The sequence below is a fragment of the Ranitomeya variabilis genome, chromosome 5, assembly GCF_051348905.1.
Source record: "Ranitomeya variabilis isolate aRanVar5 chromosome 5, aRanVar5.hap1, whole genome shotgun sequence".
Classification (NCBI taxonomy): domain Eukaryota; kingdom Metazoa; phylum Chordata; class Amphibia; order Anura; family Dendrobatidae; genus Ranitomeya; species Ranitomeya variabilis.
The window spans coordinates 268,061,124-268,205,302 of record NC_135236.1 but is presented as its reverse complement, the minus strand read 5'-3'; the positions used below and the strand labels follow the sequence as shown (position 1 = coordinate 268,205,302).

General features: G+C 43.1%; 2 protein-coding genes across 8 annotated transcripts; one reads left to right on the top strand and one right to left on the bottom strand.

Annotated features, from left to right (window-relative positions):
* Nucleotides 1-26,816: 26,816 nt before the first annotated feature.
* NRG4 (neuregulin 4) lies at nucleotides 26,817-86,215 on the bottom strand. 3 transcript variants are annotated; one of them, XM_077264261.1, is made up of 13 exons: nucleotides 86,054-86,215; nucleotides 68,395-68,432; nucleotides 67,401-67,509; nucleotides 66,449-66,588; nucleotides 61,815-62,055; nucleotides 61,645-61,705; nucleotides 58,962-59,041; nucleotides 48,224-48,420; nucleotides 45,798-45,867; nucleotides 40,554-40,644; nucleotides 28,066-28,215; nucleotides 27,908-27,988; nucleotides 26,817-27,699 (listed from the first exon to the last, which is right to left on the bottom strand). In XM_077264261.1, the coding sequence occupies exons 8-12, from the start codon at nucleotides 48,248-48,250 to the stop codon at nucleotides 27,952-27,954; spliced, it is 375 nt and encodes a 124-aa protein (XP_077120376.1). In that variant the 5' UTR covers nucleotides 48,251-48,420; nucleotides 58,962-59,041; nucleotides 61,645-61,705; nucleotides 61,815-62,055; nucleotides 66,449-66,588; nucleotides 67,401-67,509; nucleotides 68,395-68,432; nucleotides 86,054-86,215; the 3' UTR covers nucleotides 26,817-27,699; nucleotides 27,908-27,951. The 3 variants fall into 3 exon arrangements, with proteins under 3 accessions (XP_077120376.1, XP_077120377.1, XP_077120378.1); XM_077264262.1 differs by having other exon boundaries at nucleotides 66,449-66,551; XM_077264263.1 differs by lacking the exons at nucleotides 48,224-48,420; nucleotides 58,962-59,041; nucleotides 61,645-61,705; ... (3 more) ...; nucleotides 68,395-68,432; nucleotides 86,054-86,215 and adding an exon at nucleotides 46,289-46,445.
* A 50-nt stretch (nucleotides 86,216-86,265) lies between these two features.
* TMEM266 (transmembrane protein 266) lies at nucleotides 86,266-132,415 on the top strand. 5 transcript variants are annotated; one of them, XM_077264260.1, is made up of 12 exons: nucleotides 86,381-86,430; nucleotides 95,381-95,477; nucleotides 97,842-97,996; nucleotides 99,678-99,714; nucleotides 100,251-100,293; nucleotides 100,494-100,567; nucleotides 102,865-102,921; nucleotides 103,139-103,277; nucleotides 112,272-112,387; nucleotides 113,373-113,550; nucleotides 129,672-129,734; nucleotides 131,386-132,415. In XM_077264260.1, exons 4-12 carry the CDS (start codon nucleotides 99,712-99,714, stop codon nucleotides 131,916-131,918), a joined length of 1,206 nt encoding a protein of 401 aa, XP_077120375.1. In that variant the 5' UTR covers nucleotides 86,381-86,430; nucleotides 95,381-95,477; nucleotides 97,842-97,996; nucleotides 99,678-99,711; the 3' UTR covers nucleotides 131,919-132,415. The 5 variants fall into 5 exon arrangements, with proteins under 5 accessions (XP_077120370.1, XP_077120372.1, XP_077120374.1 ...); XM_077264257.1 differs by lacking the exons at nucleotides 99,678-99,714; nucleotides 100,251-100,293 and adding an exon at nucleotides 90,006-90,025 and having other exon boundaries at nucleotides 86,337-86,430; XM_077264259.1 differs by lacking the exons at nucleotides 99,678-99,714; nucleotides 100,251-100,293 and adding an exon at nucleotides 88,118-88,347 and having other exon boundaries at nucleotides 86,349-86,430.
* The last annotated feature ends 11,764 nt before the right edge of the window (nucleotides 132,416-144,179 follow it).

Genomic DNA, 144,179 nt, shown 5'->3' with positions numbered 1-144,179 from the left:
TTTGTAATTAAAATACTCTGTTCCACTTCCAGCAGGTTTCATAATCCGAATGTGTTTGCCGTCCACAGCCCCCACACAGTTAGGAAAATTACAAATGTTCTGGAAATGTTCAGCATTTTCAAGCCAGAGTTCAGTTGTGGGTTGGGAAAGGAATTCTTGATGCAGAACAGCACATAAAGCCCTGCAGTTGTCTCCAACAATCCCAGAAAGGGTGAACACTCCAATCTGGAACTGGAAATGGAGAGATGATAAGGTCTCTCCGGTAGGCAGGAACCTGCCAAACAGAAAATGGAAATAAAAAAATTAATACATGGGTTTTCCAACAATAATCCTATGAACATGTGTTTGTTTTTCACAATTACATACCTCAGGGTCACCAACAGACGTTCTTCATCAGAAATTGTGGAGCGCCCCCAAGGGCTAGGGGAACTCGGTACCGGGTCCTTCGGTTCTCAAGGGGGATGTCACGGTGGCTGACCCGGTCCGTGGCCCTCGGGAGGTCCGTTGTAAAAGGGGGAAAGGTCTTTAAAGGGATAATGTTCGTGACGCCACCTGTGGTATTCGGCCAGGGTGACTGACGCTGCTTAGGGGTCCGCTGGGGTGATGTTATGGCAGCTAGATGGTATACCTTCCCACAGGTGAAGTGTATCCCCAGTGTGTAGATGGTGGATGGTGTGAGGCGCAGTGAAGAACGAGGACACAAGGTTGCAGTCTCTTTACCTTTTTACTGAAGGCTTCAGCATCCACAGTCCAGAGCACCAGATCACAGGGCAGGCAGAGTCCGGCCGGTTTGGAGACAAATCCAGAGTCCCCTTATCCAGGTGGAAATCAGTAGCCTTCCTCTAGCGCCTGTGTGTTGTAGTACCTTACTGAGCCTCTCATAAGGTTCTCACAACTGTGGTAGATGTTCTAGATGTTGTGTCTCTCTCTGTCCCCCGGATGGATAAGCCAAACCCGTATGACCAGTGGCGTGAGGCTTTTTACAGGGACTCTATCATGCCCCAGCCTCTCGTGGGTGCCACCTTGCCTCCTGGGTACAGGGCGGGCAGGTAACGTGAAATTAGCTGTCCTGCCGGTCTCTGGAGCAAGGCATAAAGGACTGTTGCTCCCTCGGTGTTCCGGCTACCGGGATCCTGCGCCTCAGAAGGAGGCAGCCTGTGTAGGGCAGAACTCCTTTTGGTTTCCTCTCCTTTTGCTATGACTTCTCCTCACGCTTTACAATACAGTTCTCTGTTTGTGTCTCTTTATGGAATCTGCCGCACGTGGGACAGGCGCAGCTCCGTGGCCTTCTGTCTAGGCCTCTGACAGGATCCCACCCCTGTCAAGGACCAACTAACTGAGCGGAGCTCAGCTAGCAGCTGCCTGAGTGAAGCTCAGCCAGCTTCTGCCTAACTTCCTATCCAGACCACCAGTTTTACCTAATTGTGAAGAGTGCCCTAATAAATAGGCGCGTAGCTCCCCCTGGTGGACTGGAGTATGAAGTGTGTTGGTGTTACCTGGTAGCAAGATCTCCTTTATTGCCTCCAAATGTAACATCACTCCCCCCTAGAGGAGAATGACATTACTGCAACGACCAGGACCCTGGGGAGCTGCAATTGCTCTACAGAGTTGTGTGTCATGCCTGGTAATGGATCCTCGGACACGTTGCAGCAAGTCATCAAAACTCCGTTCAGACATCCTCGTGTAGTCAAAAAACTTCTGAGAGTTTGCACGCAGTTTGGTGTACAACGAGTGGTAAGCTCCACGGCTCTCTCGGAATTCAAGGATGGGGTGCTGCCATTAGCGACATCGACGTTTTCTCAGTTTTTGTCTTCTTCTTTCTTCTTGACAAGCGAAAGCAAAGGCAACAGCCAATTTCAATTGTAAATCCAGATTATCATAGAAGCTCTCCATGTCAAGATCCATCTTGCAGCTGGATACAACATCCAAAGATGAGGATTTCCTCAGTGCAGTGTGTCTCTCTCTCTCTCTCTCCCATGAGACACACCCATTGGGTGTCTGATGTCAAGGAAAAGCTACTGGAAAACATTGGAAACGACGCAAGCGCATGCACACACAGCTTTTTTTTGCCATTATGCGTAAGATGATGCAGATAAAAGACGCTGCATATGAATGCGTTTGCATGCGTTTCTGCATGGGTTTGCACATGCGGACAATACGCTGCGGACTCAAATGCTAAAGTGAACCTAGCCTAAACCTAGCTGTGCGCCCAAACAGTAGTTTACATATATAATTTGGAGGAATTGAGTAATACATTCTGGCAGGGCCGACTCCAGGTTTTCATGGGCCCTGGGCGAAAGAGTCCCGGTGGGCCCCTTTAACACATACCACAATTCATAATGCACCGATACGGCAGAGAAATATAGGTATAGTACAATGCCAAAGATTTCACTTACATTACATGAGTGATATCTATTGTACATTCTACATTAGCTCAGAAACCGGACAGTATAGTCCTCTATACAGAATAATGAGCCCCATATATTGCTCCAAACAGAATAATGAGCCCCATATATTGCCCCATACAGTATAATGGCCCCTATAGTGCTCCATAGAGTATAATTGGCACCACAGTCTTCTATACAGAATAATGAGCCCCGTATATTGCTCCAAACAGAATGATGAGCCCAATATTATACTCCATAGAGAATAATGAGCCTCATATAATGCTGCATACAGTATAATGGGCACCACAGAGTGCTCCATACAGAATGAGCCGCATATATTGCTCCATACGGAATTGACCCCATATAATGCTCCATACAGTATACTGAGCCACATATAATTCTCCATACAGTATATGATGGGCCCCATCTATTGCTCCATATATAATGGGCCTCATATAATGCCCCATACAGTATACTGAGTCCCATATATTGCTCCATACAGAATGGGCCCCATATGATGCTCCATACAGAATGGGCCCCATATAATACTCCTTACAGAATGGGTCCCATATAATGCTCCAAAAATAATTGGCCCTATAAGATGCTCCATGTATAATGGGCCCCATATAATGCTCCATATATAATTGGCCATATAAAAAGCTCCATATATAATTAGTCCCATAAGATGCTTCATATATTATTGACTCCATATACTGCTCCATATGTAATTGTCCCCATATACTGCTCCATATTGAATTGTCCCCATAAGATGCTCTATATTAAATTGGCTCCATATTAAATTGGCCCCATATAATGCTCCCTATAGATTTGGCTTCATAAGTTGCTCTATATATTATTGGCCCTATAAGATAATCCATATAGAATTAGCCCCATATAATGCTCCATATACGGGCCCCTTCTGATGGTCCCCATATATTGCTCCAAATATAAAAACAAAATGAAATACTCACGTCTCGTTGCTTTACGCTGCTCTGCTCTGGACTCCTCACCGTCGGCGTCTTCCTGCTCTCTGTGCTGCGACTGCTCAGGCAGAGGGCGCGCACTGGTGATGTCATCACGCCCTCTGACCTGAACGTCACAGTCAGAGGATGGAAGACGCTGCAGCGCTGGAACCGAGAGGTAAGTATCGCAAGTGCTGGGGCCCGGAGCAGGTGGGGGGTCCACTCGCGGGGGCCGGCACTATAGCGCGCCAGTGTCCCTGACGGCGGGTGGGCCCCCTGCCTGGGTGCTGATGCCGGCCCTAAATTCTGGGGTGCATTTTTTTCTTGTTACCTATTGTAGAAATGAAAAAGTTTAAGCTTAGTCTATATCATATTGTAAAAAAAAAAAAGGACAATTTGTCATTTTCACGGGATAATTGTAAAGAAAAATGTGAAACAACTGTACAATAAAAATGTTCACTACACGCCTAGATGAAGATGTAGATTCAAAAATGGGTTAACTTCGGTGGGGCACGAATTCCTCAATGGCTCTGCAAATGAGACCAATCCAGTTAAATTTGAACTCCAAAAGCCAAATGGTGTTCCTCCTTTTCTGAGCCGTGCGCCAACATATAAGGCTATGTGCACACGTCTAGTATTTGCTTGCAGAAATTTCTGTAAGGTTTCTGCATCTCTTGGCAGGAAAAACACTGGGGCAAAAACGTGTGTTTTTGGTGTGTTTTGGCCGTGTTTTTGTACAGCTATGAATGCTTTTCTGAGCTCAATAAAGATACCGTATTTTCCGGCATATAAGATGACTTTTTAACCCCTGAAAATCTTATTAAAAGTCGGGGGTCGTCTTATATGCCGGGTGCAGACCAATGTGCATATGGTGGGTGGGGGGGGGGGGAGTGGTCCCGATGACGAAAAGAGGGGGCGTCTCACAGGAAAGTGTGAGTGGAGTATCCCCCTATTACCTCATTGTGGCAGCGTGTGGTTTCTGTGCTGGTGAGCGGCGGCTCCTCTTCGTTTGGTGGGTGCTCTGTGCTGTGGGGCAGCGTATCTTCGTGCAGCGTCGGGGCTCCTCCGGCATTTCCTTAAAGCCCGGAGGCACCGGCAGCTCCATTGCTGACATGCGGTGGCCTCCAGGAAAATGGCCGCTGGGGGCAGCGCATGCTCAGATTCAGATCTCATCTCCCGAGATCTCGGGACGAGATCTGAATCTGAGCATGTGCCGCCCCCAGCGGCCATTTTCCCGGAGGCCACCGCATCGCAGCAATGGAGCTGCCGGTGCCTCCGGGCTTTGAGGAAATGCCGGAGGAGCCACGACGCTGCACGAAGATACGCCGGCGCACAGCACAGAGCACCCACCAAACGAAGATACGCCACCACCCCACAGCACAGAGCACCCATGGCACGAAGATACGCCGCCCCACAGCACAGAAACCCCACGTGGCACAAAGAGGAGCCGCCGCTCCCCAGCACAGAGACCCCACGCTTCCACAATGAGGTAATAGGGGGATACTCCACTCACACTTTCCTGTGAGATGCCCCCTCTCTTCATCATCGGGACCACTCTCCCCCCCAAAAGGCATATTAGTCACTGGCCCTATTAGACGACATAAGACTTTTAAGAAGATTTTATATTTTAACTGGAAAAGTTGGGGGGTCGTCTTATACGCCGGAAAATACGGTATTTATAAAAAAAAAAAAGTTTTGTGATGTAACTTCTTGGTTCAACACCACCTTTTTCATGCTGATGCATAAGCCTATTGATAAGATAACACAAACACACACAAAGAAACACACACAAACAGCAACTGTTAATTTTAATGAAAAAAAAATTGCATGGGATCCCGCGTAATTTTAATAACCAGCAGAAGGAAAGCCAACAGCTGAGGGCTGATGTTAATATTCTGGGAAGGCGCCAATAAATAGCCATAAAGTTTCCCAGGTTATTAATATCAGCTCACAGCTGTTTGCTTAGCCTTTACTGGCTAGTTTACAGGGGGACCAACTGAAAAAAATTGACACAGGGTCCCACTCTAAAAATCTAACCAGAAAAGGCTAAGCAGACATCTGTGAGCTGATATTACCAGTCTATGAAGGTGCCATGGATATTGGCCCCCTCCCAGACTAAAAACATCAGCATTCAGTCTCCCCAGAAGAAGTGCATCTATAAGATGTGGCAATTCTGCAACTAAGGCCGGAGTCACACACAACGTATAAAAATACGGTCCGTTTTTGATGGCCGAGATACGCAGAAAATTTCCTGAACAGTGATCCGTATTCAATGTGAGGATGCGATTTTTTCTCCAGAAATTATCCGTGTGTCATTCGTATGGCATCCGTACGGCGAGATCTTCTCGCCAGCTTGCAAAATGGACACAGAATGGATCCATGGCCTCAAATATTCGTAAAAACATATATACAGTCTCTCTCTCTCTCTCTCTATATATATATATATATATATGTATATATATATATATATATATATATATATATATATATATATATATATATATATATATATATAAACATATATATACAGTCATGGCCAAAAGTATTCACACCCCTGCAATTCTGTCAGATAATACTTAGTTTCTTCCTGAAAATGATTGCAAACACAAATTATTTGGTATTATTATCTTCATTTAATTTGTATTAAATGAAAAAAACACAAAAAGAATTGTTCTAAAGCCAAATTGGATATAATTCCACACCAAACATAAAAAAGGGGGTGGACAAAAATATTGGCACTGTGCGAAAAATCATGTGATGCTTCTCTAAATTGTGTAAATAACAGCACCTGTAACTTACCTGTGGCACCTAACAGGAGTTGGCAATAACTAAATCACACTTGCAGCCAGTTAACATGGATTAAAGTTGACTCAACCTCTGTCCACCGTCCTTGTGTGTACCACATTGAGCATGGAGAAAAGAAAGAAGACCAAAGAACTGTCTGAGGACTTGAGAAACCAAATTGTGAGGAAGCATGAGCAATCTCAAGGCTACAAGTCCATCTCCAAAGACCTGAATGTTCCTGTGTCTACCATGCGCAGTGTCATCAAGAAGTTTAAAGCCCATGGCACTCTGGCTAACCTCCCTAGATGTGGACGGAAAAGAAAAATTGACAAGAGATTTCAACGCAAGATTGTGCGGATGTTGGATAAAGAACCTCGACTAACATCCAAACAAGTTCAAGCTGCCCTGCAGTCCGAGGGTACAACAGTGTCAACCCTTACTATCCATCGGTGTCTGAATGAAAAGGGACTGTATGGTAGGAGACCGACCCAGGAAGACCCCACTTCTTACCCCGAGACATAAAAAAGCCAGGCTGGAGTTTGCCAAAACTTACCTGAAAAATCCTAAAACGTTTTGGAAGAATGTTCTCTGGTCTGATGAGACAAAAGTAGAGCTTTTTGGGCAAAGGCATCCACATAGAGTTTACAGGAGAAAAAAAGAGGCATTCAAAGAAAAGAACACGGTCCCTACAGTCAAACATGGCGGAGGTTCCCTGATGTTTTGGGGTTGCTTTGCTGCCTCTGGCACTGGACTGCTTGACCGTGTGCATGGTTTTATGAAGTCTGAAGACTACCAACAAACTTTGCAGCATAATGTAGGGCCCAGTGTGAGAAAGCTGGGTCTCCCTCAGAGGTCATGGGTCTTCCAGCAGGACAGTGACCCAAAACACACTTCAAAAAGCACTAGAAAATGGTTTGAGAGAAAGCACTGGAGACTTCTAAGGTGGCCAGCAATGAGTCCAGACCTGAATCCCATAGAACACCTGTGGAGAGATCTAAAAATGTGTGACTCTGGCCTTAGTCTCACTCTTCCCACTTGCGCTGTAGCGGTGCCATGTGGGGTTCATATTTGTGGGGTTGATGCCACCTTTGTATTGTCAGGTGACATCAAACCCACAGGTTAGTAATGAAGAGACGTTAGTAACCCCATAGTGATATTGTGTAAAAAAAAACAAAAAACACACACACCCAGAATGAAGTCCTTTATTTGAAATAATGACACAGACTCCTTTTATTAATCTTAATTAACCATACTATTCGAACACCTAATCCACTGAAACCAATGTCGCCTGCAACAAAAATAAAATAAACCACAACATCCCTCACCTGTCCACAGAGAAGATAATCCATAATGTCCCACAAGGATCCTGATGACCTTGAGAACAGTCACAAAGACAGCTGGCGATACACTGACAGTGAAAAGAAAGCTCTTATGCAGCGGTGCTGTAAGTGACAGCACCAGATCTGATCAGCTGATGAACTCCAGTGACCCGTCTCACGGCAGCTCAGTGATACACTGTGGGAGCGATTACCTCCTGTCAGTGTATCGCCAGCGGCCAGGTAGAGCAGTCAAATCTCCCGGTGTGACTGTTCTACATGGGAGATCGCCATGGGACACTCGGGATTACGTGGACTACGGCAGACAGGTGAGTATAAGTTGGTTTATTATTATTTTACATTTTTTCAAGGAGACGAGGGCATTGGGGATTTTGTGTTAGATGAGTATAATGGTTTTTTTATTTGAATATGTATGTAATTTTACTTTTTTTTTTTTTTTTTAACTGTGAGCACAGGTGCCAGCAGATGAGACTTCATCTCCCATCAGTGGCACCTGCTGTCACTGTTATCCGTGACGAGAGAGATAGCCAGATGGGAGCATTAGTTTCATCAGCACACGCCTGCTGACCTGCGGTAAGCTTTTTACCAGAGGTCACCACTGCGGGTCACAGCTACGGGGTCACGCTGACATCTGACAGCATGACCCTGCAGTGCTCTGACCGACAGTCTTACCGGCGGTAGCGTTACCACTGATACGGATAAGAACCTCCGCACCGGTGTTTCCCATGCTGTCACACAGATGACCGCGTGAGAAACACCATAGGAAGTGCGTGAAAACACAAACAAAAATTCAGCAAATCTGCAAACATTTTTATATTTGTGTTTTTGCTGCGGATTTGACTGACTCAATTGAAGTCAGTGGGTGAAAAATGCTGCAGAAACGCACAAAGAATTGACAAGCTGCAGCAAAAAAACACTGCAAATACTCAAAGGAAATTAACTGATCATGTGCACAACACGTCAGGATTGTCATTGAATCAGCTGGCATAATTATTCCATAGCATTTTTGGCCCATTTCAGTGCGAAATAAAAGGCATTGAAAATGCATCAAAAACGCATCGTGTCCACATAGTCTTAGAGTACGACCACTTATAAGGTTTTGCTGTAACTGGCAGAAATTAGGTAACAAATTGTGGGATTTTTTTTTCCTATTTTTCTTTGTGAAAATCACACTTTAGCTACTAATACCAATTTTTAGGCATTTCTTTTTGGTGCCTGCATATTGTTAGCACCATGCCGACTTCCCGGCATGTCAGTTCACTCACCTGCACTGCAATTGGTTCCTCTCCCTCTCATGCTCCACAGGCTCCCAGCAGTACTTTCAGCCAGGCTTCTGGCTATGTTCTAAGGGGCACGCGCTCCCGCCACCTCTTAAAGGGCCAGCGCGTGCACTTGCTATTCCCTCCCCAGCCAATGGTTTTGAGGCATTATGTATATATTGCTTCCTCTCCACTGGGGAGATGCTTGAGCAACCTTCCTGTTTCAGTCTAGGATGTGTAAGGTTGCATATCAGTGCGAATCCTGCCTGCAGTACTCTAAGTACCAATCCTGCCTGCAGTACTCTAAGTAACAATCCTGCATGCAGTACTATAAGTACAAATCCTGCCTGCCCTAGTCTAAATACAAATCCTGCCTGCTGTACACCAAGAGCAATCCTGCTTGCTGCACTCAGAAGCAAATCCTGCTTGCTGCACTCAGAAGCAAATCCTGCTTGCTGCACTCAGAAGCAAATCCTGCTTGCTGCACTCAGTAGCAAATCCTGCTAGCTGCACTCAGACGCAAACTCTGTCTCTGATACAAACTCTGTCTGCTGCTCCACCCAGTCTGTCCTACGGGTCCAGTTGGTGTGCCCTGGAGTGGTACCTAGCGTTCACCGGGAGCCAAGTCTAACCTCACCATCAGAGGCTCTAGGGAACAGTCAGGTGATCGCTTAGTCACGCCCCTCCAGGCTCTCCACGGTCCATCGCACAGTGGTTCAACAATCCACGATCGTGACACATTTATAAAGTGTTGAGTGGTATTTTGACAATGTGCCAGTTTTATACTTTCATAAAATATATAGGTACCGGTTCTAATATCAAGTTTGTAGTTTGTAATTTAGATTTTATTTATACCCGTCAAAATGCAAAAATTGTTTTAGCTATGAGAGACGCAAAATTTTAAAAATCTTCTGACAGCAAAAGTATTAAATTATCTTTTGCGTGACCTAACATAGGAAATGATTAATGATTTGAACAACCACTTTAATTTCTGCACCCAATCATTCAGTGACTGCTGGTAAAAACCTTCTGAAGGCATTTTATTGGCAGTGATGACGGTGATTCCTACATGTGCTGAAATCTCTGGGAAGAGAGCACATTCTGTAACTATCTAGACACTCAGTACAGGTACACACATGCTTAGGAGATAATCCAGCCTGTTGTGTTGAAGCATGTTGTTTTTGGCTCCTGCGTCATTTCGATTGTCGTTCCAGGGTACATCGACTGGTACACTGTGAAATTATCTGTTTACTCAGCACATGTTGGAAAAATACAAAATGAGACTGGTTTACTTCTTAGAGCTTTGGTTTTATCAAATGTTACTTCACAGAAAATAAAAGCCTTTCTTTACTTATTAAAAAAAAATGTGAATGTCGAAGAGTCGACTTGCATAGGCTTAAGGAATTTTGTCCTCTCTTTTATTGTATCCTTGAAGCACAAACATGTCCAGATCATCCAACTCTAAGATGATTGCAACAAAGCGAACTCTGTGTGCTTGATGTTTAAACAGGGTTTCCACCAAGTTAGTATTGATGACAATATCCTTGGGATACATGATCACTATTAGGCCGGAGACACACTGGTGCGAGAGACGGCCGAGTCTCGCTGGTTAAAAGCAAGCTGTGGCACCTGCACTCCGGAGCGGAGCGTGCGGCTCCATAGCAATACATGGAGCTGCACGCTCAGCTCCGGAATGCAGGTGCCACAGCTTGCTTTTAACCAGCGAGACTCGGCCGTCTCTTGCACCAGTGTGTCTCCGGCCTTAGGTTGTGGTTTCTGACACTTGACAGCTCCACAGATCAGCTGTTATCAGGATGTTCACAGTGTATGGAGCGAAACTACTTCACTGTTTAGTGGTCACTGCTAGTGTTGAGCATTCCGATACCGCAAGTATCGGGTATCGGCCGATACTTGCGGGTATCGGAATTCCGATACCGAGATCCGATACTTTTGTGGTTTCGGGTATCGGTATCGAAACAACATTAATGTGTAAAATAAAGAATTAAAATAAAAAATAGGGATATACTCACCTCTCCGACGCAGCCTGCACCTTACCGAGGGAACCGGCAGCCTTCTTTGCTTAAAATGCGCGCGTTTACTGCCTTCCGTGACGGCACGGCTTGTGATTGGTCGCATGCCGCCCATGTGGCCGCGACGCGACCAATCACAGCAAGCCGTGACGTAATTTTCAGGTCCTGAATGCCTAATTCTAGGCATTCAGGATTTTAAAATTACGTTACGGCTTGTGATTGGTTGCGTGCCGCCCATGTGACCGCGACGCGACCAATCACAGCAAGCCGTGACGTAATTTTCAGGTCCTGAATGCAGAATTAGGCATTCAGGACCTGAAATTACATCACGGCTTGCTGTGATTGGTCGCGTCGCGGTCACATGGGCGGCACGCAACCAATCACAAGCCGTGACGTAATTTTAAAATGCGCGCGTTTCCTGCCTCCCGTGACGTCACGGCTTGTGATTGGTCGCGTCGCCCATGTGACCGCGACGCGACCAATCACAAGCCGTAACATAATTTTAAAATCCTGAATGCCTAGAATTAGGCATTCAGGACCTGAAAATTACGTCACGGCTTGCTGTGATTGGTCGCGTCGCGGCCACATGGGCGGCACGCGACCAATCACAAGCCGTGACGTCACGGAAGGCAGTAAACGCGCGCATTTTAAGCAAAGAACGCTGCCGGTTCTCTCGGTGAGGTCCAGGCTGCGTCGGAGAGGTGAGTATAGCAATATTTTTTATTTTAATTCTTTATTTTACACATTAATATGGATCCCAGGGCCTGAAGGAGAGTTTCCTCTCCTTCAGACCCTGGGAACAATCAGGGATACCGTCCGATACTTGAGTCCCATTGACTTGTATTGGTATCGGGTATCGGTATCGGATTAGATCCGATACTTTGCCGGTATCGGCCGATACTTTCCGATACCGATACTTTCAAGTATCGGACGGTATCGCTCAACACTAGTCACTGCTGCATACTGCAGATCACCTACCATTTAAGTTATGGAAGTTGATTTCCAATACCTGGAGTTCTGCTCTGTAGACTGTCTACATCTCTTCTGGTGCTGGTAACAGCTGATCGGTGGAAGTGCCAATTGTCAGAACTCATAATCTGATATTGAAGATGTATCTCAAGGATTTTTCCTATCTAAGTCATTGATTGTATATTGGTAAGTTATGGTCAATTGGTGAAGGGCTGAGAGAAAGGTCGGTAAAAAGATAGCACTGAGCGAGTGTGCTTGTTACTCAACATTTCCGAGCATGCTCGGGTGTTCTCAGACTATCTTGGGCGTGCTCGTAGATTATGTTTATGTCACCACAGCTGCATGATTTGCGGTTGCTAGACAGCCTGAATACATGTGGGGATTCCCTAACAAGCAGGCAAAATCCCTGCATGTGTTCAGGTTGTCTAAGGCTGTTTTGGGGTTGTGTCCGCAGCGTTTTGGACGCATACATCCGCAAGCGTCTTGATTTCATATCTTTAACATTGTAGACGCATATACATGCGTTCGCCCGCACTTGCTTACGCATGCGTTTTTTCACGGTGTACGGCTGGGCGTGGCTAACACATGTTGCATTTTTTGTGGCAGCAAATTTCCGCCGCCATATGCATACGGACACTTGCGGAAGGAGTGCGTCAAATAAACACATTACAGTCTATGGGAACGCATTTGTACGCAAGGACATGTGTACGATTGCGTTTGCGTACGCATGCATTTTTATGAGTAAACATGTCTAGGAACTTGTTTTAAGCCACCCCCCAAACAAAGCTTATAAAAGAAGGTGTGGGCAGTGGAAGTCCATTACTCTCAAGACTCTACTAGGATTTCAGCATCTTTTTTGGAAGCATTGGAAGACTCTGACTAGAATGTAAGTATACAAGCCAGATGTCTGCCTGTCTGTTTGTCTCCCAACAGCCCGAAACACCGTGTCTGCGAATTGAGATACTGATTTGGCTTTTATCCTAAGTTATATTGCACGACTCGTTAAAGGGTTGATTGTGACTTGTAGGATCGCTACTTCCAATAGGTGGCGCTATAGAGCTTAAGTCCTCTTTTTCTCAGAAGAGGCAATTTGCATGTTTTTCTCCCTGCATTCTGTAATCATTTCTGTCTCTCTTGCAGCATTCCCCATCATGTCCTCCAGGGCAGACCTCACAGAATGGACAGGAGACTGAAGTGAGTACATTTGCAACTGATTGGTAAATATTCACTGTCACTATTACACATGTGGCAAAATATATTTTTTTCTTTTTAGGCTACTTTCACACTTCCGTCTTTCGGCTCCCGTCCCGTTTTTGAGAATGCAGGATCCTGAAAAAAAAAAATTCCCATAGACTTGTATTAGCGACAGATCACGACGGATTGCCACACGTCGCATCCGTCGTGCGACGGATCCGTCGTGTTTTGGCAGACCATCGTCTGGAAAAACCGTTCAATGTAACGTTTTTTGTCTGCGTCGGGAAAACGTGTAGCCACGGATCCTGCGTCATACGTCGTTCACTGGAATGGAAGCCTATGGACGCATGATCCTTCTCACACTGGAATCCAGCGACGGATCCAGTTTTTCCCCTCTGAGCATGCCCGGAAGGATTTTCAAGCCCGGGAAAAATCTCTCTCTCTCGTCCCCGGAATTTGTGTACGACGCATCCATCATTACACTGGATGCGTCACACACGTTTTTCACTATTTTCATGACGTCCGTCGATCCGTCATTTTGCTGCACTACGACGGACACAAAAAAACGGAAGTGTGAAAGTAGCCTTACAGAACCATTCCAGTGCAGATGAGCAAGAGCAGCAGGCTCAGGCCCAAGTCCCAGTGGCAAGACGGCGTGTAAGGCTATGTGCACACGATGCGGATTTGTTGTGGATCCGCAGCGGATTTTTCTGAGCAGAAACACTGCAGATCCGAAATGTGATGTACAGTACAATGTTATTCAATGAAAAAAAAAAAAAAAAGCTGTGCACATGATGCAGAAAAATCAGTGAGGATTTCAAAGAAGTGCATGTCACTTCTTTTGTGCGGATCTGCAGCGTTTCTGCACCCCTCCATGTTAAAAATCCGCAGTGGCAAAATCCGCTGAAAATCCGCTCAAAATCCGCATAAAATCTGCGGCAAATCCGCGGCTGTAGATTCTGCCAGGAGATGCGGATTTTGTGCAGAAAATTCTGCACCTCTTTTCCTACGTGTGCACATGGCCTTAGTACTCTTGACTGTTTTTACTTATTCTTGACTGTTTTTGGTACTCTTGACTGTTTTTATTTATTCTTGACTGTTTTTGGTACTCTTGACTGTTTGTTTTTTTCTTTTTGACTGTTTTTGTTTTAAGTGTTTTATCTTTCCAACATGATTGTCTTTGTTTCATTTCTAGGTTCCACAACGGGAGGAGGAATTCATAGACAATGACCTCCTCATCACCTTGGTGTAGGAGTGAGTTGCGAGTTGCGTTGTGGGACACCTGGGAGCAGCAGCACTCGGACGCTGTGGTGATTCGGCGGCTGTGGAATGAAGTGGCCCAAGTGATGATGGATGACTGGGACAATGCCACGCAACGAGTCAGAAAGGCTTTTCGTAAGTATTGCAATGTGGTTTGATGCGACAGAGAACCTGAAGGTCAGGATCAAACAACCGTGTGTGATGCGATAAACTCCTACGAGTTTCTCGCATCACACACGGTTGTGTGATCCCGGCCTAAAGTGCATTGTTTAACCTTTTTTTTTCCCTATTCACAGTGAACAAAGTCAAAACCCGATGGTGTTCAATGAAGGATCGCTTCAACAAGGACCTGAGACAGGAGATCCAAGTTCGCAGTGGTGCTGCAGCAAGTATAGGGAAATACAAATACCACCAGCTGCTGGATTTCCTGAGGCCTGTCCTTGCTCAGAGAACGTAAGTATTTTTGTGTTGTATTCCATTGTGTTGGATTCCCTAATCTGAATTTTTCTATTCCACAGGAGTTGACGCTTTTACAATTGTTATTTTTTGGGAGTAATGTTTTACTTTTCTTTTCACACAACCTGGAGCAGCACCCTCGAACCTGGATCATCCTCTGGAGCGGTCCCTCATCGAACAGCCACGGACCAGTCTCAGCCATCCACCAGTGAAGCAGCAAGTGGGCCGGATTCACAAGCTGGAGAACAGGCAGCTGGTCCTTCAGGTGTTCCCCTGTCCCAGTCCTCTGCCTCTTTTTTTTGGGCTCTTCCCGCCAGCAGCAGAAGGCCTCGGACAGGTCACTCATTCGCGAGTTTATTCACTTGAGCTCGGTCTTCCAGAATGGCTTGAAGGAGCTGAGAGATGGACTGGAAAGTGGTCTGACCCATATTAACACACTTTTCCAGAAAGTCAACCAACACCTTAACCGTCTGGAAGCCGACCTCCAGAGACCAGCACACCATTTTTTAATAAGATAGAGCAGGGTATGCCGGAACACCTTACGCCTGAACTCCAGCTCAACGTGATGCAGGCCTGCAATGCTGCTTACGTTCAGGCTATGCAGCAGACTTGGTACTTCCACCAGTCACAAGTGGTATTTCCACCTGTGCCCCAAATTACACACTTAACATTAATACCAAGTTCTGCTGCATACCAATGTATGGCCACCACCATGCCCAGTCCAGCCGCACACCACTACACCGCCACCACCATGCCGGGTGCTACTGAAAGCCACTCCACCACCACCACCATGCCGAGTCCTGCTCCTGCACGGCTGACCAAGCCACCAGCACTAGGCCGCCTCAAGATCCTGCACGGCTGCCCATCGCCACCACCACTAGGCCGCCAGAAGATCCTGCACGGCTGTCCACCGCCACCACCAGGCGGGGTCCACATTGTGAAAGACCTGCTGACCCAACCACTCCCACTTTACCTAGGAGACACAAAAAAAGGAAGCTGCCGCATAAAACGGGACCGAAAGCCAAAAGGACTCGTGGCAGCAGAAGTGTCGTACTACCTCCACCCTCACCTCCCAATGTGTCTGTGTTGTCCAGTTTTTCTCTCCCAATGTGTTTCTCCCATCCCATGCTTCCACTCCTAATGTGTCTACTTCCATCCTTGACCTCCCAGACCCCACAAGTTTAGTTAGCCCTACCCCTGGAACCCCTTCATCGTCCACCCGTAGCCAATCTTCCCAGCTCCACACCCCCCAGGTCCATAACATTTCCCCCTCATTGGTTCGTAAAAGTTTGTTTTTTTTAAATAAATTTGTGTTGTTTTTCTCCAATCACTGCTCGATCTTTGCCTCTTTTATTGCCGGCAACACACACCGTGTGCCATCAACACACGTCGCCGTGTACACACACTCTGTTTTTGCTACCTCATAGCTCCATGGCACACAATCTACTGCCCCTCTTCTTTATTTGCTTTACACTGCAGCTTTGATTTTTGTGTCTGTCATAGAGCTATGAGGCGGCAAAAACACAAAGAGGACTGAAAATCCTCCAAAAATATATATTAATACAGCAAAAAAAGTCAGGGGTCAACAATGCTCACCTGCCCAGGAGTCAGCACTAGTGCACTCAGGATGCTGTGTTTTCTGCATCCAAAGTGCAATAGTTCTGACACACGGGCAGGTGAGTAAAGATATTAGGTGGATTAGCTCCATCATCTCTTTAGTCTGTATTAATATATAGAAATGCAGACTGATGAGATGATGGAGCTAATCCAACGTCACCTACCATAGCACTGACCTCAGAGAGAAGAGGTATAGTGTAAAGCATGGGTTACATAACCCAATTTGGTTATAATCCAATCCCTTTCTCATGCAATCTGCATGATACAGCAAGTGGCTTTTATAAAAACTAGTTGTGAACCAGTGATCACCTTATTAAAATTAAAAAAAATATATTCTAATATAGAGGGCACTTGGAACAGGTGTTTAACTAGAGGTGTTTTATTGTCAGCAAACATTAAAGTACATTTTAATAATTACAGGTACATAACATTACACAACATTACAAGAACACTAAACCATGTCATCTTGCCAGGACAGACTTCCAGTCTCAGAAATGAAGTAGGACGCAAATGTATTCCTCATTTGGGCAACTTCAACTGTTGTCCTGAGAGGGTGATGATGGTAATCTGGCAATGGGTTAGAAACAGGTTCATCTAGTTCAATGTTGGGTCGTTCTTTAGCCATTATGTAGTTGTGTAGAACCACACACGCCTTGACAACCTCATCAACTGTCTGAATTTTGAGATTAATGGCTGTCCCTAAAATGCTCCATTTTGAGACAAGGATACCAAAGACACACTCAACTGTTCTTTGTGCCCTGGTCAGCCTGTAATTAAAAATCCTTTTAGTGTGTGTCAAGTCCCAACTGCAGTATGGTTTCAGGAGGTTTCCACACATTTGAAAGGCCCCATCCCCAACCACAACAAATGGCATTGGCGGGCCTTGAGAGTTGGGAAGAGGTTGTGGCAGGGGGAAATTGAAATGATTGCCATACAACCATTGGCCTATGTCCGAGTTTTTAAATGTCTGGGAGTCATTACCTCGGCCAAATGATCCAATGTCCACGGCGACAAAACTACAGTCCACAGCTGCAATTGCCATGAGCACTATGGAAAAATATTTTTTATAATTAAACTACTAAGATCCAGTTCCAGGCGGTTTGGTAATTCTAATATATTTTCCATCCACTGCTCCCAAACAGTTGGGGAAATTACAAATTTGCCAGTATTTATCGGCATTTTCCTGCCAGATTTCCGTGGTGGGTTGGGGGATAAATTCATCATGGAGAACATCCCACAAAGCCGGGCAGGTGTCTGCGACATTCCCAGATATTCCTATCCGTAACTGGAAATGGAGCGATGATAGGCTCTCTCCGGTAGCCAGGAATCTGCCGAACAGAGAAAGAAAAAAATTTCAGAACAATAATATTTATGACTTGGGTTTTTCAAAACAGAGAAAGAAAAAAAAAAAGAAAATGTATTTTATAACAATAATATTTAGAACAGTTTTGTTTGCAAAACAATAAAAGGGAAAAATATTAAGTACATTGCCGAATAATAAGAATTTTGACAGGCGTTAATGTTTAAATATTACGTACCTTGGTGTCACCAGCAGACACTCCTCAGCAGGAATCGCTCTACAGACTTGGGAGTCCTGCCTGCTGATGGCTCCTTGTGCATGGTCCAGCAATTCCATGGAGCTGTCGTTACACATCCTTGTGCACTCTAAATATTTCTCCGGGTTTTCACGGAGCTCAATGAATAAGGAGTGGTAGGCTCCGTGGCTGTCAGAGTTCAAGAATCGGGTGCTGCCAAAAGCGCCGATGCCGTCTTCTCTGTTTTTCTCTTTTCCGTTCTTGCTCACAAGCAAATGCAAAGGAAAGAAAAAGTTGACATCCAAATCCAGATTACGATAGAAACTCTCCATGCGAAGATCCAACTTGACGCAGGATACAGGAGCAAAATCTGAGGATTTCATCTGTACAAGGGTGTATATACAGAAATCCCATGAGCCACGCCCATTTGGTGAGGCTTGTGTCAAGGAAATTCTGAAAATATTTTTTCCTATCAAACTCATGCGCATAAAAACACAAACGCACGCAAAAACGCATGCAAAAGCATGCAAACGTTGCGTTTTTTATCCGTCATGCGTAAGTTAATGCGGATAAAAAACGCAGCGTTATCATGCATTTTTCCATGTGTTTGTGGTTGCGGACGAGACGCTGCGGACTCAACCGCAAATTTGAACCTAGCCTAACAGCTGCAAATCATGCAGCTGCCGCGACACAAACATAATCTACAAGCACGCCCAAGATACTCGGAGAACACCCGAGCATGCTCGTAAATCTCGAGTAATGAGCACACTCTCTCATCACTAATAGTCAGCCCCTTATAGCCGATAGCAAAGTATACAGCCGCTTATAATGACAGACAGGCACTGCAGTGGCACTGCGTTTTTCCTAGAGCTGCTGCTCCTAATGCCAAAGATCGGGAATGGATACTACAGTCAGATCGACACTGAGCAGAAATTTTAGAAATATGCCATTTTAGTGCATGTTGATGACCTGTATTTAGAATAGACCATCAATATAAGATTAATGGGTGTCCATAGGTGCTCCAAAAATAAAGCAGATATAATAAGCGGGCTGCAAATCGTCTTATTCACAAGGCAACTCTAACAGATGATGAAGCAGAGTATGGAATCACATCAGGGACTGCGGCTACTTGTTTTTGTAGTTACATAAAATGAGGTTTTGTCCAGAGTATTTGTGCAGTAGTCAGGGCCGGACTGGGACTAAAATTCAGCCCTGGCATTTGAAGGTACACAGGCCCACTTGTCACATGGTGAATATGTACCGTAATATCTTTGTGTACCTGTAGGTCACAAGAAGTGAGGGGAGTGTAACACGACTATATAACATAGAGCTGTCCCCAGTATTACAGCTCAGTCCTTTTTATTGCTCTTAGGTGCAGGATCGGGCAAAGCTGCTATTTTACACACAGAGCTGGGTCTCATAGATAATGAAGATGATGCTGCGCTCTACATAGTGCTGCTGCGGCATCTTCATATAGCTGATGGACAGTGATGCAAAGTGCCATATACCCACTGAGCTAATATTTATCTATTTATTTTACTCACTGATATAGCGCCATTAATTCCAGAGCACTTTACAGATGTTATCTTTACTGTCCCCATTGGGGCTCACAATCTACATTCCCTATGAGTCATTGGAGTGTGGGAGAAAACCCACACAAACACGGGGAGAACATACAAACTCCTTGCAGATGTTGTCCTTGGTGGGATTTGAACTCAGGACCCCAAGTGCTGCAAAGCAACAGTGCTAACCACTAAGCCACCAAAAAATCTCTACAGAGGCCAAGATCGGTGTTACCGCCATATCGTGACCATATACTGTTTGATATGAGCTCTGCAGAACATATAGGAGATCACAGTACAGTTATATACACTGCTCAAAAAAAATAAAGGGAACACTTAAACAGAATATAACTCCAAGTAAATCAAACTTCTGTGAAATCAAACTGTCCACTTAGGAAGCAACACTGATTGACAATCAATTTCACATGCTGTTGTGCAAATGGAATAGACAACAGATGGAAATTATTGGCAATTATCAAGTCACATAAAAGGAGTGGTTCTGCAGGTGGGAACTGTTGTGAATTAGACTTTTTTGGCTCCCTCTAGTGGTTACTAGTGATATGACTCTGGGATTTCCTTCCCTCTGTTTGCACCCAGCTGGGTCGTTACTTCAGGGGTGTTGCTATATAAACCTCCTGGAACCTTAGTCCAGTGCCTGGCATCAGTGTTATCAGACACATTCTGTTTGCTCCTGTTTGCTGGTCCTGGTTCGTGCTAAATTAAGCTAAGTCTTGCTTCTTTGTTTTTTGGGTTATTTGTTTGCTATCATTTTTGTCCAGCTTGTACTAAATGTGATTCCTGACCTTGCTGGAAGCTCTAGGGGGCTGGTGTTCTCCCCCCGGGCCGTTAGACGGTTCGGGGGTTCTTGAATTTCCAGTGTGGATATTTTTGATAGGATTTTTTGCTGACCATATAAGTTATCTTTCTATATTCTGCTATTAGCTAGTGGGCCTCTCTTTGCTAAATTCCTAGCTCATTCTTATGTTTGTCTTTTCCTCTTACCTCACCGTTATTATTTGTGGGGGGCTTCTATCCAACTTTTTGGGGTATTTCCTCTGGAGGCAAGAAAGGTCTTTCTTTTCCCTTCTAGGGGTAGTTAGTTCTCCGGCTGGCGCGAGACGTCTAGGATCAACGTAGGAACGTTCCCCGGCTGCTGGTATTTGTGGTGCTAGGATTAGTTATATGGTCAGCCCAGTTACCACTGCCCTATGAGCTGGTTTTCTGTATTTACTGACTTAGCATTATTCCTGAGACCCTCTGCCATTGGGGTCATAACAGGGAACCACAGACCACATCTCAGTACCAATGCTTTCTGGCTGATGTTTTGGTCACTTTTGAATGCTCGTTGTGCTTTCACACTCGTGGTCACATCTTGGAACAAGCGGTGGACACCGCGTTCTGGACTCACATCACTGCCACTCTCTGGCAGGGACCTCATGTCTGGTCCACCTTTGGATCCATTTTGTAATTTACATGCACATATGATACTATTCTAACCCCTGAAGAGGATTCCTTTCAACTATATTTGCTATCTAGGACTTTAGGATATATCCCATCACCCAGACGAGAAGCATTACGGTCTGACCCTTTCTACTACATTATCCTCATCCACACTACTATATGGGATCCATGTTAAGGACCTCACTCTGACCTTGAGCCACACACAAATAGTGTTTCCAAAATACTAAGTACACTGAAGAAGGTCAATGTTACTGACCAAAACGTTTGTTGTACAAGTGGCTGCCATTAAAATTTTCATATCATTGAAAGTTGAGTGCCAAAGTTTATTTCATATTCACACTCGTGGTAGCATGAGACAGACTCTACAACCCACACAAGTGGCTGAGGTAGTGAAGCTCATCCAGGATGGCACATCAATGCGAGCTGTGGCAAGGTTTGCTGTGTCTGTCAGCGTAGTGTCCACAGGCTGGAGGCGCTACCAGGAGACAGGCCAGTACACCAGGAGACGTGGAGGGGGCCGTAGGAGGTCAACAACCCAGCAGCAGAACCGCTACCTCAGCTTTTGTGCAAGGAGGAACAGGAGGAGCACTGCCAGAGCCCTGCAAAATGACCACCAGCAGGCCACAAATGTGAATGTGTCTGCACAGTTAGAAACTGACTCCATGAGGATGGCCTGAGTGCCCGACGTCCACAGATGGGGGTTGTGCTCACAGTCCAACACCGTGCAGGACGCTTGGAATTTGCCACTGAACACCAGGATTGGCAAATTCGCCACTGGCGCCCTGTGCTCTTCACAGATGAAAGCAGGTTCACACTGAGCACATGTGACAGACATGACAGAGTCTGGAGATGCCGTGGAGAGCGATCTGCTACCTGCATCATCCTTCAGCATGACCGGTTTGGCAGTGGGTCAGTAATGGTGTGGGGTGGCATTTCTTTGGAGGGCCGCACAGCCCTCCATGTGGTCGCCAGAGGTAGCCTGACTGCCATTAGGTACCGAGATGAGCTCCTCAGACCTCTTGTGAGACCATATGCTGGTGCGGCTGGCCGTGGGTTCCTCCTAATGCAGGACAATGTCAGACCTCATGTGGATGGCGAATGGAGAGCAGGACAGTGGGTGGAGAGAGGGATGGCGAGTGCAGAGAGGGACGGCGAGTGGAGCGGGGCTGTGGATGGAGAGCGCCGGACAACAATTGGAGAGCGGGGCTGCGGAGGGAGACAGCGGGACGGCCAGTGGAGAGTGAGGCTGCTGAGGGGGAGAGCGGATCTGTGGAGGGAGAATGTGGGACGGTTATTGTAGAGTGGGGCTGCAGAAGGAGAGAGCGTGACAGTGGATAGACAGCTGGGCTGCGGAGGGAGACAGCGGGGCTGAGGAGCTGCTGCCGGACAAAGCGGGACGGTGGGTGGAGAGCTGGGCTTTGGAGGGACAAAGCGGGACGGCGAGTGGAGAGCGGGGCTGCAGAGGGAGAGAGCGGGACGGCATTTACTTACTTTGCCCGGGCAACGCCGGGCTCTTCAGCTAGTTTTATATATTACACTATGTGTACAGACATCAGGTCTTATATCATCACAGATTATCCTGTATATAAGATCAGATGTCTGTGCACACAGTATAGGATATGTCAGTGACATATTCTCCTATACACTGTGTATACTAAGATATATGCACCGACTGATCGCTCCTGGACTGGGCTACAGGACACACATGATATAATATATGGTGGCTCTATATATATATGCAGTGTATGATGTCCTGCAGCCACAGCCAGGCTCAGGAGTGATCAGCCTATGATCCTGTATACAGCTGTCTGCTGTGAGTTATTGCTGCAGCTTGTTCTCACACACAGATCCGGCCACGCTGGAGCTGATGACCCCACTGACAGCGCGACCAGATCTGTGTCAAGCTTCAAGCTGCGCAATAAATCTCACCTGCCTCAGCTCGACTGCAGATACCACAATGCAAGATCCGACCCTGCCAGTGACCTCCAGCCCCGGCCCCCTGTCTGCTGGCTGACCTCATCACAGAAGCTCCTCTCATCTCGGCGGATCGCAGGTGACGTCCACTCTCCCATCATGTGTGTCTGCAATCCTGGGATAGCCGGCCTGCACTTGTACAACTCTATGGTACAGTACAGTGCCGGGAGGCCTACAACTTCTGCACAGGGACCTGCACAGCTCCCCCTGCTTGTGTACATGATCACGGAGCAGAATTGAAATCAGCAGGGCCAAGGGAGGGGGCGGCACAGAACAGCACAGAGCCGCCCCCCCTGGTCCTGCTGGTTTCATCAGTGCAGCATAATTCTGTGTGCACAGCAAGCTAATGCTGCCTGACATGCACGCTGAAGAGAGAGGTGACTGAGCGGCCCATGAGAGGGACCAGCCCTTCTGGCATTTGCCAGAAGTGCCCAATGGCCAGTCCGGCCCTGGCAGTAGTAAAGCTTGAGATGACAAACGCTTACAGTTTCTTATGGGCAACGTTTCTCCTTATGAAGAGTGACATATCATATCTGGCTTGTCAAGGTAAGGAGGCTTATCCGCCGTGCAATGCTCCTCTGGGAAATTTAATATGCAAATTGCCTCTTCTGAGAAAAAGAGGATTTAAACTCTATAGCGCCACCTGTTGGAAGTAGCGATCCTACACACAATCCTACGTCACAATCAACCCTTTAACGAGTCGTGCAATATGACTTAGGATAAAAGCCAAATCAGTATCTCAATTTGCAGACACGGTGTTTCAGGCTGTTGGACCTCGACAGTGCAAAGCATGAGAACTAATTATTTGGCTAGGTGAGAGGCTCTGGACTGGGGTCTAAGATGTAAGGTTTCTCCTTATGGAGAGTGACATACCAGCTCTGGCTTGTCAAGGTAAGGAGGCTTATTCGCCGTGCAATGCTCCTCTGGGAAATTTAATATGCAAATTGCCTCTTCTGAGAAAAAGAGGTCCTCTTTTTCTCAGAAGAGGCAATTTGCATATTAAATTTCCCAGAGGAGCATTGCAAGGCGAATAAGCCTCCTTAGGCTACTTTCACACATCAGGTTTTCGCTGGCAAGCTCAATCCGGCTAATTTTCAAAAAAACGGATCCGGCAAATGTTGCCGCCGGATCTGTTTTTTTTCCCATAGACTTGTATTAGTGCCGGATTGCGCCGGATGACCTTGCGTTTCGTCTGGTTTTTGCCAGATCCGGCAAATCTGCCGTTTCCGGTTTCTGGAAAAAACGTCCATAGCAACGATTTCACTTCTAGCTATTTGCTAGAATGGAAGCCTATGGAAGCCGTAAGGTGCCAGATCCAAAATATGACGGATTCCGGCGCCAGATTCCGTTTTTTAAACGGAGCATGCTCTAATTTTTTTTTTATCCAATTATTTGGATATGCTAGTCCGAACCGTCGAAAAAATGGATCCGTCACATCAGTTTTTCACAATCTGCGCCGGATCCGTTTTTTCCAACATTCACCGGATTGTACCTGATGCAAAAAAACCTGATGTGTAAAAGTAGCCTTACCTTGACAAGCCAGAGCTGGTATGTCACTCTCCATAAGGAAAAATGTTACCCCTTAGACCCCAGTCCAGAGCCTCTCACCTAGCCAAATTAGTTTGGCTTTTATCCTAAGTCATATTGCACGACTAGTTAAAGGGTTGATTGACTTGTAGGATCGCTACTTTCAACAGGTGGCGCTATAGAGTTTAAGTCCTCATTTTCTCAAAAGAGGCAATTTGCATATTAAATTTCCCAGAGGAGCATTGCACGGTGAATAAGCCTCCTTACCTTGACAAGTTAGAGCTGGTATGTCACTCTCCATAAGCAGAAACGTTACCCCTTAGACACCAGTCCAGAGCCTCTCACCTAGCCAAATTAGTTCTCATGCTTCTCACTGACGAGGGCCAACAGCCCGAAACACAGTGTCTGCGAATTGAGATACTGATTTGGCTTTTATCCTAAGTCATATTGCATGACTTGTTAAAGGGTTGATTGTGACTTGTAGGATCGCTACTTCCAACAGGTGGCGCTATAGAGTTTATGTCCTCTTTTTCTCAGAAGAGGCAATTTGCATATACAGTTTCTTATAAAACCTAAATAATAGAGCAGAAAATTAAAGAGGCACTCCCATAATTTTTTTAATGTATTAAATGTGTGTGTATACGCATGTGATGTAGTTCGAGTTTAGTAATATACTCATTATCACGATTCTTCTGCTCAGTGTGTCTTGGACCCGGTGACTGACAGCTCAGTCATCCAATCTGATGCAGGGGTGTGCTGAGCTGTCAGTGTTTTGATGGATGGCTGAGCTGTCCAATCTGAGACTGGGAGGTGCTGAGCTTGATACAGGTGTTCACTATTCCAAGTGATTAACCAGCTACTTAGCTGAGCTGTGAGTCACAGATCTCTGCCAGACATAGCATCTACTCAGTGATTTTACTTGTATTTCTGTGCTCTGTTTGTTGATCTATTGCTGCCTGGCCTTGGACCTTGTTCTGACCATCTGTTTGCCTAGCCCCTTTGCTCTGATCCACTATATTCCTAGTATTCTTACCTTGGACCGTGACCTGACTTCACCTTTGTTTTTCCTCTTAGTTTACTAGGTGCTCTCTTGGTATCTGACCTCAGAAGGTTTGACTATCCTGCCTCACGGCTTGTCTATGAGTAGTGACAAGCGTCACATTCACCTATTGCCGCTGTCTCAGGTATCCATCACTGTTCTTCTCTGCTGCTTACTGATGTCACCTCTCTGCAGACTGGCCAGGGTCATGCTGTGCTCTCCATGACCCTGATGATTATTTTACAATGAAAGCCTGTGGAGCATCAGAACTAGGCTTTATAGGCTTTTATTGTAAATTTGACATCCAGCTTCCGCAAAGCGCATAGAAGGAGCTGGCTAGTTGAGCTGAGCTAAAATGTTCGGGTTCCCTCTTATTCGGCAAGCTATAGAGCTTGTCGAATATGCTGCAGAGGGAACCCAGCTTCCTGGATCGTGCTGGCCGATCAGCTGATCGGCGCCGCAGCTGCATATGTCGCAGCTGTGTCACAGTCACGACACAGGCATGGAGAGCCAACAAACAGACTCTCCATGCATGTCTCACGACTGTGACACAGCCGCGACACATGCAGCTGTGGCGCCGATCAGCTGATTGGCCGACGCTATCCAAGAAACTGGGTTCCCTCTGCAGCTTACTCAGCAAGCACTATAGCTTGCCAAATAAGAGGGAACTCGAACATATTAGCTCATCTCTACCGGCTAGTCAGAATTGCAGTGACGTCAGCGAGCAGCTGTGAAGAACGGAGCTGGACACCGACGACACTGGCGATAGTTGAGTATATTGAAAGAGACATAGCAAATCAAAATCTATACTACGTTTCTAATTGGAGGGATTTGCTAATATTATTATGACACCTACTACATTTTGGGATAGGATCTTGGAAATGGGAATACCCCTTTAATGCTTTTGCAATGGGACAGTGGATGACGCAGGAGGCATCAGAGATGCTGGTATACCTTCATATTTGCTGGTGGAAAAGGCCATACTTTAAAAAAGTTAAAAAAAAAAAGCAGAAAAAAGCGACTGATAATTAAGCATTGTTCTCCATATTCTGTTCCTGACGAGCCACAACACTTCTACAAAAATACTGTATAAATAGCACTACGGTATGGAAATGAATAATATGTGATAATACTTCCAATAAATTATGCGGTGTGCATTCATCACAACACTTCACTGAACTTTCCAATATCCTATAATTGAACAAGACAAAAACTACACTTTTGGATACATAACACTTTTAGTTTTCAGCAATAAAATGTAATATTCAACAACTTATTTTCTGAGCATAAAAGAAACAGTTATACAAAACATATCAAAGTGATAAGTGATTAAAACAGAGACATAAGAGTTTTCCTTTCATTTCTAACGTATAAAGGAGTTTATTCATCTCTAAAAAGTACTGATATATATATATATATATATATATATATATATATATATAATACAAGCTTTTTGTCAGTAAAATCCCAAGTCCATATTCACTTATAAAAACTTTATCAAACCAGTTTCTGATCCTCTTTGTAAATGAAAGGCTAATAGGGGACCTGTCACTTGTGATAAACATATTATTTTTACCTGCTGTAAATTGTTCTTGGCCCAATTTTCGCTGTATGTAAATCCATTTTAGCTAAGTGGGCTTGGTCTTCTTCTCTTATATTTAGGGATATCCTTGATGACCATGCCCACTTGGCTATAAAGAATAGATTTATATACAGGAAAAAGAGAGACACATCTCAGGAACGGACAGGCATAGGATAAAAAATACAACAACACAAGACTTAGGAGAATAGCGGCATTTACACCATGTAAGAAAAATGTGATATTTAAGGCAAGTGACAGGTCCTTTTTTAACTTTGGCAAAACCATAAATTAGTATTACATCAAGCAAAATCTAAATGATACATTAGACATTTGTTTTCTACCTAGTCACTGGTAATCCATCCCCATTTCTGATTCATTCACTTGTCGGCTGCAGGTGTGAATAGTCAGCAGTGACAATCCCATATCCTGTCTGTCACCCAGGTTGACTTCAGCTCATATATCCGCCCATTACAACACTTGCTTTTAAGTGTAGCTTGAATATTTGTGAATTTTGCAGATTCTTTCCTGCATCTTATGACCTATTAACAGCTTAGTAAATTCATGTAATCAGATCTAGATTGTGTAGTAGACGTTGCAGGAGGGATTTCCATAGAGAGTGACAGCAAAGTCTACACTTTACTTGGCATCCTAAACCTACGGGAGCAACAAGGAAGCTTGACGTAAAGCAAACCATCATATTACTTTTTGTAAAATTTAGTTCAGAGGTCCAGTCTTCCATACGGCAAGCAAATGTCTTTGTATATCTATCAAAAAAAACAAAACATATAGCTATAATTTCAAGAGTTCATTATATGGTACAAAGTCAACGTGAATATAAGTCAGTCAGTTTCAGAAGGCTATCATATGGCCACATTTTAACATCCATATTATGCATGAATGACATCATTTCACTGAGCTGAAATTATATAAAAATAAAAAACAATAAAAGAATATATTGAATTATATGACTACCTCAGGTTATCTGGAACTCCACTTTGTCCACAAAGCTGTCATATTTATGGTCCGTGTTCAGTACGATTTTTTAATTTTCTTCTGAAAAATTCAAAATTAACAATTAGGAATAAAACTTGCAGTTTTATAGGCCCTTCTTAATTAGTATATTTGCTTACCTGCAACAAAAAACAACTAATCCCAAAAATATCAGACCCAGGAAAGACCCTAAAACCAGAAAGTTTATTAAAAAGTTGCTTTGAGGTTCTGTTTCCACGCTAGACAATAAGATTTCTTCACAACGTTCGCCTGTGTAGTTGTCAATGCATCTGTAGAACATAAAAAGAGGTCAGTGTGAAGGGATTTCAATCTTAACCAAATACAGTATTAGCTTCTCACTGTCTAAAACAAAATCTCATGTACTTTCCCAGCACTGTAAAATGCAGCAAATTTTTAGTGGTCATTAATGCAGTGGAAGCTCTGCTGCTGCTTTTAGCACCGTGGGAACTTAGCCGTGGGGAATCAAGTGCTGAATTGAATTACTGTATGAAGATATAAGGGCAATCACCATGTCCTGTCTTCTATCTATTGACCGATAAACAGCTGATCCACAGTGGATTTATTTATCTATCTATATGTAGAGTGTCTTGAAAAAGTATTTATACCCTGTGAACTTTCCACATTTTTCAAGTTACACCCACAAACCTAAATTTATTTTACTGAGATTTTATGTGATATACCAACATAAAGTAGCAAGTATTTGTGAAGTGTAAAGGAAATGATACATGGTTTTCACAATATTTTAAAAATATAAATCTGAAAATTGTGACGTGCATTTGTATTCAGCCCTCATGTAGTGTGATACTCCTAAATAACATCTTGAGTGACCAAGTGCCTACAGAAGTCACATAATAAGTAAATTGAGTCCACCTCTGTGTAATTAAAGGGAACCTGTCACCAGAAAAAATGCTATTAACCTGCAAATATGGGGTTAATCTGTGGGTTAATAGCATTACTAACTTGCCCACACTTACCCGAACACTGAGGGGAGAAAATAAATATTATTCCCCCCCCCCCCCCCCCGCAGTGTTCCTGTTCCAGTGATGGGGCGGTGCTTGAGCTGGTTCAGTCACCACTCTGAGTATACAGAGCGGCGGCTGTTGCTGTGGTATCGTCACTAGTGTTGAGCGATACCGTCCGATACTTGAAAGTATCGGTATCGGATAGTATCGGCCGATACCCGAAAAATATCGGATATCGCCGATACCGATACCCATGCATTTCAATGGGACGCAAAGTATCGGAATGGTTCCCAGGGTCTGAAGGAGAGGAAACTCTCCTTCAGGCCCTGGGATCCATATTCATGTGTAAAATAAAGAATTAAAATAAAAAATATGGATATACTCACCTCTCCGGTGGCCCCTGGATCTTACCGCTGTAACCGGGAGCCTTTGTTCCTAAGAATGAGCGCATGAAGGGCCTTCGATGACGTCGCGGCTTCTGATTGGTCGCATGACCGCTCATGTGACTGCTCACGCAACCAATCAGAAGCCGCGACGTCAGCCGCGACGTCATCGAAGGTCCTTCATGGGCTCATTCTTAGGAACGGAGGCTTCCGATTACAGTGGTAAGATCCAGGGGCCACCGGAGAGGTGAGTATATCCATATATATCCATATACTCACCTCTCCGGCGGCCCCTGGACCTTACCGCTGTAACCGGGAGCCTCCGATCCTAAGAATGAGCCCGTGAAGGACCTTCGATGACATCACGGCTGACGTCGCGGCTTCTGATTGGTCGCGTGAGTGGTCACATGAGCGGTCACGCGATCAATCAGAAGCCGCGACGTAATCGAAGCCCCTTCACGCGCTCATTCTTAGGAACAAAGGCTCCCGGTTACAGCGGTAAGATCCAGGGGCCACCGGAGAGGTGAGTATATTCATATTTTTTATTTTAATTCTTTATTTTACACATGAATATGGTTCCGATACCGATTCCCGATACCACAAAAGTATCGGAACTCGGTATCGGAATTCCGATACCGCAAGTATTGGCCGATACCCGATACTTGCGGTATCGGAATGCTCAACACTAATCGTCACTGATTGACAGCCGTCGACAGTCGTCGTTCTGTATACGCAGAGCGATGACTGAACCAGTGGTGACATCGCCCCATGATTGAAACCAGAACACTGCAGCGTTCAGCTACGTGCAGGCACCGGGCAGGTTAGTAACGCTATTAACCTGCAGATTAACCCCATATCTGCATGTTAATAGTATTTTTTGTTTGGTAACAGGTGCCCTTTAATGCTCAGTATAACTACAGCTGTTCTGTGAAGGCACCAGAGGTTTGTTTGAGAACATTAGCCAATTATTTCCATTGAGAGCATTAGGCATCAAACAGTATCATGAAAACCAACAAAACACATCAGACATGTCAGGAATAAAGTTGTGGAGATTAGCATTAAAAAAAAATAGCCGAAGCTCTAAACATCTCAGTCCGCACCGATCAACCCATCATCCAAAAATGGAGGGAGAATAGCACAACTATAAATCTATCAAGACATGGCAAATGTCAATCCACGAAAACTAAAACTGACATTCTAAACAAGAACACTAATTAGAGTAGTAGCCAAGAGGCCCATGGTCACTCTGGAGGAGCTGCACAGATCCACAGCTCAGGTGGGAGAATCTGTATGAGTCGCCTGCCAGGGCCGTGGGGTACTCGGTACCGGGTCTGGTACTTAAAGGGGATGTCACGGTGGCGGCGACCCGGTCCGTGGCCCTGGGTGCCCAAATAAAGGGAAAGGTCTTTTAAGGGGATTTGAAATAAAGTTTGTGTTTGTGACGCCACCTGTGGTATTCGGTCAGTGGAGACCGATGCTGCTTAAAGGGGTCCGCTGGGGTGATGTTATGGCAGCTAGATGGTATAACTTCCCCTAGGTGAAGTAGGTCCCCAGGGCTCCTGGTGTATAGATGAGGATGGTGAGTGGTGCAATAAAGAACGGAGGACACAGGTTTGCAGTCTCTTTACCTGGTTTACTGAAGGCTTCAGGCAACCGCAGTCCAGGGCACCAGATCACAGGTACAGACAGGGTCCGGCTGGCTTGGAAGCGAGTTCAGAGTCCCCTTTACCAGGTGGAGTTATAATCCTTCCTCTTAGCACAGTGATGTTGTAGTCACTTACTGCCTTTGGCTTCTGGCAAGGTCCTCACAATTCTCTCTGTCCTCCATGAAGGTTAGGAAACAAAGCCTTTTTATAGGGTCTCTATCATGACCCAGGCTCTATGTGCCACTGTGCTTCCTGGGTGTTAGGGCAGACAGGTGATGTGTAATCCAGCTGTCCTGCTGGTTTCTGCTGTGCCCCCTAGAGTCCGACACAACCTCGGTATTCCGGCTACCGGAATCTGCGCTCGGCCAGGGAGGTAGCTCAAATGCTGCTATGCTCCCGTGGTGTCTCTCTCCTGTGCTTCGTTCTCCTGCACGCTCACTAAACACTGTTCTTTTCCTGCTCTCTCAATTCTGGAGCTGCAGCACCTCCGGCTGCACGGCCCCAAACACGTCTCACTGCCTCAGACTGCTCCAGTCTACTGTCTGGAACTAACTACCTGACTTTCCCTCCAGACCAGAATATATCAATAGGAAAGCTCCCCCTAAACCAGGTTTAGCGCTCCCCCCTCTGTCCTGGAGTGTGAACATGTTGTGTGCATTGTGTTTACCTGGTGAAAGAGATCTTCCTTCGCTTTCCAGCGTAACATCACTCTACCCATGAGGAAAGCAATGCCACTGTGACAACCAGGACCCTGGGGTGTCACATGTACAGTACATAGGACAATTATTAGTCATATACTCTATGAATCTGGCCTTTATGGAAGAGTGGCAAGAAGAAAGCCAGACGTAGTCCTGTCTGCATTTTCAAAAACCCATGCAGGGGACACAGCTAGCATGTGGAAGAAGGTGCTCTGTGTAAGATCAGAACTGCCTATATCAGTAGTCGTGCTACAGGAATGGACAATAGTCCTATATACATACAACGATAACCTCAGCACCGACAATGAGAAACAAAAATTGATTTGCTGCAAATGTAATTTACTTTGATCTCGCACTAACAAAACAACAGATATTGTCCAATGTTTTGACCAGCTTGTGGTCTTTATCAGTGGCATCTATGGTGTACAAAATATACAGAAACATTTGTGCTCAAAAGTTTACATACCCCAGAAGACTTTTTGCTTTCTTGGCATTTTTTCAGAGAATATGAATGATGACACCAAAACTTTTTCTCCACTCATGGTTAGTGGTTGGGTGAAGCCATTTATTGTCAAACTACTGTGTTTTCTCTTTTTAAATCATAATGACAACCCAAAACATCCAAATGACCCTGATAAAAAGTTCACACACCCTATTTCTTAATACAATGTATTGCCCCCTCTACCATCAATGACAGCTTGAAGTCTTTTGTGTCAGTTGTGGATGAGGTTCTTTATTTTCTCAGATGGTAAAGCTGCTCACTCTTCTTGGCAAAAAGCTTCCAGTTCCTGTAAATTCCTGGGCTGTCTAGCATGAACTACAGTTACGTCCATATATATTTGGAAAGAGACATTTTTCTAATTTTGGTTATAGACATTACCACAATGAATTTTAAACAAATCAATTCAGATGCAGTTGAAGTTCAGACTTTCAGCTTTCATTTGAGGGTATCCACATTAAAATTGGATGAAGGGTTTAGGAGTTTCAGCTCCTTAACATGTGCCACCCTGTTTTTAAAGGGACCAAAAGTAATTGGACAATTGACTCCAAGGCTATTTCATGGACAGGTGTGGGCAATCCCTTCGTTATGTCATTCTCAATTAAGCAGATAAAAGGCCTGGAGTTGATTTGAGGTGTGGTGCTTACATTTGGAAGGTTTTGCTGTGAAGTAAACATGCGGTCAAAGGAGCTCTCTATGCAGGTGAAACAAGCCATCCTTAAGCTGCGAAAACAGAAAAAACCCATCCGAGAAATTGCTACAATATTAGGAGTGGCAAAATCTACAGTTTGGTACATCCTGAGAAAGAAAAAAAGCACTGGTGAACTCATCAATGCAAAAAGACCTGGGCGCTCACGGAAGACAACAGTGGTGGATGATCGCAGAATAATCTCCATGGTGAAGAGAAACCCGTTCACTTGGTTGGCTGTTGTGAAGAACACTCTCCAGGAGGTAGGCGTATCAATATCCAAATCTACCATAAACAGAAGACTGCATGAAAGTAAATACAGAGGGTTCACTGCACGGTGCAAGCCACTCATAAGCATCAAGAATGAAAAGGCGAGACTGGACTTTGCTAAAAAAAAAACATCTAAAAAAGCCAGCACAGTTCTGGAAGAACATTCTTTGGACAGATGAAACCAAGATCAACCTCTACCAGAATGATGGAAAGAGAAAAGTATTGCGAAGGCGTGGTACAGCTCATGATCCACAGCATACCACATCATCTGTAAAACACGGCGGAGGCAGTGTGATGGCTTGGGCATGCATGGCTGCCAGTGGCACTGGGTCACTAGTGTTTATTGATGATGTGACACAGGACAGAAGCAGCTGAATGAATTCTGAGGTATTCAGAGACATACTGTGTGCTCAGATCCAGCCAAATGCAGCCAAACTGATTGGTCGTCGTTTCATACTACAGATGGACAATGACCCAAAACATAAAGCCGAAGCAACCCAGGAGTTTATAAGAAGTGGAATATTCTTGAATGGCCAAGTCAGTCACCTGATCTCAACCCAATTGAGAATGCATTTCACTTGTTAAACACTAAACTTCAGACAGAAAAGTCCACAAACAACAGCAACTGAAAACCACCGTGAAGACCTGGCAGAGCATAAAAAAGGAGGAAACACAGCATCTGGTGATGTCCATGAGTTCAAGACTTCAGGCAGTCATTGCCAACAAAGGGTTTTCAACCAAGTACTAAAAATGAACATTTCATTTAAAATTATTTAATCTGTCCAATTACTTTTGGTCCCTTTAAAAACAAGGTGGCACATGTTAAGGAGCTGAAACTCCTAAACCCTTCATCCAATTTTAATGTGGATACCCTCAAATGAAAGCTGAAAGTCTGAACTTCAACTGCATCTGAATTGTTTTGTTTAAAATTCATTGTGGTAATGTCTATAACCAAAATTAGAAAAATGTTGTCTCTGTCCAATAATATATGGACGTAACTGTACGTGCTTGAGAATTCCCCAGAGTGGCTCAATGATATTGAAGTCAGGAGACTGAGATGGCTACTCCAGAACCTTCACTTTGCCAACAAAGCAAAAATTCTGCCAGGGTATGTAAACTTTTGAGCACAACTGTATATGTGCATTTAGTTACATATACAAAATACAGCTCTGGCAAAAATTAAGAGACCACTGCAAAATGTTCAGTTTGTCTGATTTTTCTCTTTATAGGTGTATTTTTGAGTAAAATGTAAATTGTTCTTTTATTCTATAAACTTCTGACAACATGTCTCCGAATTTCCAAGCAATCAATTTTGCATTTTTTTTCTGACAAAGAAAAATGGTCAAAATTTAAAACAAACAAACAGTGCTTTCAGACCTCAAATAATGCAAAGAAAACAAGTTCATAATCATTTGGAAACAACAATACTAATGTTTTAACTCAGGAAGAGTTCAGAAATAAATATTTTGTGGAATAACCATGATTTGTAATCACAGCTTTCATGCGTCTTGGCATGCTTGCCACCAGTCTTTCACACTGCTTCTGGCGCAAAAATTGAAGCAGTTCTTCTTTGTTTGATGGCTTGTGACTATCTATCATCCTCTTGATTCCAGAGGTTTTCAATGGGGCTCAGATCTGGAGATTCGGCTGCCCATGACAGGGTTTTGATGTGGTGGTCTCTTAATTTTTGCCAGAGCTGTATGTACAGAATACAAAATGTACAAAGACCAGCAAAAATTGCAATAAGTACAAATTAATATAACATCATAATAAAGACAAGAAAATAAGATATAAATTGTTATGATGGAAGGGGAGGGGAAAATGCAGGTGAAAGGGATGGGCTGATTTGGATCAATAATGGATAAACATAAAAATAAAAGAAAAGATAAGGAAAACACAAATCATAAAAAGAGACTGCAAATGGTGGGGGAATTTCGTAGAGAAGTCAGTGCAATTATTGAATTCAGAGGACATTGCAAGAGGACAAGCAGATATGAGTAGGAAGTGCCATATAGTCTGTCACACTGGGGTATGTGGATCTCCTATGCCATGGACCGGGCTTACCCTGGAGGGGTGTAGCTAAGCTGCTACCTGGTTCTACACTGATGGTGAAGTAAGGCTTGTGCTGCAGGAAGCCGCCAGGTACCATTGCAGGGCAGTCCTCGATACTGCAGCAGCTGACCCCAGATGTCAGGGACGCAGGTATGGACTTGAAATGTCATGACAGAAAGAGGATCACTGGAGGTATGGATACGGGTGCCGGTTCAGTCAGAACAGGTTCAGGTTCGGACAGAATGGCTGGTTCAGACAGGATGGGCTCAGTATTACTGGCAGGTACTGGTGCAGGATCACAGAATGGGTACAGGAACAGAGACCTAAGAACGGTCTAGTAGCTTACAGACGCACTAGATACTGAAGATGCTCAGGCACATTCCTACAGAGGAGGGTGCCTTAAATACCTAATGCCTCCCAGCTATAGGCTGGGACATTTCCGGAGTGTACGCCCTGCTCCTTTAAGAATCAGGGAGTGAGCGCCATAAGCACATTGCCAGGAGACATGCACGACATGAGTAGGTGCTGGAACCTGGGAGCCGGAGATACTGGCGAGCGGCCGTGATGATGAGCATTTCAGCGTCCCTGCCGGGGGATGGAAGGGGAAGCATGCAGGGATGCTGGTGTTACAGAGTCCAAAAAATAAAAGGATAAACAAGTACAGTAACAGAAAGGGGGTTATAATATTATTAGGTGAGAACCATGTAGCGTAGAGGTAGTACGGTAGTGGATATAGCCTAAGGCGAATGGTAAATATATAGAATGGTGGATAGGATATACAGAAACAAGTAGTGAGATGGGGGAGGAGAGGAAAGGGGGAGGGGGTGTTTTGGATAATATCCATAAAGAGTGTCCAGTTTGAGTTGTGGGATATGAAAGGAAGAAGGAGAAAATTAGGAGAAAATTCATATATAACGGTATATGAAGTAGTGGGGTAGTTGTATGCAGAACCAAGGAACACACCAGACAAGTCAGGGATAAAGTTGTGGAAAAGTGTAAAGCAGGGTTAGGTTAAAAAAAATAGCCCAGGCTTTGAACATCTCACAAAGCACTGTTCAATCCATCATCCAAAAAATGGAGGTAGAATAGCACAAGTACAAATATACAAGACCTAGCCACCCACCTAAACTGACATCCTATGCAAAGACAGCACTAATTAGAGAAGCAGCCAAGAGGCCCCTGGTCACTCTGGAGGAGATGCAGAGATCCATAGCTCAGATGGGAGAATTTCTCCACACGACAACTATAAGTCGTATACTCCACAAATCTGGCCTTTATGGAAGAGTGGCAATAAGAAAGCCACTTTTGAAAACAAGAAGACATAAGAAGTAGTGATGAGCGAATATACTCATTACTCGAGATTTCCCGAGCACGCTCGGGTGTCCTCTGAGTATTTTTTAGTGCTCGGAGATTTAGCTTTCTTCGCCACAGCTGAATGATTTACATCTGTTAGCCAGTTTGATTACATGTGGGGATTCCCTAGCAACCAGGCAACCCCCACATGTACTGTACTTAGCCTGGCTATTTGCTGTAAATGTAAAGGCTATGAAACATGTACTGTACTTAGCCTGGCTATTTGCTGTAAATGTAAAGGCTATGAAAACTAAATCTCCGAGCACTAAAAAATACTCGGAGGACACCCGAGCGTGCTCGGGAAATCTCGAGTAACGAGTATATTCGCTCATCACTAATAAGAAGTCCTGTTTGCAGTTTTTACAAAGTGATGTAGAGGAAAGCATGTGAAAGAAGATGCTGTGATCAGATGAGGCCAAAGTAGCACTTAATGCTATGTGTGGTGGAAAACTAACACTGCGCATAACTCTGAAAACACCATCCAGCATGGTTGTGATAGCATCATGCTGTAGGAATACTTTTCTTCTGCAGGGACAGGAAAGCTGGTCAGATATGATGGGAAGATGAATGGAACTAAATACAGGGCGATTCTGGAGAAAATCATGTTAGATGCTACAAATGACTTGAGTCTAGGTTCATCTTCCAACAAGACAATGACCCTAAACATACTGGCAGAGTCACAATGGAATGGTTCAGACCTAAATCCCATTGAGAATCTGTGGCAAGACTTGAAAATTGCTGTTGACAGACGCAATTATCCAATCTCACTGAGCTAGAGCTAGCAAAGAAGAATGGGCAAAAATGTGCTAAATTGGTAGAGACATACCCCAAAAGACTTGCAGCAGTAATTGCAGCAAAAGGTGGTTCGACAAAGTAATGACTGAGGGGAGCTGAACACAAATGCACATCACAATTTTCATATTTATATTTTTTTTAAATATTTGGAAAACCATGTATCATTTCCTTTGTACTTCACAAATACTTGCTACTTTGGCTTTGGTATATCAAATAAAATCCAAATACAATACATTTAAGTATGCGGGTGTGTGTAAAAGGTCACAGGGTGTGAATACTTTTTTTGAAAAAACTATATTTATATATATGTATACACTGCTCAAAAAAATAAAGGGAACACTAAAGTCCCACATCCTATATATCTCTGAATGAAATATTCCCGTTGTAAATCTTTATTCATTACACAGTGGAATGTGTTGAGAACAATAAAACCTAAAAATGATAAACTTAAATCACAACTAATATCCCACAGAGGTCTGGAGTTGGAATGATGCTCAAAATCAAAGTGGAAAATGAAGTTACAGGCTGATCCAACTTCAGTGAAAATGCGTCAAGACAAGGAAATGATGCTCAGTAGTGTGTGTGGCCTCCACGTGCCTATATGATCTCCCTACAACGCCTGGGCATGCTCATGATGAGGCGGCGGATGGTATCCTGAGGGATCTCCTCCCAGACCTGGACTAACGCATCCACCAACTCCTGAACAGTCTATGGTGCAACGTGACATTGGTGGATGGTGCGAGACATGATGTCCCAGATGTGTTCAATCGGATTCAGGTCTGGGGAACGGGTGGGCCAGTCCATAGCTTCAATGCCTTCATCTTGCATGAACTGCTGACACACTCCAACTACATGAGGTCTGGCATTGTCCTGCATTAGGAGGAACCCAGGGCCAACCGCACCAGCATATGGTCTCACAAGGGGTCTGAGGATCTCATCTCAGTACCTAATGGCAGTCAGGCTACCTCTGACGAGCCCATGGAGGGCTGTGCGGCCCTCCAAAGAAATGCCACCCCACACCATTACTGACCCACTGCCAAACCGGTCATGCTGAAGGATGTTGCAGGCAGCAGATCTCTCTCCATGGCATCTCCAGACTCTGTCACGTCTGTCACATGTGCTCACTGTGAACCTGCTTTCATCTGTGAAGAGCACAGGGTGCCAGTGGCGAATTTGCCAATCCTGGTGTTCTGTGGCAAATGCCAAGCTTCCTGCATGGTGTTGGGCTGTGAGCACAGGCTGTGAGCACAACCACCATCTGTGGACGTCGGGCACTCAGACCATCCGCATGGAGTCGGTTTCTAACCATTTGTGCAGACACATGCATACTTGTGGCCTGCTGGAGGTCATTTTTCAGGGCTCTGGCAGTGCTCCTCCTTGCACAAAGGCTGAGGTAGCGATCCTGCTGCTGGGTTGTTGCCCTCCTGCGGCCCTCTCCACATCTCCTGGTGTACTGGCTTGTCTCCTGGTAGCGGCTCCAGCCTCTGGACACTATGCTGACAGACACAGCAAACCATTTTGCCACAGCTCGCACTGATATGCCATCATGGATGAGCTGCACTACCTGAGCCACTTGTGTGGGTTGTAGAGTCAGTCTCATGCTTCCACGAGTGTGAAAGCACAACCAACATTCAAAAGTGACCAAAACATCAGCCAGAAAGCATTGGTACTGAGATGTGATCTGTGGTCCCCACCTGCAGAACCACTCCTTTATTGAGTGTGTCTTGATAATTGCCAACAATTTCCATCTGTTGTCTATTCCATCTACACAACAGCATGTGAAATTGATTGTCAAACAGTGTTGCTTCCTAAGTGGACAGTTTGGTTTCACAGAAGTTTGATTTACATGGAGTTATATTCTGTTGTTTAAGTGTTCCCTTTATTTTTTTTAGCAGTGCGTGTATATATATACATATATATATATATATATAATATACACACACACACACACACAGTGGGGAGAGTAATTATTTGATAAACTGACGATTTTACAAGTTTTCCCACCTACAAAGAATGGAAAGGTATGTACTTTTTATCGTAAGTGCACTTCAACTGTTACCTGTATAAAAGACACCTGTCTGCACACTCAATCAATCATACTCCAACCTCTCCACCATGGCCAAGACCAAAGAGCTGTCTAAGGACGCCAGGAACAAAATTGTAGACCTGAAACAAGGCTGGGATGGGCTACAGGACAATAGACAAGCAACTTGGTGAGAAAGCAACAACTGTTGGAGCAATAATTAGAAAATGGAAGAGACGCAAGATGACTGTCAATCTTTGTCGGTCTGGGACTCCATGCAAGATCTCGCCTCATAGGGTAAGGATGATTCTGAGACAAGTCAGGAATCAGCTCAGAACTACACGGAAGGACCTGGTCAATGACCTGCAGAGAGCTGGGACCACAGTTTCAAACATTACCGTTAGTAACACACTATGCCATCATGGATGAAAATCCTGCAGGGCCCGCAAGGTACCCCTGCTCACGACAGCACATGTCCAGGCTCGTTTGTCGTTCGTCAATGACCATCTGGATAATCCAGAGGAGGCATGGGAAAAGGTCATGTGGTCAGGTAAGACCAAAAATAGAACTTTTTGGTATCAACTCAACTTGCCATGTTTAGAGGAAGAAGATGGAGGAGTACAACCCCAAGAACACTGTCCCAACCATGAAGCATGGTGGGGGAAACATCATAGGGAGGACGGATGTTGTCATGTATTGCAAGATTTTGGCCAACAACTTCCTTCTCTCAGTAAGAGCATTGAAGATGGGTCTTGGCTGGGTCTTCCAGCATGACAATGACCCGAAACACACAGAGTGCCTAAGAAGAGGCTCCGTAATAAACATTTCAAGGTCCTGCAGAGTGCTGCAGTGTGTGCAAACTTGGTCAAGAACTACAGGAACGTCTGACCTCTGTAATTGCAAACAAAGGTTTTTTGTACCAAATATTAAGTTCTCTTTCTTTATTGTATCAAATACTTATTTCATGCAATACAATGCAAATTAATTATGTAAAAATCATACAATGTGATTTTCTGAATTCTTTTAAAGATTCTGTCTCTCACAGTTGAAGTGTACCTAGGATAAAAATTACATACCTCTCCATTCTTTGTAGGTGGGAAAACAAAAAGTGTATCAAATACTTATTTTTCCCACTGTATATATTACATTAAAGCACTACGTGTAGGTATATGGCATCTGAAAAGTGCCATCTATAGAAAATTAATTTAGATGTGAAGGAAGACATACACTCCACTCACCTGCAGAGTTGCTTAGGACCTATGCTATAACATATGCCTCCATTCAAACAGAAAGATTTGTGCCCTTTCTCTGCACAGGGTACTCCATGACCTAAAACACAATGAGGATCCAGTGTAAACAATTCTAGAATCATAATCACCATGCTGTCTGGCTTTATAACTGAACTGCTGATCTCCAAGTTACATAACATATCAGTATTGTCAGTATCTCAATCACAGGGTTAGTCTGTTATGAAGAAAGTAAATAGTATTGCATGAGCCCCATACATTTTCCTGTAGAAACAAGGACTATATAATGGAAATCAGCAATGAAACATGCCTTTTTATTAATATATTTGCCTCAATAGTTAGGGAAAATGTCAGTGTACTGTGTAAACCCAGCTGAGAATGGAACATTTGTTTTTTGTGTTCACATAAAAAAGACTGAACAAATACTGCATTCCACATTGAGGCTTGGAAAAGATAATGAATTGCTTTACAGAATGCATGATAGTGCCGCAATCACAATAAAGGAAAACACAAACAAGAAAAACAGTATTCTTGTGTTTTATAATAGTGCGAACACACACACACACACAAAACCTTAGGACTACATCCTGTGAACAATCTTAGCAGAGTTAAAAGCAACCTGTCAACAGGTTTGTCCCATATGAGATAAGACCACCACCTTTCAGCCCTCATATACAACATTCTAATATGATGTTTATCTGACCCTGATCTAGCCTGCAAAACAGAAAAACACCTTTTATTATGCTCACCTGTGGGGCGGTGGGTGTCGCTGGTCCTGGTTCGGTGCCTCCTCTCTTCTTGCGATGCCATCCTCCTTCTGTGGTTCTTGTGGATGATGCGTTCTACATCATCCACACAGTCTCCCCGGCATAGCGCTCCCGCACAGGAATACTTCTCTGCCCTGACCAGGGCAAAGCAAAGTACTGCAGTGTGCATGCGCCGAGAAAAATCAAAGAGCCTCCGCATATGAGCATTGCGGTACTTTAGTCTGCCATAGGAGCGTAATGCCGGGGAACGCCATGTGGATGACATATAAGACGTCATCCACATGAAGCACAGAAGGAGGACGGCATCACAAGAAGAGAGGAGGCACCGGATCAAGACCACTAACGCCCATAGGACCGGACCGCCCCACAGGTGAGCATAATACAGTAAAAGGTGTTTTTCTTTTGTTGCAGGCCAGATCAGGGGAATATATACAGTATATCAGAATGCTGTATATGAGGGCTGACAGGTGGTGGTCTTATCTCATATGGGACAAACCTGGTGAACGGTTCCCTTTAAACATGATAAAACTCCCAGGGCATATCAGGCTGAAATTAGAGACCCATATTCATGAAATACTTTGATTAACAACCAGTGAGGCCAAGATTTGAGAATCCTGTCCGGTTGTCCCAACTAAATAAATGCTGTGAGCATCTTGAGTAAAGACCTGAAAAAAGGAAGAGGGAAATGAATAGGTAAATTTTGTAAAAGGATCTTGTGGAGGACATTCATTTTAGCTATAGAACATCTCCCAAACCAAGTAAAAGTGTTTTTTGTCCAAAAACTAATTTTTATGTATGCTCTAAAGAAGAGAAGAATACTTTATGCTGTATAACCATGCAAGGTCCTTAGATGAGAAGATGCCCAAGTATTCAATGGAGTCAACAGACTGTAAAGGAGTTGGAAAGCTCTGAAACCACTGAGATTGAGAAAGGGAGATGTTAAGGATTACTGACCTTTGATAGTGTCTTCTGAAATGTTACACCACAAGAAAATAAGGCCAGCACTACTATGTCAGATATAAAAGGCAAAATCCACAGGTCTCTGCATTAAAAATGGGTGGTGCTCTGTGTAAATCAGAGAAATACAACAAAATCCTTCATGAAGAGAGGTATATTCATGGTTCTTACCACACGAATCTTCATCCACTATTTCCATTTATTTACATAAGGCGCATACAGGATATAATATACGGGAGACAAATGTCAAATAAGAAATTTGTCTTTTGTATATTAGTTAAAGAGTGAGTGCCATAAATATACCTCTCTTCATGAAGGATTTTACTCAAATATGTCATAATGCCTCGTGTGTCTGTAATTTCATAACAAGTTAGGTAAAGATATTCTGGGTGAAATAAGGAAAAATAAAAGATCATCTGCATAGGCTGGCTCTTGATGTTTGATTTCTCCCAGAGGAACTCCCTTGAAAGTCTTGGTTATACTGTATATACGACATAGGAGGGGTTCTAGTGATAAAATGAGGACTATGGACACCCTCCGTGGGTACCATTTAATATGCCAAAAGAGGAACAGCAGCCCATTGACCTTCTGTAGATGGGGTAGAATATTGACTTTTTAAGTATTACAGTTTTTTCTCTTGTACTTGTAGCTTGCTTCACAGCATGCACAGTTCTCCTGTTCTCAAAGTGACCACTGATGGAGGAGCATGTGGCCAGACCTGCACCTCAGCCTCTTCTAATTTAGACTATCAGGCGGGCATCTTGGTGTGTGATCTCCACAGAACAATCATCCCAAGATCTAGGCACAATTATTTTCTGCCATGTGTGAACTTAATAGTAAGCAAGACATTTTCTTTAAATAAGAGTGGTTTTAACACACTAGATTTTTTTGGAAAAATGTAATTTTAATTTTTTGAGCCAAAGACACAAGAGTGTCCTCTAGGAAGGTACATTCCCTTTTTTTTAAAAAAAAAATCACCAAAAACTACAAGTCAGGACTTATTCGCACACATACTGTGGTTACATAGGTTGAAAAAAGACCTAGGTCCATCAAGTTCAACCTTTCTCGAGTTCCAAACATCAATATATTGGTCAGTATTTTGCAAAACTTCTGAAAGTTGTAAAAATTTGCTGTTTTTTTGTTAAATACACAGGAAAATAGTTTTGAAAAATATATTAAAATGCACATTTGCACCCAAATAAACACTGCAGGGTCACCAATCTCTGTACTGCTTTCTACGAAGTATCAGCTTAGGAAAATGTCTAACTCGTAGATGATTGTCTAATCTGGATACAGTTGTATCTAAGTATATACCAAAGTGCATGCAAGATGACACTATCCAATGATTAATCCTTACTGACATACAAGCGGAAACCCTTTCAACACTTGAGTGGTTGTGATTATCTCCTCTTCCTCTTTTAGTTATCACTTAATAGGTTATTATACTTCTCTATTATTACACTCTCAGTTACTCTTCAAACTAGATTGCACTTTATCCCATAGCACATCTCCAGGAGGATACAGTGTGACGTGCTGTGATTGTATAATTATACGTAGCTCATTAAAGAATGATTGCTAGAAAGTTTCCCTAAACAATAGAGAGGTAAGGTGTGCTACCTTGTAGAATTTACTGTAGATGTTGATGAGAACCCTGTAAATAATAAACTACATTGTATTGTTCATGTACTATCTATATCTAGCTGGTTAGAAGTAGTCTTGTGACTTCAGCAAATTATGGCAATTATTAAAGAGGATCTGTCAGCAGGTGAAAAGGGCCCAGTCTTTGCTCTAATTTTATTCTCGCTGCTCTAATGATTCAGGGACTATTTGTTTTATTTTTATTTAAATCTGCAATGCGGTTCTCGAGATTTGACCCTTTTTATTTAATGCAAATATTTATTTTAATGGATTTTTTTTTACCAAAGGGGGTGGCTCACAGGGTAATAATGCAGAGCAGCCTAAGGACCCCCAGATATTTTCCCAAGATTTATTACCTATTCACAGGTGGTAACTTTTGATCTCTAGGGATGCCAGTGTTAGACTCTCACCAATCCCCTTAAATGAAGATATCCATGCACTCCTGCATCCTACTCTATCACTTGACTGCAGTGAAGGTTGCTACCACTCCATACATACTCAGTGGGACATATGAAAACAGCTGGGCAAATTTTTAAATATCAGAATTAATACAACCACTCATACAGTGTAGTGGGAAAGAAACTGTCAGTGATGCAATATTCCATGCCAGCTAATCTTATAACTACACCTGGATTTATGGTGACTGGTTCTCTTTATTAAATCCTTTGTTTCCCCATTGCGTCATTCAGGAAGTTAGGAATGACACATAATGACAACACTTGCCCCTCACTAATAAGTGTTACTGACACTTTTGTAGTTTAACGCATGAACTCAGAGGCCTTTCAGTTACGTCATCCACTTACATATATACGTGATTTAGTGGGGAAAATGTGGGAGCATATTTATAATAGACTAGCACAAACCACTACAATAGCCATATTTCTTATAATTCCATATTCAGAATAAGCCTTTACCCTCCTAAAAATCAGCCACTGTTATGTACATTGCTTCAGATGTCTTGGCCGCACACTGCTGGTACCTGTGATTGAATCCCGGGGTGGTCACATGGATTGGGAAGCAATCAGAGGCTGGTGGGAAGCACAGGAACGGCAGTGCAAGAGAAGTACAGGATTTATTATAGCTGTTTGTAGTCTTATGCCATTTGCTACCTTTAAAGTCATTTTGGCCAATCCAGGAAAGCTCCTTTAAGTGGAAGTCAAGACATAGAAAAGTGTATACCTAAAAGTAATTGCAGATTTTTTTTCTTGCTTCATTAATGTCTCTTGTTGACCCTTACTTTGAAACTGATGGTTGCATATTTACGTATGAATCTCAGTTATCTCCATAAAAAACATCAATTTTTTCTGCACTCATTTGTAACATTACCTTGTTAGTACTCCTCCTTTGTAGCAGTACTCTATTTAATGATGAACACAGCATCCAGGAATAAAGACATATTAGTTAGACTAGCTGTACTAGTGTACAGACTACAATTTTGTTATCATACACTGGTCTCCTGACCCAAAATTACAGCCTCATATGTGCTTATGAGGATGTTAGTTTAGTTCAGGAGACCCGTAGCCAGTTTGGAAATCGCAGTCCCTTCCTAGACCATGAAATGCGGATGCATAAAGCTTGCCTAACACCATTTTTCGAAGACATATAGTTGGCGCTATATAAATAAAAATTATTATTATCATTATTATTTGTACTGATAATGTCTGTAAAGCGCTGTGGAATTAACGGAGTTAAATAAGTGAGTAAAATAAACAATAATAGTTTGTATCTTATTAATGATTTAATATTCATCTGTGACATTTTAGATGAAATTCAATTACCGTAAATCAAGGAAGCAGCATCCAGGCATATGGTTACTGACTTTTTCACATTATCACATTTTACCAAATGTACTATGCTTAATATATAAATCTACCTGTTGTCATATTATGCAGACAGATAACTTGGTCTTGGCTTAGAGACAATAATATGTAGGAGAATTGAGTCTGGAATGATAAAAAAAAAAATCTGTATGAATGAATGATATAAAAAATGTAATAAAAGAATGATAACATTCATTTACAAATGCATTCTGCGTGATAACAATTATGCTACCATTAGAGATGCCACATTCATTGAAAAATATGTAAAATAGTTCATAAAAAGTGCAGTATTTTTTCTTATTCTCTTCACATAGGAACAAAGGGCAAAACCCACATATACATTGTATATACATATTTCTTTTCCAAGTAGCACATTTTCGTTCTCACACACTAGTAATGACTAGTAAAGGTCTACAAATCTGGACACAGACAGGCCCACATAGTGTGTATCTATTAAGCATTGCCACATGTTTCACATACACATGGACTCAGGCGTATAGGGCTGACACATAGATCTGGGCTGTGCTGGTGTTTAGTTACTTACAGAATCTTGGCATCTAGGAGAGATAGTAGAGCTTGTTGCAGACACTGTCTGTGCCACCCCATGCAGTCCTAGTATGGAGATGAAGCTTCCTGAGCTGCACACAGCTACTCCTCCCCTGGGCTGATCTCTCCCTTTTCTACTCAGTTTTCCACTATCTATTCTTTAATTACTAGTACATTATATCTAGTAGGAGTACTAATGCACTGTATTATGTGTTCTTTTACCTTCTCAGTACTTTTATACCTAGCACTTGCATTTCCCAAAAACTTATTGCATCACTGGAATGTTGCCGATTGCATAATTTTGCAAGTGATATATTTAGCGGAGGCATGATTTTGCCTATGGCTGCTATAAAACCGGAAAATATAATCTTGGCAGAGTTTGTCTGCAAGAGTGTTTTCCTATAACTAAGCATCCTGTATAATTGTTAATAAACAATTATAAAAAAAATACCTGACATCAGGAGAAAACAGGAAATAAAGGTTACAGACAAGGCAAATGAACTGTATCGAATGAGTGAACGCACTGTATCAGAATACAGTGAAAAAAATCAGTTGAAACAATTTGTTGTGAAATATGTGTTTAGTTCAAATTGTTGTTTAAAATTGTACATGCTGGAAAAACATAAAAAATATACCTGCTAAATAGGATGCAATTTTTAAGCTAAATAATAAATACAAAACCTGTTTTATTAACTCAACCTGTTTTATTGGAAGAACCGTACTTAAAGATATACAAAATACATATAATACAAAGGGATAGTGAAACACAGGTCAGAGAAACATAGATAAGTTCAAGATGCCCAAAATACAATCACATTTATTAATGTGTATATAAGGTATGTACCAGATCAATATGAGAGGGGAGTAAAGTCACAAGTGGGGCGGTTTGGTATTTTCACTGTCTCACTATCCCTTTGTAGTATATGTATTTTGTATCTCTTTTGTATTTTATATCTTTTAATACGGTTCTTCCACTAAAGCATTACTTTCTAGTGACCCTTTTGTTCTGTTATGTGCATACTTTCCTCTATATGTTTTATATTTTTATATATTGATAGATCAGGCAATTATGAACGCGGCGATCCCAAATATGTGTATATTTTATTTTTTCTTATTGTTGTAGTTTGAATGGGGTGAATGGGGAGTGATTTGAAGTTTTATATATATTTTTTTTAAACTATTTTTTTTTTTACTTTTTACTTGCTTCAATAGTCTCCATGAGAGACTAGAAGCTGCAGTTGTCTGATCACCTCTGCTACATAGAGCAGTGCTGCAGCCCTGCTCTATGTAGCAGATATGTTCACTTGCTATGACCGCCGACCACTGGGCGGCGCTCATAGCTATCTGGCTATGGCAACCACAGGGGTTTCCTGCTGACCGCGGGTTGTCATGCCATCCCATCGGCGACCTGTGGTCATGTGACACGGGCGCCGATGGGAGGAGGTAATGATGCACTTTCTGCGTGTGCATTTTAAATGCCGCTGTCAGAGTTTGACATCGGCATTTAACATGTTAACAGCAGTGGGTAGATCGCGATTCCATCCGCGGCTGTTAGGGGCACATGTCAGCTGATCAGATCAGCTGTCATGTGCCAGAAAAGGGGCAGACTCGTTGCCGGACCATGCACCAAACAGGGGGGAGGCGTTCAATGAAGGACTATGTCCGTCATTGGACCTTAAGGGGTTAATTGTCAACAACTCTCAGTCGCCAATCGAGTAGTTGCGCTCCAGGGCAGAGAATGCCTTGGGAAGAAACCACAGGTCACCATACGGCCACAGGAGGACGTTTGGGTGAGAATTTCTCCATCCCTAGAAGATGAAGCATCTACCTCCAGAAAGAATTGCTTGTTCACTTTTGGTCAACTTAATACTGGAGCAGAGGAAAAGGCTTATTTCAGGGAGAGAAAAGCATTCTCAGCCTTTGGAGTCCATACCTTCCGATCAGCACCCTTACAGATCATAGGCGAGATGAGAGTGGTCCGGGACGAAAAATGCGGAATTAATTTTCAGCAATAATTGGTGAATCCAATGAATCGCTGGATAGCTTTCATGCCAGCAGGGCGCGACCACTCAAGGATGGAAGACACCTTCTCCAGATCCATGTCCAGGCCTGTGTCCAAGATGATATAACCTAGGAAAGTTAGAGGAGATTGTTAAAACACACATATCTCAAATTTAGCGTAGAGGCGATTCTCTCTGACTTGCTGCAGGACTTGGCAAACGTTTCTCTTTTGAAAGGGCAGATCTTTAGAGAAGACCAAGATATTGTCCAGGTAAACTACGACACAAATATAGAGGAGGTCACAAAAGATGTCGTTCACCAATTTTTGGAAGACAGCTGGGGCATTTCTGAGCACAGACGGCATAACTCATAATGACCGTCCCAGGTGTTGAAAACCGTCTTCCATTCATCTCCTCAGAGTATCCAGATTAGATTGCATGCTCCTCGCAGATCCAGCTTGGTAAAAATCCTCGCACCTCGGTCGAACAACTCTGGGATCAACTGTAAAGGTACCTTCACACTGAACAACTTAACAACGATAATGATAGCGATCCGTGACGTTGCAGCGTCCTGGATAGCGACATCGTTGTGTTTGACACGCAGCAGCGATCAGGATCCTGCTGTGACATCGTTGGTCGGAGCTAGAAGGCCAGCACCTTATTTGGTCGCTGATCACCCGCTGACATCGCTGAATCGGTGTGTGTGACGCGGATTCAGCGATGTCTTCACTGGTAACCAGGGTAAACATTGGGTTACTAAGCACAGGGCCTCGCTTAGTAACCCGATATTTACCCTGGATACCATTGTAAATGTAAAAAAAAACAAACACTACATACTTACATTCCGGTGTCTGTCGGGTCCCCCGGCGTCCGCTTCCCTGCACTGTGTAAGCACCGGCCGGCCGCAAAGCAGAGCACAGCGGTGACGTCACCGCTCTGCTTTAGGGCCGGCGCTTACAAGGTGCAGGGAAGCGGACGCCGGGGGACCCGACAGACACCGGAATGTAAGTATGTAGTGTTTGGTTTTTTTTACATTTACACTGGTAACCAGGGTAAACATCGGGTTACTAAGCGCGGCCCTGCGCTTAGTAACCCGATGTTTACCCTGGTTACCCGGGGACTTCGGCATCGTTGGTCGCTGGAGAGCTGTCTGTGTGACAGCTCTCCAGCGACCACACAACGACGAAACAGCGACGCTGCAGCGATCGGCATCGTTGTCTATATCGCTGCAGTGTCGCTTAATGTGACGGTACCTTAAGGCAGTGATTTTCAACCTTATTTGAGCCGTGGCACACTTTTTATACTTAAAAATTCCCGGGGCACACCACCAACCAAAATGGCACAAAATGACACTAAAACAGTACATATTCTACATATAGTTAATAATATAGATTCTAAATGTATTTATACTCACTCAGTGTGAAACCTGGGCCTGTTTCGATAAACACAAAAGGGATATCCTGGCAGGAATGGTGGAAAGACACACACGAAGCTCTTCCTCAACAGTTCTCATTCTCTCCCTGTTTTTAGTTTTTATCGCAGTCAAGCTTGAGAAGCCCAGCTCACATAGATATGTGGTCGAAAATGGGAGCAATGTCAAAATAGCTTTGTTGGCCAGAATGGGGAACTCCTTGGCAACAGATAACCAAAAACTGTCCAAAGGAAGATCAGCAAACTTTAGCTTTAAACCGCGATCTTGCTTCAGTTCAATGAGTTCCTCTTGCTCCTTAAAGTCATGTCCTTTCCAGCAACGGATAATGAGCTGTATGGGTCCCTAACCCAGTCAAGGCATTCTGTGAAGGTTGAAGAGAAATAAAACGATAACTTCTCCTCAAGAGTTTTCAAATGTCTGCCAATCACCTCGCACATTGCAGCAGTGTTGTCATCATGCAGTTTCTCGGTGAGCAGGAACATCTGAAGGTTGCCACCCTGCACATGTTGCTGCCAGAGCTGCAACTTTAAACGGAATCCGTTCATTTTATCAGTGCTTGTAAGCAGGTTTTCATTTCGGCCTTGCATCCGTGTGTTTAGTTCATTCATATATTGAAATATATCAGCCAGGTATGGCAGCTTTGCACACCACTCATCACTTGCAAGCAGCTTTGAATAATCGGACCTCTCGTTTGTCAGAAATATTTTAAGTTCCTCTCGCTACTCATACACACGGGCCAGCACTTTGCCGCGTGACAGCCACCTGACCTCCGTGTGGAGCAATAAGATTTTATGTTCCGCTCCCATTTCTGTACACAAAGACGCAAATAAGCGACATCTCAAAGGTCGCGTCTTCACAAAGTTCACTATGCGCACAACATCATCCAACACGGGAGCTAGATCTGCTGGTAAGGTCTTTGCAACGAGGGCCTCACGGTGCAAGAAACAGTGGGTAACAAGAACATCTGGGTTTCTTTCTTTAACCCTACTTACAAAGCCTTTGATGCGCCCGACCATGGCTGCGGCTCCATCAGGGCAGACACCTGTGCAGTTTTCCCATGTAAGCCCACTTTTATCAAGATATTCCGATGTGACCTGGAATATTACCTCTCCTGTTGATTTTTCTGGCAGTGCCTTGCAAAATAGGAAGTTTTCTCTAATGGCTTCTCCATCCACAAAACGCACATTGGCCAACAGCTGACAATGTCCACTGATAGGCCGGAGACACACTGCTGCGAGATACGGCCGAGTCTCGCTTGTTAAAAGCAAGCTGTGGCACCTGCACTCCGGAGCGGAGCATGCAGCTCCATGTATTGCTATGCAGCTGCACGCTCCGCTCTGGAGTGCAGGTGCCACAGCTTGCTTTTAACCAGCGAGACTCGGCCGTATCTCGCAGCAGTGTGTCTCCGGCCATATCCGTCGACTCAAGTTGCAAGGCAAATTTCTTACTGATCCGCACCTTTTCCAAAACAACTGTTTCAATGTCCGCAGACATGTCATCAATCCGTCTGGCAATTGTGTTATCAGAGAGAGGCACTTTAGCTATCTCTTTGGCTGCGTCAGGGCCAAGCATCTCATTTACAATAGCTTTACAAGCTGGCAGTATAAGGGTATGTGCACACGTCCGGATTTCTTGCAGAAATTTCCTGAAGAAAACCGGAAATTTTCTGCAAGAAATCCGCATTTTTTTTTTGCGTTTTTTTCGCGTTTTTTTTAGCATTCTGCAAGCGTAATTAGCTTGCAGAATGCTAAAGTTTTCCAAGCGATCTGTAGCATCACTTGGAAAACTGACTGACAGGTTGGTCACACTTGTCAAACATACTGTTTGACAAGTGTGACCAACTTTTTACTATAGATGCAGCTTATGCAGCATCTATAGTAAAAGATAGAATGTTTAAAAATAATTAAAAAAATAAAAAAAATGGTTATACTCACCCAGACATCTCATCAGCGGCGTCCGTGACGTCATCGGCAGGTCCTTCACCGCAAAGCAGCTATAGGAACCGAAGCGGCAGCATGCAGCGGTGAGGCGGGAAGACATCGAGGGTGAGTATAGGACTATTTTTTATTTTAATTCTTCTTTTTTTACCAATTATATGGTGCCCAGTGCGTGGAGGAGAGTCTCCTCTCCTCCACCCTGGGTACCAACCGCACATAATCTGCTTACTTCCCGCATGGTGTGCACAGCCCCGTGCGGGAAGTAAGCAGATCAATGGACTCCTAGGTGTGCGGAATCCTCGCAATTCCGCATTTTTAATGAACATGTTGCTTTTTTTTCCGCGATGCGATTTTTTCGCGGAAAAAATCGCAACATTTGCACAAAAAATGCGGAATACACTGTAAATAATAGGAGGCATATGTTAGCGGTTTTTTCGCGTTTTTATCACGTTTTTATAGCGAAAAAACGCGAAAAAACCGCGAAAAATCCTGAACGTGTGCACATGGCCTTAATGTTTCTGCCACAGTGTGTGACTTTTTTGATTTAGCTATGAGTTCAGCAACAATGTAGCTAGCTTTGAGGGCTCTCTCATTTACCTTTGTGCTTTTTCTCAAAAAAGTTGCCCCTTTCTCATTGTTTGTACGTAAGCGTAATACTCCATCGGCTTGTTTTGAACGGAAGGGTGTTTCGTTTGGAGATGGCGTTTAAGCTTGCTTGGCACCATGGCGCTATTGGATAGCTTCTCACCACACACCAAGCACAGTGGTGTTGGTGCTGTCGCATCCCCAGTGAAAGTAAATCCAAATGAAAGATAGCTTTCACTGTATTGCCTTGAGCTCACCGTCTTGTCTTTTTTCTTTTGTCGACCTCTCATACTAGGGCCTTCATCTGGGTTAGAATTGTGTCCAGGGTCCTGTTCGGCATTTGCCTTTTCCATTCTCAAATAATTCTCCATCACTGCTGAGATAGTGTGCGCAGCCACACACTAAAATAGAAGAGTATTACATTATCTGCCACACTTAAAGGACCTCTGCCAGGTACTAAAAGTACCAGCTCATATGCTGAGTATTCTGCCAACAGTTCATATACTCAGGCAAAAGCTCATATAGTCAGCAACAGCTCATTAACTGTTAATGAGCTGTTGCTGACTTAATGATTATACACAGCATTATTGGCGGGCATTACCTTGGCGGCGGGCAAATGCGAGAGTCTCTCCGCTCTCAGGATGACGCGCCGGCCTCGGTGACGTCATTAAGTCGCGCGAGCGTTCAAAGCTCGCACATGTGTTATTCCGTGACTGCGCATCGCTGCGCATTGCCGGGGAACAAAACAATGGGGGCACCATAGTTTGGGGAACTTTCCCCGCGGCACACCCGACCATGTGTCGCGGCACACTAGTGTGCCGCGGAACACTGGTTGAAAATCACTGCCTTAAGGGATATTTGTACTTATCTGTAATTTGATTGAGACCCCTAAGGTAAGAGAAAAAAAAAGATGCATAAACACAGGGATCACCATACAATATTAAATGTTTTATTTGTATATAAACATGCCTAAACATATTAAAAACATTTAAAATCTAACAAATAGCCTATGCCCACTTTGAGGCTATGGCTAACCTCCTATCTCTGATCAATACAGTAGTGCAATTTTCTAATCGACAATAATAATAGAGCCTGTTAATCAAATAAGCATAAAGCACTGTGACTGGCACCCAGTATAGAGACTGTGTAGCAAATAAAAGTCCTTCCCTAAGGGTACTGTCACACAGTGCCATTTTGATCGCTACGACGGCACGATCCGTGACGTCGCAGCAATCGTATGATTATCGCTCCAGCATCGTAGACTGCGGTCACACGTTGCAATCACGGCGCTGGAGCGATGCCGAAGTCCCTGGGTAACCAGGGTAAACATCGGGTAACTAAGCGCAGGGCCGCGCTTAGTAACCCGATGTTTACCGTGGTTACCAGCGTAAACGTAAAAAAACCAAACCGTACATACTCACATTCCGGTGTCTGTCCCCCGGCGTTCTGCTTCTCTCCACTGTGTAAGCAGCAGAGCCGGAAAGCACAGCGGTGACGTCAGACGTCACCGCTGTGCTCGCTTTCCGGCTGGCCGGCGCTCACAGTGCAGAGAAGCTGAGACGCCAGAGGACAGACACCGGAATGTAAGTATGTACTGTTTGTTTTTTTTTACTTTTACGCTGGTAACCACGGTAAACATCGGGTTACTAAGCGCGGCCCTGCGCTTAGTTACCCGATGTTTACCCTGGTTACAAGCGAACACATCGCTGGATCGCTGTCACACACAACGATCCAGCGATGTCAGCGGGAGATCCAGCGACGAAAGAAAGTTCCATACGATCTGCTACGACGTACGATTCTCAGCAGGATCCCTGATCGCTGCTGCGTGTCAGACACAGCGATATCGTATGGATATCGCTGGAACGTCACGGATCGTACGGTCGTAGCGATCAAAGTGTGACTGTGTGACGGTACCCTAAGGTTGTAATGGCAAACAAATAGTCACACATAAGTACAATTAATGTAATTAAAGTGCTGTGCAGTACAAAATATTGGATTTAATAGTCACTATAATATGCATGTAATAAAAGCCAAAATAGTCATACAGATATACAAGTACAATCATAAAGGGCTAATAGCCACTAACTATATGCAGCATCTGACACTGTGAATGCTTCAAAGCCTGCAAACAGGATCTCTACATACAGAATGGCAATATCTTACTCAAAGTCTCTGAATGAATGAATGAACATGTTTATGCATGTTTCTTTTTTCTTGTTACATTATGGTTTGTTTTGACATGCTACATGTAGATCTCTTTCATAGGAAGGTGCCCTCCTTTTCATTTTTGTGTATCCGATTGAGGCCCCTATAATCAATGCAAGGTTGGAGAGTCCTGTCCTTTTTCTTAACAAAGAAAAAGCTGGTTGCAGCTGGTGAAGAAGACTTTCCCTTGCCAAATACGGCCTCCTGGAGGTGAGGTTGCTGGTAGCAGATCTATAGGGCAGTCGTATGGCTTATGTGGAGGTAATGTCTCTACTGCTTTCTTGTCGAAGACGTCAGCATAAGACCAGAAGGCATATGGTAATCCCAACAGGAAAGATGATGCTGCCATCAGCCGGACCGGTCTTACAGGTACAAGACACTTCTCATGACAAGATTGTCCCCAATGAAGCACCTCTCCCGATTTCCAGTCAAGGATGAGTTTATGCATGCGGAGCCATGGAAGACCCAGGAGAAGCAGATGAGACAGGCTAGGAAGCACGTATAAGGCAATTTTCTCAGTAGGCAGCATTCCTATCTGAAGTTCTGCTTGATCAGTGACCACCTAAATGGCTTCAGATAAGGGCCTCCCAAAGACAGATGATACCAACAATGGATTCTGGAGTTGTCGAACAGGGATCTGGTAGTGATCTACCACTGCCTGCTGAATGAAGTTCCCTGCCGCATCGGAATCCAAATACGCAGAGTAAACGAATCGGGAACCTTCACTAGTCACAGATATGGTCAGGATCAACAGCGGAGGAGAATTACTCTCCCCCAGGGTAGCCTCTCTTACTGGCCCAAGGCTTGGGTGTTTCCTAGCTTCTTGGAACAAGAGAGAATTAAATGACCGGTTTCTCCAAAATAGAAGCACAAGCCCTTGGCACAATGGATCTCCTGCCGTTGTTCAGCCAGGTCCACGTTGTCGACTTGCATAGGTTCAAGAGATGCTGTGGGTGTGGGAGGATGAGGAGAGAGCGGCCTTTGGAAGTACGGGGCCCGACAAAGGGGTTTTCTTTCAAGCACCATTTATTGAGAACCGGAGGTTGATTCGGATAGCCAGGGAAACTAGATCATCCAGTGAAGTAGGAATGTCTCGGCCTGCTAACTCATCCTTGATCCTTCTGGACAATCCGTCCAAGAAGGCAGCTACCAGTGCTTCATTGTTCCAGCCAAGTTCTGTGGTTGTGGTCCAGAGAGGGCCTGGACCTACGTGCTGTGCGAGGCCTTGGGAGGAGACAGAGACAGCAGGGACCGGAGCCACATAGAGTTGAGTAAACATAATAGTGTCCCTGCTGAGAGGAGGAAGGGGACTCATGCAGAGGCACCAGCGCTGTCCTAACAACAAGACTCTTTTGAAAATTAGTCTTCATGTATGTTTGCGCCCACTGCAGCTGTTTCTGCTTGTGAGTACTATGAAGAATATGGAGCGATTTAACGTCCTGCCAATCAACTGTATCACATCCGGTCTGAGATTACAATCCTCCTTGAAAATGTGAAGCTGAAACAGGACACCTTGCTCAGCAAGTGGCCCAGCCTCCTCATCTTCAAAGGGAAAAACTCCCACCCCCACTTAGCTTGTACCAAGAACTTCCTGACAGGATGACCCCCGCGAAGCCCACGCTGTGTAACGGCTTCATTCAAGTTCCCCAGTTAGATGGGAATTTCATAACGAGATTATGGAGTTATCGTACATTCCAGCTGTATACTGGTTACTTTTTCTAGATTTCGGGAACGGGCCAAATGCCTGCCAGGATCTCGATCCACTGTAGCACCGCAGGGTGCTAGAATGGTTATTTGAAGCCAGGTAGCGAAGCTGTGTTTGGTCTCCAAGCTTAGCGGGTACCCAGCCAGATCTGACGGGCCAAAACCACCACCCTATGACCTTTGAGAAGTTATGATCCATCATAGGCTTTGGAGTTTCAGCTATAAAAAAAAACAGGGGAGGAGGGACTAGGACCATCCCATGGACTGGAAAGGGTGTGACTGACCAAGGGGTTAAATGGTCGTGTAACGCCGTGTGTGACTGCCTCTTTCTTGTTGTTCACTTCTAAGGGGGGGTCACAATGTGTATCTTGTTGGAAGTAATTGGAAATAGCTGGAACCATACAGGTTTAGCTCCAAGACCAAACATCATGCTTGTGTACTACCACTTGTATTTTCATATCTGACCATTGTATGTGTATAACCATTGTGTATATAGTGTTTTGTCTAGTGTGCCCTTAAGGCAAATAAATATACAATGGGTACAGAAAGTATTCCGACCCCTTTACATTTTTCACTCTGTTTCATTGCAGCCATTTGGTTAATTCAAAAAAGTTCATTTTTTTCACATTGATGTACACTTCACCCCATCTTGACAAAAAAAAACAGAAATGTAAAAATTTTTTGCAAATTTATAAAAAAAACCAAACTGAAATATCACATGGTCATAAGTATTCAGACCCTTTGCTCAGTATTGAGTAGAAGCTCCCTTTTGAGCTAGTACAGCCATGAGTCTTCTTGGGAATGATGCAACAAGTTTTTCACACCTGGATTTGGGGATCCTCTGCCATTCTTCCTTGCAGATCCTATCCAGTTCCGTCGGGTTGGTTGGTGAACGTTGGTGGACAGCCATTTTCAGGTCTCTCCAGAGATTCTCAATCGGGTTTAGGTCAGGGCTCTGGCTGGGCCAGTCAAGAATGGTCATAGAGTTGTTCCGAAGCCACTCCTTTGTTATTTTATCTGTGTGCTTAGGGTCATTGTCTTGTTGGAAGATTAAACTTTGGCCAAGTCTGAGGTCCACAACACTCTGGAAGAGGTTTTCATCCAGGATATCGCTGTACTTGGCCGCATTCATGTTTCCTTCAATGACAACCAGTTGTCCTGTCCCTGCAGCTCGAAAACACCCCCATAGCATGATGCTGCCACCACGTTTCACTGTTGGGATTGTATTGGGCAGGTGATGAGCAGTGCCTGGTTTTCTCCACACTTACCGCTTAGAATTATCACCAAAAAGGTCTATCTTCGTCTCATCAGACAAGAGAATCTTATTTCTCATAGTCTGGGAGTCCTTCATGTGTTTTTTAGCAAACTCTATGAGGGCTTTCATATGTCTTGCATTGAGGAGAGACTTCTGGCCACTCTGCCATAAAGGCCTGACTGGTGGAGGGCTGCAGTGATAGTTGACTTTGTGGAACTTTCTCCCATCTCACTATTGCATCTCTGGAGCTCAGCCACAATTTTACCACTAACATGAAGTACAATATGTCACGAAAAAAACAATCTCAGAATCAGTGGGATACGTTGAAGCGTTCTAGAGCTATAACCTCATAAAGCGGTCAGAATTGTAAAAATTGGCTTTGTCATTAAGTACCAACTTGGTTATGTCACTAAGGGGTTAAAAAAATCCAGAAAATCACATAGTATGATTTTTACATAATTAATTTGAATTTATTGCATGAAATATGTATTTGATACAATAGAAGAATAAAACTTAATATTTTGCGCAGAAATCTTTGTTTGCAGTTACAGAGGTCAGACAATTCCTGTAGTTCTTGACCAAGTTTTCACACACTGCAGCAGCGATTTTGGCCTACTCCTTCATACATATCTTCCCCAGATCTTTCAGGTTTTGGAGCTGTCGCTGGGCAACATTGAGTTTCAGCTCCCTCCAAAGATTTTCTATTGGGTTCAGGTCTGGAGACTGGCTAGGCCACTCCAGGACCTTGAAATACTTCTTACGGAGCCGCTCCTTAGTTGCCTTGGCTGTGTTTCAGGTCATTGTCATGCTGGAAGACGTTGGGGTTGGAGACGCAGCTGCCATTCAGGGCTTGTGTGGTTTATAACCTTGTAAAACATATGCACTAGCATTGAATGTAGTGCGGTTTCAACCTTTAGCATGCCATTTGCTCATGACATGGTTCTGTTTGTTGAGTCTGCTTTAACCATTCATGTAATGATTGTACTATTTAATATCTGTAGCAATATTTTAAATTATATGCACTGAGACATTTTATTGCAGTTTGGTTGTGACCTACGCACAGATTCACATGTACATTGATTTAACTCTGCCTATACTGAAACATAATACTTTAGTCTCTTTTCAACTGCTTATGATCCTGTGGACACATATACAGTACCTTCATTTATATGCAGTAAATTGCCCAGCGGTTTACTATTAACCATTGATATAAAGTTTGTGCGAATTAGAAGATTACCCTGACCATACTGTAATAAAAAGCAGTTGTATACATGAACTACATATGCTATGTCTCTTTGTTTGACACGAGGCATCTGTTTTAATTGATTAATTTTCTTATGATTTATTAATAAAATATTGTCTATTGTTTTATAATTGTGTATACACTCCTTGTTCCTGGGTTTCCTATCTCGGTTCTGTTTTCCATGTCATTATACGGAATGTGAACTTTTGTTGCAAAGGTTTTCTATGGACTAATATGTATGTTACAATATAAATATATAGATATGTTAGATGTAAATGCCAAAGGAAAAAAGAAGATTTTGGGTTCTTACCATAAAATCTCTTTCTCGGAGTCTTCATTGGGGGACACAGGAAATCATGGGTGTATGCTGCTGCCACTAGGAGGTTGACACTATGCAAATAAAAAAATGTTAGCTCCTCCTCAGTAGTGTACACCCCACCGACCGGGCCAAGCTGGTCAGTAAGTGTCAAAGCAGTAGGAGAAGCAACCTGAAAAGGAACACAGCCTGGTCCAACAGAATCATTAGAAAAAAAGGGGCTAGAAAGACGAGAAAGAATGCAGGAAAATGTTTGCCACCAGAGGCGAGCTCCCCCAAAGACACATGGGAAGCCATTAGGAATCAAGGAAGTGTGCACTCCCCACGAGAAAAAAACGAACCAATGAAAAGAGAAACTGGTTTCCCTGAAAGGAAAACAGAGAACCTGCCTCAAGGGGGTCGAGTGACAACTAGGCTCTGGAACCAACCCAGGGAGGAGAGAAAGGGGAAAATAAAAGGGGGATTCCCTACGTAGATCGTAATTACGCCTTGACTGGAGGAACCAGAGTTTGGATGATGTGGTTCACTAGCAGGCCGTAAAAAGGACGGGAACAGTTACATTGAAATAACAAGGAAAGACTTAAGAGAATGCTACTGTGCACCTGCTGGAGCAAACGCTGAGTACGTACTTAAGGGAATCTCTATAGCACCCTGGATCTCTTCGGAGTGATGTAAGCAGTTTTCCATCAACAAATGGCTCTGAAAAAAAACAAACAAAGAACTGTCTGAAGAGACAACCCCTTGCCTGTCGAAGAAGTTAGAACATAGACTACCCTGGACGACTCAGCAGACTCAGATCAATGAAGAAGCTAAACTCAAGCGTACTGGGAAGAGGATGGTCATAAGGACTAAGAAAATAGTAGTCTAGATAGGCATTGGAAGGCACATTAGCATCGGAGCCGTCGAACCCAAACAGAGAGATAGGCACTGTCCTACTACGAACAAAAAGAACTTTTGAGGAAAAAGTCCCTGAAAAGCTGGAGAGTGCCACACCACACATGGGAGGAGACCAGCAAACTCCAGGGAAAATTGAGGAGCACATAGCATCCAAGAGAAAACCTGACCGACGAAAGGAACAACATTCAGTATGATGTCATGGGCGACCTTCATCCATCCTGGACCATCTGGGATGGGGAGCAAGGATCCTCACGTGTGGTCCTATTTACCTTGATAGGAGCCACAACACCGCCGATGATAACGGTGAAAATAAGGATCTGATTCTCGCCAAAGTAAGAAACCAGTTTTTGCTATGCTACTCATCGGATCCAGGCCTGGAGCAGCCCTCGTACAATGGTTGATGCTTGTGCAGAGTAAGATCTAACTCTTGTCAGATGGGGGACCGCTCAGAAATCAAATCCCAGAACCGATAGGCTCTTGCGTTCAAGGCTTTATCGGGTGTCTATAAGAAAGAAGAGGTAAGTACTGACAAACAAACAGAGAGCTCGAGTGTCGAAATAGCTCAAAAGACTATAGGATTTCACAGAAAAAGGTCATGAGAATCATAGTATATATCGGATCTGACTGAGTAAGAGATATGTAAACATACTGATCAAGACTAGTTATTAAACTGTGCTAAATCAAGAAGTGTCTGTTTCTTTTTTTGATTAAAATGAAACCTTTATTAACCTATACATACAAAAAAAGTTATTAAAATGGTGCCTCATAAACCAAATTTTAGTAGAAAGAGGTAAGCTAGGGCATGTATGGATAAACAGACATAATATACATTGTAAGATTCCTCTTTATAAAGTGCTAGCCATAGACATTCAAGATATCCCTTGTAAGAATATCCTTACTTAATTGTAGCTTTAAAGTGCAAACGCATAAATGTTACAATATCTAGGCACATATAGCATAATTCACAGTATTAACTGGGATGCACATGTATATTATATTAGTTTGAGGTTACTACTCACTGATCCACGTGGGAAAAAGCCCACCCAATCCAAAATATCCGTGCAAGGCAAATTTGTCTCAGCGAGATCCACAGCGTTACAGAGCAATTGACCACAATGCTATCACAAATACATATCCCGAATGCTTAAAATAAGCCAAAATCAATATCCCCAAACAACACATATTACCTGAATCCGTTATACCACTATCCAACGTCCAGTGCCAAGTGGCACGCTATACCTCCACAAACCCCTGAGTAAGAGATAGCCAGAACGTATAAACTGCCATTGGTGAATCATCCATGGTAGGTGTGTACCCCACTAGATAGTGGGTGGAACCTGAGGACAGCACTGTAATCTGACCTACTGGATAGCTAACGGTAGGCCAGAATAACCAGATAGTCAGTAAAGGCACCTGGGAAGCAAACGCAATCAGGGCACTGTGCGTGGCCAAAAAAAATGGCTGGTCATCTGGTACCCGACACCAGCATCTCTGACCTACCCAAAAGTGGAGTGGCCACTGATGCTGCCACTGCGAGCCACTATGTGGTACGTGGTAGAATGTCTGTCTCACAGTAAATAGACCACAGCTGTTATTGACTATGAGACACGAAGTAGAAGGTGTGTATGACTCACCTGAACGTGGACTAGTACCGCTGCTGCAACCAACTAGAAGTGATGAAAACCAGGCACCTCTGATTCACTGAGTGGTGAATAGAAGGGAAGCAGGCAAATGTTGCAAATAACCCTGAGGTATATGATAGAGGGTGCTTTTGACTCACCTGACTATGGGATAGATTACCAGGACCGATGCAGCAGTCAACTCAAGGCACGTCTGAATCACTGGAGAGACAAAAAAACCTGATAAGTGATGCTTTGAAATTATGGATAGCGGATAGAGCACTGCTGCAATCGAACAAGAGGTACGAGAAAGAGGGTGCTTCTGACTCACCTGAATACAGGACAGAACACCAGTACCCTGCAGTATGCAACCCAAGGCACGTCTGCATCTCTGAAAAGACGACAGCTTCAATCTACTGTAGTGTACTTGGTAGGTGGTGCGTCTGAATCCTGGATAACAGATAGAGCACTGCTGCTGACAGCTGTCAGTATCCTGCAACTCATAGTCTCTATTTGGGAGTACAGTTTGACTGTTCACACTGTACCCCTCCAGAGGTAAGGAGAAGATCCATCTAAAAAAGAAGAGACGTTACTGGAAAATGACAAAAACCAAGGTAGATATGGGTCTTGTAAAAGACCTGTGTCCACCTGCTACTGACACTAAGGCTACTTTCACACTAGCGTCAGGCTCGGCCCGTCGCGCCGAGGTTCCCGACGCTAGCGTTGTCTCCGTCGCACAACGGGGGCAGCGGATGCATTTTTCCAGCGCATCCGCTGCCCCATTGTGAGGTGCGGGGAAGTGCGGGGAGGTGGGGGCGGAGTTCCGGCTGCGCATGCGCGGTCGGAAAAAGCGGACTGTCGTGAGCAAAAAACGTTACATGTAGCGTGTGTCAATCCGTCGCAATACGTCGCTTAATGTAAGTCTATGGGGAAAAAACGCATCCTGCAAGCACATTTGCAGGATGCGTTTTTTCGGCAAAACGACGCATTGTGGCGGATTGCAGTTAACGCTAGTGTGAAAGTAGCCTAAGCTAAAACTGACCAGCTTGGGGTGGGGTGTACACTACTGAGGAGGAGCTAACTTTTGTTATTTGCATAGTGTCCTCCTAGTGGCAGACACCCATGGTTTCCTGTGTCCCCCAATGAAGCGATAGAGAAATAAGAGTTAAATATAAACCAAATCATGACAAATCCAATGTATACCAACAGGCATTTCACTAATAGATGCTAATAAAAAAGAATAACAGATAATGTAAATCAATACTATACCCGATATGGAGTACAAACACTGCCTCAACCCAACACGTGTCGCTAGCTTGTGTATCTTTGTCAGGGGTAGTCAGTCAAGTGTCAGTAAAGTCAGGTACATATAGTAGTAAGTGCACTTACTGAAGTTTCTATAAACGCCAACACATGTGCGCAGCGTTCACCGCACATCATGATGGATCTGCTGGAGAAACTACTGCGCTTGCACTGGAAGTGTAGACCGCAAGGGAAGAGAATTGTGGGTAGTATGCATTCCTAGGCGAAGTAAGATGGCAGCGATGCATGCCACCTACCGGAAGTGTCAGTATAGATGTAGAAAGCTATGAATAACTCGTGTTCCAACATAAGAGAATGGTGAGGTAGGAACTATAATACTTATGCATTCAAGGATAACGTATCCATCTTTCCACCTCGCCAGTAGACGCCGGGGTTTTTGTTGTGAAAAAGAAAAATTTTTGTCTCCGTTCTTGCCTCGATTTACTTGAATTATACAAAACTGGGGTTCACAAAACGTACCCACTTCCACTCATTCCTGAGCTATATAATTACCCTGCCAGAGCTAAAAGGTTTTCGAAACTAGATCGTAGAGGGGCTTGTAATTTGATACGCATCCAGAAGTGATGAGAGGAAATCAGCATTTTTAACATCTGAAGGTTTATTGAAAACCTTGTCATGTCTTTTTGTTAAACCAATGCACCATCAGTCTTTCAAAACATTATGAATTACATATTTTCTGATGTTATTGGAAGGTTCATTGTGGTATACCTTGATGACATTCTGTCTTTTTTTGCCAGATCTGGATTCACACTATTAACATGTCCGTTTTGTCTTTCAAAAGCTCAGAGAAAGTGATTTATTTGATAAACTGGAGAAATGTACTTTTTCTGTTTAAGAAATATGGTTCCTGGGGTTTATTGTATCTGCTGAAGGTTTGAGATTGATCTTGGGAAGGAGCAGGCTATAATTGATTGAGTTCAACCTCGTGATCTTAAGAGTTACAACGTTTTACTGGAATTGCCAATTACTATGGAAAATTTATTAGGGGTGTTTCTCAGATCGTTAAGCCTCATCTTACATATAAGGGGGTGGATCATAAAGTTTGGTTGCAGTAATATTTGAGCCTTTAGCAAATTAAAAGAGTGTTTCATGTCTGCTCTAGTTTTAATCTAACCTGATCGCCAGAAACCATCCATTGTGGAGGTGGATGCTTCTGAGGTCAGGGTAGAGGCTGTTTTGTCTCAAGATCACAAAACTCCAAACAACTTGCCGCCATGTGCATTTTTCTCCAGGAAATTTTTGTCTGCTGAAGCAAATTATGTTTGGAATCGCAAGCCGCTGTCAAAATAGCTTTGAAGAATGGAGGCATTTTTTGGAGGGAGTTATTCATCAGGTCACTGCTGTGACTGATCATAAAAATTTAGATAATGTTGAATCTGCTAAACATTTAACCCCAAGACAGGACAGTTGGTCCTTATTGTTTTCTAAATTCAAAATTTCCATCACGTTCAGGCCGGGGTCCAAGAATGTTAGAGCTGAAGCGTTATCAAGCAGCCTTGATTCAGTTTCTCCCCCAGAACCTCCATCCTCCAAGGCTATTGTGGTTTCTATGGAATCCTCGTAGTTGGAAGCAGAGATCCATGAAGTCCAGTCATTGGCTCTTTCCGCTACTCCAGGGTCCATTTGATTTAAATAAAATATATGTAACAAATATATATGGATAATATATGGATTGAGAAGTAGATACCTTCATTTAAGAGACAATTTTGATTGATATATATAGGTTGTCAATAAACACTTCATCCTTATATTTACTGCTCAAAAAAATAAAGGGAACACTTAAACAGCACAATGTAACTCCAAGTCAATCGCACTTCTGTGAAATCAACCTGTCCAGTTATGAAGCAACACCGATTGTGAATAAATGTTTACTGCTGTTATGCAAATGGGACAGACAACAGGTAGAAATGATAACAAATTATCAAGACAACCCTTATAAAGAAGTGGTTCTGCAGGGGGTGACCATTTCGTTGTTCTTATCCTTTTTGGCTGTTTCGGTCACTTTTGCATTTTGTCATTGATCTCACCCCTAGAGGTACTGTACAATAGCATGATGCGGCATGAAAGACCCACAGAATTGCTTGGGTAGTGCAGCTCATCTAGGATGGCACATCAATGCGAGCTGTGGCAAGAAGGGTAACTGTGTCTGTCAGCAGTGTCCAGATCATGAAGCAGATACAAGGAGACAGGCCAGTACACCAGGAGACGTGGAGGGGGCCATAGGAGGGCAACAACCTGGCAGCAGGACCGCTACCTCCTCCTTTTTGCAAGGAAAAGCAGTGCCAGAGCCCTGCAAAATGACCTCTAGCAGGCCACTAACATCCATGGGTCTGTTCAAGTTGTCAGAAACAGACTCCATGAGAGTGGAATGAGGGCCCGACATCCACAAGTGGGTGTTGTGCTTACAGCCCCACACCGAGTAGGGTGATTGGTATTTGCCAGAGAACACCAAGATTGGTAGATTCGATATTGGCGCCCTGTGCTCTTCACAAATGAGAGCAGGTCCACACTGAGCACATGTGACAGACTTGACAGAGTCTGCAGACCGTTCTGCTTCCTGCAACATCCTCCAGCATGACCGGTTTGGCAGTGGGTCAGTAATGGTGTGGGGTGGCATTTCTTTGGAGGGCCGCACAGCCCTCCATGTGCTATCCAGAGTTTCCCTGAATGCTACTAGGTATCAGGATGAGATTTTCAGATAAATTGTGAGATCATATGCAGGTGCAGTGGGCCCTGGGTTCCTTCTGTTACATGACAATGCTAAGCCTCATTTGGCTGAAGTGTGTCAGCAGTTCCTACATGATAAAAGGATTGATGGTATGGACTGGCCTGCCCGCTCCCCATACCTGAATCCAATTGAACACATATGAGACACACCACCACAGACTGTCCAGGAGTTGCCTGATGCTTTAATCCGGGTCTTGGAGGAGATCCCTCAGGAGAACATCCGCCGCCTCATCAGGAGAATGCCAGAGTTGTAGGGAGGTCATATAGGCACGTAAAGGTCACACACGCTACTGAGCATCCATTCCTTGTCTTGAGGCATTTCCACTGAAGTTGGATCAGCCTTTAATTTGATTTTCCACTATGATTTTGAGTATAATTCAAAATCCAGACCTCCATGAGATATTAATTTTGATTTACATTGATGATTATCATGTTTTTTGTTCTCCACGCAATCCACTATGTAATGAATAAAGATTTCAAACCGTAATTTTTCATTCAGTGATATCTTGGATGTGGTATTTTAGTGTTCCCTTTATTTTTTTGAGCAGTGTATATTTGTCATGAACCATGCACTATATTATATTGATGCAAATTAATATCTTTCAATTAGGATTAAATGTAGGAGACAATAAATACTATATTGAGAGATAGTCTTGTCCAGCCCTTGTCACCATTTCTTTCACCAGTGACTAAGTTTTGGAACCTCATTCTCTGTTTCTAATCTAATGAAATAAAAGGTTGCAATTTTTATTAAGCTTTTATGGACTCATTTTTCTCTTAACATTAAAAAAAATAGTTTGATACAAAAAAGGTCCATCTTCCAGATCGAATTGGAGATGAACTCGTGATTTTACTGTTAATCCATTAAAAAGATATACGCATTGCAAAAACAAAATAAATGAAGGGGAGACCTACACATTTCGAACTCCAAACGTTCTTAATCTTGGAGGACCTTTTTTCCTTGAACTTGCATCTACAAATGCTGGGTGGTGGCGTGTCCTCGTACTTCCTCACTAATCTGAACAGAAAGGGTGAGCTGGTATTTTTTCGTTATACTTTGAACAAAAAAAATAGGGGCAAATGCAATAATGAATAGGATAATTTCAAAGTCTGCAAATAACAAAAATTAAAGTGCTAGATACTCTAAATATAGAAACACACACTATTACAGCAGTATTTTACTGCCAAGGGATACAAAGTGATTCCAGCAGAGGTAATAAAATCATGATTTATTGACAAAATCTTAAAAACAAACATAAAGGGAAAAACAGGGTGGGAATAAACCTTCAAAGGGAGATGTGCGGAGAGAAAGGAGGCTGGGTCGAGAAAGGAGGCTGGGTCTACCATACAAGTGAAGGTATTGGTGATGCAAATGATTGGAAACAGAGTTAATTAGCCGTATATACCGATCTTTCAGATTCTGTCTTCTTAGTCGTATCAAAGTCAGGGGTCCCAAATATAAAGTGCTTAGTGCAATAAAAGAATCCAATAAGGCAGATAACAAATCACTGACAGACTGTCATAGAGGTGTATAAAATGGCATATGTTATTATAAACCAAAAGTGGTTTCATACATATGCTCACATCTAAAGTGCCATGGAATAAATGGCGCTATAATAAATAATAATAATATGTTGCAATATAAAGTGCTATAAGACCGCCAAAGTTAGGAGTGACAGAACTTGTGGAAAGGTCAGGACAGGCGCACATACCCAACCCCTACACGGGGTGTCTAACCCTGTAGACCCCCTCAGAAGAAGCTTTTGTGAAAGGGCGTAGGGGTTGGGGATGTGTGGCTGTCCTGGTCTTTCCACAAGCTCTGTCTCGGTTTAGCTGGCAATCATTACAATTTGACAGTACAACGTACCATGGATGAAGTCGCTCTACGTATACCAAGAACTTTCCAACGCAGGTAATGGTAACATTTAAACATGCTGCACACGTTTTCTTCAGTGCTCTTGTTAGTGTGCTGAATGCTTGTGGAGAAGAAAATAAAATAAAACTGGGCTCACATCCATGTACTTAAAATAATTATTCTAAGGGCTTCTTCACAAGATGTTCAGAAACCTTACAAACACATTACAGCCAGCGAACCAATGCACATGACCCATTTTCCATATGGATCAACAGCATGTGTGGAAAAAATTGCGCCATTGACTATTGTGGTTTGATTTACAGAAGAGGTTAGTGCAAGTACATAAGTAGCTACTGCACACATCCGCTATGCAGAAGAGCACACGGAGGCATGTCACGTCCACAATTTAAGCATGTGACTGGCCTAACTTTTAATAAGGCTGTCTGAATCCGGCCCAAATCAGTCAAGTATACAAAGATCAAACAAATCTGGTGGAAATGAGAACATATAAAAGATTAAAGAAATATTCAGAAAATCAACTAAACGTCTAATTGACCTTTTGTGTTTTCGCTCCAAGGATCACTTTTATTTTTTTAACATTCAACATGTAGTTATGTGTTAATTTTTCACCCATTACAACCTGGTTTTATCCAATGCTACCACTACAAAGTGCATAAGACAAATGAGTTCAAGGAGACAAATAGATGTGACTCAGCACTTCTTGCAGTCGCTCTGCCATGCATTTCTCCTATAGCTGAATGTGTTTAATAATAGCCTCATGTGATTACAAGAAGAGTCAGCCACTGGCATCATTTATTGGGAGCATTACTATACTTATGGTCATGCTACACTACAAGATACTATTCAAAAGAGCATGTACAATGGAACGCTTTACCTAATTTACAGAATGTAAACTTGACATAGTTTAGGTTTCTCCATAAAGCTCCAATTAATTGTAACCACTTAATCAAAACAAAATCGGACATTTCTAATAGGATTTACTCACATTAATATCCATCATTCAACTGCATATATGACTGGTCACTACAAAGAAAAAATGTCCCACATTTATTAATAATTCCAGATTTTGCACCAATGAAATTGAAGAGGATCTATGCCCAGAATTCCTCCTAATTTATAAAAAAGCATGTGCCTCTTAATAAATCCGATGCATTTTAAACTAAATAAAAGTGGAAAAGTGTGTTTTGTTTTATTTCAAATAAAACACTTTATACTTGCTATGTCTTTATTTACCATATATGTCGTGCGCTTGATGTCACCTGACAATACAAAGGTGACATCAACCCCACAAATATGAACCCCACTTGCCACCGCTACAGGGCAAGTGGGAAGTGTTAGAATCTGTTTTGTTTTGACCATTCGCCATCTTGATGTGGTTTTCTGGCTGCTAGTCTTTTTCCCCTGGTGCTGGGTTGTCTTAGTTCAGGTGATTGTGTCACCCTTTACTACAAAGCACCTGCCTCCCATTCCTTGTTGGACAACAGTGTTAATCCGCTAGAGTTCTGGCTAGGTGCTTAGACAGCTTTCTGTGTTTGATATTGTGCAGTTCTGGGATCTCTAGTTCTGCTATCTTTAGGGTACTGTCACACAGTGCCATTTTGATCGCTACGACGGCACGATCCGTGACGTCGCAGCGATCGTATGATTATCGCTCCAGCGTCGTAGGCTGCGGTCACACGTTGCAATCACGGCGCTGGAGCGATGCCGAAGTCCCCGGGTAACCAGGGTAAACATCGGGTTACTAAGCGCAGGGCCGCGCTTAGTAACCCGATGTTTACCCTGGTTACCAGCGTAAACGTAAAAAAAAACAAACAGTACATACTCACATTCCGGTGTCTGTCCTCCGGCGTCTCAGCTTCTCTGCACTGTGTAAGCACAGCGGCCGGAAAGCAGAGCGGTGACGTCAGACGTCACCGCTGTGCTCGCTTTCTAGCTGGCCGGCGCTCACAGTGCAGAGAAGCTGAGACGCCGGAGGACAGACACCGGAATGTGAGTATGTACTGTTTGTTTTTTTTACGTTTACGCTGGTAACCACGGTAAACATCGGGTTACTAAGCGCGGCCCTGCGCTTAGTTACCCGATGTTTACCCTGGTTACAAGCGAACACATCGCTGGATCGCTGTCACACACAACGATCCAGCGATGTCAGCGGGTGATCAAGCGACGAAAGAAAGTTCCATACGATCTGCTACGACGTACGATTCTCAGCAGGATCCCTGATCGCTGCTGCGTGTCAGACACTGCGATATCGTAACGATATCGCTAGAACGTCACGAATCGTACCGTCGTAGCGACCAAAATGGCACTGTGTGTCGGTACCCTTAGTTTCTGTTTTCAGTTTGTTTCTGCAGCCTTCTCTGTGTTTCCTATTAGGAGGTGACCTGTTTTTTTTATACCCAGTCTTAGATCTTTTAGGGAACTCCTTCCCCTTATCTATAGGTCTTCGCTGAGTTTAAACTAGGATCGTCTGTAGGTCTATTCACAAGGAATGGGTCGCCCACTCCATCATAGGGTATCAGCCTAGCCTTAGTGCAGGGTCAGCTTTTCCCCTTCTCTCCTAGTTCTGTGCTGCAGTTTCGTAACAGGAAGAGCCGCGCAAAGCACCAGAATTGGTGAATCTAAAAGATGTACCTTTTCTGGGCGGCTGTTGGCTGCTATTTTTAGGCTGGGGTGTCAATATCCATGGCACCTTACCAGCCTGAGAATACCAGCCCCCAGCTTTAGCTTGGCTGGTTGTCAAAAATGGGGGCACCCCACACCATTTTATTGTTTATTTAAATAATTTAAAAACAACAGCGTGGGTACCCCTCTATTCTTGATAACCAGCCTTGCTGAAGCTGACAGCTGAGATTTGCAGCCCCCAGCTGTCAGTTTTGCCAGGCTGGTTATCAAAAATACAGGGGAAGCCACACCATTTTTTTTAATTTATTTATAGCGCAGGCAGCAGGTGATGAATACTCCCATCAGCCACTCTCGCTGTTATTAGCGGCAGCTGGAGTAGGCTGATGGGAGTAATAGTCCCATCAGCCGCCGCCTGCTCTCATTGTTATCACTTGAATACAACTCTCATCATTCTCCCCTGCTCACACTGATCGCCGGCAGAGCAGGGGAGAATGAGGTGAGCGGTCTTCAGCACCCAGCGTCGGGGAACAGAGCTAATTGAAGTGCTGCATCTCAGGCGACGGTGCGTGTGGTAGTGATGCGGCACACGGTTACCACACGTGTGCCACAACACACAGATATCTCTGGTACGTGTGAAACCTAAGGCAGGTTCCAGAATCTGCCTGAAAAAGATATCACGTGCAAATGCCCTCAAGGGGCTTTCCCAAAATAGCAATGCGGTCAGACTACTGGGACCCCGGTGATCTAAAGATGCAGCCTTGAATACATGTACTTGGCTTTCACTCCATTCATTGTCTTTGAACTGCCAGAGTACAAGGCTCCGCTATTTTCGACAATCCCACTGACAATGATTGGAGTGAAGGCCGAGCATGTGCACTACTACTCCATTCAAGATGGGGCTTTGCAGTCTCCCATTCATAGTGTTGAGTCCTTATCAGTCCCCGGCTTACTAATATAGGAATCCAAGTAATGACACGCAGCACAAGAGTTGTGTGATCATATGCAGGGATCGCCCAGGAGCGCATCTGGCCCCCCTGGTCTCTCACCCCTCTTTTTATATGGCAAAGAGATAAGCATTACAGACATGCGTACAAGCGCTCATATTCTCTAACAAAAGAGTATCTATTCTACTGATAACGTTCAACTTCTGGAATGTAGGTTAAAGGTCACAATAACAAGAAGGAATGCGTCCATAAAAGGAAATGTCTACCTTGCTCAAGTTTGCTCATATGAGCCAGACGTTTCTGAATAGGAAGACAAAATGGATTCTTCAATCTGATCTCTACAATTCCCCCCTTTGACATATTCCTTTTATGATCTATCACAAATCCCCTTTAACATATCCATATTTTAGATTACCACAGGGCCAAAGACAAAGCCTTTATTTTTGGTATTACACATGTACACGCTTATATCATTAATAAGAGAATCAAATCTAGTATCAATTCTTCCGTTTAACTCTCACAACCTTTTCTTTGTTTTGCAATAAGTATACTAAAATATAAAAACAAAAATTAGTACGGTAATATTAATTAGAATCACTAGAGGATAACATAAGAATAAAGAAGAAAATTTATACTCTTGCATCTATTACACAAAATTTATCTGTGCATACTGAGATACTCTTGAGCACAATCTGGAATAGTACGTATATGACTACAATAATCATAACTATATGTATTATGCTCTGCATGATCCCAGCAACCCACCCACCAATCCCTCTGAACCAGTTGGCTGGGTTGAGAAAAGAGAAAGTATCAGACCACCAGCTATCCTTATTCTGGTCATTGTCTTTATCATACTGATCTCTGAGTCGTTGTACGTCCTTTAATTTAAATGTCATACTCATAGTACTATTCGGGTCTATATAATGACAGCAGGTGGGTCCGATGATTTGACACATACCCCCTTGTGAGGCAGTTAGGTAATCCAATACCAGAGTATGTTGGTTGATGACTATTATAAGCTGATTCTGTACAGCTATACTAGTGTTTAGTATATCCAATATATCCCAGATCTGATCATCTAGATAATCCGTGGCTCTAACTAATTTATCCCACATCTGTGTTAACATTATTAACATCAATATCATGAGTTTTGTACTGCTTTTTTGCAGTGGCTTGCATGTATCCATGATGCCTTTCCTTCGAGCTTGACTGATGTAGGTGTTGTCAACAGGACTTGGAAGGGTCCGTCAAATCTTGGTTCAAGAGCCTTTCTGGTGTGTCTTTTTACATAGACTTGATCACCTGGTTCCAACTTGTGACTTCCTTCAATGTTGTCAGGATCTGGAAGGGAAGCAAAAACTTGTGCATGCACCTTAGTTAATTGTTTCTGAAGATTTTGCACATAAGAAGTCAATGACTCAATATTTAACACAAGTTGTTGTGGAAAATAACATCCTAAATTGGCAGTCCTGCCAAACAAAATTTCATATGGAGACAGTTTAGTCTTACCCCTTGGGGTATTGCGTATTGAGTAAAGGGCCAGTGGAAGGCATTCTGTCCAAGGCTTTCCTGTTTCAGCCATGGCTTTCTGTATTTTTAATTTTAAAGTTCCATTCATGCGTTCCACCTTACCAGAACTTTGAGGATGGTATGGAGTGTGTAACTGACTTTCAACACCCAACATTTTCAGTACATTTTGAAATATTTCTCCAGTAAAATGAGTACCCCTATCTGACTCGATCACTTCAGGGAGACCGTAACGGGGTATCAGTTCGGCAACTAGCTTTACAGCAGTGTTTTTAGCTGAAGCCTTCCGAACTGGATAGGCCTCTGGCCACCCTGAGAACATGTCCACACACACCAACACATACTCATACCCATTACTTTTTGGCAGCTGGATAAAGTCTATTTGTAATCGCTGAAACGGATAGAGAGGTCGGACGTGGTGCTTCATAGGGGTCTTTGTCGTCTGTCCGGGATTATGTGCCAGGCATATAGCGCATGCAGCACAATAGTCTCTTGCGTAATTGCCAAAACCTGGAGCCAACCAGACTTGCTTTGCCAGTAGTGTCATTGCATTTGCAGACACATGAGTAGGGTGGTGTAGTCCACCAACTACAATCGGGTACCAGGCTCTAGGTAGACATATTAGTCCATCTTTCTTCCAAATTCCTGCTTGTTCTTCTGCCCCTTCCTTTTTCCACCTGTCCCTCTCCTCTTCTCCTGCATCTTCCTGTGCTTGTCTCAGTCTATCTTCAGTATTTTCTGTGGGGTTTACAGTATGAACCTGCTGTAAGGGTTTAACTGCTGCTGCCTTGGCTGCTTTATCAGCCCTATCATTTCCCCTAGATTCCCTAGTGTCGAGTCTCACATGTGCAGCTACCTTAATTACTGCTACTTCTTTTGTTTCTTGTGCAGCCTCTAAGATCTGTTTGATCAGAGAAGCATGTTTTACAGGTTGGCCTGACGCTGTCATGTAACCTCTAGCTCTCCAGATTACTCCAAAGTCAAACACAATACCATGTGCATACCTAGAATCAGTGTATATATTAGCTGTCTGATTCTCAGCTATTTTTAGCGCTTCAATCAATGCTGTTAGTTCTGCTTCTTGTGCAGACTGTTTCGGTGGAAGAGGTTCTGCTTTGAGAGTTTCAGATTCTGACACAACTGCATACCCTGTATGGAAATTACCTGTGTCATCTGCAAACCTACTACCATCTATAAACAGCTCTAAATCTGGATTTTGAAGTGGTGTTTCGGATACATTGGGTAAGCCTACCGTTTCTTGTAAAATGAGCTCTGTACAATCATGTGTGTCTGTAGGGAAAAAATTTGCGTGTGGATCAGTGTCCTTATTCCCCCCTTCAGACTCGAGAGGTAGCAGTGTAGCTAAATTGAGAGTCTGAAGCCTTGCAAATGTGATAGTAGAGGGGAGCAGCAAAGAACACTGTAGCCGCAAATGTCTGGCCATGGAAATGTGTTTTGGCTGGACCTGGTTTAATATCCCATAAACATCATGCGTAGTTTGAACTGTGAGTGGATGCTCTAGGACAATTTCTGATGCTTTGTCCAACAATAGTGAGACAGCAACAACCACACGTACACAGGTTGGCGCTGCCCTGGCTACTGGATCTAACCTTGCTGAAAGATATGCAATTGGTCTTTGTTTCCCTGCATGCTTCTGGGTAAGAACTCCTGTAGCATGAGAATCAACTTCTGCAGCCATAAGCTGAAATGGTTTGGTGTAGTCTGGTAGCCCTAACGCTGGAGCTGAAACAAAGGCATCTTTTAATTGTTGGAACGAAATCTGACCTTCTTTTGTCAACAAATAAGGTTCACTTTTTACACAGTCATACAGTGGTTGCATTAGTTGACTGGCATGTATAATCCATTGTCTACAATGAGACACTATTCCTAAAAATGCTCGTAGCTGTTTATGATTTCTAGGCTCATTCATCTGTCTTATTGCTTCAGTTCTTTGAGGTGTAAGATGCTTTTTACCTTGAGAAATGCAATGACCTAGAAAGACCACTTTGATCTGACAAACTTGTAGCTTTTGTCTATTCACTTTACACCCTTCTTTTTCTAGAAAACATAGTAAACTCACAGTGGACCTTTCTGCAGTTTCTAGATCTGGGCAGCAAAGTAGTATGTCATCCACATACTGCAAAATTACTACCTGTGATTCAGGTTCAAACCTTTGAAGAACTGTTTGTAGGGCATTTGAATAAAGAGTAGGGGAGTGTATCATTCCCTGTGGAAGGCGTGTCCACGCCAACTGTTTGCCCTTAAATGTAAATGCAAACAAATGCCAACTGTCTTGGTGTAAAGGAACCGAGAAAAATGCATTTGAAAGATCTATTACAGTAAACACTTGAGAACTGGCTGGTATCTGTGATAGTAACGTATGAGGATTGGGTACAACTGGGGTGATTGGATCTAGAACTTTGTTTATTTCTCTTAGATCATGTACCATACGATATTTGGGCATAGAACTCTTATCAAGAGTTCTCTTCTTGACTGGATACAGAGGAGTGTTAGCAGGTGATTGTATCTCTACCAAAACTCCTTTCTCTCTATATCCCTCTATCTGTTTTGTAATCGCTAATTCCTGCTGGGCACTCACAGGGTATTGTCTGAGCTGTGGGAGAACAGTTCCTGGTTGCACAGATAGTTTTACAGGAGCTATATGCAATAATCCCACATCAGTGTCACCCTGTGCCCACAGTGTTTCTGGGATCATTGAGAGGTCTAGATCTGTGGTGTACTCTTTTTCTTCAGTATAATCCTCAAAAGCCTGAATTCTGACATATTGTTCTAATGATTCTGCATCATCAGGGATAGTCAACATAACTGTGCCATCGTCCCTAAAATTGATGTTAGCTTCTAATTTCTTTAGGACATCAGTTCCTAACAAACATGTTGGGGCACCTCTGGCATACAAAAATCTGGATGCAAAACATTTAGGTCCTAATGAGACCTCTAGGGGCACAGTATATGGCAGTGTTCGAATTACCCCATCATAACCCTCAGCAAAAGTTGTTTGTTCTGAAATATCTTCCGGATTTGGAAGAAAATCTTGATTCAAAATTGAGGAAGTTGCACCTGTATCTATCAAAAATGGAATCTCTCTCCCCCCCACATTCACCTGTATCATAGGTCTCCTAGCTGGTAGGGAAGTTTGTAACACATCGAGTCAATCTGAATCTGGTATGGAACCATCTATGATGGTAGATTTCTGCTGGTTGTCCGTTTGGGGAGGGTTATTTCTGGGAACAAATTTGCCTGACTTTATATCTGCCAACTTCTTCCTGCACTCTCTTTGGAAATGACCTGGCTTTTTACAGTAGTGGCAAGAAAAATTATGTCTCGCTCGTCCTCCTGTATTAGCTTGTGCTATTCTAACAGGCTTACGATTCTCTCTCATATCCATGGCTATTCCTAAACATCATTGTTTCACAATATTTGGTTGTTCAATTGTTCTCCAATCTGGAGTAGAGGATTTAAATTTTTCTCTGATTTTCGGATCTAGCCCCTCTATTAATTGTTTTGTAAAAAGTCTCCTTACTGAAGCATCAGTCAAATCCAATCCTTCATCCCTAAAGCTATTTTCTAGTTCTTGACTATATTCTTCAATACTTTGCCCAAATTTCTGCATAATCACACCTGTAGACCCCCTTTCCCTCTGTTTTCCTCTCATGAAAATTATTAATGCCTCTGTGAACTGGGTACCTGATGCTTCTGTCTGTAAGGCACCCCCTTCTGCCACTGGTCTATTGGGCTGTAAGTGTGTCAATAATTCCTGAAAAAGTCCGGGGGACATTTTCATTCTACATAATTCTTCCCCGTCCGCCCAGACCCCAGCATGAGTCTGCATGATTTGTTGTATATACTGCGCAAACCTTATGGGGTATTGAGTGGGATCAGGCGCATTATGCAGGAGGGACATACCCTCGGCAGGGGACCAAGGAAAGTATTGTCTGGTCTGATGATATCTGGTATTCATTACCCCGTCAGCACCAGGTTCCCTAAAAGGTCTTGGTACTACCCTAACAGGGGCAAGTACAGCGCCATATCTAGGTGTACCACAGGCTAGGCAATCATTTCTCCAATCTGGATTTTGTTGTCCACAGTGTGAACATTCCCATCCTCCTACCCCACCAAGATTGGGATACAAGGCTGGAAATTGTTTTCCTCCTTCTGCTCTTCCAGATGGTAGAAATGATTGGGCTTTTGGATCTAGGTAAGGTGGTGGGATTATATCACAACTTTTTCCCTTTCCCATGATCCATTTGGAAGTGTCTGGATCATACTTCCAATTCTCCTCTTTAGCTGTTTTTGAGACCTCTATCATACAATGTATGATTTCTTCCCACCCATTATCTTTGATAATTCCACCTCGTTCTTTACTCAGTCTTTCCCATTCTGTACTGAACATAAGTGCTTCTGAAATTCCCAATTTTCCTCTCACTCTTCTAATCTGACTTCTAACTGACTTTCCACATCTTTCCTGTATGATATCTGCTGCTTCCACTTGTCCTAAGACGGTTTTTGTCTGTTTATTTCCCATTTTTCTTTTCAATATTAGCTATGACTACCCTAGGTGACGTTTGGACAATCACTTACTCTATGGTGATGTCTCGTTGCCTTCTCTCCTAGGGAGCTAAAATATCCTTTCAATATTTGCTATTTCTACCCCAGGTGACGTTTGGACAACCACTTCCTCTGTTGGTGGCGTCTCGTTGCCTTCTCTCCTAGGGAGCTAAAATATTGAAGGGCTTGTCTGCTCTGTTTCTTCTAATATGCAGGACGTACTTAAGTGCTATTATGCACACAGACCCAGCAACACCATACAGATCACAAAACTTTCTGTGTCAGTTAGCATACTTGTCCCAGGCTCATGAAAACCGCGTCCTGGGCTCATTCTATCACACCTTATCCAGGGAATGTAGAAACAAGTTCTATAGGAGAGTCAAGCATGGGCGGAGGTCTCCCAGAAGGACGCTACCTCATAACCCAGTTAGGCTGACTTCACCAATAACCTTGTTCTAACAATCGTGGCTTATTGTTCTACGTACTTCTATTCTTCTTTCACAACATGTCACAACCTTCACACTGTTCACACACTGTTCACACACTGTTCACACACTGTTCACACACTGTTCACACACTGCCAGGGACTAGACTCATAAATCTATACAATATGGTAACCCGAGTTCTATAGGTATCTACTCACTACTAGAGTAACCCAGCATGACACGGCTCATAGAGATCTTTCGGATAATACAGGGCAGATAAAAGAGAACTAATAATGTCTCTTACCTGGCCAGGTTTTTTCATTTGCCGTCCATTATCCCAGATCTCCGTTGTCCGTATCCGCAGGTAAATCTTGAGTAAATACTCTCGCCTCGGGTCCCTGTTCGGGCGCCAGAGAAATGTTGAGTCCTTATCAGTCCCCGGCTTACTAATATAGGAATCCAAGTAATGACACGCAGCACAAGAGTTGTGTGATCATATGCAGGGATCGCCCAGGAGCGCATCTGGCCCCCCTGGTCTCTCACCCCTCTTTTTATATGGCAAAGAGATAAGCATTACAGACATGCGTACAAGCGCTCATATTCTCTAACAAAAGAGTATCTATTCTACTGATAACGTTCAACTTCTGGAATGTAGGTTAAAGGTCACAATAACAAGAAGGAATGCGTCCATAAAAGGAAATGTCTACCTTGCTCAAGTTTGCTCATATGAGCCAGACGTTTCTGAATAGGAAGACAAAATGGATTCTTCAATCTGATCTCTACAATTGGGTTATGGATTCGTCCTCTTTTCGGGATGGCTGGAGGTCCTAGTTGTTGGACCTCTTGCGATTTGCAAGAGGATAACTTGCGATTTATGGAAAAACACATTCACATTAATATGGTAATCATCTCTGCTTGTTCACCCTCTCCGGAATCTGCACAATTTCTCTGCAGCTGCAGATTTTTAGGGACATCTCTATGGTGTTATATGCAGACAACCCAGATGTTTCAACACTTTGAGCTGTCCACAAGTGGGATCTGTCAGACTTCAGTGTAAACTGCAGTTCACTTAGACCTAATGAGGCTGGTGTACTTAAATGGGACATGGCAGATCCCCCATACCTCTGAAACCACCCCAATACTATTTAGAATATTATTCCAGCTTGATAATAGTGCTATTGATATCTGAGATAATACTTCCTGAAAATTATAGTTTTCTCTGTCCAACAAGTCTGGAGGATGTCAACCATAGCCATAGTAATTACAGCATGTAAAGCTGAAGGTCTATGGGTGAAGAGATACCCCTGTCAGGCTCATTATCATATGCCAAGGGGGGGGGGGGGAATGGGGGGTTAAAAGTTTAGTTTTAGTAATAACTATTACCTCCAGCATATCTTACTAAGATTATACAACCTTTCTGACATGTATTGTCAGAAGTACACCAGCCTCATAAGGTCTAGAAATCTATTTATTAATGTATGCAACTTGTATTATAAAATATCGCAATACATTTGTTTATTATTATTGTTATAGCGCCATTTATTCCATGGCGCTTTACATGTGAGATTTTAAAGAAGTATATTTTAACAGTATTTCTTTTTAATGTTCATGTGCAATATGAGTATATTTACTGGAAGCTAAGCTGTCCCATTTATCTGGATGGGCCTTGCAGAAATCCATGCACATGCAGCAAAAAAAAAAAAAAAAAAGTAAATGATCTATTCTAAGGGGGCTTCATTCCCCATTGCTCCACTTTAAGGCTATGTTCACACTTTGCGGTTTTTGCTGCGGATCCGCAGCCGTTTTCCATGCAGGGTACAGTACAATGTTACCCTATGGAAAACAAAAACTGCTGTGCCCACTTTGCGTTTTTCCGCTTGAAAATCAGCGCGGATTTTCTGCGGAAAAAAAGAAGTAGCATGTCAATTCTTTCTGCGGATTCCGCAGCGGTTTTCCTCCTGCACCAATAGGAAAGTGCAGTTGGAAACCCGCAGTGGAATCCGCAGTAGAAACCGCACAAAAAACCGCAGTGAAAACCACCGCGGTTTTGCACTGCGGTTTTTCAAAATCTGCAGCTGAAAAATCCGCAGCAAAAAAAGGATAGTGTGAACAAGGCCTAAGGGTGAATTTCAGAGTTTCACTGTCAGCACAGTGGGGTCCCAGCTGTTGGTTCCCATCAAATAGCAAGTTAACCCTTTTACTTTGGCAAGGTGGTCACATGCCCGGTTGGAAAAACTCTGTTAGGCCTTGTTGGCATTGTGATTTTTTGATACCTGGAGTTTGTATAATTTTAGGTCAATTTTGCACAATTTACAGATTTTTTGGTACTCAATATCACTTTTTCCAGTTCTTTTAACCCCTTAATCCCATATGACGTACTATACCGTCGAGGTGGGGTGGGCCTTAATTCCCGGTGACGGGATAGTACGTCATACGCGATCGGCCGCGCTCACGGGGGGAGCGCGGCCGATCGCGGCCGGGTGTCGGCTGCATATCGCAGCTGACATCCGGCACTATGTGCCAGGAGCGGTCACGGACCGCCCCCGGCACATTAACCCCCGGCACACCGCGATCAAACATGATCGCGGTGTACCGGCGGTACAGGGAAGCATCGCGCAGGGAGGGGGCTCCCTGCGGGCTTCCCTGAGACGATCGGTACAAGGTGATGTACTCACCTCGTACCGAACGTCTTCTCCCTGCAGGCCCCGGATCCAAAATGGCCGAGGGGCTGTATCCGGGTCCTGCAGGGAGCACTTCCGGGTCGGAGCAGGCTGCAGATGAAAGCTGCAGCCTGCTCCGATGAAAGTATGATCGCAGATCTGATAGAGTGCTGTGCACACTATCAGATCTGCGATCTGTGATGTCCCCCCCTGGGACAAAGTAAAAAAGTTAAAAAAAAAATTTCCACATGTGTAAAAAAAAAAATAAATAATTCCTAAATAAATAATAATAAAAAAAAAAATATTATTCCCATAAATACATTTCTTTATCTAAAAAAAACAAACAAAAACAATAAAAGTACACATATTTAGTATCGCCGCGTCCGTAACGACCCAACCTATAAAACTGGCCCACTAGTTAACCCCTTCAGTAAACACCGTAAGAAAAAAAAAAAAAAACGAGGCAAAAAACAACGCTTTATTACCATACCGCCGAACAAAAAGTGGAATAACACGCGATCAAAAAGACGGATATAAATAACCATGTTACCGCTGAAAACGTCATCTTGTCCCGCAAAAAACGAGCCGCCATACAGCATCATCAGCAAAAAAATAAAAAAGTTATAGTCCTCAGAATAAAGCGATGCCAAAATAATTATTTTTTCTATAAAATAGTTTTTATTGTATAAAAGCGTCAAAACATAAAAAAATGATATAAATGAGGTATCGCTGTAATCGTACTGACCCGACGAATAAAACTGCTTTATCAATTTTACCAAGCGCAGAACGGTATAAACGCCTCTCCCAAAAGAAATTCATGAATAGCTGGTTTTTGGTTATTCTGCCTCACAAAAATCGGAATAAAAAGTGATAAAAAATGGTCACGTGTCCGAAAATGTTACCAATAAAAACGTCAACTCGTCCCGCAAAAAACAAGACCTCACATGACTCTGTGGACCAAAATGTGGAAAAATTATAGGTCTCAAAATGTGGAGACGCAAAAACTTTTTTGCTATAAAAAGCGTCTTGTAGTCTGGTTTCACACTTGCGTTTTTATCTGCATGCGTTTTTTAAAAAAACCGCATGTGTGAAAAAATGCATGTAAACGCGGTAAAACGCATGCGTTTTTATAGAAAAACACAAGAAAACAAGAAAAAAACAAAAAACCCTAACCCTAACCCTACCCCTAACCTGAAATACGTGGCACTGAAATACGTGGCACTGAAATATACGTTTATATACGTATATACGTATATAAGTGCCACGATATTTCAGTGGCCACGTATATAAGTGCCACGTATTTAAGTGCCACGTATTTAAGTGCCACGTATTTAAGTGCCACGTATTTAAGTGCCACGTATTTACGTGCCACGTATTTTTCAGTGCCTGAAATACGTGGCACTGAAATACGTGGCACTGAAATATACGTTTATATACGTATATACGTATATAAGTGCCACAATATTTCAGTGGCCACGTATATAAGTGCCACGTATTTAAGTGCCACGTATTTAACTGCCACGTATTTAAGTGCCACGTATTTACGTGCCACGTATTTTTCAGTGCCTGAAATACGTGGCACTGAAATATCGTGGCACTGAAATATCGTGGCACTGAAGTATTTACGTGCCACGTATTTTTCAGTGCCTGAAATACGTGGCACTGAAATACGTGGCACTGAAATATTGTGGCACTGAAATATCGTGGCACTTAAATACGTGGCACTTAAATACGTGGCACTTAAATACGTGGCACTTAAATACGTGGCACTTATATACGTGGCACTTATATACGTGGCACTTATATACGTGGCACTTATGACTGTCAGAAAATGTTCAGTAAACGGTTAGGGGTAGGGTTTCAGGTAGAATTGGGGAGTTTCCACTGTTCAGGCACATCAGGGGCTCTCCAAACGCGACATGGCGTCCAATCTCAATTCCAGCCAATTCTGCGTTGAAAAAGTAAAACAGTGCTCCTTCCCTTCCGAGCTCTCCCGTGCGTCCAAAAAGGGGTTTACCCCAACATATGGGGTATCAGCGTACTAGGGACAAATTGAACAACAACTTCTGGGGTCCAAGTTCTCTTGTTATCCTTGGGAAAATAAAAATTTTTGGGGCTAAAAATCATTTTTGTGGGAAAAAAAATATGTTTTATTTTCACGGCTCTGCGTTGTAAACTGTAGTGAAACACTTGGGGGTTCAAAGTTCTCACAACACATCTAGATAAGTTCCTTGGGAGGTCTAGTTTCCAATATGGGGTCACTTGTGGGGGGTTTGTACTATTTGGGTACATCAGGGGCTCTGCAAATGCAACGTGACGCCTGCAGACCAATCCATTTAAGTCTGCATTCCAAATGGCGCTCCTTCCCTTCCGAGCTCTGTCATGCGCCCAAACAGTGGTTCCCCCCCACATAGGGGGTATCAGCGTACTCAGGACAAATTGGACAACAACTTTTAGGGTCCAATTTATCCTGATACCCTTGTGAAAATACAAAACTGGGGGCTAAAAAATCATTTTTGTGAAAAAGAAAAATAATTTTTATTTTCACGGCTCTGCGTTATAAACTGTAGTGAAACACTTGGGGGTTCAAAGTTCTCACAACACATCTAGATAAGTTCCTTGGGGGGTCTAGTTTCCAATATGGGGTCACTTGTGGGGGGTTTGTACTGTTTGGGTACATCAGGGGCTCTGCAAATGCAACGTGACGCCTGCAGACCAATCCATTTAAGTCTGAATTCCAAATGGCGCTCCTTCCCTTCCGAGCTCTGTCATGCGCCCAAACAGTGGTTCCCCCCCACATAGGGGGTATCAGCGTACTCAGGACAAATTGGACAACAACTTTTAGGGTCCAATTTATCCTGATACCCTTGTGAAAATACAAAACTGGAAGCTAAATTTCATTTTTGTGAAAAAAAATAAATAAATTATTTTCACGGCTCTGCGTTATAAACTGTAGTGAAACACTTGGGGGTTCAAAGTTCTCACAACACATCTAGATAAGTTCCTTGGGGGGTCTAGTTTCCAATATGGGGTCACTTGTGGGGGGTTTGTACTGTTTGGGTACATCAGGGGCTCTGCAAATGCAACGTGACGCCTGCAGACCAATCCATTTAAGTCTGCATTCCAAATGGCGCTCCTTCCCTTCCGAGCTCTGTCATGCGCCCAAACAGTGGTCCCTCCCCACAAATGGGGTATCAGCGTACTCCAGACAAATTGGACAACAACTTTTGGGGTCCAATTTATCCTGATACCCTTGTGAAAATACAAAACTGGGGGCTAAAAAATCATTTTTGTGAAAAAAAAAAATAATTTTTATTTTCACGGCTCTGCGTTATAAACTGTAGTGAAACACTTGGGGGTTCAAAGCTCTCAAAACACATCTAGATAAGTTCCTTAGGGGGTCTACTTTCCAAAATGGTGTCACTTGTGGGGGGGTTTAATGTTTAGGCACATCAGGGGCTCTCCAAACGCAACATGGCATCCCATCTTAATTCCAGTCAATTTTGCATTGAAAAGTAAAATAGCGCTTCTTCCCTTCTGAGCTCTGCTATGCGCCCAAACAATGGTTTACACCCACATATGGGGTATCGTCGTACTCAGGACAAATTGCACAACAACTTTTGTGGTCTAATTTCTTCTCTTACCCTTGGGGAAATAAAAAAATGGGGGTGAAAAGATCATTTTTGTGAAAAAATATGATTTTTTATTTTTACGGCTCTGCATTATAAACTTCTGTGAAGCACTTGTTGGGTCAAAGTGCTCAACACACATCTAGATAAGTTCCTTAAGGGGTCTACTTTCCAAAATGGTGTCACTCGTGGGGGGTTTCAATGTTTAGGCACATTAGGGGCTCTCCAAACGCAACATGGCGTCCCATCTCAATTCCAGTCAATTTTGCATTGAAAAGTCAAATGGCGCTCCTTCCCTTCTGAGCTCTGCCCTGCGCCCAAACAATGGTTTACACCCACATATGGGGTATCAGTGTACTCAGGACAAATTGCACAACAATTTTTGGGGTCCAATTTCTTCTCTTACCCTTGGGAAAATAAAAAATTGGGGGTGAAAAGATCATTTTTATGAAAAAATATGATTTTTTATTTTTACGGCTCTGCATTATAAACTTCTGTAAAGCACTTGTTGGGTCAAAGTGCTCACCACACATCTAGATAAGTTCCTTAGGGGGTCTACTTTCCAAAATGGTGTCACTTGTTAGGGGTTTCAATGTTTAGGCACATCAAGGGCTCTCTAAATGCAACATGGCGTCCCATCTCAATTCCAGTCAATTTTGCATTGAAAAGTCAAATGGCGCTCCTTCCCTTCCGAGCTCTGCCCTGCGCCCAAACAATGGTTTACACCCACATATGGGGTATCAGCGTACTCAGGACAAATTGCACAACAATTTTTGGGGTCCAATTTCTTCTCTCACCCTTGGGAAAATAAAAAATTGGGGGTGAAAAGATAATTTTTGTGAAAAAATATGATTTTTTATTTTTACGGCTCTGCATTATAAACTTCTGTAAAGCACTTGTTGGGTCAAAGTGCTCACCACACATCTAGATAAGTTCCTTAGGGGGTCTACTTTCCAAAATGGTGTCACTTGTGGGGGGTTTCAATGTTTAGGCACATCAGGGGCTCTCCAAATGCAACATGGCGTCCCATCTCAATTCCAGTCAATTTTGCATTGAAAAGTCAAATGGCGCTCCTTTGCTTCCAAGCTCTGCCATGCGCCCAAACTGTGGTTTACCCCCACATATGGGGTATCAGCGTACTCAGGACAAATTGTACAACAACTTTTGGGGTCTATTTTCTCCTGTTACCCTTGGTAAAATAAAACAAATTGGAGCTGAAATAAATTTTGTGTGAAAAAAGTTAAATGTTCATTTTTATTTAAACATTCCAAAAATTCCTGTGAAACACCTGAAGGGTTAATAAACTTCTTGAAAGTGGTTTTGAGTACCTTGAGGGGTGCAGTTTTTAGAATGGTGTCACACTTGGGTATTTTCTATCATATAGACCCGTCAAAATGACTTCAAATGAGATGTGGTCCCTAAAAAAAAATGGTGTTGTAAAAATGAGAAATTGCTGGTCAACTTTTAACCCTTATAACTCCGTCACAAAAAAAAATTTTGGTTCCAAAATTGTGCTGATGTAAAGTAGACATGTGGGAAATGTTATTTATTAAGTATTTTGTGTGACATATGTCTGTGATTTAAGGGCATAAAAATTCAAAGTTGGAAAATTGCGAAATTTTCAAAATTTTTGCCAAATATACGCAAGTTATATCGAAGAAATTTTACCACTAACATGAAGTACAATATGTCACGAGAAAACAATGTCAGAATCGCCAAGATCCGTTGAAGTGTTCCAGAGTTATAACCTCATAAAGGGACAGTGGTCAGAATTGTAAAAATTGGCCCGGTCATTAACGTGCAAACCACCCTCGGGGCTTAAGGGGTTAAAGGGTATTCTCAAGTTTTGAAGTGTTCCCCCATTCCAGAGGATGAAGTATAACTTCCTCATTGCTCGGCCCCTCACTGATCCCCAGGTCCTGTACAGCCCAGTGTGAATGGAGCCGATGTTTATGGGAGCGCCAAAGACAGCGCAGCGCTCGTCTACTAAGAATGAATGAACGGCAGCGCTCAGGATCACACCCTGGTTCTCGGGATGGGTGGGGGACCCAGCAGTTGGACCCCCAGTGAACGGGAAGTAATCCCCTTTTCCATTAATGAGTGACATACTCCAAACCTGAGACCAATACATTCTAGTGAGAAGCCGCAGCGTCAGTATGGAGCCAGTCACACACTTCGCTGTGCAGTTAGAACACCTGCATACACTACTGGCGCCATGACACTGACATCACAAGCCTTCACTGCCCAGTTCACACTACTTGTACGGACCAACTGTAACAGACGCGTCTCCCTCAGCAGAACACAAGGAAACACAAGGCTGCGCTTCTCGCTCTCACTTTCCCGCCCAGAGCTCGGCAGGGATACTGACAACACGCAGTGCAGATAATCCCCACCCCTCTGTACAACAGCCCTCATCCAACATGGCCGCCTCTGCTCAGCTGACAAGAACTACAGCTCCGCAACCTGAGGTGAACCGACGGTGTGTACGTCAGCGCAGTAGACGTGCGACACGTGATCGCAGCGCGCTCTCTGATTGGCCGTAATACTTGGTCAGGTGGTGGAGGCTTAGCGGAGGTTCTGCGGCGGAGTCGTGGTTTCCAAGGAGACGTTTGGAGAGAATGTGGAGGAGGAGCCGGTCCGTTTCTGTGAGTGGAGTGACCTGTCCATGGCACGTGTGTGGGGCCTCAGTGGGGGCAGTGCGCGGGGCTCTGGGCTGGAGGGAGGTGGCAGAAGGACATGTGTTGTATGCAGCTGTGGGGGTAGAAAGGCTGCGGGACCCTTCATAATGGCGGCTGCGCGTGCTGGAGAGAGCTGGCGGCATGACATGTCGCCTTGGATTCTTAAAGGGAATGTCCAGCTTCCCTGTCACCCAGTGAATGAGACACAGCTGTGGTGTGTGTGTGTTTTCACACTGAACCAGCCACATACTAGTTAAGTGCAGGGGCTTCAATGTTTCTTTGTGTAGCCTGAGTTTCATCCACTGAGATTGCCATCCATTGGGGGGTTTCCTGCTGTATCAGATTGCTGGGGGTCCCCTCAGCCAGTCCTCTGACAAGGCCAAGCGTGGGACCCACAGCCACCTGACATTTCTGGGCTATCCCATGTTACAGAGATGGAACCCCATGACGTTCATTGGACGTAGACGTTCAGAGACCATATGTGTTTCCATTAGTCTGGTAATAAAAGCCAGATCCGTGTCCCGCGCCTCAGGCTCTGTGCACACGCTGAGTAAGGCTACGTTCACATTTGCGTTGTTGGGCGCAGCGTCGGCGACGCAACCAACAACGCATGCACACAACGCAGCGTTTTGCGACGCATGCGTTGTCATAAGATCCTACAGATCGGGACTTTCTGCGCAGGGAAAACGCTACAAGTAGCGTCCCCTGCGCCCTGTCTTGTGCGTCTATATGACGCATGCGTCGTAAAACGCAGTACACGCATACCGGCGCATGTCCATGCGCCCCCCATGTTAAAGATAGGGACGCATGCGTCGGTATGCGTCGACGACGCTGCGCCCAACAACGCAAATGTGAACGTAGCCTAACATTTCTGCATCTCTTGTCAGGAAAATGCGCGTATTTGAGAGAGGTCAATAGTGAAAACCGCATGTTCTGCACCAAATCTGCAAGTCACAAATACTGAACGTGTGCATGACACTTCGGGTTTCTCACTCACTTTGCTGGCATCAGGTTTTGCCATAAATCCGCACCTATAAAATGCGACAAAAACGGAACAAATCTGCAACGTGTGCACACAGGCTAAGACTGCATTCCAAATCAATTTGGGTGGTACCATCCCAGAGACATGGACCCCTCTCCCTCAGGTGTCATCCTGGCTCTTCTGTTTTTGTTTTTTTGCTAAATCCGCTGTGTCTGATCTCTTTAAATCCATTGACTCTTCACAATGGATGAGTGAAACACCTAAGACACTCTGATGGATCTCTGAAGCACAGAGTCTGTCTTTTAATACATTTTTTTTTTTTTTTATGGCTGAAAATCAAGAAATCAAGTGATCACTGAATCCAGATTAGAGAGCATCGTCCATGCTTCCTAATCTGTATAAAGCACTGATTTAGCAGAGAAGGTGAGGAGTCTGGCTGTGTCTGACAGCCAGCTCTTCACCCCATAAACCAAGCTGCTTACGCTATTGATGTTTTAGAAAATCGGTGCAGTGTAAAGTATGGAGTACCCAGAGGTTTATAGTGTGTGGATAGTCCAGAAATGGTTACAGGAGCAGTCCTATTAAACATTTTTCTTCCCTAAGCCTATGTAAATTAAATATAATGTGAGTATGTTAATTTACTCTCTGACCTCCTTCTTCCATGCTTTGCAGTACAACTCCGGTCTTCTTACTCGCATGACTGAAATTTAGACTCACCAGATCACATTTGGGTTTGTGTGACCCGTAGTTACTTTTACAATGTAAACCTATGAAGCTGCGTTCTGACACTTTAAAGACTTATATTACAAAGGCAAAGTTCGTCTCATACTTAACCCCAGTGTGATCAGGCAAGTCAAAATTTCAATCACGTCAGAAGACAATACCAGGGAAGACACCGATCGGTAAGTTTATTAACATACATTACATTTACTCAGATTTCTGGCAAAAAAAAAAAAAGTTTCATGATAGTGCTTCTTTAAAGTGGATCTTTCGCCAGTTTGAACATGTTAACCCCTTTTACGGAGGAGGCCAAATTTTTCAAATGTGACATGTCATTTTATGTGATAATAACAATAGAATGTTTTAACATATCCCAGTGATTTAGAGAGGTTTTTTTTTGTGGCACATTGTACTTTGTTATAGTGGAAAGTTTAGAGCGATATGTTTTCATTTATTGATGAAAATATCAGAAATTGATCAAAACATTTTTTAACAATAGCAATTGTGAAACTTTGAATATTTATGTTTATTTCAGACAGTTAAACCACGGCAAATAATTAATAAGTAACATGTATGTTATGTCTGCCTTACATCAGCACTATTTATCAAATATCTTTTTATTTTGATAGGATGTCAGAAGGTTTAAAAATGAAGCAATTTTTCATTTTTTTTAAACGAAATTTACAAAGTATTTGTTAGAGTCCTATTCAGTTTTGAAGTGACTGCCATAGTCTTTGTTAATACCAATCGCTGGATGATGCAGCAGGGTGTCAGCTATAGTATACAAATGCTGCATTTTCACCCATTGGGCGATGCTAATCAATACAGGGGAGGACAATTTTATATTACAGGATGATTTATGTAAACTAGAAGCTTGGGCTGATAAATGGCAAATGAGCTTTAATGGGGATAAATGTAAGGTCATGCACTTGGGTAGAAGTAATAAGATGTATAACTATGTGCTTAATTCTAAAACTCTGGGCAAAACCATCAATGAAAAAGACCTGGGTGTATGGGTGGATGACAGACTCATATTCAGTGGCCAGTGTCAGGCAGCTGCTACAAAGGCAAATAAAATAATGGGATGTATTAAAAGAGGCATAGATGCTCATGAGGAGAACATAATTTTACCTCTATACAAGTCACTAGTTCGACCACACTTAGAATACTGTGCACAGTTCTGGTCTCCGGTGTATAAGAAAGACATAGCTGAACTAGAGCGGGTGCAGAGAAGAGCGACCAAGGTTATTAGAGGACTGGGGGGTCTGCAATACCAAGATAGGTTATTACACTTGGGGCTATTTAGTTTGGAAAAACGAAGACTAAGGGGTGATCTTATTTTAATGTATAAATATGAGGGGACAGTACAAAGACCTTTCTGATGATCTTTTTAATCATAGACCTGAGACAGGGACAAGGGGGCATCCTCTACGTCTGGAGGAAAGAAGATTTAAGCATAATAACAGACGCGGATTCTTTACTGTAAGAGCAGTGAGACTATGGAACTCTCTGCCGTATGATGTTGTAATGAGTGATTCATTAATTAAATTTAAAGAGGGGACTGGATACCTTTCTGGAAAAGTATAATATTACAGGGTATATACACTAGATTCCTTGGTAAGGCGTTGATCCAGGGAACTAGTCTGATTGCCGTATGTGGAGTCGGGAAGGAATTTTTTTCCCCATGGTGGAGTTACTCTTTGCCACATGGGTTTTTTTTGCCTTCCTCTGGATCAACATGTTAGGGCATGTTAGGTTAGGCTATGGGTTGAACTAGATGGACTTAAAGTCTTCCTTCAACCTCAATAACTATGTAACTATGTATTCTCTTATGTCTCAGGTCAGTAAAAAGCCGCATTGGTGAGCATTAAACAGTTGAACTAGCCACATTATGGAATACTGGCTGTAGAGCTGAATACATCGTCTTTCATGTGGTAATTTGTCCTCTCCATTGTGGAGATACTGACTTGTAAAGTTTAGATTATACTTTGTTAAACCCAGCTGGGCATTACTCGCGATTCTTCTCTGGGGCCATGTACTTTGTCCAATACATGATGTTTACCAGTTATAAGCAGGCAGCAACTAACTGGAGGGACATAAAAAAGAATACGTTTCTATAATAGCTTAGGACAGGTTTTCTCCTATGTGAGACATTTTGATACAGCTCTGTTCTCACTGGCTTCACTGCAGAGATGTGTGTGATTACAAAGTTCTCAGAGTGGAGCAGAGATGAGTGTGACTAAACACCTGTAGACAGAGTTGTGGAGTTGGTAAGCCAAACCTCCGACTCCTCAATTTCCATGATACCAAAATGGCATCTGACTCCACGACAGTAGGCGTACTGATGAAGTACTAAGACGAAATGTGTGTTGGGGTGGTGAGGACGCTTTTACAAATTAAATACTATGTAAGTAATGCTCTCATGCTGTAATCTATCTGGCTAAACTGTGGGGGATGTTTTATCCCTTGTACTATTGCCTTTGTTGATTTACATGATATGATAAGCACTTCACTACGCTCTATTTGCACTATATAGCGTCCCCCAATGTTTACTGTCCAGTAGTTTGTTTCTATTCCATTTTTAATATGTCACATTGAATAAAAATTGATTTTTTTAATGGGTATATAGTCTTTGGTTATTTATTTAACAGTTTCGTGTGCATTGTGTTAATCTATGAGTTTAATTACCCAAAATTTAGTTTAAGTGGGTCTTTTTTTTTTTTGCTTCGTTTTATTCAGCATTGCAGTCACTATTGCATGATGTGGCCAGTTTAACACGCTCAGATTGGTGAAAGATCCCCTCTAATCTGTCAGTGAGATTTCAACTCCCAAACTATTTATATGCACATGTGGCTCTTAACCAAATACAACAGGTATGACAAAGACACATGGTATAAATCCTTTACCTATAGTTTACCCTCTCCATGTGTCCATAGGATTGTCAGACCTATTATCAAAATGTCTCACAAACACCAAACCAAAAAACAATGATCGCAAAGTCAATTTATCCAAAATGTATACAAATTTTATTATAAACCACAAACATCCAAATACATAGTACCAATTAGGGAAAAGAGGAGAATAGAAAAACATGATTGCATAGTGTGATTCATATTAAGCGACACATTCATCCGGGTAAAGGACTTACGGTATTCAAATCATATATATATATATATATATATATATATATATATATATATATATAGGGATGTATAAGTATTGATTCTCTACCTCTGTCCGCAAGTATTTATTAATCTAACAGCAAATGCAACCTGTCATTATAATACATATCTGCATAGCCCCGGCTATTTGCCACGAGGAAACATATTATCCACAATTCCAGATTACCCCAGTCTATGCATAGACAGAGATCACCCCCCCCCCCCCCCATATACCACCGGCTACCCAATTCCACCTTAGGGTCTCCCAAAATAGCAAAGAACAATACCAATAAATAATGTTATATTTACCCGTGGATGGCTGCCAGAAGTTGGGGGCTATACCGATGCCCAGACAAGTGCGACTGCCCCGACACGCGTTTCGGACCTCTCCTTTTTCAAGAGGCCTCCCAAACTATTTATATGCACTTATAGCTCTTTTAAAGATAAATTCTGCAATACCTTTACATGGCCAAGTCCGTTCCTTTACCACTGGGAAATCAATGTTTGAATTGATATGCAAATGATCCTGAAGAGCTATGGTAGATCTGAAGCATTAGTCACTCCACTTTCTGCCTGCATTTCTTGAGGTGATTGATCAGTTTGTCCCTTGTTTTGTACATCAGGAGAGGCCTGTCAGTCAATTAGAGCAGTGCAAGAGGGTGGCTGGGGACGACACCAGACTAATCTTGTCTCTGCCTATGGTCCCTGGCTGGATCTTAAATTGCCACAGTGTTTCAGAGGAAAACATAACTATTTGCAAATGTGCAGCCAGGCTCTCACTCATACTGCTTTTTTTTGTGGCCGCCATAAATGTTATGTGCCAAATGCTCAAATTGCCCACTCTCGAGGTGGGATTCCCTATTGAGCTGCTAGGATTGCAGACTGGTTATCTGAGACATAGGGATATTTGTATATACAAGTGCTTCTCACTAAATTAGAATCTCATCAAAAAATTAATTTATTTGAGTTCTTCAATACAGAAAGTGAAACTCATATATAATATAGAGTCATTACAAACAGAGTGATCTATTTCAAGTGTTTATTTCCGTTAATGTTGATGATTATGGCTTGCAGCCAATGAAAACCCAAAAGTCATTATCTCAGTAAATTAGAATAATAAAAAAAAACATACACTCACCGGCCACTTTATTAGGTACACCTGTCCAACTTCTTGTTAACACTTAATTTCTAATCAGCCAATCACATGGCGGCAACTCAGTGCATTTAGGCATGTAGACATGGTCAAGACAATCTCCTGCAGTTCAAACCGAGCATCAGTATGGGGAAGAAAGGTGATTTGAGTGCCTTTGAACGTGGCATGGTTGTTGGTGCCAGAAGGGCTGGTCTGAGTATTTCAGAAACTGCTGATCTACTGGGATTTTCACGCACAACCATCTCTAGGGTTTACAGAGAATGGTCCGAAAAAGAAAAAAAATCCAGTGAGTGGCAGTTCTGTGGGCGGAAATACCTTGTTGATGCCAGAGGTCAGAGGAGAATGGGCAGACTGGTTCGAGCTGATAGAAAGGCAACAGTGACTCAAATCGCCACCCGTTACAACCAAGGTAGGCCTAAGAGCATCTCTGAACGCACAGTGCGTCGAACTTTGAGGCAGATGGGCTACAGCAGCAGAAGACCACACCGGGTACCACTCCTTTCAGCTAAGAACAGGAAACTGAGGCTACAATTTGTACAAGCTCATCGAAATTGGACAGTAGAAGATTGGAAAAACGTTGCTTGGTCTGATGAGTCTCGATTTCTGCTGCGACATTCGGATGGTAGGGTCAGAATTTGGCGTAAACAACATGAAAGCATGGATCCATCCTGCCTTGTATGGAGCATCTTTGGGATGTGCAGCCGACAAATCTGCGGCAACTGTGTGATGCCATCATGTCAATATGGACCAAAATCTCTGAGGAATGCTTCCAGCACCTTGTTGAATCTATGCCACGAAGAATTGAGGCAGTTCTGAAGGCAAAAGGGGGTCCAACCCGTTACTAGCATGGTGTACCTAATAAAGTGGCCGGTGAGTGTATATGCTTCCTAAGCATTTAAAAGGTCCCAGAGTCTGTTTCAGTAGGCTCCACAGTCATGGGGGAAGACTGCTGACTTGACAGATGTCCAGAACGCAGTCACTGACACACTAGACAAGGAAGGTAAGCCACAAAAGGTCATTGCTAAAAAAGCTGGCTGTTTACAGATTGCTGTATCCAAGCATACTAATGGAGAGTTGATTGAAGGAAAAAGTGTGGTATAAAAAGGTGCACAAGCAACCGGGATAACCGCAGCCTTGTCAGGATTGTTAAGACAAGGTCATTCAAAAAATTTGGGGAGATTCACAAGGAGTGGACTGCTGCTGGAGTCATTGCTTCAAGAGCCACCACACGCAGATGTATCCAGGACATGGGCTACGTGTCTAAGTGTCGCATTCCTTGTGTCAAGCAACTCCTGACCAACAGACAACAACAGCGTCTTACCTGGGCCAAGTAGAGAAAAAACTGGACTGTTGCTCACTGGTCCAAGGTGTTGTTTTCAGATGAACGAAATGAAATGCAAAATTTTCTAAATCAAGGTCCCAGAGTCTGGAGGAAGAGTGGAGAGGCACACAATCCAAGCTGCTTGAGGTCTAGTGTGAAGATTCCACAATCAGTGATGGTTTGGGGAGCCATGTCATCTGCTGGGGTAGGTCCACTGTGTTTTGTCAAGACCAAAGTCAGCGCAGCCATCTACAAGGAAACTTTAGAGCACTTCATGCTTCCCTCTGCCGTCAAGCTTTTTGGAGATTGAAATTTCATTCTCCATCAGGATTTGGCACCTGTACACACTGCCAAAAGTACCAATACCTGGTTTTAAAACAACAGTATCACTGTGCTTGATTGGCCAGCAAACTCACCTGACCTTAACCCCATAGAGAATAAGAACTGAGTGCAATTACTGAACATACATTTCAGTAGGTCAACATTTCGGATTTTTAAATCATTTTTTCAAGCTGGTGTTATAAAGTATTCTAATTTACTGAGATAATGACTTTTGGGTTTTCATTGGCTGTAAGCCATGTTCATCAACATTAAAGGGAACCTGTCACCCCCAAAATCGAGGGTGAGCTAAGCCCACCGGCATCAGGGAAGCCCCCGATGTATCCTAAAAGATGAGAAAAAGAGGTTATATTATACTGACCTGGGCGGACGGTCCGATCCAGGGCCTCCCATCTTCATAGGATGACGTCCTCTTCTGGTCTTCACGCTGCGGCTCCGGCGCAGGCGTACTTTGTCTGCCCTGTTGAGGGCAGAGCAAAGTACTGCAGTGCGCAGGTGCCGGGAAAGGTCAGAGAGGCCCGGCACCTACGCACTGCAGTACTTTGCTCTGCCCTCAACAGAGCAAAGTACGCCTGCTCTGGAGCCGCAGCGTGAAGACCAGAAGAGGACATCATCTGATGAAGATAGGAGGCGCCGGACCGGACTGCAACACCCATCGGACGGGACCGTGACCGCCCCTGGGTGAGTATAATCTAACCTCTTTTTCTTATCTTTTAGGATACATGGGGGGCTTATCTACAACATTCCAGAATGCTGTAGATAAGCCCCTGATGCTGATGGGCTTAGCTCACCCTCGATTTTGGGGGTGACAGGTTCCCTTTAACAAAAATAAACATTTGAAATAGATCACTGTTTGTAATGACTGTATATAATATACAAGTTTCACTTTTTGTATTGAAGAACTGAAATTAACTTTTTGATGATATTCTAATTTAGTGAGAAGCACTTGTAGGTCTATGCTCTGCTGAAGATATGGTGTCACCTCTAACCTGAAGATAATTCTATTTTCCCTAGTTGCAGTCAGTAAATCACTGCCATTGAATCTTTCAGACTCCTGTTTAGCTATTGCAGTGGTATGAGGGTGGGGATTACTAGACAGATTTGTACAGGGGTTGGAACGTCCATTCAGATTGCACTGGTTTGTGAAGGAAGATTGTATATTTTTATAGATTACGGAGTTCCATTAGATAATTATTATGTATAAAGTTTCTGGTTATGTTATTACACTTTTTATTTTCTAGATGGTTTCAAGAGTCACATTTTCTCTCATGCCTGGATTAAATAACATCTGAAATATGAATGTGGCGTTTTTGCACAATTTATCATGGCTAATCCACAGTAAGTATCACTGGATCACTCCGAGGCATCTGCCTTTGGGCAGAATTTCTCCCAGATTGAACTGTGAGGTAGTGAGCCCATTACTATTAAAGTGAACCTTTCAGCAGGATTGTGCTCAGTAACCTACAGACATTGTCAGGTTGGCGTCGTTATACTGATTAAAATGATACCTGGTGCTGAAATCCGTCGTGTGGTTGTTGTTTGATCCTTATTTTCAGTTTTGAGTTAATGATATGCTTGTGCCCGGGGTGAACCTGTGGGGGATCTTCATGTGGTCTGATTAGCTTCTGACAGGTCACTGATCCATCAGTAACCTGCCCCCTAGTTTACATAACAAATATTATATCCAGCTCTGGCAAAAATTAAGAGACCACCACATCAAAACCCTGTCTTGGCCAGCCCAATCTCCAGACCTGAACCCCATTGAAAACCTCTGGAATGTAATCAAGAGGATGATGGGTAGTCACAAGCCATCAAACAAAGAAGAACTGCTTACATTTTTGCGCCAGAAATAGTGTGAAAGACTGGTGGAAAGCATGCCAAGACACATGAAAGCTGTGATTAAAAATCATGGTTATTCCACAAAATATTGATTTCTGAACTCTTCCTGAGTGAAAACATTAGTATTGTTGTTTCTAAATGGTTATGAACTTGTTCTCTTTGCATTATTTGAGGTCTGAAAGCACTGGGGTTTTTGTTTTTTTTTAATTTTGACCATTTTTCTTTGTCAGAAAAAAAATGCAAAATGTATTGCTTGGAAATTCGAAATTCGAAGACATGTTGTCAGAAGTTAATGGACTAAATGAACAATTTACATTTTACTCAAAAATATACCTATAAAAAGAAAAATCGGACAAACTGAACATTTTGCAGTGGTCTCTTAATTTTTGCACCAGAGGTGATGCCTGTGCTGCAGCCTGATTACATATGTAATGAATTATAACATCAAACAAATGTGTATATCTTAAAGTTCTTTAAAAAAAAGTTTGAAAATGGCGCCAGCCGCGCATGCGCAGTAGCATCTATTGGTGATCCGATAGCTGCTACTGCACATGGCGCCATCTTGCTAGAAAAATTAAAAAAATCCTCCTCCAAGATGGCTCCGCCAGCGCAGTAGCAGCTCTCGCCGATAGCTGCTACTGCGCAGGTGCCAGTGGCGCTACCTTGGAGGAGGATTTCTTTTGTTTTTTTTTCCCTTTCTAGCAGTTATTGGCTATAGCTGCTGCGCAGGCACCATCTTGGAGGAGGATTTTTTTTTCTCTAGTAAAATGGCACCACCAGCATATGTGCAGTAGCAGCTATCGGATCTCCAACAGCTGCTACTGCGCAGGTGCGGCCAGCATCATTTGCAAACAAATTTTTTTTTTTTTCGTTTATGAACCAGCGCCTGCCTGCAGAATGGTTTTCCCCCCCCCACTTCCCCAAGATATGTGAGGGATCAGTGATCTGTCAGCAGTCTGCATTATAAATACCTAAGCAGAGCACCACATGAAGACCCCCCCACACAGGCCGCCCCGGAGCACGAGCATATCATTAACTGAAAATAAAGATTAAACAACCACAAGATGGATTTCATCACCAGGTATCAGTTTAATCAGTATAATGGTGCCGACCTGACACTGTCTGTAGGTTACTGTGCACAATCCTGCTGACAGGTTCCTTTTAAACAGAGAGAAGATGAATTGTGTATAATAACTGATATATTTGTAAAGCTGCTTTTCCTGGGTGAATTACCGTATATACCCGTGTATCAGCCGAGTTTTTCAGCATATTTTTTTTTTGTGCTGAAAACGCCCCCCTCGGCTTATACACGAGTCACGGTACAGAAAGCCGGCGGGGGCAGCGGGTGTCAGGAGCCAGCGCACACATCATACTCCCCTACCTGCGCGCCCTCGGTGCTGGCACTGCATCCCATTCAGGCCACTGGCGCCTGCCTGCAGCTCTTCCTGTGCTCGGCGGTCACGTGGTACTGCTCATTAAGGTGATAAATATGGATGCGTCTCCACTCCCATAGGCGTGGAGCGCATATTCATCATCTTAATGAGCGGTACCACATGACCGCTGAGCACAGGAAGACGGACGGAACGGGGGAGGTATGCATACAGGGATGGAACAGGGGAACCACGCATAGCGGGAGAGGGATGAGGGGACAATGCATACCTGGCTTATACTCGAGTCAATAAGCTTACCCAGTTTTCCGTGGCAAAATTAGGTGCCTCGGCTTATACTCAGGTCGGCTTATACTCGAGTATATAAGGTAGCTAATGGTTTGAAAGTCGATTTCGGTCAGTACCCGAAGGGTGATACACGCATGACATTGCTTCATGACTTGGGACTTGCTTCTTTGCTTTTTATTGTTTATAGGTCTAGCTGGCTGAAGCCATGTTGTGGCAAGAGGGCTACAGTGTGGCACGTATTTCTGCTCAGTGCCGGAGTGAATAGCTTCCTGGTAGCCTGCGTGATCATAGTGGTAATTCTAATGACCATGGAGCTGCTGATAGACACCAAGCTACTTCAGTGTGAGTTATTATAAATTTCGATAATTTGTGTCGCTCGTAGTAGACTTGCTGCTAGATGTATGGCATTGTATATTACCACTGTAGAATCTCTAGAATGCGGGCATCAATCCAGGCCTTGGTGTTATGTGCTGTATAATTGCTTCAACAGGTTAAAGGGAATCTGTCACCAGGCTTTTATTCCTCTATCTCAGAGCTGTATGACGTGGGGACAGAGAACCTGACACCAGCGATGTGTTACTTACTGGGCAGCATGTTGTATTTTTGAGAAAATCAGTTTTATTTCAGATTCAAGATTTCTTGATTTTCTTTTTTTTTTTTTTTTTTAAAGAAACATGAGTAATTGACCAATGTGTTCAATATGTAAACAGAAATACACAGCCATTCCAATGTGCAATGGGGTACCCCAAATAATCAAGAAGTACTTTATTTTGCTTTTTTTAATTCAAAATAGCATCTTAGAAGCATTAATCACCTTGATAATCCTGTCCACTAGGTGATATGCACTTGTCCCAATGGTTTTTCTACTGTTCAAACTTTTTTTTTTTTTTTAATATCATTCTGAATGAATGCTGTTAAGTGCCTCCAGCTACTTTTTTTTCTTAACCTCTTCCACATCCTGAAAACACTTTCCCTTTAGGTTTTCCTTCATTTTTGAGAGTAAAAAGTCACAGGGGGCTAGGTCAGGCGAGTATGGTGGGGGGTACCATTGTCATGCCTTTTTTTGCCAAATTGGTTGATTTTTCAACGTTGTGTGGGCATGCGCATTGTCGTGATAAAGTAGCCAGTCCCCCTAAGCACCACAACTCAAGTAGTTTGTTTTTTTCCCTCTCTACTCACGCAATCGTTTCAGCACTCGCAGATAGTAATGTTGGTTCACTGTGGTGCTCTGAGAAACAAATTCAACATGAACTACTCTTTTGTCAAAAAAAACAAGCCATCGTGGATTTTCCAATTTGATTTGACTTGCCGGGCATTTTTTGGTCTGGCCGATGAAGCTTCCACTGGCTGGATTGCTGTTTTGTTTCAGGATTATTGGCATAAATCAAGATTCATCTCATGTGATGACTTTTGACAGAAAGCCATGGTCATTGTGCAAGTTTTTTCAATTCCTGAGACTCTCAGACCGTTCTCTCACTGGTCATCGGAAAGCAGTCGTGGAACAAACTTTGCCGTGATGTCTCCTGTTCATATCTACAGTTAGGATTCTTTGGCATGAACTCCAGGAAATTCCAGTTACCTTATTTCCTCCAATTTGTCGACTATTTTGCAGCGACCAAACGTGATGGCTTTTTGAACATTTTCGTCTGTTCTGGACATTGAGGGGCGACCTGAACGGGGTTCATCTTTAAGTGACATTTGTCCACTTCTGAACCGGGCAAACCACTCGTAATTCTTGCCAGGCTTACAGCTTCCTCCCCATAAGCTTCCCAAAGCAGTGAAACTGATTTCTTTAACCGGAAATAGAGCTAGATGTCGGCGCTTTGTTCTTTAAAGTTTTGCCATCGCAATATCACTTTGGGAAGGGATTAAGAATACAGTCACTCTGTCCGCTGCTATGGTTTCTCATGAATGCTACTTGGCCAACTGAGCAGGGAGAGTGTCTAGTAGCGTACCTAGCGGGAGAGGGCAGCACTGCCAACCCACTTGCTTACAAAATATTATTTTATTATTTTTTTTTTAGGTGCCCCCTCATATATGAAATTACAGGAAATAAAATGGTGGGTACTGTCTAAAGGTTGCTAATTTAATTTAATGTTTAAATAGGTAGGTAATAGAGGAGTAAGGAGGAGCCACTGAACCATAAGTCCATGCCTAATAAGACCAAGAATACGATGAGGAAACTGTTATTGATTGGCAGATGAAATATCGACAATATATTGATCTGTTAAGATGCAAAACAAAAATCAGTGTTTTATCTTCTGCAGCTATACTGAGTGCTGAGCTCTGTATAACCACGTCCACACCACTGATTGGCAGCTTTCTGTGTACACTGTGCATAGGCAGAAAGCTGGCAATCTGGCAGGGGCAGGGCTATCCAGAGCTCATGGACTCAGGATCTCTGGTTCTACATCAAGCAGATTAGCTTGTAAACACCAGTGACCGATTTCCTTTAACCTTTTTTTTGGGGGGTGACGTGGACAAGCCCTCTGGCTTCATTTTTATACAAAATAAAATGCTTGTTTATAGTAACTTGTTTGAGTAACCCGTAAATATAAAGGGTTTGTTAGTTACAAGAAAAAATTTTTTTTTGCAGAAACAGTTCCTTTTTCAGCTAGAGGCTATATGTGATATTGCAGGTAAAGCCCCGTTTAATAAAAGTCACAATTGAAATAATCAGAGAGAAAACACTACCGCATTGCTTTACTCTTTGTATTGTGAATCTCATTTGCTGCTATAAAATCCTTCAGAAAATCTTGCAGAACTGCACGTGTGAACAGACTTACTTAGACTGGTGATATCAATTACTTTATTTATTTTTCTACCTAATTTTTCTTAGTTTCTAATGCATCGCAGTGTTCAGGGATCATTCACTGGATTAGTCTGTCCATTCTCTCCTTGTTCTTTGTAGAGGTAAGATTTTTTTTTATATACTTACAATATTTATCACAAGTGGTCTAACCTCTCTAAAGTCCGCAGTATTTTGTCCCCCCGCTGGCAGAAATTACGTACTTATCATACATTTTCTCATCTGTTAGCTTTAACCGGTCAAGTGCAAATTGGAAAACATACTAGTAGTGTCCTAGAAGCTCCCAGTGACTCTTAATCCGTGTATTGCCTACCGATTATTATTATTATTATTATTATTATTATTATTATTATTTATTTAGCACCATTAAATATCACTTACAGTAAACTAAAGTAACAATGACAGACTGATACAGGGGGGGATGACCCTGCCCTTGCGGGCTTACATTCTACAGGATGGTGGGGATGGAGACAGTAGGTTGGGGTTGCAGTAGCTCCAATGGTGTTGAGGTGGTCGTGTGGTCATTACAGGCTGTAAGCTTTCTTGAAGAGATGGGTTTTCAGGTTCCATTTGAAGGATCCAAATGTGGTGGATAACCGGACATGTTGGGGCACAGAATTCCAGATGATGGGGGATATTCCGGAGAAGTCTTGGAGGCGATTGGGTGAGGAGCGAATAAGCGTGGAGGAGAGGAGGAGGTCTTGGGAGGACCGGAGAATACGTGAGGGAAGATATTGAGAGATTAGTATGGAAATATATGGAGGAGAAAGGTTATGGATGGCTTTGTAGGTCAGTGTTAGTAGTTTAAACAGGATACGCTGGGAAATTGGGAGCCAGTGAAGGGATTTGCAGAGGGGAAGCAGGAGTGTAGCGAGGAGAGAGATTAATTAGTCGGGCAGCAGAATTAAGGACGGACTGGAGGGGTGCGAGAGTGTTAGAGGGTAAGCCACAAAGGAGGATGTTGCAGTAGTCGAGGCGAGAAATGATGAGGGCATGCACAAGCATTTTGGTAGAGTGAGGGTTGAGGAAAGGACGGATTATGGAAATATTTTTGAGCTGGAGGCGACATGAGGTGGCGAGAGCTTGGATGTGCGGTTTAAAGGTTGCTCCGAGGCAGCAGATTACCGGGATGGGGAAAGTGTGAATTCATTTATTGTGATATATAGATCAGGTAGGGAAGGTGTGCGAGATGAAGGAAAGATAATTAGTTTGGTTTTGTCCACATTGAGTTTGAGGAAGCGAGAGGAGAAGGAAGATATGGCTGACAGACACTCTGGGATTCTGGAGAGCAGAGAGGTGACATCTGGGCCAGAGATGTAGATCTGGGTGTCATCGGCATATAGATGGTTCTGGAAGCCATGGGACTTTGAGTTGTCCCAGGCCAAGGGTATAGATTGAGAAGTGAAGATGTCCTAGGACAGAGCCTTGGGAGACACCAACAGAGAGGGGGCGAGATGAAAAGGTAGTATGAGAGTGGGAAACGCTAAATGTGCGGTTGGTGGGGTATGAGGAGATCCAAGATAGGGCGAGGTCTTTGACACCAAAGGAAGAGAGGATCTGTAGTAGGAGGCAGTGGTCAACTGTGTCGAAGGTAGAGGACAGGTCTAGAAGGAGGAGTATAGAGAATTGTCTGTTAGCTTTGGCTGTAAGTAAGTCGTTCGTAAGTTTGGTCAGGGCAGTCGCAGTGGGATGGTGGGGACGGAAGCCAGATTGTAGGCTGTCGAAGAGAGTGTTAGATGCAAGGTGAGAGGAAAGTTCAGCGTAGACGTGCTGCTCAAGTAGTTTGGAAGCAAATGGGAGCAAAGATATGGGGCGATAGTTGGACATAGCGCTTGGGTCAAAGGATGGCTTTTTGAGGATAGGTGTGATTGTGGCATGTTTGAAAGCAGAGGGGAAGGTACCAGAAGTTAGTGATAGATTGAAGAGATGGGTTAGGGATGGGATTAATGTAGTGGTGAGGTTGGGGAGGAGGTGGGATGGGATGGAGTCAAAAGCACAAGTGGTGAGGTGTGATTTGGAGAGAAGATGAGCAAGCTGTCCTTCAGTGATTTTGGAGAGGGAAGTTATGGGGTTAGGTCATGGGTCTGGCATACAAAGGGGTTGTGGTGGTCGGACAACAAAGACTTGCCTTGTTTGGTCTATCTTATTTTTGAAGTGTGTGGCAAAGTCCTCAGCAGAGATTAAGGAAGTCGGTGGGGGCGGAGGAGGGAGTTAAAGGTTTTGAACAACTGTTTGGGGTTGTGGGATAAAGAAGATACGAGGGATGTGAAATAGGCCAGTTTAGCAGAGGTGAGAGCTGATTTGAATGCGAGTGTTGCTTGTTTGAATGCAGTGAAATCATCTTGCGAATGCTATGCAGATGAAATGTACTCTTATTTTCTTTGGTTTGTTTTTTTATTAGACCATACTCAGGATCATTGTTCTGGGTATCTGGGATTATATTGAAAACAAAGTTGAGGTGAGTTTTCTCTTCTTTTTTTTTTTTTCTTTTTGGTGTTTCTGACAAACTGACTGGCATCATTCTGTTACAAGAAATGGTTCCCTAAGTAAGTCCACATCCATGTACAGACCTTTTCTCTGGGCTATATTCTAATCTCTGGGTCTTAAATTGCATAGGACCAATAATGCAGGATTTTTTTTTCTTACGGTTTCAATAGTATTTGTGTACTCAACAGGTATTGGATGGAGCTGTCATTATTCTCTCACTTGCTCCTATGGTGGCATCTACAGTAGCCAATGGACCCAGTAGTCCATGGGATGCCATCAGTCTCTTTATTTCTTTGAGGATTTGGAGGGTGAAGAGAATTATTGATGGTAAGTGACATTTTATGTTTTGTAATTTTGAAGCTATTTGGTCGAAAATACTTTTAACAATCATTCTTCCTTCCCTTATTTTCTATAAAATTATTTCCAACAAGCATTTACTTATTTTACAACTATATTTTTACTTCTTAATACTCATTTGCTAATGTGCTACAATTCTTATTTTCTGGGTGTTTATAGCAACCCCTCTTTTTGTACAATTGTGGCTGGAATAGGATCTTTAACTGAACACATTTCACTGTGGCTAAGTGATCGTCTGCAGCCTGTGGTCAAGGAGGCCCAACTACGTAAATGATACCAAAGAGCTTCTTCTACACCTTATTGCCACATAACTTATCCTTGGAGGCTTTAGCATTTCATTGTCAGCAAACATAGCAATTATCCTAAGAACGTATGGTCTTGTATACGGTCTGTTACATGTTGTTGTTTTTCAGAAAAATATCTTCATTTTGGCAAGTGATTTGTAAATAGAAAGTTGCCCATTGGGGGTGAAATTCTTGAGTTCAGTGGCCAACCACTATATGGCTTGTTGGTAGACGAGTCGTCTCTCTATATTCTACCATCAACACGTGCTTGGATAACATCAAGTGCTATGGTCTTTACATAGATAATCTCAGTAGGAGAATTGGGAACAAACCTCACATTTTGTCTAGTATTTGAATGATAGTTAAATTTAGACTTTACCGTATAACAACATGACGACCATGCATCTCTTCTTGCTAAAATTCTACATCCAAAAAGATGGTCTAATTAAAAAAACAATTACATAGAAAACCAGTTAGTGGGAACACTATTCACCATGCTGAAAATTGCCATCCAAAACTTACAGCTAGGAATATGCCAATTAGTAAATTTATTCAAGCCTAATGTGTTTGCGCAGAAAACTCTACTTGTGAAAATGAATACAAAGTTATTTTCAATAGGCTTGGATAATGTGGGTATAGGAAAAAGAATTGAAGTAGAGCTAAAGACATTAAATATCTCAATACTAAATCTAACAGACTTTAAAAATTCAATAATATCTTTTCTACTCCATTTAGTATGAAAATATTTCTACTTTTCTACTACTTCTTTCCATTTGATTTATCACACATTTTGAAGAACTGCATTACATAAACCATGATTTCATCAAGTCTGTACACTCCACATTCTGATCCTTAACATATACATAGCTTACTACTTAAGGATCTTTTCCTTATGCCACACTGAGATGTGATGTACTGTATATACTAGAGTATAAGCCGACCTGAATATAAGCTGAGGCACCTAATTTTACCATAAAAAAACTGGGAAAACCTATTGACTCGAGTATAAGCCATATATGCATTGTCTCATCATACCCATCCTGGTAGGCATGGCTCCCTCATCCCTATCCTGGTATGCATGGCTCCCTCATCCCTATCCTGGTATGCATGGCTCCCTCATCCCTATCCTGGTATGCATGGCTCCCTCATCCCTATCCTGGTATGCATGGCTCCCTCATCCCTATCCTGGTGTGCATGACTCCCTCATCCCTATCCTGGTGTGCATGGCTCCCTCATCCCTATCCTGGTGTGCATGGCTCCCTCATCCCTATCCTGGTGTGCATGGCTCCCTCATCCCTATCCTGGTGTGCATGGCTCCCTCATCCCTATCCTGGTGTGCATGGCTCCCTCATCCCTATCCTGGTGTGCATGGCTCCCTCATCCCTATCCTGGTATGCATGGCTCCCTCATCCCTATTCTGGTATGCATGGCTCCCTCATCCCTATCCCTGTATGTATGGCCCTCATCAGAGAAAAAAATAAATAAATATATATATATATATATTCTCACACACAATATTTCCTCATATTTTCTCTAAAGTACCTATGTGAATTGCAGTCATTGTTATTTTCCAGTCATCTACTATTCTAGTATAATTGCAATGTTTTGGAACAAACTGCCTATGAAAACAGTATATTTAAAAAAAAAAAAAAAAAAAAAAAAACACTCAAAATGCATGTTCCAAATTATTATGCACAGCAGAGTTTTCAACCTTTTTTTTTTATTTTGAACAAAAAAATGGTCAATTGTGAAGTTATAAGCATTATCAGCTTATTACAAAATGAGATCAAACAGTTTTCAAGTGAAAACTTTATTCTAGGTGATGTTACATTTGCACATAGGACCCCTTGTTCGAAAGAAGCTTCTGAACTCTCTCGTCCATTGAATTTTGTCAGTTTTTGGATGGTTTCTGCTTCAATTGTTTTTCATGTGGACAGAATACTCTCCCAGAGCTGTTGCTTAGATGTGAACTGCCTCCCGCCATCATAGACACTCCTTTTGATGATGCTCCAGAGGTTCTCAATGGGGTTGAGGTCAGGGGAAGATGGTGGCCACCCCATAAGTTTGTCCTCTTTTATGCCCATAGCAGCCAGAGATGCAGATGTGTTTTTTGCAGCATGAGACGGTGCATTATCATGCATGAAAATGATCTTGCTGCGGAAAGCACGGTTCTTCCTCTTGAACCATGGCAGGAACTGTTGTTTTAGAAACTCCACATAGATTATGGAGTTCATCTTTACCCCTTCAGGGATCATAAAGGGGCCGACAATCTCTCTCCCCATGATTCCAGCCCAAAACAGTACTCCACCTCCTCCTTGTTGGCGCCTTAGCCGTGTTTTCATGGGGTGTCCATCAACCAGCCATCCTCCACTCCATCCATCTGGACCATCGAGAGTTGCACGGCACTCATCAGTGAACAAAACAGTTTGGAAGTCAGTCTTCATGTATCGTTTGGCCCACTGGAGCCGTTTCTGCTTGTTGCAGTGGATAGAGGTGGTCGACAGGATGGCTTACGCACAGATGCAAACCTCTGAAGGACCCTGCATCTTGTTGTTCTGGGGACGTTGGAGGCACCAGCAGCTTCAAAAACTTGTCTGCTGCTATGACAAGGCATTTTTGCAGCTGCTCTTTTAACCTTACGCAATTGCCTGTTGGAAAGAGTCCTCAATTTTTCCTTATCAGCATGCACACGTGTGTGTTGGGAATCAGCTACATACTTCTTGATTGTGCGATGATCACGATGAAGTGTCTCGGCAATGTTGATTGTAGTCATGCCTTGACCTAAATACTCCACAATTTGTTGCTTCTCAGCAGCCGACACATCCTTTTTCTTTCCCATTTTGGCAAAAAATGTAGGCTGCTCAATAATGTGGAACAGCCTTTTTAAGTAGTCTTGCCTTTATTTGGACACACCTGCCAAACTAATTTGCACAAGTATCTGCAATTGCTTTCAGTGATATAAAGAGCCCCCTGACACACATCACCATCAATGAGTTTAAATGACAAACAAAAAAATTCTAACCTTATCACTCCTAAACTCTTTGTGCATAATAATTTGGAACACAGTGTGTGTGTATGTGTGTATATGTGTATATATATATATATATATATATATATATATCTTGAAATCCTTCTTGCCTTCCTGTGCTCCGATGCCAGCAGCTGGTTTATGCTTGTAAGCAGCGTATGGCAGTGACGTCATGTGCTGCTTACAAGCAGAGGACAGCTGCTGTGCCAAAATACTTGTTTCTCTCCACGCTGGGACTATGTGCGTGGAGGGCAGTGAGTATTCATGGCTGTTTAATAGCGTGCACAGTAGCAGCACCCACCGGCTTCATGCAGTGGCCGGGCGATCACATGTGCCCGCTACTTAAAGGAATGAATATTCACTGCCATCCACGCCCATGGTAGAGGAGAGAAGTGAATATTCATTCCCTTAAGTAGCGGGCACACGTGATAGCCTGGCAGCTGCAACTACTGTGCATGCTGTTAACCCCTTCGCGACTTGTGCCGTACTAGTACTGCACAGGTCGCTTCTCTCCCTTTGATGTGGGCTCTGGTGGCATCCGCGGGTGTAATCGCAATCCACCCGTGGCTATTAACCCGTTAAATGCTGCTGTCAAAGGCTACTTTCACACATCAGGTTTTTTGCATCAGGCACAATCCGACGAATGTTGGAAAAAACTGATGCGACGGATCCGTTTTTTCAAGGCATCCGGCTAGCATAACTAGATTATTGGCTAAAAAAAAAATTTGGAGCATGCTCAGTTTAAAAAAAAAAAATTGAATCCGGCGCCGGAATCCATCATTTTCTGGATCTCGCACCTTCTGGCTCCCATAGGCTTCCATTCTAGCAAACAGCCGGAAGCGCCGGATCCGGCGCTTCCGGCTTTTCCGCCGGAGACAACGTTGCTATGGACGTTTTTTGCAGAAATCGGAAACGGCAGATTTTCCGGATCCGGCGAAAAACAGACGAAACGCAATGTCATCCGGCGCAATCCGGGACCAATACAAGTCTATGGGAAAAAAAACTGATCCGGCAGCAACATTGGCCGGATGCGGTTTTTTTAAATTTAGCCGGATTGAGCCTGACAGCGAAAACCTGATGTGTGAAAGTAGCCAAACTCTGACAGCGGCATTTAACGCGCGCTTCCCGCCATCGGGCCTGAAATCCGCCCATCGGTGACCCAATCACGTGATCACGGGTCACCGATGGGTTGGCATGACAACCAGAGGTCTCTTGGAGACCTCTATGGCTGTCACTCCTGGCTGGGTGTGAGCACCGCCTAGTGGTCGGCGCTCATAGCAAGTGAGGTATTCTGCTATATACAGTTGATCTGATCATCGCCTGTATGTAGCAGAGCCGATCGGGTTATGGCAGCTTCTAGCCTCCCATGGAGACTATTGAAGCATCCTGAAAGTGAAAAAAAAAAGTTTTTTTTTAAAAAATGTAAAAGTTTAAATCACCCCTTTTGTCCCATTCAAAATAAAATAATAATAAAAAAAAAAATCAAACATACACATACTTGGTATCGCTGCGTTCAGAATCGCCAGATCTATCAATATAAAAAAATTAACCTGGTTGCTAAACGGCGTAGTGAGAAAAAAAGTAAAAATGCCAGAATTACGTTTTTTTTGGTCGCAGCAACATTGCATTACAATGCAATAACGGGCGATCAAAAGAACGTATCTGCACCAAAATGGTACCAATAAAAATGTCTGCTCGGTGCGTAAAAAATAAGCCCTCACCCAACCCCAGATCATGAAAAATGGAGACGCTACGGGTCTTGGAAAATGGCGTAATTTTTTATTTATTTTTTTTAGCAAACTTTGGATTTTTTTTCGCCACTTAACCCCTTCATGACCGTGGGATTTTTCGTTTTTCCGTGTTCGTTTTTCACTCCCCTCGTTCCCAGAGCCATAACTTTTTTATTTTTCCGTCAATTTGGCCATGTGAGGGCTTATTTTTTGCGGGACGAGTTGTACTTTTGAACGACATCATTGGTTTTACCATGTCGTGTACTAGAAAACGGGAAAAAAATTCCAAGTGCGGTGAAATTGCAAAAAAAAGTGCAATCCCACACTTGTTTTTTGCTTGGCTTTTTTGCTAGGTTCACTAAATGCTAAAACTGACCTGCCATTATGATTCTCCAGGTCATTACGAGTTCATAGACACCTAACATGACTAGGTTATTTTTTACCTAAGTGGTGAAAAAAAATTCCAAACTTTGCTAAAAAAAAAAAAATAATAATTGCGCCATTTTCCGATACTCGTAGCGTCTCCATTTTTCATGATCTGGGGTCGGTTGAGGGCTTATTTTTTGCGTGCCGAGCTGGTGTTTTTAATGATTCCAATTCGGTGCAGATATCAGAAATCAGGTGTGCTGTGAGCGCCGACCACAGGGTGGCACTCACAGCTGCCGGCGATCAGTAACCATAGAGGTCTCAAGGACCTCTATGGTTACAATGGAGAAGCATCGCCGACCTCCGATCATGTGACGGGGGTCGGCGATGCCGTCATTTCCGGCCGCCCGGCCGGATGCGGTAGTAAAATGCCGCTGTCTGCGTTTGACAGCGGCATTTAACTAGTTAATAGCGGCGGGTGAATCGCGATTTCACCCGCCGCTATTGCGGGCACATGTCAGCTGTTCAAAACAGCTGACATGTCCCGGCTTTGATGCGGGCTCACCGCAGAGCCCTGCATCAAAGCAGGGGAGCTGACATCGGACGTACTATCCCGTCCGAGGTCAGTAAGGGGTTAAATAAAAAAAGAACCTAGACATGTTTGGTGTCTATGAACTCATCAATGACCTGGAGAATCCTAATGGCAGGTCAGTTTTAGCATTTGTTGAACATGGTACAAAAAAAGTCCAAAAAAGGTGGTGAAATTGCACTTTGAATTTGTTTCCCATTTTTGAGTACATGATATGGTAAAACCAGTGGAGTCGTTCAAAAGTACTTGTCCCACAAAAAACAAGCCCTCACATGGCCATATTGACAGAAAATTAACAAAAGGTATGGCTCTGAGAAGAAGGGGAGCAAAAAGCAGAAACTCAAAAAAGAAAAAGGGCAAGGTCTCAAAGGGGTTAGAGTCTTGAATATTTGTTTCTCTTTAGCCGCCGGCTCCTACCTCCTGTGACCCTTCGCTCCCCCTCTATCTTGTGGGACCCTCATTCGCGTATAAGCCGAGGGGGGCTTTTTCAGCATAAAAAAATGTGCTGAGAAACTCTGCTTATACTCGAGTATATACAGTATGTAAATCCTGAAAGAAATCAAATGACCATTAAAACAAATATAACTGGTACAATTTCCAATATTAATTAATTTATACATTGCAACACTATGCCTGTTCTTTACGCCATTTATTGCCAATTCTTGGAAAAAAAATTAAAATAAAAACACGTCAGAACACATTTATGGATCCCATCCACAAAATATAGTTCCAAAACGATCATTATCAGGAGCCTTTAAACGTTTCTTGGAAAACTCATTCTGTAAATCTAGTTTCCAAGTACAGGTAATGGGAATCATCAGTGCTCAATCATCAGTGGTTTTCAGCCGGGACTGTCGCATCTTGCTCACCTCCATCTTTCACAGCTAGTCTTTTAACCAGGGCTCTTTGCACACCCTGTCATGAGCTGTGTGCTTATTCTAATGTCTTTATGTGTAAATACAGGGATAGCAGTGTGGACTCCAGAACAATGATGGCTAAATGTGTTATAGCAGAGTTTGTGATGGGCTTTATAGTTTTACTAATACTACAGCTCTATTCACCAGAGCGGTCGCTCAGGAAGGAGAGCCCGCCCTGCTGGAAATCAGTCTGTAAAGAAACTGTAAGGAGATTGCATTGCTTAGGGCTGCTCAAGAGACAGCTTGAGAATGCGCCTTTATTTACTCATTTCTTTCTAGTAATGAACCTTTCTACGCCATCTTTTTCCTTTTCACCTTTTGGCCACTTCTTTTCCTCTGATATATCAGTGAATAAAATGAATAAAGGCTATAAGAACCCGCAGTGGTTTGAAACGCATCACCTGTTATGCATCGTTACTAGGGATGAATGAATAGCTTCGGATAACCCTTATCTGAATAGCTATAGCACTTCCCGAATAGCTGCCTCGGGAACCCGGACACCTGGAGCACACGGAGAGCCTGTGTGTTATGATTATCACACAGCCGTGACACATGCAGCTGCCGGGCACCTGATTATCGGAGTGCTCCGTGTATCCGGGTTCCCACTGCAGCTTCTTCGGTAAACATTACAGCTATTTGGATAAGGAGTTGTCCGAAGCTATTCGCTCATCCCTAATCGTTAAACCTTATTCTCTGCTTTTCCATCTTTCTGTGATGTTGATGGGTTTTAACTGTTTTTCTAAATAAAGGTGCGATTTTTTTTTTTTAAAAAACATTTCTGGCCATTCTGGATAGCAATTTAATTAACCAGAACCTGTGTGTGGTATACGTTTTTGTCAAGGGGAGAAATGCAATGTAAACAACTGTAAATGAGTGACATTGTGCACTGCTATGAGATGATTGGCTTAAATTCCATATTTCAATATATTTACTACTTATAGCTTGCACAAGATTTCATATAAAAATTTTTCAAATTTGGGAAACATTTCCGATATATTGTCCTAGCACTGATTTCTCTTGCCACTTGAACTAGGGTTCCGGTTTTGGCCCTTTCAGTCCCTATTATGCAGACTGACCCTGCCTGTATTACATCCTTAGTGAGGGGTGTCAAGCCCTATGTTCCTGATGAGATATGTCTCATTCCCCTGATGAAGCAGCTACTGAGGAAATGCATTGGGAGGCACACGGGGTCAGTCCAGGTTTAAAGGTGTCTTTAGCCATTAATGTCCCTCACATCTCAGGCAAATTTGTTTTTATATTTTAATTTTTTTTTTTTACACCTATTGTATATTTAATAAAAATTTATATTTATTGATTTTGAGAAAAACCCTATCTTTGTGCTTTTTCTGTTCACATCTCGCACAAATTCAGAGATTGGTGAAAGAGATGGGATTTATTTATCAATGTTAATGACATATGTTTAATTTAATCACTTTTAATATTGTGAAGAATTAAGTATGCGAACATCCTTATATATCCTTGAATACTGTCTGAGCCCACACACAGCCCTCATATTCAGTATGAGCCCCATAGCCTCCTATATAGAGGGTGAGCCCCCACATAGCCTTTGATGCTGGGGAGGGCATGGTGTGGACTGTGGGCCACTGTATCAGCCCTTTGGCTGGCTCTGTCACATACGGCCATCTGGCTGTTCCAGTCCGGCCCGCGGGCCACAATTCGCCCGGGTCTGACCAAAACTATACTACAAGTAGTATTTTTATATGGGGCTACGTTCCCTACCTACATGTGTGAGTGGTTTAATTAGTGTTTTGGGGGTGATGGATTCCCTTTAAACATTGTATATTAGACATATAGAAGTTAAAGACTACACATCACAGGACAGTTGCAGATTATAGACTGCTTACATCCACTGCAGATCACAGTACCAGGGAAGGTGATAAGATTCTCCATATCTCGGCTGCACACTGCAGTTTTTTGGTGTGGAAATTTACATGAGTGGAACACATGGAGATTAGGCGACATCTGCCGTGGGATATGTTCTGGTAAGTGTCTAACTATCCTAACATACATGTGTAACTCCTTCTTGCAGCTTATGTCTTACCTGTAAAAGTGGAGATGGAGATTGTGATACAGCAGTATGAGAAAGCCAAGCTCATCCAGGAGGAGCAGTTGGAACGACTTACACAAATGTGCCAAGAGCAAGCGGTGTGTTGTGATTTTTTTTTTTCCCCCTCTTTCATAAAATCTTCATCACATATGAGAGCACCGTTACAGTAATATACGTGTGCTACTGTACAATTCTTGCATTTGTGTTAAGAAAGAAACACACGGTCATTATGTAAGACGTGGCGATTTCTAGTGATTACACCACTAAATTCCAATCTTTTCATCCAGCTTGTTTTTCATTTCCACTTTGGAGTTCACATTATGTACTAAAATAATCAGTGGAAGCAAGGATTGCATTTTGATTTTCTAGCACTAGGTGGCGACACTTTACCGGTTACAGATATGCAGTGAAGACATTCAACAATTCTCCAAGTGATCTTCTAGTATATCATCTGTAAGGGTCAATCCACACTACTTTTGCAGTGTACGTCTGTGAAAACTCCCACTTTATATGTCGGACGTGTTCATAGAACCCTAATTACCTGTTGTTTTTTGGCTAATATATGTCAATATTGATGCTGTGGATTCTGAATCGGAGCTAGTTTTGGGTGGCATCTGAGTCGGTAATAATATACTGACTCCAGTTTAAAAAAATATTATCCAATGTAAAAATCTTCTAATGATCAAATTTCATTGGAATTTAGAAAAGTATAGAAACATTAATATAAATGAATTTTTTTTATGTTCTCTCAATCTAAGCCTCACAGTGACGCTAAAGTATATATACCACTCTGGATCCTTTTTATAATCTATTTTTATTTTATTTAAGCTCTCAGACCGTTTGAGTGACATGCTACTGAAGGACAGATGTGTGTGGTCAAGTTTGAGTTATATGTTTGGAAATCCTTCTTACTTATTCCAGCAACATACTCGGCAAATGCAGTGTTAATCCACTTTTACCAGTGCATATAACATGAGGTCACATTTCCAGAAAACAAAGCTCATCCTGTATTTGTCTTTATTTCCCTAGTATTCATAAAGTACAATTTCTCATACCGATATCTGTCATCTTCTCGTTTCCTAGTTTGAAATTCGGCAGCTAAGAGCGCACCTTGCGCAGCAAGACCTGGATCTGGTGGCCGAGAGGGAACGAGCCTTAAAACTCCCACATGAGCTACAGAACAAAAACGGCCGCTTCATGGTGGTGGGAGGAAGAGATTCTGATGAGGAAGCAACCGAAAATCTCACCGAGCTGTCACATGGTGAGTGCACAGTATAGCAATTCCTTGTAGTGCACACATTTATTACATTGATAGAACTGATTGTCCGCCATGGTCCTGAGGATGTGATTTGTTAACGGAGAGGGCCAAGGAGGATCGATGTGGGACCAGCGGAAAATTAATAAGATAGTTTCGTATTTTCCTGTTTTTACATTCTTGTGCTATAAACCTGCTGTTGAAGCCTGAAAAATCCTTCCGTAGTTTATTCACTCTGTCATCAGTTTTTTGGCACAGTTTAGTTTATTATAATACAGATTTTATGATACATCGGGTCTGCTTAATTTGCAGTGCAGTGCGCAGGCGCCGGGCCTCTCTGACCTTTCCCGGCTCCTGCGTACTGCAGTACTCTGCTCTGCCCTCAACAGGGCAGATAAAGTACGCCTGCGCCGGAGTTCGGCACGAAGCAAGCAGGATGACGACATCACATGAAGATGGGAGGCGCTGGACCCGGACCTGCGATGCCCATCGGACTGGACCGCCCCTGGGTGAGTATAATAAAACTTGTTTTTCTTCTCTTTCAGGTCAGACCGGGGCTTATCTACAGCATTATAGAATGCTGTAGATAAACCCAGAAAGGCAGTGGTCGTATCTTATAGCGGCAAAACGAGGTAACAGGTTCCCTCTAATGGTTTATCAGGACTTATGTTGAGTAGCTTTGAGTTTTTTTGGTCTCATTACTATCTATTGCCTATTTTGTATGTACATCTTGGTCTATCTTCCTTCTTTGCATTTTGTTTATTTGCACAATTTATCTCATGGTGTTCTTTGCTTACAAATGGGATCCATTAGAAGGTTGTTAGTGTGTTCAGGGTAACCGGTCCATTTTTGTGGGTAACCTCCGTGAGCACATTGGAGGAGGATTTTTGGTCCTTACATAGACACTAAAGAGCTCCAGGTGTAACCGCACCCCTAGCACTGAGTGACACTGCCTCTGCTTTAGGGCCAGCTGTCAGTCAGTGCCGGGGCGCTGCTGGAACTGCCAACGCTCTCTGTGCTCAGAGCTGTGACGGAACCCGAAAGCTGCCGGTGGGAATACAGTACAGTTCTTTTTCTCCCCACACCGTTGGCTAAGTGCGGGAGCTGCGCACCATAAGAACACTATTATCCTGCCGATTAATCTATATCTGCAGGTTAATAGTTTTTTTTCTATTTCTGTGATAAATCTGATGAGAAAATAAACCCTGATTCAGAGCCTGTGAACTTTAGGGCAGAACCACCATATGTGGTAAATGTCACCAGTGGATCTGAATGAAACACTGGGATGAATAGTTAGGAACAGCTTTAGCAACTCTGGCTGCAGTCAGATACCATCTCATCATAACTTTATAGTTGGTTTCTAGTATCAAAGTATTAAGTATACCGTTCGAGGTAGAGGACCAGATTTCAATCCTTTCTGATTCCCAGCGAGAGGTGTAAGTTAGTCTGCATCTGTGTGTGGTATAGTTTGTGGGAGTAAAGAAGAGCGAGTACCTGAGACATTTTGGCAACATATTTGCTCAAATAGAGTAAATAAGAAAGGTGAAGCGGTGTTACTTAATAATGAAGCAGTAAAGTAATGGAATATCTTTCTAGGTGGAAGGCTGTATTTCTTTATCGCTTCATTGGGGGACACAGATAACCATGGGTGTATGCTGCTGTCGCTAGGAGGCTGACACTATGCAAAAAAAGGAAAATGGCTCCTCTTCCGCAGTGTACACCCACCGACAGGCACCAAGTACCTCAGTTTAAGCTTAGTGTCTGTAGGAGGCGGACCTGGACCTGTTATGTTTTTATTAATCTTGTCCTTTTGTCTTTCAGGTTTTTCATCTTCAGGGTAACAGGGTGTAATTTCTCCCCCTGTTTTCCCACACTTATGCGACAGAGAGAGCAGTGTCACCCGCATCGCCCACTCTAGGGCCCACAGGCAGGACTTTATTCCCTGTCACCTTTACAGGTGTTTTAGGGTGATTCCCGGTGGCCAGTCCTTTGCCTTTTCCCCACCCCACCCCTCTCCTCGGAGAGGGCTGGGAGGAAGACTGTGGTCACCAGCGGTGGCCTCCCCCCTTCTTGTAAGGGGTTGATGCTGTCTTCTGCACCGTCTGGAAACGGTGCGGGAAGGAGGATCCCGGATTCCTGTGACCTCTCCACCCGAGGGCTCCTGATGAGAACCTCATCGCTGCAGAGGGACCGGGACTCACTGCAGGCATGTCTCCCTCCACAGCGGCAGGCGTTATCCCAGGGTATGCGGTCATCCCAAGGGGACAGGGTGGCATTAGTGGTAGGGAACAGCCGGCATCTGCGGCCATGTTTCCCATAGCTGGGTCCAGCCCCCCCTCCCTTCGCTGGCTGCACCTTTCCTGCTTTCCTTTAGCCAGTCACCCGCATGCATTTAAATCGTGCGCTTTTTTTATCCAATAGGATGCGTCTTCCTCCACTTCTGTTGAGCTGGCCACGCCCCTCGCAGCACACATTTTTTTCGGCCCGCTTTCTTCTGCTCCTATCACAGAGCTTCTCCTTCCCGGCTGCTCACGCCCCCGGCATGTCAGCTAATCGAAAAGGTACCTTCGTTTTCACCATCCGGCAGATTGTCCTGGCTGTCCATGCCGCCGACGTGTCAGCCAATCGGAAAAGGACCTTCGTTTTCACCGGCTGGCAGATTGTCCTGGCTGTCCGTGCCCCCGGCGTGTCAGCCAATAAGACGCTTTCTTTCTCTATTGCCAGACGGCAGACTGCAGCGGTGTAAGGACAGGCATAGTCTGCAACAGCATGTTCACACCGCCGTATCCTGCATGCTCTGCAGTCCTGCTGGTACTCTGCTCACTGGGGACACAGCTACAGTTGTGGCCAAAAGTATTGACACGCCTGCAATTCTGTCAGATAATACTCAGTTTCTTCCTGAAAATGATTGCAAACACATTCTTTGTTATTATTATCTTTATTATCTTCATTTAATTTGTCTTAAATGAAAAAACACAAAAAGAATTGTCCTAAAGCCAAATTGGATATAATTCAACATCAAACATAAAAAAGGGGGTGGACAAAAGTATTGGCGCTGTTCGAAAATCATGTGATGCTTCTCTAATTTGTGTAATTAACAGCACCTGTAACTTGCCTGTGGCACCTGACAGGTGTTGTCAATAACTAAATCACACTTGCAGCCAGTTGACATGGATTAAAGTTGACTCAACCTCTGTCCTGTGTCCTTGTGTGTACCACATTGAGCATGGAGAAAAGAAAGAAGACCAAAGAACTGTCTGAGGACTTGAGAAACCAAATTGTGAGGAAGCAGGAGCAATCTCAAGGCTACAAGTCCATCCCCAAAGACCTGAATGTTCCTGTGTCTACCGTGCACAGTGTCATCAAGAAGTTTAAAGCCCATGGCACTCTGGCTAACCTCCCTAGATGTGGACGGAAATAAAAATTGACAAAGAGATTTCAACGCAAGATTGTGCAGATGTTGGATAAAGAACCTCTACTAACATCCAAACAAGTTCAAGCTGCCCTGCAGTCCGAGGGTGCAACAGTGTCAACCCATACTATCTGTCGACGTCTGAATGAAAATGGACTGTATGGTAGGAAACCCAGGAAGACCCCACTTCTTACCCCGAGAGATAAAAAAGCCAGGCTGGAGTTTGCCAAAACTTACCTGAAAAAGCCTAAAACGTTTTGGAAGAATGTTCTCTGGTCTGATGAGACAAAAGTAGAGCTTTTTGGGCAAAGGCATCCACATAGTTTACAGGAGAAAAAAAGAGGCATTCAAAGAAAAGAACACGGTCCCTACAGTCAAACATGGCGGAGGTTCCCTGATGTTTTGGGGTTCCTTTGCTGCCTCTGGCACTGGACTGCTTGACCGTGTGCATGGCATTATGAAGTCTGAAGACTACCAACAAATTTTGCAGCATAATGTAGGGCCCAGTGTGAGAAAGCTGGGTCTCCCTCAGAGGTCAGCAGGACAATGACCCAAAACACACTTCAAAAAGCACTAGAAAATGGTTTGAGAGAAAGCACTGGAGACTTCTAAGGTGGCCGGCAATGAGTCCAGACCTGAATCCCATAGAACACCTGTGGAGAGATCTAAAAATGGCAGTTTGGAGAAGGCACCCTTCAAATATCAGGGACCTGGAGCAGTTTGCCAAAGAAGAATGGTCTAAAATTCCAGCAGAGCATTGTAAGAAACTCATTGATGGTTACCGGAAGCGGTTGGTCGCAGTTATTTTGGCTAAAGGTTGTGCAACCAAGTATTAGGCTGAGGGTGCCAATACTTTTGTCTGGCCCATTTTTGGAGTTTTGTGTGAAATGATCAATGTTTTGCTTTTTGCTTCATTCTCTTTTGTGTTTTTTCATTTAAGACAAATTAAATGAAGATAATCATACCAAAGAATTTGTTTGCAATCATTTTCAGGAAGAAACTGCGTATTATCTGACAGAATTGCAGGGGTGTCAATACTTTTGGCCACAACTGTATATCCTGCACTCTCTGCAGACAGCTTCCACAGCTCTTTCTGCTGGTTGTCGCTGGCATCAGGTAGGCTCTTTTCTTTTTGTCTTGTTTCCTCCACCACCATGTCTGCCCCAGGAGCACCCTAACGCCCTGGATGAGAGCACTCCCCTCCCTCCGGAGTAGGCTGTTGCCACGTCAGTCGATCTCCAATCTGACAAAAATTTCACAGTCCTTGGTCCAGGTCCTGGAATGACTTCCGCATTTGCCTATTGCCACCAGTGCTCCGAATGCCTCTCACGGTGATTCGTTCGCACCTGACCGCGACACACAGGGTCAAATTGGGTAAAAAGCAAAGGAAGCGGGCTCTTTCCAGTTCTTCCTCTAGTTCTCCGGGTCCCTCTGCATCCTCCCGGATGCTTTCCTCACCCCAATCCCCCTCCTCGGAGGCGGTTTTTGGGTCGGAGGTGGATTCCCAGTCTGAATCTGATATGGACCAGAACTCAAAGATGCAGGACATGGTCAATAGCCTTATCTTGGCAATTACCCAAACTCTGAACCTAAGGGAGGACGAGGCACCTGCTCAGGAGCACTCTGTTTCCTTCAAACTGTCCTTCCCGGAATTTCCCTAATCACAGGGAATTTTAAGCGATTATGTCTAAACACTGGGAACACCCTGAAAAGGGCTTCCCAGGAAGGAAGCAGCTAGATATTCTTTATCCCTTTAGGCCAGACCTCGTTGGTAAACGGGATGAATCCCTTAATGTGGATCCACCGGTTTCTCGCCTGTCTTCCAACACAGTCTTGTCTCTACTGGACAGTGCATCTCTTAAAGGGACTCTGTCACCTCAATTTGGCGGGATATTAAAATGAGTTGTTACCGGTCAGATGGGTGGCGTATCCTCGTAATTTCTCCACCCCGTCCGTCCCTTTTTTTCCGCAATAGTTTAGTGCATAAGAGTATGCGTGCGCCATAGTTGGCGCGTGCACCTGCAGTCTTCGGTGGCATTACTGCGCATGCGCCCGCTTACTATGTCCCGGAACACAGCGAAATACTTCCGGAACATAGTACACGGGCGCATTCGCGGTAATGTTTTCGGCTTTCCCCGCAGTAGGGCAAAGCATACTGTGCGTGCGCCACTGAAGACTGCAGGCGCATGTGCCAACTATGGCGCACGCATACTCTTATGCACTAAACTATTGCGTAAAAAAGGGGCGGACGGGGTGGAGAAATCACGAGGATACGCCGCCCATCTGACCGGTAACAACTCATTTTAATATCCCACCAAATTGAGGTGACAGAGTCCCTTTAAGGATTCTACGAATAGACAGATTGAATCTTTGGCTAAGTCCGCCTTTGAAGCAGCTGGGGCGTCCCTCTGTCCCATATTTGTCTCCACCTGGGTGGCTGAGTCCATGTCTGCCTGAGCAAGAATGCTTCATCAGGGTATTCTAGCGGCAGCTCCTCCAGATGAGATGGCAGATCAGATTGCCGAGGCCGGCAAATATCTCGTGACCGCTCCCTTTGATGTGGCTGGTTGCTCCGCCATGGCTGTCAGCAACATCGTTGCTGTACACCACATTCTCTGGCTGATAGCATGGAAGGCGGAAAAAAAGTCCCTCCCTGGCTTTGCCTTCCAAGGCTCTAGACTTTTTGGGTTCAACTGGATCAAATAATTTCGGATGCCACCAGCGGGAAAAGTGCCTCGCTTCCCCAGTCAAAGTCTAAATGTCCTTTTAATAGGAAAAGGTTCATTTAAGACAAATTAAATGGAGATAATAATACCAAAGAATTTGTGTTTGCAATCATTTTCAGGAAGAAATTGAGTATTATCTGACAGAAGTGCAGGGGTGTGAATACTTTTGGCCATGACTGTATGTATTATTTTGGTTGTATCCTAATGTGTACATTTTTTTTTTTTTTTTCATTTATTAAACCACAAGAGATCCCCGTAATTCTGATAGCTCCAGACTGGCCAAGAAGGGCCTGGTGAACGTGCTCATGGACGCCCCCTGGAAGCTTCCAGGCCATCCAGATTTTCTCTCTCTAGGCCCCCTCTTCCACCAGAGTTCACAGTCTGAGTTTAACAGCATGGCCGTTGAGGTCGTAGTACTGAGGGAGGTTGTTTTTTTCCATCAGGTCTTTCAGACCATGATTAGGGCCAGAAAACCAGCATCCTTGCGTATCTACTACAGATGCTAAAAGGTCTTCTTCTGGTGGTATGAGGGTAATGGTTTGGTCCCTGTGTCATTTTTTCTTCCTTCCATTGTTGGTTTTCTACAAGCGGATCTTGACTCTGGTCTATCGCTCTGCCAATTCTTTTCCAATGAAATCTGGCTTCTCGTTCCCAGGTAAAGACCTTTGTTCAAGGAGTCGCCCTCCTGGCACCTCCTTATCGTCTTCCTATAGGTCCATGGAATTTTAACCTGATCTTTGGCGCTCCAGTTGAGCCCATTCAAGACATCATGTTTTCTCTCCTGTCATGGAAAGTTGTCTTCTTAGTTGCATTATGTCCATCAGGAGAGTTTCCGAGTCAGCGGCATTGTCCTGCCATTCCCCGTTCCTGATTCTACATCAGGACAAGGTATTTCTCAGGCCTGTTCCTTCCTTCCCACCTAAGGTGGTCTCTTCATTTCATATTAATGAAGACATTGTCCTTCCTTCTCTGTGTCTCTCTCCGGTCCATCCCCTGGATTAGTCCCTCCACAAGCTGCATCCTGTCAGTTATCTGAGTCTACCTTTCAAGGACTGCTCCCTTTCGTAAATCTGATGCCCTGTTTGTCATCTCTGAAGGTCTTCGTAATGGGCTCCCAGCTTCTAAGTTCACTATTGCTGTTGGGTTCGTTCAGCAATATTGGAGGCATACCGCATTCAGAACAAACAGCCTCCTCCAAGGGTGAAGGCTCACTCTGCTCGGCGGTGGGGGCCTCCTGGGCTGTTTGTGAGCAGGCCCTGGCTTTCCAGATTGTAAGGCCGCGACCTGGTCATCTTTGCACTCCTTTGTGAGTTTTTAAAGGGTTCATACCCATGCCTCGTCTGATGCAGGCCTGGAAGGAAGGTGCTGCAGGCGGCGGTTACGCACCGGTCGACCTGAGTCCATTTTTCCTTGCATCTTCTCTGTTTCCCACCCTAGGAACTGCTTTGGGACGTCCCATGGTTACCTGTGTCCCCCAACTTGGGAGGGTGCTTGGGGGGATTGAATGTTACCCCGTAAAGGGGCTGGAGTTAGAAAGGGTGAGGAATATTTTAGTAAGTCCCAGATTTTAGGGAGTGTGACATTATGGGGTTTGAAATGTGTTTGCATTGGGTTGAGAGGAGCCATAGTAAGACATCAAGGGGGAGGGGGGGTGGTACTCCGGAATTTTGTTCCAAAATTGTGCTGATGTAAAGTAGACATGTGGGAAATGTTATTTACAGTGGGGAAATAAGTATTTAATCCCCTACCAATCGATAAGAGTTCTGGCTCCTACAGACCAGTTAGATGCTCCTCATCAACTCGTTGCTTACATTAGACAGCTGTCTTGCATAGTCACCTTTATAAAAAAAAAAAAAAAAAAAACAACAAAAAACTGTCCACAGACTCAATTAATCAGTCAGACTCTAACCTCTGCAACATGGGCAAGACCACAGAGCTTTATAAGGATGTCAGGGACAAGATCATATACCTGCATAAAGCTTGAATGGGCTACAAAACCATAAGTAAGATGCTTGTGAGATGGAGGCAACTGTTGGTGCAATAGTAAGAAAATGGAAGAAATACAAGATGACTGTCAATCGACATCGATCTGGGGCACCATGCAAAATCTCACCTCGTCGGGTATCCTTGATCATGAGGAAGGTGAGAGATCAGCCTAAAACTACACGGGGGAACTTGTTAATGATCTGAAGGCAGCTGGGACCACAGTCACCAAGAAAACCATTTGGAGGAAGAGAAATGATGCCTATGACCCAAAGAACACAGTCCCCACTGTCAATCATGCATGTGGAAACATATTTTGAGGGTGTTTCTCTGCTAAGGGTAGAGTACTACGTCACTGCATCAGTGGGAGAATGGGTGGAGCCATGTACTGTAAAATCCTGAGTGACAACCTCCTGGGTCTTCCAGCCAGACAATGACCCCAAACAACAGCAAGACAATGACCCCAAGGCAACAAAGGAGTGGCTCAAAAAGAAGCACATTAAGATCATGGAGTGGCCTAGCCAGTCTCCAGACCTTAATCCAATAGAAAACTTATAGAGGGAGTTGAAGCTCCAAGTTGCCAAGCAATAGCCTCAGAATCTTAATGATTTATTTAGAGATGATCTGCAAAGAGGAGTGGACCAAAATTCCTCCTGACGTGCGCAAACCTCATCATCAACTAAAAAAAATATCTAACTGCTGTGCTTGCCAACAAGGGTTTTGCCACAAAGTATTAAGTCTTGTTTGCCAGAGGGATCAAATACTTATTTCTCACTGCTAAACGCAAATCTAATATATAAAGCTGAATGTGTGTGTGTGTGTATGTATGTATGTATGTATGTATGTCCGGGATTGGCATCTGAACCGTAGCAGCTACAGCCACAAAATTTTGCACAGTCACACGTCTGGACCCCGAGAGCGTCATAGGCTATGTTGTGAGGTGAAATTTTAACCCCGCGCTTTCCAATTCACCAAACAATTTTGCCCCTATCTACATAATGGGGAAAAAGTGAAAGGAAAAGTGTTGGAGGCGTCGCAGCTACAGGCACAAAATTTTGCACAGTCACACGTCTGGACCCTGAGAGCGTCAAAGCTATATTGTGAGGTGAAATTTTAACCCCGCGCTTTCCAAGTCACCAAACAATTTTGCCCCTATCTACATAATGGGGAAAAAATGAAAGGAAAAGTGTTGGAGGCAAATTAACAGCTGCCAGATGTGAACAAGGGGGACTTAAAGAATGACAGCGATGGCACCAAAGAGTATATACTGTACAGTTGCTAAGGTGGGGCCCCAACATGGGATAATCACACCACCACGGGGATATGAACACACACACAAAATGCGCCACACACTACCACGTGCTCGAACACATATACCACCCTCAGTGCACATTTCACCACACATACACCAACCTCGCCACATAAAAGTAGAAACACAAAAGTCGCCGCTCAAAACTCGCCACGCGCAAAACTCTCCACATGCAAAACTCGCCACACGTGCAAAACTCGCCACACGCAAAACTTGCACACGCAGAAAAATTGCCACACGCAGAAAAATTGCCACATGCACAAAAGTTGCAACACATGCAAAAGTTGCCTCACACAAAACTTGCACATACTCAAAAGGCACCACACATAAAACTCGCCACGCGCAAAACTCGCCATGCGCAAAACTTGCTGCACACAACTTGCTACACTAACCTGTCACATGCAACTCGACACACAAAAAGTTGCTACACGCATGTCGCCACACAAAACTCATCTCACAAAAGTCCCTACATGCATGTCGCCACACGCAACTCAACACACACAACTTGACACACGAAACTCGCCCTAAAACACACACAAGTCTGGTATCCTTCAAAAATAAAAATCTGATTAATAAGCAGACAAACTACAAGAGCAACAAATGTACCATATAGGAATCCGGCAGCTGTCAGTCACATGACCAGTCTATTATGTGTATGTGTGAGCTAATATATACTGCCAGGGGGTGGGCTTACTGTTGGCTGGGGATTTATCAGGCTGCCATTTTAGCTTACAAATACTGAGGTAAAAATACTGACCAAATAACGTGTGAACGAGGGCTAATACAGGAGGAGATGGCATACAGCTATATACTATATACAGGAGATGACACACAGGTATATACTATTTACAGGGGAGATGACACACAGGTATATACTATATACAGGAGGAGATGACACACAGATATATACTATATACAGGAGAGATGACACACAGGTATATACTATATAGAGGAGGAGATGACATACAGGTACATACTACATACAGGAGGAGATGACATACAGGTATATACTATATACAGGAGGAGATGACACACAGGTATATACTATATACAGGAGCAGATTACCTACAGGTATATAGTATATACAGGAGGAGATGACACAGGTATATGCTATGTATAGGAGGAGATGACATACAGGTATATACTATATACAGGAGATGACACACAGATATATACTATATATAGGTGAGATGACACACAGGTATATACTATATACAGGAGATTACATACAGGTATATCTAATATATAAAGCTGAATGTGTGTATGTATGTATGTGTGTATGTCCGGGATTGGCATCTGTACCGTCGCAGCTACAGCCACAAAATTTTGCACAGTCACACGTCTGGACCCCGAGAGCGTCATAGGCTATGTTGTGAGGTGAAATTTTAACCCCGCGCGTTCCAATTCACCAAACAATTTTGCTCCTATCTACATAATGGGGAAAAAGTGAAGGGAAAAGTGTTGGAGGAAAATTGACAGCTGCCAGATGTGAACAATGAGGACTTAAAGAATGAGAGCGATGGCGACAAAGAGTATATACCGTACAGTTGCTAAGGTGGGGCCCCGACATGGGATACTCACCACACACGGGGATATGAACACAAACACAAAATGCGCCACACACTACCACGTGCTTGAACACATATACCACCCTCAGCACACATTTCACCACACACACACACCAACCTCGCCACATAAAAGTCGAAACACAAAAGTCACCACTCAAAACTCGCTACATGCAAAACTCGCCATATGCAAAACTAGGCTCACGCAAAACTCGCCACACGTGCAAAACTCACCTCATGGAAAACTCACCTCATGCAAAACTTGCACACACAGAAAAATTGCCACATGTACAAAAGTTGCACCACATGCAAAAGTTGCCTCACACAAAACTTGCACATACTCAAAATGCACCACACATAAAACTCGCCACGCGCAAAACTCGCCATGCACAAATCTTGCTGCACACAACTTGCTACACTAACCTGTCACATGCAACTCAACACACAAAATGTTGCTACACGCATGTCGCCACACAAAACTCATCTCACAAAAGTCGCTACATGCATGTCGCCACACGCAACTCAACACACACAACTTGACACATAAAACTCGCCCTAAAACACACACAAGTCTGGTATTGTCCTTCAAAAATAAAAATCTGATTAATAAGCAAACTACAAGAGCAACAAATGTACCATATAGGAAATACGGCAGCTGTCAGTCACATGACCTGTCTATTATGTGTATGTGTGAGCTAATATATACTGCCAGGGGGGAGGGCTTCCTGTTGGCTGGGGATTTATCAGGCTGCCAATAGCAACCAATCACAGCTCAGCTTCTATTTTGCTACAGTTAATTAACCTGAGCTCTGATTGGTTAATATAGGCAACAAAGACATTCTCAGTATAACAAAGCTAATATATGTTGTGAAATGCTTCTATTTGCTTAGTTTTTGCCTTTTAATAATTACATTTCTATCTATTTGTTTTGTGGTTTTTGTGTGCAGAATAAATTTTTGTTAACACATTCTATTTTGCTAACAGCAGTCATTAACCCGGGCGAAGCCGGGTAGTACAGCTAGTAAATGTATATAATTTATACAATGTGATTTTCTGGATTTTATTTTTGATGTTCTATCAATGTTCAAATTAACCTACCCTTAAAATTATAGACTGTTAATGTTGTTGACAGTGGGCAAACGTAAAAATCAGCAAGGGATCAAATACTTATTTCCCCCACTGTATAACTATTTTGTGTGACATCTTTCTCTGATTTACGGGCATCAAAATTAAAAGTTTGAAAATTACGAATTTTCTAAATTTTCGCCAAATTTCCGTTTTTTTCCACAAATAAACGCAAGTCATATCAAAGAAATTTTACCTCTTTCATGAAGTACAATATATCACGAAAAAACAGTCTCAGAATCGCCAAGATCCGTTGAAGAATTCTAGAGTTATTACCACATAAAGGGACAGTGGTCAGAATTGTAAAAATTGATCTGGTCATTAACGTGCAAACCACCCTCGGGGGTAAAGGGGTTAATAAATGAAAAATTACTTATTTTTTCTACCTAAAGGGAATCTGTCAGTAAACTGCCCATATGGGCATGTATGTCATGGAAAGTTGAATAAAATGATACCTTGATATGTGTTCTTATGTCTAATTGCAGAGAATTCCACATTGCTGGTGCAATTTCACAACAACAGAGCCAACAATCATTGTCTCTCTATTGCACGCTTTGTTTCCTTCACCCTCCTTTGCATGTACAGTCCTCAGTGTTGCCCATTTCTTTGTGCTTCTTTTAAAGATCTTGAACAGCACATTTTGAACCCCAGTCTGCTTTGAAATCTTTTGCTTGGGAGATACCTTGCTGACGCAGTATAACTACCTTATGTATTGTTGCTGTGTTCAGCTTTGCCATGGTGTGTGACCTGTGACAGAGTTTGCCTGTTTCTCACCCAGTTTTAAGTCTTCTGTACAAGTTTTTCAGTTATGATTAATTATCAGCATATCAACAAAGGGCAGAAAACTACATCAAAATCAATATTTGGTGTGAACCCTCTTGTTAATTCACTTTGCATTTTCTTAGTTGATGAAAATAAAAATATTAACACTTTAAAATTTTTTATTTTTTTTTTAAACATTCTTACTGTATTTTTCCAGACATGACTAACACTTGCACAATACTGCAGATATGTATGAGATCAATGTAATTGCATGTTTGTCTATGGGTTACTGGTGATGAAAGGGTAAAGGTTTCATGGCATTATGTGGTCATGTGGCGGCAAATGTGAATAATTGATGAAAACAATGGAAAGATTGAGCATCAGATAGCTGTGCATGATTGATATAGTCTAACAGCCCACAGCTACACTCATGCTCAGTCTAAACTCTTACATTAGCTCACGGCCCTCCCTTGACTGCAGGCAATTCAGCCTCAACAGGGCCAAAAAAGCTTTTAAACCTCAGCCCAGAATGGGAAAGCAGAGTCTTTCCGTCTCATTGTCAGCTCTGATTGTCTTCAGGATGCAGAGAAGTTGGAGGCGGTGGTTTTGGGTCATTTAAAGTAGAGAAAATGTTGAACAGAAAACATCTGTTTATTTCACCTGTAAACCGCAGAGTGCTGTAGGAGCCATGCATGTCCCCAAAGGACTGTGGGGTATATGGCTCTCTGGGAAACGCGAACATTCCTGAAACTCTGCAGCTTTTCACAGTTGATAAACCGCAAGACAAGTGGGTAACGCTCTGTTACCAGTACCCAAATCACAAGCATCAAAGCACTTAAAGTCGATAAACCACAGGCATTGCTGATAATACTTATTTACCAGCACCGCGCTCCTGATGCTTAGTAATGGGGTCTGTCACGTAAAAAAGACAAATCAAGCATGCCGCATAATAAGGAGGGTGGCCAGTTTACCGCTATGTTAGTAGTACTCAATATTTCAATATAATTACTGATTTTGTAGCATTTAGGTAATATCTAGAAACTTGGCACTCAGATGTGATAAGCAACGATGTCTTTTTATTTAATTTGGCTTTTTTGTTACTTCGTTCCATCTTTGCACTAAACACCTTACCTTTCCATTTCCTTAATTTGTATATTGGAAATATTGCCACAGATGACTATTGAATATTGTATTCCTCATCATATTGACTGCTGATCAATTTAGACCAACCGTTTTCTTGTTTTTATTTGTTTAGTTTGTTTTTCTTTTTGATTGACCCCTTAGTGACAGAGCCAATTTGGTACTTAATGACCGGGCCAATTTTTACAGTTCTGACCACGGTCACTTTATGTGGTTATAACTCTGGAACACTTCAATGCATCCCACTGATTCTGAGATTGTTTTTTTTCATGACATATTGTACTTCATGTTAGTGGTAAAATATCTTCGATATAAGTTGCGTTTATTTAGGAGAAAAATGGAAATTTTGCAAAATTTTTGCAGTTTTCAAACTTTTAATTTTTGCACTCTTAAATTAGAGAGTGGTGTCACGCAAAATAGTTAATACATAACATTTCCCACATGTCTGCTTTACATCAGGACAAATTTGGAAACATGGGTTTTTTTTTGTTAGAATGTTGTAAGGGTTAAAGGTTGACCAGCGATTTCTCATTTTTCCAACAAAATTTACAAAACCATTTTTTTAAGGACCACCTCACATTTGAAGTGTGTTTGGGGGAGTCAATATAATAGAAAATACCCAAAAGTGACATCATTCTAAACTGCACCCCTTAAGGTGCGCAAAACCACATTCAATAAGTTTATTAACCCTTCAGGTGCTGCATGAGAACTAAAGCAACGTGGAAGAAAAAAATGAACATTTTACTTTTTTCACAAAAATTTACTTTGGAACCAATTTTTTTTTTAATTTTCACAAGAGTATCAGGAGAAAATGGACCAAGAAATTTGTTGTGCAATTTCTCCTGAGTACACTGATACCCCATATATGGGGGAAAGCCACTGTTTGGGTGCATGGCAGGGCTCAGAAGGGAGGGAGCGCCATTTGACTTTTTGAACGCAAAATTGGCTGGAATCAATGGTGGCGCCATGTCGCTTTTGGAGAGCCCCTGATGTACCTAAACAGTGGAACACCCCCCCCCCCCCCCAATTCTAACTCCAACCATAACCCGAACACACCCCTAACCCTAATCCTAACCACAACCCTAGCCCCAACCCTATGTAGCAATGCTGACAAGTTAACAAGTATCAACCTATTCTAACTGATTTTATGGCTTGTGTGAAAACTGCAATATTTCAAAATGCTGTTTCTGTTTTTTTTTGTTATTAGCGTTCAGGTTTTATGTACTAAAATTGATAACTGCGCTCACAAGATTTTCTGGTCCATTGAGACCTGGGGACTATATAGCACATATAGAATTTATAAACTCACAACTAACAAAAAAAAATAGTGTGCACTAACGCGGTGACAAAGGTCAATTAGACCAGACTAGCAAACTGGCTAACAATGTCCCTGAAAAGGATTGAGCAGATTTCTTCAAAAGATAAGTCAAGGTTTTGCTGTTTACGAGCTCTCACTATGGTCTATTTTATGGTATGGTAGGAAGAAGGAGCAAATTTCCTTTCACTTGGTCAAAAGAAGTCCGTTTTCATGGTATTTAGCAAGGGGGCATTGTTTACAAGGTGATAGCAACCTAAAGACATGTCCCCAAATAATCATGTGAGCCTGCCCACCTCCCTTACTTCCATCCAAGACCTGAACTTTACTACATACAGAATATTATTTATCAGCTGTGCAATTTTGCAGTGCGGATATATGAGGAGGATCATTCTGCTTCTAAAGGCTTAATCTGTAAAAGTAGGACCTAGCTTTTTGCAAAATATTAATTTGGTAAGAAGGGGACAGCTGCTTGCAAAGGGTTATTCTGCAAAAGAATGTATGGAAGAACCAACGTCCATATCCTTTTTACAAGTAAATAAGAACTGCTCTGCAGTATTGGGCACTACACAGTTGACTAGGCTCCCCAATTGTTTACATCCAGCCACCATCAAAGCAAAGAACAGTTGATCAGTGAGGGGTGCCAGGTGTCAGAACCCCTCTGATATCCAAGGATCGGTCATCAATGTCGTAAAACAAACATTTAATGCTAAAAAAAACCAAAAACTAATTTAAGTAATAATTAATTAGTACATAATTTTCTGATTACGGTAAACGTTTTACTTTGCAGAAGTGATCATGAAGGACGACATGAACAATTATATCACGCAGTATTATAATGAAGCCAGTAGTGGTAAGTTTACATTTTTGTGTCATATAAGGCTTTTAGTACATCTGAACGAAGTATTTCTAGTCCCATATCGCACATACTATTATTACAAGTGAAATCCCAGTTGGATTCCAAGGCTACGTTCACATGATCAGTATTTGGTCAGTATTTTACCTCAGTATGTGTAAGCCAAAATCAGGAGTGGGTGATAAATGCAGAAGTGGTGACGTGTTTCTATTATACTTTTCTTCTGATTGCTCCACTCCTGGTTTTGGCTTACAGATACTGATGTAAAATACTGAACATGTGAACACAGCCTTTAGATAAAAGCCCCTGTGGTTTGGACAACAGAGCTGTAAGCACACTTTCTTCCTGAAAATGAACCTTCTTGACAAAGGAGCCTCTGTGCTCTGAAAGTGTGTCAATATCATTTTTTGGAGCATAAAAGTATTTACATCGATTTTTCTAGCTCACCCAATACCATAATATCATTTTTATTATACATAATCAGCGGATATTGAAAAATAACCTCTTACCTTAAAGGGTGTTGTCCACCAAACCAGATCAGACAACCCTTTCTAAAATGCTAAAGTGCACCAGATAAAATAAAATCCCATACATCCCAGATTGGCTTTGTCCCAGTGATGTCACACTGTGTCTGCCAGTGGTCACATGACATTGTCAAGTAAGAGCTGTTGCCTATCCAGTACTGCTGACTTATGTCACATGACCGCTGGGAGATATCGGTGCCAAAATTACTGAAAGGGTTGCTGTTCTGTGGGTTGTGTTTTTTTGTTTGTTTTTGGGGTTTTTTTTTGTTTATTTGTGTCACTATAGCTTCTAAAAGAGTGTTGTCCTGTGATGGACAACTACTTAAAGGACCATCTCACACATCCATTTTTTAAGGGCCGCAAATACGGACACGCACACCTTTTGTATTCAATGGTGGTGCACACGTCAGGTTTTTCACACGTACCGTATCAGTATGAAAAACCCGCAGACATACCAGTTTTTTCTTTTTATCAGAGGCACGGACAAAATACGTGCTGCACACGTGCACACTGATGACCCATACCGGCGCTTGGGAAGAAGCTGTGCAGTTTGTGCTGCTCCCCATGCGCCGGCTGCTAAAGGCAGCTCTCATCATTGTCGCCTCATCTCCCTGTGATCAGCATGTCCAAGCGACAGTGATGGGAGTTGTATTCAGCACCCGCTTTGTACAGCCTGTGTAAAATTAAGAATTAATGTAATAAAATTGTGTGGGCTGTAGCCTAATTTTCATAATCTCCCAAAACCTTCCCAGGCTATTAATAACAGCTAACCGCTATTTGCTTAGCCTGGTGAATTTACGGGGACCCCAGAAAAAAAAGACTTGGTCCCATATAAATTCAAACCCGCAAAGGCTAAACAGACAGCTGTGGGCTGATATTAATAGCCTGGGAAGGGGCCAGAGATATTGCCCCACCTCCTCCCAGGCTACCAACATCAGCTTTCAGCCACCTGAAAAATAAATGGGCCACGTGTTCGGTGTATAGTATACAATACAATGGGCATTTTATTCACCTTGAACGCTCTCAGGGATATTACAATATCCACAAATATTCAGAGTCCACGTCCAGGACAGGAGCTGATGATGGTGATACTGCCGACGTCTCATTTTATGTGTTTCCTGCAGAAAGTGGCGTTCCTGGGACATGTATAATCACTACAGCAGCTATTGATGTCCATCATCACCCCAACATATCATCTGACCTGTACTCTGCAGAGGTCCCACTCAATCTAGAACAGGCCAGCATCTCCAGCAGTCTTACCTCGGTGAGTGTATCCAGATCTCCAGAGAGTTCAGAAACACTCGCACAGAGTATTAGCAGCCAAGTATTCTGCTCCTCCACAGACTGCAGCACCAGAGAGGAATCCACAGAATACTGTCCTCTGGCTCAGAACACCAGAAACCGAGTGAATAAAACCGTGGTACAGGAACTGTTGTCTTCCCTTTCTGACGACTCGTCCTTCATTCAGAAAGGGTTGAATACAGCCAACTTACACCTCCGCAATCCTGTAGGGTTACACACAGGAAGCCCTAGACATGGGATAAACATCTACAACAGGGTGAATCGGGAGGGCTTTGCTGTGTTTCATGACAGGTCAGTGGTTCCACTCAATCTCCCTCTTCTAGAGAGTAAACCTATAGATACAGAGCTAAAATGAAGCCGAGCCTTAGATTTATACCTCCTCAGTGAAATGCTCAGCATTAGAATCCTTCAAGCCAACAGCCATTTATGATGCTATTGAAATTACGAGCATTGATCAGAGCTAAACATGACATTTACTCAGCGATCATCCAGTCCAATGTGATTCCAGTAACTGTGATACCATTCTGAAGCCAAACGGGATTCGTGTTCATAAGAAGCCTAGATTCATTATTCTCAGGAGATAGAAGAAATCCCTCAATCCAAATTTGCTGCTGGACCTCACACTAGAGTTTACAAGACTGATTCATTACCGCATGCATTTGTGTACAACGGACTATGGAACAACAGGACACACTACACAGGAATATCTGGTGAGCAGGTATGGCCGCATAACTGAAATACTTCCTTTACTCCTCACTACAGATTTTGTACAAATGCTGCAATATTTTCTAATTCACATTGACATTTTGGCAGTTCTTAGAAATGCAAGTAATAAAGTGACCTGTACAAGTACATAGACTAGTCTTTTTTTTTTCATCATTATCCACTTCTATTTGAAGATCATTGGTTCACAGCCATTACAATGTTATTCACCTTGTGTTAGCGGAAACTCCGTTTTATGTAAATGCTAAAAAACGAAGGGGTTTCTTCAAATCTTAAACCAGTGAATGTGTATTACTTTACTCCTGTCCTCATGTGATGCCAGTACAGTCCCAAATACATAAATACATCAAAAACACCTTAATATGGCTTGGAAAATAGAACCAAATACTGACGACTAAGGACTCGTGCACACGACAGATTTTCCTTGGACTGAGTGGTCTTCAAGAAAAATTCTGAAATATATCTATGGGTCTGTGAAAAAAATCTGACAGCACTCGGATGACACCTGATGAGAATAATAGGACTGTTTTTCTCCGATGTGCATAAATTGGTCTTGTGAATCTACACTAACAATCACAAGTGTATGAATGTACGCTGCTACTCCGATAAAGTAATAGTCACAATACACAACTAACCTTACTTGGCTAACCTTATTGTCAGCATTGAAGTGGAGTTTACAGTCCCATTCTTGAGTCTTCTGAGAACTTTTTTCTAAAGTTACCTCATTTGAAAAGCTGAATGTCCCAGGAGAGCGCTCTGGCCAGTAGCGCATCAGTAGTGTTCAAAGTAGGCACTGTTAGCGCTGCAGGATGATGTCCCACGCTGCTATAAAAGTGCCAGAGGACCATACTGAGACTACGCGTTTCAGGGAATAATGCATTCCTTCTTCTGGGCTGAAAATTGGTAAGTCTTTAAATAGCTCTTCCAATGAAGCCAACTAGTTCTGTTACTTTGGACCGCCAGTCAATAACTGCATCTGTATTATCTTTCATTGCTCCCCTGTACTTTTCCCTATATAAAACAGATCTTTATTTCTAGTATTCGCCATCAATATCTGATCGTTGTGGTACAACATCCGCCACCCACGCCGATGAACTATTTCAGCTGCCAGAAGTTCTCTGATGCTGCCGGAACATAGCAGCGCCATCATTTCTATAGTGGCCGTGGCCAGGTACTGCAGATTCACCCCTATTTAAATGAATAGGGGGTGGATCTGTAGTACCCAGTCATGACCACTATATTGTTGGCGGAACTGCAGCATCGGAGAACATCTGGCTAGAGAGGGTAGGCTATCAATAAAAAAAAGTAATGGCCAACCGCTTTAAATAAAAATGGTGATTGTAAACACATAAAACTTTATTAAAGGCCTTGTCTACTACTAGGAAAACCCCTTCATCTAAATGTTTGGTCCCTATAAAATAATAAAGCTTATACTCCCCTCCCATGCAGGCGCCGCTCCAGCAGCGACAGCACTCTTGTTCCTGGGGCTGAAGAGGACATCATGGCCGCAGACCGATCTTCCTCTTCATGTTCAATTCATAAGTAGGCGGGGTCAGTGACGCCAGCACTGATTGGGCGCGGGGCTCACATGTCATAAGTCACAGAGAAAAAAGCAGAGATGACTACCTGCTCAGGCCTCCAGAACAAATGCACTGGCAGGGTGCAGCGGACCCGATTAATGATGGCAGAAACACAGGTGCAGCAATACCGATGAAACAACCACTTTCAATCTAGCTCACATGTCATAACAACCGCACAAGAGCCCTAGGAATGTGAGTGCCGACATTGCTAGAACGGCGCCAGCATGGGAGGGGAGTATAAGCTTTTTTTTATTTTATCTGAGCCAAACTTTATTATAGATGTATAAAATGTATTTCAACTAAAAATTTGAACTGCTTGGAAAAAGTGAAAAAAAATTGTTTTAATAGAAATGTTTTATTTAAAAAAAAAACAAACACAAACCCCCCCCCCCCCACAAACTTACTGCTGTGATGGGTACAGTTCTCGACACATGTCCTATATGGCCTCCTCCTACCCAGTCACTATTTTTATCCCATTAGATCCAGTGTCCTCAATTCTCCCATTGTGTATTTCATCTGAATGGGTGGCCAGTATACCTCAATATTTTATATACAAATGTTCGCCAATTCTTACACTGGGGTTGTATGGCCCACATTCCACATTTATTGACCGGACGTTTGATTACATAGATTTTCCCTTTTAGTTTGGCAGGTCATCGTATTTTATGTTGCGGCTGTTCGACATTCACAGCACATGCAGGGATTGTCTAACAAACAGACGTCAGACATGCAGGTGCAGGGACTCTAACATATTTTTCGAGCACGCTGAAGTCACTCAGCACCCAAACGTGCTCGCTCATCATTAGTTTTGATTTAAAATAAGAGGTGAGATGCAATTTCAGTTTTTGACTTTCAGGTTTAATTAAAGAGGTTGAATAAAAATATCCTATGAAAAGTTTAAGAATTGCAACCATTTTTCTACAACGCCTCTTCATTTCAGGGGCTCAAATTTAGGCAAATTCACTTCACAGTGAGTAAAATGTTCATTTTTAATACTTCATAGAGAAATGTTTCAGCTAATGACCGCCTGAAGTCTGAAAGCCATGGATGTCATCAAACGCTGGGTTTCCTCCTTTGTCATGCTTTACTGCAGGTGGCTTCAGTTGTTGCTTGTATGTGTGTCTTTCTGTCTTAAGTTTTGTCTTAATCATGTGCAATACATGCTCGATATAGCTGAGGTCTGGTGATTGACTCGGCCATTGCAGAATATTCCACGTCTTTGAAAATTCCTGGGTTGCTTTCACTGCAAGTTTTGGGCCATTGTCCATCTGTACTGTGAAATGCCGTTAATTAACCTTGGTGCATTTGTTTGAATCTGACCTGACCGTATATCCCCGTACACTTTAGAATTCATCCGGCTGCTTCTGTCTTCAGTCACATCATCAATAAACACTAGTGACGCAGTGCCATTGGAAGGCATGCCCATGTCATCACACTGCCTCCACCATGTTTTACAGATATGGAGTGTTTTGGATCATTAGCCGTTCCAAGCCTTCTCCATACATTCTCCTTTCCATCATTTTGGTACAGGATTATCTTAGTTTCATCTGTCCAAAGAATGCTTTTCCAGAACTGGACTAGCTTCAAATGTTTTTTTCCCAAGCCTAATCTGGAATCTAATCACTAGGGAACGGATTCTGCGATCATCCATCACCGTTGTCCTCCGTGGACATCCAGGCATTTATGCCGTCCCAAGCTCACCGATGTGCCTTTTTTTTTAACAGAATGTACCAAACTGTTGACTTGGCCATCCCTAAGGCCGGCGTCACACTAGCGAGTTTTACGGACGTATGAGCGCAGAAAATACATCCGTAAAATACGCATAACACACGGCCCAATGATTCTCTATGTCCCAGCTCCTATCAGCCGTATTTTACGGATCCGTATTATACGGTCTTCTACGGCCGTACAAAATCGCAGCATGCTGCGTTTGTCACCGTATTGTTCAAATAAATCGCCAATGAAAGTCTATGGGGGCGAGAAAAATACGGATTACACACGGACCAGCAGTGTGACTTGCGAGAAATACGCAGCGGTGTTCTATAGAAAAGCCGGTAATTCAATTGCCGGATTTTCATTTCTCTTTCCCAAACCCGACAGGATATGAGACATGGTTTACATACAGTAAACCATCTCATATCCCTTTTTTTTTTTTTTGCATATTCCACACTACTAATGTTAGTAGTGTATATGTGCAAAATTTGGGCGCTGTAGCTTGTAAAATAAAGGGTTAAATCGCGGAAAAAATTGGCGTGGGCTCCCGTGCAATTTTCTCAGCCAGAGTGGTAAAGCCAGTGACTGAGGGCAGATATTAATAGCCTAGAGAGGGTCCATGGTTATTGCCCCCCCCCTGGCTACAAACATCTGCCCCCAGCCATCTGGAAGATGCGCCTATTCTGGCACTTGGCCACTCTCTTCCCACTCCCGTGTAGCGGTGGGATATGGGGTAATGAAGGGTTAATATCACAATTGAATTACCGGCTTTTCACATATCTCGCGCTGAATTAAATATAAATACAGTGTGTGTGTGTGTATGTGTGTGTGTATGTGTGTATGTATGTATATATATATATATATATATATATATATATATATATATATATATATATATATATAGTGGGGCAAAAAAGTATTTAGTCAGTCAGCAATAGTGCAAGTTCACCACTTAAAAAGATGAGAGGCGTCTGTAATTTACATCATAGGTAGACCTCAACTATGGGAGACAAACTGAGAAAAAAAAATCCAGAAAATCACATTGTCTGTTTTTTTATCGTTTTATTTGCATATTATGGTGGAAAATAAGTATTTGGTCAGAAACAAACAATCAAGATTTCTGGCTCTCACAGACCTGTAACTTCTTCTTTAAGAGTCTCCTCTTTCCTCCACTCATTACCTGTAGTAATGGCACCTGTTTAAACTTGTTATCAGTATAAAAAGACACCTGTGCACACCCTCAAACAGTCTGACTCCAAACTCCACTATGGTGAAGACCAAAGAGCTGTCAAAGGACACCAGAAACAAAATTGTAGCCCTGCACCAGGCTGGGAAGACTGAATCTGCAATAGCCAACCAGCTTGGAGTGAAGAAATCAACAGTGGGAGCAATAATTAGAAAATGGAAGATATTCAAGACCACTGATAATCTCCCTCGATCTGGGGCTCCACGCAAAATCCCACCCCGTGGGGTCAGAATGATCACAAGAACGGTGAGCAAAAATCCCAGAACCACGCGGGGGGACCTAGTGAATGAACTGCAGAGAGCTGGGACCAATGTAACAAGGCCTACCATGAGTAACACTACGCCACCATGGACTCAGATCCTGCAGTGCCAGACGTGTCCCACTGCTTAAGCCAGTACATGTCCGGGCCCGTCTGAAGTTTGCTAGAGAGCATTTGGATGATCCAGAGGAGTTTTGGGAGAATGTCCTATGGTCTGATGAAACCAAACTGGAACTGTTTGGTAGAAACACAACTTGTCGTGTTTGGAGGAAAAAGAATACTGAGTTGCATCCATCAAACACCATACCTACTGTAAAGCATGGTGGTGGAAACATCATGCTTTGGGGCTGTTTCTCTGCAAAGGGGCCAGGACGACTGATCCGGGTACATGAAAGAATGAATGGGGCCATGTATCGTGAGATTTTGAGTGCAAACCTCCTTCCATCAGCAAGGGCATTGAAGATGAAACGTGGCTGGGTCTTTCAACATGACAATGATCCAAAGCACACCGCCAGGGCAACGAAGGAGTGGCTTCGTAAGAAGCATTTCAAGGTCCTGGAGTGGCCTAGCCAGTCTCCAGATCTCAACCCTATAGAAAACCTTTGGAGGGAGTTGAAAGTCCGTGTTGCCAAGCGAAAAGCCAAAAACATCACTGCTCTAGAGGAGATCTGCATGGAGGAATGGGCCAACATACCAACAACAGTGTGTGGCAACCTTGTGAAGACTTACAGAAAACGTTTGACCTCTGTCATTGCCAACAAAGGATATATTACAAAGTATTGAGATGAAATTTTGTTTCTGACCAAATACTTATTTTCCACCATAATATGCAAATAAAATGATAAAAAAACAGACAATGTGATTTTCTGGATTTTTTTTTCTCAGTTTGTCTCCCATAGTTGAGGTCTACCTATGATGTAAATTACAGACGCCTCTCATCTTTTTAAGTGGTGGAACTTGCACTATTGCTGACTGACTAAATACTTTTTTGCCCCACTGTATGTGTGTGTATATATATATATATATATATATATATATATATATATATATATATATATATATATTATATGTTTTAACGAACATTTGAGCACATAAATCCATTAGATGTCGGTTTTGCAAGCCTGCGAGAAAATACAGATTACATACGGAGGATGCCATGCGCAAAATACGCTGACACACCCTGCCTACGGATGACATACGGATCACTATTTTGGGAACATTTCTGTGTATTACTGCCGTAATAAACGGACCGTATTTACATACGCTGAGTGTGACACCGGCCTAATACTTCCGATATCTCTCTGATCAATGTGTTCTTTTTTCTTAAGCCTGATGATGGTCTTTTTCTCTTCCATTAAGGGTACGTGCACACGCTGCGGATTTTGCTGCGGATCCGCAGCGGTTTCCCATGCATTTACAGTACCATGTAATGCTATGGGAAATTAAATCCGCAGTGCACATGCTGCAGAAAAAAACGCGCGGAAACGCAGCGGTTTATTTTCCGCAGCATGTCAATTCTTTGTGCGGAATCCGCGGCGGTTTTTCACCTGCTCCAATAGGAAACTGCAGGTGAAAACCCTCAGCGGAAACCGCAATAAAAAACGCGATAAATCCCCAGTAAAAACCGCACGGTTTTGCACTGCGGATTTATCAAAACCGCTGCGGAAAATTCCGCAATGGAATCCGCAGCGTGTGCACATGGCCTAAGAGCTCATTTGACCACATGTAGTGTGTATACACTGTGTTCCAAATTATTATGCAAATTATTTCCTCATATTTTCTCTAAATTACCTACCTGAATTGCAGTCATTGTTATTTTCCAGTCATCTACTATCCTAGTATAATTGCAATGTTTTAGAACAAACTGCCTATGAAAACAGTATATTTAAAAAAAAAAAAAAACACTCAAAATGCATGTTCTAAATTATTATGCACAGCAGAGTTTTCAACCTTTTTTTTATTTTGAACAAAAAAATGGTCATTTGTGAAGTTATAAGCATTATCAGCTTATTACAAAATGAAATCAAAGTTTTCAAGTGAAAACTTTATTCTAGGTGATGTTACATTTGCACATAGGACCCCTTGTTCGAAAGAAGCTTCTGAGCTCTCTCGTCCATTGAATTTGTCAGTTTTTGGATGGTTTCTGCTTCAATTGTTTTGCATGTGGACAGAATACCCTCCCAGAGCTCTTGCTTAGATGTGAACTGCCTCCCGCCATCATAGACACTCCTTTTGATGATGCTCCAGAGGTTCTCAATGGGGTTGAGGTCAGGGGAAGATGGCGGCCACACCATAAGTTTGTCCTCTTTTATGCCCATAGCAGCCAGAGATGCAGATGTGTTTTTTGCAGCATGAGACGGTGCATTATCATGCATGAAAATGATCTTTCTGTGGAAAGCACGGTTCTTCCTCTTGAACCATGGCAGGAAGTGGTGTTTTAGAAACTCCACATAGATTATGGAGTTCGTCTTTACCCCTTCAGGGATCATAAAGGGGCCGACAATCTCTCTCCCCATGATTCCAGCCCAAAACATTACTCCACCTCCTCCTTGTTGGCGCCTTAGCCGTGTTTTCATGGGGTGTCCATCAACCAGCCATCCTCCATCCATCTGGACCATCGAGCGTTGCACAGCACTCATCGGTGAACAAAACAGTTTGGATGTCAGTCTTCATGTATCGTTTGGCCCACTGGAGCCGTTTCTGCTTGTTGCAGTGGATAGAGGTGGTCGATAGGATGGCTTACGCACCTCTGAAGGACCCTGCGTCTTGTTCTGGGGACGTTGGAGGCACCAGCAGCTTCAAAAACTTGTCTGCTGCTATGACGAGGCATTTTTGCAGCTGCTCTTTTAACCTTACGCAATTGCATGTTGGAAAGAGTCCTCAATTTTTCCTTATCAGCACGCACACGTGTGTGCTGGGAATCAGCTACATACTTCTTGATTGTGCGATGATCACGATGAAGTGTCTTGGCAATGTTGATTGTAGTCATGCCTTGACCTAAATACTCCACAATTTGTTGCTTCTCAGCAGCCGACACATCCTTTTTCTTTCCCATTTTGGCAAAAAATGTAGGCTGCTTAATAATGTGGAACAGCCTTCTTAAGTAGTCTTGCCTTTATTTGGACACACCTGCCAAACTAATTTGCACAGGTATCTGCAATTGCTTTCAGTGATATAAAGAGCCCTGACACACATCACCATCAATGAGTTTAAATGACAAACAAAAAAATTCTAACCTTATCACTCCTAAACTCTTTGTGCATAATAATTTGGAACACAGTGTACAGCAACAGCTTTGAAATGCAAATGCTACACCTGGAATCAGCTCTATACCATTTACCTGCTTCATTGATGAGGGATTAATGTGCGAATAGTGAATACACACCATTAAAGAGCTTTTGAGATAATTGTCAAATTACTTTTGGTCCTTTTAATATGTAGCTGCCTTTTTGTTTTTTATTAAAGAGATGTAATTCCTAAACCCTTCCTCCAATTAGGTATTAATACCATCAAATTAAAGCTGAGTTTGCACTTTAAGCTATTATTGATTACTAAAACATATTCAAGATACAGTTATATAAACAGTAGGGATGAGCGAACGTACTCTGTCCTCACTTCACTATTGTGAAGCTCAGATGTATTCATTACTTGGCAAGTAATGGGCGGTGCTCTGTGTAAAATTAGAATACCTGCCCTACATTTTTCGCTCCTGTTATACAGCCAATAAGCATGCCTGCGCATCACTGTAATGCCATAGCCATCTTCTTTGGGGCATTGCTGTGATTGGCTGACCATTTGACATCAGGGGTTATAAAAGAACAGGCGCCGCCCGGCTCAGCACACTGATGCCATTGTACAGCTCTATAACACTTCATACTAGGCCGATTTCACACATCCTGATATTTCCGGTACCGGAGATATCCGTGTCCATGTGTGTCCTATATGCGGCAACAGTGTGCCGCATCAGTACCACACGGATGGCCGCAGGGGAAGAAGTGCTACAGTAAGCTCTGTTCCCCTGCGTGTGGTGCTGAAGCCAGCTGTCATCCCTTCTCCCCTGCTCGGCCGGCGAGCAGGGGAGAAGTGATGAAAGAAAAACCGACGTGGGGTCCCCTCTATATTTTAAAACCAATCCTGCAAAACTGACAGGTGCGGGCTGCTATTCTCTGGCTGGTAAGTGGCCATGGATATGGGCCCCCAGCCTAAAAACAGAAGCCTGCAGCTGCCCAGAAAAGGCACATCTCTTAGATGCGCCAATTCTGGAGCTTTGCCAAATTCTTCCCACTTGTCCTGTAGAGGTGGCAAGTGGGGTAATCAGTTGTTAATGTCACCTTCCTATTGTAAGGTGACATTAAGCCGGCTTAGTAATGGAGAGGTGTCAATACGACACCTATCCATTACTAATCCTATAGTTGTTAAAGGGTTAATCAAACAATCAAACACCACACAGTAAGAAAATTCTTTTAATGAAAAAACAATATACACAGTTTTTCCATCTTCGTTAGTCTGCATTACAAGCAAAGCCCTGTCTCCTGTAAAAAAAAAAAAAAAAAAAAAAAAAAAAAAGAAATCAAAATAATAAACCAACAATATACCTATACCTGTCCGGCATACAGTGAGTCCCACGCAGTAATCCATATCTAGGGGAATGTACAGTTTACAACCGGGAGTGCTGCTAATGCGACTGCTCCCAGCTGTAAACTACTGGGGAATGAATGAAATCCAGGGAGCGGAGCTTCCGTGACTAGCAGCGACATGTCCCTGCCGGCCAGAACGCAAAGGAACTCTTCAGCGTGGGAAAATCAACTGACACTTACAAAAGGGAAAATGGGCCAGTGTAAAAATTTGGGCACCCTGCATGGTTTGTACCTAGTAGCACCCCCTTTTGAAAGTATCACAGCTTGTAAAAGCTTTTTGTAGCCAGACAAGTCTATCAAGTCTTGTTTGAGGGATTTTCATACATTCTTTCTCGGAAAATTCTTCCAGCTCTGAGATTTCTGTATCGTCTTCCATGTACTGCTATTTTGAGGTCTATCCACATATTTTCAACTAGATGGTGGCCCGATTCTAACGCATCGGGTAGTCTAGAATATGTATGTAGTTTATTTATGAAGATTTCAGAATAATGCAATGAATACACAGGATTCAGCCGGCTGGGCCCGACCAATTAGCGAAGCGTGGTTCAAATCCCACGGCAATTCGCGGCCGGACTTTGCCTGTCGCTGAATGTTCGCGGGCGGCCGCGACCAATCAGTGAAGCCAGGGCCAGCTGCAGGTTTTTGAGGGCCCTGGGCGAAAGAGTCTCACAGCTCGCGTAGCATATAACATTGCCCACGTAGTATATAGCACACCCACGTAGTATATAGCAGCCACGTAGTATATAGCACAGCCAATGCAGTATATAACACAGCAACGTAGTATATTGCACAGCCCTCGCAGTATATAACACAGCCCACGTAGTATATAACACAGCCACATAATATTGCACAGTCACGTAGTATATAACACAGCCGACGCAGTATATAACAGACCACGTAGTATATAGCAATGTGGACACCATATCGCTGTTAAAAAAAGAATTAAAATAAAAAAGTTATATACTCACCTTCCGGCGGACGACCGGATCCAGCCCAGGCCTTTAGCGATGCTCTGTTCCCAGTAATGCCTTGCGGCAGTAAACCCGTGATGATGTAGCGGTCTTGGGACCGGAGCGTCGCGAGGAGCGGGAAAGGCTGCCGCGGACGCCGGAAGGTGAAAATATAATGATTTTTAAAAAATTATTTTTAACATTATATGTTTTTACTATTGATGCTGCATAGGCAGCAGCAATAGTAAAACGTTGGTCACACAGGGTTAATGGCAGCGTTAATGGACTGCGTTATGCCGCGGTGTAACGCAGTTCTTTTAACGGACTGTTAAAACGCTATGTGGGCGCTGACTGGAGGGGAGTATGGAGGGGCCAATTCGTGGCCGGACAGTGCCTGTCACTGATTGGTCGCAGCCGGTTGGGCACGACCAATCAGCTACGCAGGATTTCTGTGATGGACAGACGGAAGTGGACCTTAGACGATTCTATGTATGTATGTATGTATGTATGTATGTATGTATGCACAGTATGTGTGTGTGTGTGTGTGTGTGTGTGTGTGTGTGTGTGTGTGTGTGTGTGTGTGTGTGTGTGTGTGTGTGTGTGTGTGTGTGTGTGTGTGTATGTATATATATATATATATATATATATATATATATATATATATATATATATATATATATATATATATATATATATATATATATACATACACACACACACACACACACACAGTGCCTAAAAGTAGTATTCAACCCCCTGCAGATTTAGCAGGTTTAATAAGATGCAAATAAGTTAGAGCCTTCAAACAAGAGCAGGATTTATTAACAGATGCATAAATCTTACAAACCAAAAAGTTTTGTTGCTCAGTTAAATTTTTATAAATTTTAAACATAAAAGTGTGGGTCAATTATTATTCAACCCCTAGGTTTAATATTTAGTGGAATAACCTTTGTTTGCAATTACAGCTAATAATCGTATTTTATAAGACCTGATCAGGCCGGCACAGGTCTCTGGAGTTATCTTGGCCCACTCCTCCATGCAGATCTTCTCCAAGTTGTCTAGGTTCTTTGGGTGTCTCATGTGGACTTTAATCTTGAGCTCCTTCCACAAGTTTTCAATTGGGTTAAGGTCAGGAGACTGACTAGGCCACTGCAACACCTTGATTTTTTGCCTCTTGAACCAGGCCTTGGTTTTCTTGGCTGTGTGCTTTGGGTCGTTGTCTTGTTGGAAGATGAAATGACGACCCATCTTAAGATCCTTGATGGAGGAGCGGAGGTTCTTGGCCAAAATCTCCAGGTAGGCTGTGCTATCCATCTTCCCATGGATGCGGACCAGATGGCCAGGCCCCTTGGCTGAGAAACAGCCCCACAGCATGATGCTGCCACCACCATGCTTGACTGTAGGGATGGTATTCTTGGGGTCGTATGCAGTGCCATCCAGTCTCCAAACGTCACGTGTGTGGTTGGCACCAAAGATCTCGATCTTGGTCTCATCAGACCAGAGAACCT

What these genes read in the sequence shown, in the direction of transcription:
- TMEM266 (XM_077264255.1), top strand. An exon ending in TCTCACCGAGCTGTCACATG is followed by an intron (nt 113,551 to 129,671) that starts GTGAGTGCACAG and finishes TTTACTTTGCAG; the next exon opens with AAGTGATCATGAAGGACGAC. An exon ending in TTATAATGAAGCCAGTAGTG is followed by an intron (nt 129,735 to 131,385) that starts GTAAGTTTACAT and finishes TGTTTCCTGCAG; the next exon opens with AAAGTGGCGTTCCTGGGACA.
- NRG4 (XM_077264261.1), bottom strand. Translation starts at nt 48,250, where the DNA reads ATGATCTGTAAGGGTGCTGATCGGAAG. An exon ending in GGTCCTAAGCAACTCTGCAG is followed by an intron (nt 28,216 to 40,553) that starts GTGAGTGGAGTG and finishes TATGTTCTACAG; the next exon opens with ATGCATTGACAACTACACAG. An exon ending in TTAGTTGTTTTTTGTTGCAG is followed by an intron (nt 27,989 to 28,065) that starts GTAAGCAAATAT and finishes TGAATTTTTCAG; the next exon opens with AAGAAAATTAAAAAATCGTA.